Consider the following 141,325-nt stretch of genomic DNA (forward strand, 5'->3'; position numbering starts at 1 on the left):
CTCTGCAGAGCTTGTCATGACATTGCCTGGACCATGCTGCCAGTGAGTAGCCTTTAACTTTGCTTGTCTGCGACTTTCTCTCTCTCTCTCTCTCTCTCTCTCTCTCTCTCTGCTCCACCTCCTCCTCCTCCTCGGAATGGAACGGATGTGCACAGAACCGCCGAAAGACGCGTTGTACGGGCTATGGCGCTTTCGCAACAGACCCGCCTCGGATCGGGGACCTTGTCTTTGCGCTGCACGTACAATGCTTGCTTCTCGCGAATAATTGCAGGAAGGGGTCGGAGAGATCAACCGCGACAGCATTTTGTCTTTTTGAAATTGCGCGATCGCTACCGATTGACTAATCAAGCCGTAAGGATTTATCGCTCGACTGTGACGCCTCGTACCGATTGTTCTCCTCCTTGCGAACAAACTTGCGGCACTATTGCGAAAAGCGCAGATCCGCGCGATTGCGGATGATCGGTGAGGCTGCTGGCGAGAGAGATGCCAAGACACGATGGACGTGCGGAGTTCGCGGGTGCGTCGCGTGCGCGATCCGCCGGCGTAATGGTGCGCACGGGCCGCGCGGGATGAGCGCAATTGCAAGCCCACGACCGCAGGCGAGCGAGGGAGCTTTGCGAGCGGGTCACGTCTCTATCTCCGGCTGGCGGTGCAGCGCGCGGCGCGTGCCGTTAACCGTCAACAGGCTTCAATGCTGCGCCTGCCTTCGCGCACTCGATTGCTCGCCAACGAAAGCCGAGCGCGGCATGGCTCCGGTCCTCGCGAAGCGCCGAGCGAAGCGGCCAACCGCAGGCTACTCGAGCGCAGCCGTACGAAGGAACCGATGCAAAACAGTCCGCGGACTGGACTGGACGGACTGGATGAAATCAGTCGAGAACGTCGAGAGACGCTCGCAACGATCGAGGCACGATTGGCGACGCGTCTACGCGAGGGAGATACATCGGGCAGCGTGCTGTGTGTGGCGTGGCGGTTATACAATGCGCCACTCCGTAGACCAAATTTGAAAATCAAATGAAGTACAGACGCGTGCGCGGTGTCGTCGATGGCGAGCGGCCGATTAGATGGGCATCGAGCTGCCCGCGCCGCATCTAATTGCCTGCGATGGATGTCGCGAGCGCGCTCGGCCAGGGCTCGCGTTACAAGGCACGAGTTCACAGCGTGCTCGGAAAGAGGATTTTTCGAAAGCGTAGTGCTATGCTAATGCCGACTTCCGGTGCTTCGATCTGCCTGCCTGCTCGAGTCTCGGCGCGCTTCTTAGCCGTCGTTACTGCGCGCCGTTCGGCCGTTGGCGCTTCAGCCGTACGGTTGCCTCGGCGACATCCTCCTTCGAAAGGCAGGGCTCGGCGTCGACGAGCGCGTGCATGGAAAGGCGCCGCTGAGCAGACTGCTGCGCGTTGCGCGCGTGGCCCGCGGAATTCATTACGCAGTCCGCGGCCCGGAGAGCGCAGCGAAACACAACTGGCGCGAGCGCGCGCTGGCGGCCACGGCTCGTTCGCACGGCAGCTCCGCGCGTCCGCTCCTCCGGATTCCACAGCCACTCTGGCGTGGCGCTTGTCCGGCCGGGATGACCCGGCGAGCGACGAGCGGCGAACGGGCAAGCGCTCTCTCAGCAGCAGGGGAGCTGCGCGTATACACGCCAACCTCGGCCCGAGCTAATCGCGACGAGTGCAAAGTGCCGCTTATCCGGAGCAGGCGGCGTCGGCCGCTGTTACGACGGACATCAAGATAGTCGCGTGCGGGGCGCAGCTGTTGCACGCTGCTGCACCTCGGTCCCGTTATCGGCTGCAGCGGCGAGCTGGCTCGCTCGCCTTTCCGCAGTCGGCGCGCCGTGCCGCGCACTGGTCCATCGCCGCCTCACGAGAGCGTTAGCGTTGCGCGCGAGCAAGCCAATTACCACTCCGAACCGTCGGCCAAACTACGCGCGCCAGCTTATTGTTGCCCTTGCACGCGCATCGTGACGCGGAGGACAGGCGGCTCTGCCGTTGCTCGCGTGGAGCTGCTCGTAAAAACGTTGAGCACCGCACGAGGGCGCGCCTCGCGCGCGTACAGCTGTCAACCGCTCGCGAGCAGATAAGCCCGCGCGCGGAGGCTGACGCTCTCTCCTCTCGAGAAGAGCGCAGCCTTCGTTCGTCCGCGTTGTTTGCAGACCGCGAGATTGGGTCACAACGGAGTTGTCCGACGTTGAGCAGGCCGTCAAATGCGCGATCGGGCAGGCAGAGAGAGAGAGAGAGAGAGCGAGAGGCGCTTCTGCCACGGAGAGCGATCGACGCGGCGTGCAACTGCAAGAGACACGCGTGGGCGGAGGAATGCGGTAACGCGACAGATTGCCCTGGGAAAACGCTTTCGAGTCTCGTTTCAGTCGTTGCGTAACTCTGCTCTACGCGTCGCTGCGCGCTTTCAGTTTTCCATATCGCCATTGTTCCCGTTGTTGCGCGCGAGCTGCTATCGGCTGCATACGTCAAGTGAGCCTCGTAGCATCGAACGCTGTCTCGGCAACGCAGCGATTTCAGCGAGAACCGTTGTGTGCGTCGACGGACGACACGCTCGTCGGTGACCGTCGCAACCATTGCAATCGGAACGAGAGCGGCAGATCACGCGCGTGTCTCCAAATGCCATTAGAGCTACGCTTGCTCGCGACGAGCAAACGACGATAGCGAGTCGAGAGTGATTCTCCGCACTCGACGATTTTACTCGTGGTTAGCTATTCGCAAATAGATAGCTGGCCGATGCATCTCGTAGATATCTGTGTCAAGTTCGTTGCGTCTCCATATATTCAGGCTAATGTGCGTGTTGCGACAAGAACGTGCTGGCCCGCGGACGCGGAGGCTTCGGTGTGCCGAAGGAAATTGGCTTGCCGTGGGCGGATCGGGAGTAACGATGGTTCGAACGCGGTTATCCGTACGTTATCGAGGGGGGCTGGAGCCGCGCGCATGCCCGAGGTAAAGATTGGCGAGCTTGAGCGCCGCGGCCTTTCGCTTTGCTGCGACCCGATCAGTTCAGGCTTTGGCCCGACTTTGCCCGCGGCTGTGCACTCCCATGGTGCGGTTGCTGGCCCGCGACCGCGCGATTCGTGGCTGCGATCGATGGGCTCGAGGCTCGCGCCGCGAGTGCGAACTGCAACGAGGTGGTGGACGCGGTCGCGACGCCTCGCTGACACCGAGCGTGGCGCGCGAGCGAAATGCCGCGGGCAGACGCGCATGCGCGCGCGCAGACTCTCCGGATAATTACAGGTGCGCGCGCGAACCGCAATAATAAGAGCTGCCTGGCGCTGCCGCCGTCTCGGTGCGGAGGAAGCGTTCAAGTATCGAGCTCGGGCTCGAGCTTCTCGTATATATCGCGGCCGTCCACCGATCTCCATTTTGATGAAACGGCTGTTCACGCGCATTTGCGCGGGTCCCGAGCTGAATTAGCATTGAAAGGACGAGCAGCGGAAACGACTTCGTAACGAGCTGCAAAGAGGCGCGCTCGTGCTGCTTTCCTCCGGATTTTAACGCGCGCGGTCGTTCTGTCCGCGGCCGCGTTGCTGGCTTGGGGCTTGGGAAAGCTGCTTTTCCGCCGATCGTTGTCGGCCTACTCCGACGCCCCGCGTGACTCGCGGTCGCCCGCATGCCACGGTTGCTCGGGCAACGAATATATATGCCGGTTCGGGCCGATTGCGGGACAGGCCCGCTTCGTTGGTTCGAAGATCATTGGCGCGACGGGCAGTAAGTGTCGAGCTGTCGTCCGAACGGGCCCGGCAAAGTCGCGGCTTGCGTTTCGAGGCGCGACATGCTCGCCAGTACCTGCGCCGGTAGCTTCGCGCCCAGGAACAGCCTACTGACGCGTCACCGGCCTCGCACGTCGGATGACAATCTCGCCGCTAGCGCGAGCGGCACCACCTCGTCGACAATGCCAGCAGGCAGATCGACGCTGCTAGTAGAGTATGTTTTCCCGTCTCATCGTCCGATTCGTCCTCACCGTTAATCAAATCGCACCTGTAGACTGCTACATACAGCAACCCTCGCTAATAATGTTCGGTTATGCGCGATGCAAATATTTCCTAAAGCACGTCGCTCGTCAGAGCTACAAGTATAAGATGCACGAATGAGTCGTACCAGCATTTACCAACGGCTAGCGACAGTAGCAAGCGCGTGGTCGCAGAGCGCAGACCGAGCAATGCGTTGGCGAAGGTCGGCTCGCAGATTTTGCCGGAAGTGCGGCGCGCAGCGGTAGCTCGGAAAAGAGCATAAAATGCAAGGCGGGATGTGCGCGGACAAGACGCGGGGCAGCAGCGAGCCGAAAACGAGCACGCGTCCGGCCCCGTTCGGCCGGCCGGTAGAGCGCGGCCACGGGCGCCCCCCCCCCCCTCGACCAGCTCGCGTCGCATCGCTGGCCGCGCGTAGCATCCGCTCTTTGCCTGCCGCCCTCTCTCGCTCTTCCTTTCTTATTTATCAACCTTTTCTCGGTCTCTCGAGCCCTCGAGCCCCAGTTCGTCCCTTTTCATTTTACTTTTTCCTCCTTGTATTATGTGGCCGCGTGTACCGTTGGATCCTTTTTCCAGCCCGCAGGGCATTAGGCTGTCTGGATTGGACGTCTCTTTCTTTGCTCGACTGAATTTTATTGGTCTCGCGGGGTTGTTGACCTTGCCTGCAGTCGCGGTTGTTTCGTTTGTTCGCGCGGGCGCAACTCTCAACTGGCTCAGTCGTGTTTATGCGCGTCCGCCGAAGAAAGGGCGGCGCGCTTCGACTCGCTCGTGGCCAGCGATGCCCGATGGTAATGCACAAGCAGCAGGCAGCCATCGGAAGACTGCCGCTCAATGTCGCTCGATTCTATGTGCTCGCTGGCCGCCAGTGCACGTACATATATCAACAACGGGCCTTTCTCGATCCGTGAGAACGGCGCGCGCGAATCGCATTCCAAGGCGGCGCGCGCCGCAGCGGCGGCTCCGCGACACGTGCGCTCGCTATAGTAGCAGCGCAAAAACAGCGCGAGAGAGAGAGTCATCCCCGCGCCGGCTGACCGGCTCATTTGTATTGGCGCGCGCTGCCTAACGCACTCCTACAGCTTTTTCTGAGCTTGCGCAACGCTTACAAGCTCATCCGACGAGGCAGTCGCGCTTCTGGTTGACTAGCCTGGCTTTTCATTGGCTTGTCGCGCCCACCGACAAACCTGTCGATCCACATTTCAATATTTGCCGTTACTTCGAACAATGTGACAAGCACGAAAATAAGACCGTCGGCCATTCGGAAACAGTTCTCTGTATCATTTGTCATGGTTGCGAACAATAATTTTAGCAAGCATTGCTGTCGCAGAAGATGAAAGAAACCTTTGGTCTGTCGAGTATTCCTTTAATTTGTTTCTATGTCTTTTTGCAAGAAGATTGCACAAATCGCATTGCAGTGTACGAATTAAATATTATATGGATTAAATGAAATCGCTTTGAAATACAATAGTGCGTGGCCGGAAGCTAATCTTCGTCTCGCTTACTTCTGCATTTGCTTATTTCTATCGGTAAATTTCGTTTGAGTCGGGAAGAGGATCGTTCGCGCGTGCCACAGCTAGATCGATCTAGAGCGCTGGGCCACTCTGAAAAGTGTAGAGAGGAGACGACGTTACAATGCAGCAGCCGTTGCCGCGAGGAAGAGAGGGAGGAGAGGGGGCCCAATATCAGAAGGAGAGCGAGCCTGCGCTGGATACGCGCTCGTGTATACGTGTACGATGTATATGGTGTTAATAAACGGAGGAGCGTGCCGAGCAGCTGGGCCCTGACAGCTGGCGCGTTCCTCCCTCTCGAGTGGACAGTACCAGGTGCTGCCTCGTCAACGTGTGCGATATAAGTGTGCGACATTGCCGCGTCGAGGCCGAGCTTTGCCGTGGCTGCTGCCTTCTCCTTTGTTTTCCCGCGCGCGAGATCTGCTCGTCGGATGTCGCTTGCCCAGCATTGCCTCGTCTGCGTTAAGCCGGCCTTTCGCGGGAAAACGAGCTCGCGCTAAACGGAGGTGAAAGTCACTCTACGGTCCGAATGCGTTTACCAGCTGCTGCAATCGATGGATGTCCACGAGCGTCTGTCGTCACTCATTGCGACGACCAACCACTCGGCAGATCCATCGATGCAACTCGTCGATCAATCCGTTTAATTGGCGCGGCCTAGACTCGTCGTATAGCAGTGTTTAACACAATTTCGCTCTCGCGTGCCGCTCTCGCACTGGCGTACCTACATTACCGTTGCGCTGACCTGCGCCATTTTTATCGAATCGTACTTTCTTCATCTATTATCTTATCCAATTAGATGATCCAATATTCACACTTTGCCTCTAATGTGCGAATGCTCCGAATGGCAAGTAGACCATGTTGTCTTTGCACGATAATAATCCTGCTGCCGGCTGCGCTAGCTGCCAAATTGAATCCAACGCCCGACAACGTGAAACCAAGCACAGTAATCAATGAGCATTAGTCGAGAAAAAGTGGAGGAAGCGACGAATGACAACGGCATCTGCTTTATTGAAATCGCTTGAGGCATACGGCGTCCCGGCGTGAAATTGGAAATGGCGCCTCTTTTCACGCGTCCACACATGCGTAACAAAGGTGTGTCGCGTATATCGCCGACAATGCGATTTCTGGCGAGGACCGATTTCCAGCGACGCGTCGCGTGGCGTGGCTCAAACGCCGCGCAGAGAAAACTGCACCTGCGCTCTCTCGTGCGTGGCACGCGCTCGCAGGATGCCATTTCATTCGGGGGCTTGCTCCAGTTCTTTTCGCTTCTTGGCTTTGAAAGCAGCCTCGGCCCTTTCGCTTGGGCGTATCCAGTGTCCATCGGATTACGCGGCGGAGCGCGCACACTCCAAAGCCTCATCTCTGCGCAATAATGATCAGAATCGACTGACCGTAATACCTCGCAAATCTGCTTAAAAGTCTGTTGCAGCTACGTTGTAAGCGTCGATTTCACTCGACTCTCACTTATCATTTTCGCGCCGATTTCTTCCAGCACTGTCTTTGTATACCTGTATATGTACGAGGCGCACGTCAGCATCGATTAATAACCGACTCGTCGTGTGCTGCTCGAAGAAGACCGTAGTGCGAGCGTGCGCACCAAAGTGAATGTTCGTTTTGCTTTCCAGCCATTTGAAATCTTTTCTTGGTTTCTCTCTTTTTCTCTCTCGCTACATAAACCACCTCCTAACTACCTTCGAGAATCGCCAACTTTTTCTTATCGGAAAGATGCATCTTGCCGTCAGGACGTGCCTATCTTCCCATTTCATCGCGAAATTCTTCGTCGCTCTGCGCACGCACGATACATCAAATTAATTCCATTTGTTTTAATTGCTCATTTTCACGACGATTCGTTAATTGCGAGGGCGAGCAAAAAGCGTCAGATGTTTTCATCGCTAAGGTATCTTTAGCGAAAGCTTTAATAGTCGCAGTGTTTGTCGCAGACGTCTCGTCCCTACGAGCGAACGAAAAAAAGTGCTTTCAAACAATTAAAGCTCACTTGCGATTGAATCTGCGCATTCGAAAGGGTCGAGTATCGAGTTTCATTGAGCCAATCCAGATGTGCGGCCGAGTGCTTGCTCTATGATTTGTTGATCTAATACAAATGTATTCCCAGCGTGGAAGCCTGTACACTTTCTTTTTCCATACCGGGCCCTTTTCTTCGAGATGAGATTAATGCTTTAATGCTTTACACGTTTCAAGATATATTTCCATTTGATACGGGTACAGTTTGGAATCGCAGTCGGTATACGTCACCAAGGGTACGTATGGACAGCGAGGGAATTGGAGAACTAATTGTTTGGGTATAGGGAAAGCAGGGAACAGCGAAAAACGTCAATCAGCTACAAAAACCATACGTTATCGTTCTGTAAAAACATACGACAAACTCATTTCATTTTTTTTTATACTTTTGCTATGAATCTTGGTAAGGTACATTAGAAAATATAGAGGGTCGAGTATAAAAGCCTCTTTCGAAGCACCAATAAATTGATGTAAAAATTGAAGATTGACAGCATTTCACTCGCTGTCACCGTTGGTTTTGCTGGGCTTGGAGCTGGAGACAGAGCGCGCGCGTGCGTCGACCACTCGAGTCCGATAAAACGCATAAGAGATCTGCTGTTTGGAAGCTATGTAAACAGCTATTGCATCTGTTTCGAATGGGCCACTCGAGAATACGTAATATACACTCGAATGTCTTTAGTGCCCGACAAATATTCCGTTGTGCGACGCTAAGCAAAGCAAAACAGAGCATTTTCTCGAGAGAGCTGGTGCCCCCCTCTTGTGAAGATCGTCGCTTGCGCGCCATAATTCGACCTCAAGGGTCGTAAGCAATTTATTTGTTCGTCACCCGCCAGAGCTTGCATACCGCTTTAGCCTGTCAGTCTGTTGTAACGCAAGAGAGTGCATATTATAGCTTCTTTGAGTTGTCGTTTCGTTGTAATGTTACGCAGGCTCGATATTTCAAGGGTGCTGCTTGTCTCTATTCGCGACACTCGTGAGCCGTTGTATCGTCGTCGCTCACGGTCAATTCGCCGTGAAATCCTTGAAAATAATTTCTCGTTAATCAATTAGTTAACAATTGAAAATCAACGAATAAGATCGATATTTTTGCATTTTGTTTCTTCGGTTAACGATTATCTCTTCGTTGGTGAGTTTAAGCCGATAAGAAAGCTGTTGTTTGAGCCTATCGGTCGTTTCAATAAACAATGCACGAGCGCATGCATATAATAGAAGATAATGACGAGAACTGACGCTGTGAATAGATGACCGAATGGAAGTTTGTCAGCGGCAGATTATACAGATACACAGGGGCAAACAAGATGAGCGTAAGATTAAGAAGAAAGGTTTCTCGCGGGGCATCGCTCAAAGAGCAGTGTGCATTATTACGAGGGCGCTTAAGCCATACAAGTTTAGTACCAGTCCTGTTTCTCTTCGCTCTACACGCACTGCAGCACGTCCGACCACATCTGTTGTCTCCTCTCTCGCGTAGCAGCTCGCAACGGCTCGGATTACTCATGACACTTAGATTAGACCGAAGCGACCCGGATTCCCTTGTTCGCAAAAGCGCTTATCGTCAAGATAATGGCGCGTATCTCCTGCCCTCGTCGAAAATTCCTTAAACGAAAGAACCTTACCGTCGATCTTTTCGCCACGCCGAAGCGAGCCCAGCTATGTACATATGCCACGTAACGCGCGCATATTTACGCCCCGAGTCACGGCTGATATTTGCCGATGCACGTCGGTTTCGGTTGCTCTATCTGCTTTGCGCGCGTACTCGACGTTCGATCACGGAGATGTGAACGAACTGGAAGCCCAGTTGACGTGAAATCTAGCGGACACGTGCGCCATGCCAAGTTGTGTTTGGAAAGGTTGATGGCCAAGTGAAGGGCACGGTGGGAGGAGGAAGGAAGGTCGAGGAAGGCCGCCTGACCGGACGGCAGCTGATCCCGCCGACGTGATACTCGAGCGCGGCGTGCAACGCGCATCTTCGTGCTCCCTCGCGACACTCTTTATCTTCCGCAGCTGCGCCAGGCAACGCGAGATCCACGCCGCTTTCCTCTCTTGCTCTCTCTCTCTCTCTTTCTCCGGCCGCGGCGAAACATTTGATAGTCGTGCAGCGCCGCTCCTCTTTTCTATAGCGAGCTGCATACCTGCGTCGCTTAGCTTTCCATGTCTTTGTTCGCGCCGAGGCAGCGAGAAACCATCTCGCCGACATTTTTCCCCTCGCGACCAGCGCGACGTCGCTCGTCCGAGTACTCTTCTCTTTCCTTTTTTTCTTTCTGTCCGGTGCACGTGATGCTTTTCTAACTCTATCCCCCCTCCTGTGCCCTGTCAAACCAACCCCAACAATCCATGCGCGCACTCAATGGAGCAATACGTTATTTCTTGGATCAGTGGATTCAATCCTATTATCCAAGCTTCTTTCCACATCACGCGAAACAAATATAAGCAGCGACGCAGAAGATTCACGAACTCGTTAGCTAGCTAGCGATAAAATTGATAATGTACTTGGCAGTCGAGACCCAGTTTTCATGTGCACGACTTAGGCCAAGTACAGCCGACGCCTCGCGTCGCACGCAATCTGCAAGTCTAAGAGACATATCACACTTTTTAGACTGGAAAACCTAGAGATTTGGAAGTATTTATATCGATGGGCTCGACAGAAAATTGGCGCTTCGTAATAACAATTAAATTGCAGTTGCACGCAGTTAGAAAAATAATAATTTTGAAGCGATCTAGGTTTTGTAGCTTATTCGTTGTGGTTTTCGATCATCAGCGTTTGTATATATTGAAATCAGGGGGCGAGGTCCTATTAATACGTGCGTGTGTCTCGCGCGAACGAATGTAACAGCTGTTGATCCTATCACGACCCTCGACTTTGTGTATTTATAGTTTGAGTATATACACAGTAAACGCCCATCCAATTCATACACATAGCAGTTGCACTTATTTGCACCATAGGGTATCGTGCAGTATAATAATCTAATGTTTATAATAATCAATATATCAGCGTATTATATGTATATTATACCTCGGCGTGTGCGAGGAGTTTGGTCTTACGGGAGAGCCCAATCAAAAACTTGTTCAGCGAAAAATGTTGGACCGTAAATAACTTTATTAAAACGGATGGTAATTAAGTCTTTCAATTTGGCCGGTAGAAGCGACGTTACATTGGTGATGCGTTAGCGAGACAATAAATTTATGATATTCGTCAGAGACTGGAATGGCCCCTCTCACCGCATAGAGTACCGCCGTGGAGAACGACGTGCGTCTGCAATATTCATTGATCGGCGTGAGCATATCTTCCCACAGCCTCTCGCGCGCGTATCGCGATTTTCAGCAGCACGTAACCGCGTGCAGTTACAGCCAGGTATCTATGAAAGCTGCATCTCTGCTACGTTCGTTGCGGCCGATTTACTGGCTGTATACTTGTCTATTGATATAGCTAGATCGCGTTGCTTGCCCTCGTGTCTTCTCGGCGGATTACGTGCTTTCAATTAGTCGGCCAACGGCTGCCCGACCATTAGATCACAGAGTCCGAATGCCAGTGGTAAAAAACATTAGGCAAAAAGCGAGAATGGCTGTTAGATACTGCAATCGTCCTGCTCGGGGAGGGACTTGGCCGAGTGCCTTTAATTTATCGGGACAGCCGCTCGGATTGCCGGTCTATTCCGGTGGTCATGCCCCTTGGATTGCCTGTCTCCGTCATTGGGCCGTTCATCATCTGGCGCGTAGTTGGCCAGCCGCACAGCGAAAGATCTCGCGGTCTGTTCCGAGAAAGCAAGCAGTGCATTCCGCGCGGGGCACAAGTCGCCGCGCGAGCTATCGCTGCCAGTTTCCGTCCAGCAGCTCCCTCTCCTTTCTCCTCTTTCCTCGCTCCTCTCTCCGTCTGCTCCTCCGCTGTACTCGCGGAGCTCCGTTGCTGTCGGAGGACAACCTCTTTGCAGACGATTCGTCCTTTGGCGAGCGCTCATCGATTGCCAACTGTGGCTTCATTCGAGCGAGTTCCATCGAATTTGCATTAACCAGAAAACTCATTCAACGCAACTCGATGCCTAGCTCTTACGGTGGCGACGGAAAGCTGTAGAGGCTGCGAAAGTGCCACCTACGCAGTCGTCGCTCGTTGCATCGTCCTTATCGCCAGTCAATTATCTCTTGGAGCTTGTTATTACGGAACTTACGGAGCGCGCGTGCACGACCCACGTCATTCGCCTATGGATTTGCACAAAAATGCCGCGATGATCCGTTAATTGTTGCACGCGCAACACGAGCTAAGCGAGGTATTCGTCCATTAGGCTCAAAATTCATCGTTAATCAAATGCGGGCGCATTGGATACGCGGGCACAGTTCGATCGCGAGTAATTAGGTGCTTCCATCATCCGAGCGCACGACTGTTCTCGTGAGCCCGCCAGGCTTGGCACACGGCGTCGACCAAGCAGAGAGGCATAAAAGAGGACGGACGATCGCTATACAGCCACCTTCAACCCGACTGCGCGCTTCACTTTCAACGTCTTCTCCTCTTCTCCCTCCTCCTTCCCTGTCTCTCTATCTCTCCCCATATCATCCGATCACGGCCTGCTTTTTTATTTCTCCTGTCGTTTTCTTCACTAGTAGCTATCCTCCGGTTGGGCCAACGAACGGCCTTCTCCGTTCACAAATTGTTTTATTGCCCCTCTCTGTTGCTGCCCACCTGCCGTTTACACTCTGTTACTCGACTCACCACGTTATAATTGTATTAAGAGCTACTGAAGCTGCGCGTTGTTCGGAGATGGGGATGGGATGATTCGAAAAGTGTACGTAAACAAAGCGATCTCGAGGAGGAGATAAGCGTGGATAGTGGAAATATAGGTTTTTTGAAATGGAACGGCGTTAACAATGAAGAGCCATCTGGCTCGTTGCATACGCATAAACGCAGCCCAACGCTGCTGCTCTGCAAAGATTCGAGTTGTCCGACTGGTGCGAAAGCATCGCTGCTCGATCGCAGCCGAGTTTCCTCGTAAATTTGAACGGCGGAAAGCGGCAGAGGGGCGATCGAAGAGCCAGCAGGCGCGCGCGAGAAGGGGTTCGCTTCGGACACGCAACGGGCGCATAGCGGGTCGCAGCGCACGGAAGATCGAGGATGGATGCGGCGGCTGCGCGACAGCTTCCGTCCTCTGCGTCGGATGCGGGGATGCGAGCCGGACCAATCGGCGGGGCCCCCGAGCGAGCGCAGCTGGCGCATGCATGCCTTTCCTACCTACCGGCCGCTCGGGCGCTCGGGCGCTCGGCCGCAGCCGCAGCCGCAGCCGCAGTCGCAGCCAGGCGCCTCAGTCGACAGAGCACCGGCGAGCAGCCAGCACGTCTCTCTCCTGCGCCCCGCTCTCTTCGGCTGCCGTTCTCGCGTCCGACGAATCGCGTGTACGCCCGAGCGAGCGTCGGCGCGCGCGCGACGCCAGTGAATTGCCGTTCGGTTGCGTGATTCGAGCGCAGACCCGGGCTCAAGATGGTCCGAGGATTGTCGCAGTGGACGAAGACGCTGAGCTTCCCGGCGAGGATGTCGCCGCAGCGCCAAGCCAAGGAGGCCAAGGCCTTCCACGCGAGCCCGAGCGTCAGTCCCACCTCGGCGCCCAGTCCCGTCAGCAGCGAGAACCTACTCGACAAGGCGCTCATCATCGCCGACCACGAGGTGATTAACCAGCCGTTTCTCTCCGTAGGCCGCGTGTACAGTGTCCTATTAATTGCCGATCGCTGCGCTCGATCGGCTCGCGAATGGCCAAATGTAAAACGGCTGTTCTGCCGTGCTCCTTCCTCTCGAGCCTCGTGTTTACTTCGGAGAATAGGAGGTAAGCGACGGGAACAAGTTCGACACCGGCACCGACAGGCAGCAGCCGCGTTTCAAGCATTCCACGAGTGCAACACGGGCATAGCGTACACGTAGGCTTTTAAGATAGGTCGTGCTCTTCTCGGGAAAAGCCTTAGTCGTAGCTGGCGTTGCGGCCTGTGCACTCGCGGCTGTGAAATCGATGGAAAAGCTCCAGCTACCATAGAGAGATAATCGGTGATCAGTCGTGCATCGATCGGTTGGAGAGGCAGGCACGCAAGCCAATTTGACGAGTAGCGCCCGAGAAGGAAAAGTTGCGATGCCACGCGAATCGGCCCTGCTCTGTCTTTCCGACAATGGGATGAACGATAAACGAAACGCGGTTAGAGAGGCCGATCAGATGCATCGAGCGCGACAATGTTCCTCTCTCTGGTAGCCACTGAGCTTTGGACGCATGGGTGTCAATATAGAGGCGTGACGATGGCTCTTTGGCTCGATTGAGACGCTCCGCGCAGCCCAGCTCCCTTTGTCCCGTTTTTATCCGCGTGGCGAAGCTGACGAAGGATACGCGCGTTTCCTTTGTCGAGCATGACCTGGTTGAGCTCTCGACGTGCAGCGCGGGAGACGATTCGGAAGTTTCTGTTTGGTCGACCCAAAACATCCGTACCGGGCACGCGTAATCGAGTTATTTAATAGCTACCTCCGGCTCGGGCGACTCGAAGAAGCCTTGGCTGGATAGAGAGAGAAAAGATTCGTCTTTGGAGCTGCCACGCTGAGTGCGCCGATGACTGCGGTGTGGTGTCCAGATGTTGCAGTTGCGTGGCTATTTTGGATTGCGCGACGAAGCTCCGCGTCTATTTACCTCGCAGTCGATCCGTGTACGCCGAGGGGGGGGGGGGGGGGGGAGGCAGAGTCAAAGACGAAAAAAGGAGAGCGACGCGAGTAAGATCGGCAAAGCTTGTGCCGCGTGCACGGAAATAGAGAAAGAGCGCAGTTTACATACATCTCCGTTGACAGATGTTTCGTGTTACGGTATCGCGCTGTTGAACGCGCTCTCAGCTCGGAGCGAGCCGTCTGTAAAAATTCGCAGCGGTTTATTATTAGATAGGGATCACTCGGGCTTTCGCGCCTCCGAGACTCCAAACCGAGAAAGCGCCGGCCACCGAGATACCGACGTTACGCAGTGAAAGCGAAGCACTCGCGGGCAAAAGAGCTTCTCAAAGCCTTCTCAGAGCCAATGAGCGCCGATGCGAAATCCACTCGGCTTTCTCAACGGAGCGATCGTGCAGTCGGCAGGTTGCGCGTGGCTGCTGCGGCTTCATCTTTTCCGGGAAAATCGACAAAGCGAACTCGGGCGTACGCTGGCACAGCCTAGGCGTCGGTGTTTTCGCGGCTCGAGACGTGCCCGAATGTGCGAGCGCCTCGAGCGCAGCCGACCGGAGAGGCGAGCTCGCGTGGCGTCGATCGCACTCGCGGACGGGGTTCCCAGCCGAGGGACAGCCCGACGGATTTTCATCGTCGATCGGCCGCGAGCGCATTGAACTCCGCAGCGACAAACGTTGCGCGAGCGCAGGCCCGAGCACTGCGCGGAGAAAGAGAAAGACGCGCAGCAGCCTCGAGGCGTTCGCGAGGAGAGGAGGGCCGAGGCGAGCCGGCTCGGAAGCGTGGGAACGGCCCGAAGCGCGCGCGCGCGCGCGCGCGACCGATCTCCAGTCTGCTCGAGCGCCGACACGCGACCGTCAAATGCCTCGCCGCTAGGATTTCTAGCCGCGCCTCGATCGGCGCTCGCCGTGCAAGTGCTCGCGCGCCGCAACGTTGCGCAACTGCCGAGTGTCTCGCGAGCAAGTTCTTTCGTTCGACGAGGCGCATCGGCATTCGGCGCTGTGCAGCGCGATCAGCGAGAGGAACAATGCCACGGCGGCCAGCCCGACAACCGGTTTCTCCTCCTCGCGCGAGTATCCGCGGACTCGGTTTGCGCGTAGGAGAGGGCTACCGATGCGGCAGGAGGCGCGTGAAATTGAGACACGCCCGGGGGATAATGCCACGCGACGCCCAATCGTCATAATTGACGACGGAAGCCCGCCGAGGAACTTGCGACGAGCGAGGATTGGAGCCGCGCTACGAACGTAAACACGAGTACGGACGAGCAGGATGAAAAGCAGCTAGGTAGGCCACGCTTAATTAGCCATTGTAAGAACGCCAGTCGAGACCAGTCGAAGCGGCGAAAGCGATGCATATACGTCGGCTGGAGCAACGAGCAATCGCGCTCTTTGTTCGGGTTCACGACTGCGAACGGCTTCATCTTCGGCTAGGCCGACGCGCCTTGTATAGGAAAGCAGAGAAACGAATTGTTCGATTATGTAATTTGCTCGCCTTCGCCGGGCTGGCTGCCGAGCTACCTACCGGCCAGTACGGACGTTCCAATTTTCCGGAACTCGTTTCCTTCTCCGAGTGGCTGCGCGCTCACTTCTATCGGGAAGGCGGCCTCCCAAATCGAGCAGAGGTCGATTAGGCGCGTGGGATCGCTCGCTGGCGAGTCGCTCGGACAAAGCGAGCGATAAGCTGGCCCGAGGTATTAGCAGGCCATCGAGCGCAATCACAAGTCCTGCGGACTGCGTTTGGACGGGGCCGTGTGTCCGGGTAGGCTGGCGCGTCGTGCGATAAGCCGATAAGGAGAGGCCCCCCGTCGTTGTCCACGCGTGGTTTATTCGTGCGCGCGCGCGCGCGCGCGATCGGACCGCATTAGCAGCGATTTTCCTCGACCGATGGTGGTCGGCTGATGGCCGATGAATCAGCAGTCGCCACGGGGACAGCGCAAGGCGTAACTCGCACCGCGTGTGCGTACGGCGAGTGCTGCAGTGCTCCCGCCGGGTCAACCGAGCGAGCGCAAGTCCCAGGACGCGAAAGCGGACGGCCGAGGGTCGCAAGAGGCTTCGCGGGTAATTTCTCAAATTCTAAGCTCGCGATAACCAGGCAGACTCGGACTCGGGCTGCCGGGCATTCGTTCAAATTGTAGGCTCTCGCGGGCGGCGCCTCTCTTATCGAGCGCTTCGCTGGCTGGCGCACGCAGGCAACGCGTTCCGTTGCTCGCGACGGAGTGCCAGGCAGCACTTGTCACGCGAGAGGTCCGTTCCCGCGGCTTCCTTTTTCCCCTCGGGCCGTCTAGCCCGCGCTTAATTTCGGCGAGCGCGCACCTCCGACAAACACGCGGTTCGCACTCGGCTCTCGTACTCGGCACGCACTCCACCACCACGGTCTACAGCGTGGATGCTCGGCTCAATTGGGGGGAGTCATTGTTCGGCGTGGAGCCGCTCTTGCCAGACAGGATAGGGCGTGGGCAGGCTCGTCCGGAAGTCGCCGCGACGTCTGTGCGCCGTTGTCTTCTTCGCGGAGAGCGAGCGCGGCCTGTCGGTCGCTCGGTCGGTCGGTCGGCGATCGGATGCGCGCGCACTAGCTACCTGCCAAATTACGCGCCCAGTTGTCGTCCCGCTCCGTGGAATCCGGCGAGTCGAAAAGTGGGCCGCGGGCAACGTCCTTAGCAAGGACGCTCGCGCTTTCGAAAGCGGCAGCAAGCGGGCTGGGACCTATGTTTCGGTGCGCGCAGCCTTTCTCTCTCGGAGAGCGAGCTACAGGCCCCGCATACCGGCGTCCGAACGCACAGGACGAGTTCGATATGCGCGCGTCTTCTGCTCCTTTGTCTCCCGCTCTCCTCCCCGACTCGCCGGCCGCGGGATAGGATATTGGTTGGCGAGCCGCACGATCACCGTTCTCTTGCATCGTCAGACCGGAACAGAGAGCTCGCTGCGATATTGTCGGCTCGTCGATAAAATACAGGCTCTCGATAAACGCAGATTTTATAGGCGCTGACGTCAGGTCGACGGTCTCGGAATTCTGTGGCGCGGGTGTGCTGCGCCTCGCGGCTCCTGGACTCGGCTGCTGCAAAGCGCGATAAAGTTAGTCTCGCGCCTATCTGTTTGCCCACACTAATGCGTCCACGCGTGGACCCGCACTCGAGTTATTTATACGTACGCCGGCTGGCCGAAAGAGGAGCCCGTGCTCTGCGCACTTAATTGTACGCCGATCGGCGCGATCCACTCGGCAGACCGTTCAAAGGTGTCTCGTCAAAGCAATCCAATGACGTAAGAGTGACGAATAGCGTATCGGGGGAACACGCGGAAGGTTCGATTTTGTCCGACGGTTGTAAGCTGTATAGCTGGCGAGACGCGACAGCCGTGTAAATATTACGCAACAGCGCCATCAATTGCCTCGTGGACGTTTTCATCGAGCCTCAAGAGAACAAACGCGCAGTTTGGAGCTGGCCAAACGCTTCTCTCGGCTCGTTTGCCTAATTGAGCCGAGCGTCTGTTGTATATGGAAGAGAGAAATAAAGCTGCTAGTTTGTCGCAACGATCGTATTATAATGAGCGTCTGCGAGTCCGAGGTGCACGCGCAAGGTGAACGGCCCACGCGCGCGGCTATCCTATCCGCAGGCTTCACGCCCGTTTTCCTCGTACGTTCGATCGACTGGCCATCGAGTTTGCGCAGTGATTCCAACTACAGCCGTTGGATTTTTTCATTTTATCCATTGTTTCGCGGCATTTTCGAGAGCTGCACAAACAAAATGGAAACTTTCTACGCGCGCGCGCGCTGTAATCGCGACATTGCAAAAGGAAAGTAAATCGGGTCCGACCGTAAAGTGGTCTGTTGCGCAGCGGAGGTTTCGACCAGGCGGAATAAAGAAAACCAGCTCTCTCTCTCTCTCTCTCTGTCTCATCGACCTTGTGCAGGTTGCAACCAGTCTGCGATCTCGCTCGCGCGTCCGTGCCTGCGCGAGCGCGCACCTTGGACAAAAGAGAAAGACGCTGGTGTTCGATAGACTCGATTTGGTTGTGGCAGCCAGCCGCAAATTTCCGTGACGCACTGGCCCGCTGTTCGCTCGTTGATTATCGATATCCGAACTGCAACGGGTCTTCGGTGGGCTCGTGACCGCGAATGGCAGAGGTGGACCCTCGGGCCCGCGCCGATAGAGATATCCAGAAGACGCTCGTCCGCATTCCGCGGCGCGCGAGCGTCGACGTCTCTGCTCTCCCACGTAGCCGCAGTCGTCTCCCGCTGCGCCATGTTCGCCAGAACGAGCCGGTCCGGGAGAGCTTTCCCGGAAAGTGGAGCTAGCTTGGCGCATCCGCGTGCCGCCGCCTCGACGCATTGTTTCGTCCGGCGGGGCGCGCGACAAAGAGTCAAACAAACGCGCTTCGGCGACGTATTTATTTGTTGGCGTATCGAAGCGCCGAATCGTAAAGGCGCGCGGCAAGGTGCAAACGGCTTTATTTGACCAACTGGTTGATGTTTTCGCGCGTTGCCGGCGCAGGCAGGCGCGGACGCGCCGACGCAGACCTCCCGTGCCGTTTCTTTTCTCTTTGCTCTCCGACCGGCCGACGACTTCCGACGACTGACGCGCGCCTCGGTAGTTTTGATCCTCGCCGTCCTCGGATTTACGAAGCGGCGGCGATAGAGCCTTTGCCGCCGATCTCTCTGTTGCGTCTGCCGCCTGCCAGTAGCCCCTCGGCTAAGCCGTGCGTGCTCTGATTGCAGACTTTCCAAGACCTGGAGGCGGAGAAGGCTATAATGAGCTCGATCGTCTACTGCATCCACCACAAGGACGGCTGCAAATGGTCGGACGAGCTCCGCAAGCTCAAGGCGCACTTGGGCAGCTGCAAGCACGACGGCGTGGCGTGCAGCAACAAGTGCGGCGCGCTGGTGCCGCGGCTGCTGATGGAGGACCACCTCAAGTACAGCTGCGCCCAGCGCCGCGTGCGCTGCGAGTTCTGCGCGCAGGAGTTCGCCGGCTACAACTTCGAGGTGAGTGTGCTCGCCGAGCGTCGCTCGGGCCGGTGGTGGCTGGCTAACCGCGCGGCGCGCTTGCAGAAGCACCTGGGCAACTGCGGTTTCGAGCCGCTCTACTGCGAGAACAAGTGCGGCATGAAGGTGCAGCGTCTGCAGCTCAGCCAGCACAAGGCCGGCGAGTGCGCCAAGCGACTGGTGGCCTGCCGCTACTGCCAGAAGGAGTTCGTGTTCGACACGCTGTCGGCGCACCACGCCAAGTGCGGCCGCTTCCCGGTGGCCTGCCCGCGGCGCTGCGAGACGGCGGTGCTGCCGCGCGAGGACCTGGAGGCCCACCTCAAGGAGCACTGCAGCAGCCAGCTGCTGGCCTGCAGCTTCAAGGAGGCCGGCTGCCGCTTCAAGGGCAACCGCTGCTCCGTCGAGCAGCACGTCGAGCAGGAGGCCAAGAGCCACTTGGGTCTGGTCTGCGGCCTGCTGGCCAAGCAGCAGCACCAGATCGCCAGCCTGAAGCAGGCCCTGGCCAAGCTCTCGCTCAACTACTCGGGCACACTCGTCTGGAAGGTGAGCGACTTCGCGGCCAAGCTCGCCGAGGCCAGGGCCAAGGAGGGCGTCGAGCTCGTCAGCCCGCCCTTCTACACCAGCCAGTACGGCTACAAGCTGCAGGTGAGTCGCGGTGCGTCGCGGTGCGTCGCGGTGCGTCGCCCTCGACCGACTCACAGGCCCGTCACTCGCGCTCTCTCTCTCTCTCTTTCTCTCGACAGGCCTCGCTCTTCCTCAACGGCAACGGCACCGGCGAGGGCAGCCACGTCTCCATCTACATCAAAATCCTGCCCGGCGAGTACGACGCGCTGCTGCGCTGGCCCTTCTCGCACAGCGTCTCGTTCACGCTGCTCGATCAGGCGCCCGTCGCCGACAAGGCCTGCAACATCGTCGAGAGCTTCATCCCCGACCCCACCTGGAAAAACTTCCAGCGGCCCAGCCGCGAGCCCGACTCGCTCGGCTTTGGCTTCCCGCGTTTCGTCTCCCACGAGATGATCAGGAAACGCCACTTCCTCAAGGACGACACCATGTTCATCAGGGTCAAGATCGACCCCAGCAAGATCGTGGCGGTCTGAGCTCGCTGCCACCTGTCCTTTCCCTTCCAGTCGCACGGCTCGGCTCGCGATTCCCCCCCCCCCCCCCCCCCTAGACCCACCAATCTATGCTCTCGTGCGATTTCCTGCAGTCAGTCAATTCTTTTCAATTTTTCAGCCCCGTTAGAAAAGTTGTTCAAGAATGTCGAGTATATCAAAGATTATCGTGTAGTTTATCAGACAGCCTTGCCAGTACTTATCGTTACATGTAGTATTGCAAAAGGTTTTTCCAAGCACTCCGTTCTGCGCGGAGTGCCAATGTAGCGCTAAGGTTTTTCACTATTGTCACTACACCAACTCAATACTCCAATATTCATCTCAAGCGTTTATTGTCCTTGTAATACTGGCATTTTCTACTAGCGGAATGTGCCTGCTCTCTGACCATCCACCTAATATTGCGCGCTTTCATACTCCCGTGTGTTGTTCTTTCAACATTTATATCGTTTCAACGGGTTTTCTTTGATCGACATCACGGCGTCTCCGAGTCTTATACTGTAATATATTCTGTAAATAGTGTTGCAATGACGTAGCTACCGAAAACTATTAGAGGTTTAAGTAGTCTTGTAAGTGTACATATGTATTTGTATTATCGAATTTTAGATGCAGAAAATGTGATTGAAATGCTAGTGAATGCATCTTATATATCGTCATTATTAATGCGAAATCAAAGAGAAATATAATAAATTACATCTTAAACTGCCCACATTGTCGTAGCATTATTTTAATGAAACCTTTATTTCCAGCTACCAAGCGACGATCTTTTTGACATTTGAATGATTATTATTTTATGTTATGTATGCTTCTTTGCGGAAAACTATTCATATCGAGACTTTTATTCTTGTGATATTATTAATTACGAAAGTTCAGCTTTTCTTTTTCGATCATTACGTTAATGTTTATTTTAATTGAGTCGCCGTATATGTGAGTAACATGCACTACAACCTCGAGAATTTATTTAGGAACAATTACTATGATTTTGTAATTTTTATTTATACGACGCTTCATAATAGAGACATTATTCTTCTCGAAAACATATTTCAATTTTGTGCTAATTAAATTTATACTTGAAACTTTACCTTATGTAAAAAATTTTATATTAATTATAAGTCAAATTCATACTTTATAATGTAGCGGGCAATCTTCAGCTGTAACACTTGATTTTGTTCTTTTGTAAAACTTATGCAGAATTATTTTTTTCTTTCCTTTCATTTTTTTTTCTTAAAAGAGAGAATCTTGAAAATTGAAGCTTATAAACGTTTTGATTGGTCTATCGAAGATCGGGATTTTAATATTTGATGGTTGACCTATACGATTTTATGTAATTCGGCACAATTTTGGAAATAACATGTGTGCTTTTAAATTAGATTAGATTGATATAAATTTATTTAATTCATTATTTCCTTTATACGATTCATATAAAAATTATATTAAATTATGAATATTGTAAATAATTAGTTGTACTTATAAAATTCATCATTGATTTGGAATTTCGGCTGTGACTTTCAGCTCACAATAGCGAACACGTTTGCTCATTTACCAATCCTCACTATACGTATTAGAAAATTAACAGTTTATTTCACTTTTATGTTATATACATTCGTATTTTATTTAAATACAATTTTTATTCAAGTAAAATAGTTGGTGATAACGATGGTATATACTACAATGGAAAAAACTGATTTGTTGCCTGAGCAACTAAGAATGTAAATAGAGTTTTTGTTTGATTATTTTATTTAATTAGTGATTGGTCTATTTTCAAATCAAATTGTAAAATTAATTATTTATTAAGTTATAATTTTCAGATAGAAATGAATCTATTGTTGTTATTCATTTGCTATTTTTTGTTATTCATGCTATTTTTTTATCGGATATCAACAACAAACAAAAAAAGCACAACTTAAATAGGATGAAAAATTAGAAAAAAAGAAAAGTATTCAACTAAGATGAAGCTGTAATAGCTCCTAGATACGCTTCAGATTTTTTTTGTATTATTTCTCGAGAAACTGTACAATCTGTCATTAATGTTCGGACAATAAGTAAATATGTTGATACATCGAACCGACACATGGATAGCGGTCGAGTATTTCACTGAATAATCTGACTTTGATTTACATTATAATTCATTCATTAAATTTAGTTTTACTTCTCTTTATTATTGATTTATAAGTTTGTGTTTTTTGAGTCTCGTATTGGTGATAGCTGTATTCAAAAGGTTGCTGATAAGTTTGTTGGGATAGTTTTGAAGCCTTGTATTGTAGTTTGTGTAGAATTTTTTGATTTTTTCTTTTACTGTTGGAATCTGCAAGTCGTTTCTTATTATTTCATTGGGAACGAACCATGGTGCTAGCACTATATTTCGTAATACTTTTGATTGAAATCTTTCCAACGCCCTATAATTGGATGCCATATGTCCATACAGGTTTGATTACTGCTTTGTATAGCAATAATTTATTTTCTATTTTGATAGTTCCGATTTTCCTCCAATGAGCCAGAACATTTTCCTCCATTTTAGTCCTAATTGTTTACGTTTGTAAATAGGTGTTCTTTCCATGTTAATCTCTTGTCGAGGTGGATCCCTGAGTATTTTATTTTATTATTTTGTGGAATATATTTATTGTTCAGTGCAATGGAAGGGCAGGTGTCTTTTCGTAGTGTGAATGTCGTTTGTAATTTTCATTTACTGCGATCCCCCATGAGTTTAGCCAATTTTTGAGGTAACGTTTCAGATATTGCAAATAAATTTTTGCAATATATTTTGGGAAATTATTTACTATTTGGTGAGAAAATTATGATTTTAGGTGATTTTAAATTCTTAGCTTTTAAAACCAGAGGAACAAGAACTGAAGTTTGAAATCCACCCATAAAATAAAGTCAATCGAAACATTTTATAATACTTAATTTAATTATTTATATGAATTTTACCAAATAAAATTGAATTTTCAAATTTTCTATTAAAGATCGGAAATGGTATATTGAATGATAAATATTAAGATTATATCGATATTCTTATTGTATATTAACATCTATAATATAATAACCTTTGTTGATGATATTGTTGACAAACTTATTTATGACAAGAATTTTGATGAAGCAGATAGTTGTGCAAATTATCAGCTAGGAATGAAGATATACACAATATCAATAAACAAATTTTCAGTTTATTAGTTACACTAATGAATGCTTATATACTGCGACTAATAGTGTAATATTTATTACAATAATGGTGAATTAGATGATATTATTGTGCCCGAATATCTCAATTCTCTAAATCTATCGTACTTACCACTTTACAAAGCATATACTATAACTATATACAAATTTCATGGACAAACGAAAAGTAGTCATCGACTTTAGCGTAGCGATGCCTTTAGTCACGAACAATTAAATATTGCACTTCTCGAATTAGGTTTAGAATTCAATTACAATATTTTTTAGAAATCATGAGCATAAACAAAAAATGAAAATTTACATTTACAAAAAACTGTTTTCGTATAATTAATGATACTTTCAAATTTATTATTTTACTTACAAGAATATAAGAGATATAACAAATTATAAAATAAAAATTTATATCGTGGATGTACCGTACGTTTACATCGCATGCAGACTTCTAGTTATTTAAAAAAATATAACACCCTCGTCTCATAAATTCATGTACTCGTAAAACGATTCACATAGTTAGCACAATTTTTACGTCTAAGTTTTTGTCGTGACCCTTTGTCTTATCTATTTAACAATTGATTGGTTCTATTTAAATTACTTTTTAATTAGGACCTATGCTATTAACCTAAATTATGATAGCTGATAGGATGCAAAATAAAAGTCACAAGTTTGATATATAGATAATAAATTCTGTTGGTATATTTTACCAATTTCTACCATGTACAAAAAACATTATTTGTAAAACAAGAATGATTTTATTTTAATTTATTGCAATTATTTGCAGATTAATACTTCAAGCAAGTTAATAATCAAATAGGATCAAAAACAATCCATTTCAAATGAGACTATTCCCAATGAAATCAATTAAAGTATTTTGGAGATAATCGCATACATAAAAAAAACATTAGGCAAATTGTAATACCTTCTTCTTCTTGAAATCGGTAAAAATAGATTACTTTAATTTTATTAATTAAACTATAATATGAAAATGTAGTTCTTATTGACTATGCAGTATCACCTTGTGATTTATCACATCTTTTATCCATGTAAAGTATTATATCTAAAGCATCAGGCAAAAGAGAACGCACACTACAAATTTCTAATTCAGTAAGGTGATCTAATTTTGCATATGTTCTAGTTGGTTCTGTTTGTACAAAATTAATAATAGAGCTACGCAACTTCGACATTCGTAAGTCCCAAATATCCTAAAAAAAAAAGTTTTGAAATATAGTTTAAATCTGAAGATAAATAAATCAGATTTGATAAGTATCAACATTCGAATTTCATACCTTTATGGCTGTTCTAACATTATCAACATCAGGAATATCATCAGGAGCATGGGTAAGTACTAAATGAGATTCATCCATGTAATGGCTACTTGGCATTTTAGTAAAAAGTCTAAAAAATTGATCAGTTTAGAAAGCATTGTTGTTAATTAAATAATATATACAGTAGATATATAAACAAACTTGTTAACTTTTTCTTCCTCCAAAACTGATTGAAGTTTTTCTGTGTTCATCCATTCTTGATGAACAATTTTGCATTTCTGTTGTTGTTTGAGATTCAAAGCTACCCAAATAGGAACTTTTATGGGTAAACCAGCTCGAAATGGCCCTATTGGGCCAGAAATTAAGTGAATTACATTGAATGTAAAGTTTGGAACAATACTAACTAAATGTTTTTCTCCTAAAAATTCTACTTCACTCGGGTTCATTTTCTGTTAGAAAAAAATGCATTACTCTTATAAATATGTTTATAATAAGCGTACTTTTATTAGCGAATTAAACAATTTATTATTTGAAAAAGAACATTAACATTGAAATAGATGAATGATTACAAAATCTTCATGATGGTTAATGTTATGAACGAAGAATGACAAGTTTTATATTAATGAATCTTTTTTTATTTAGAAAAAAGAAGTAAAAGAGGGTAATATTTAAGTTTTTGTATTGTGAATTCAGCTAATAAAATAATTGTTATCTAACATTATGTGATAAAAATCGAAAATACAAGACGAACCTTTTATTTCCTTCTGTTTATTAGAAGCAATCAGCTGAATTGATCTTTTATATCAATAATATTTTATTCCACTTAAAACAATTTTTATAATAAAATGACAAATAAATACAATTACGGTTCAGGTATATTCGTGGGTATGTATAGTGTGTTCCCAGATTTTGAGATATACTATATACTGCTTTGTTTCGCGGGTTTTCTGCAACATTCGCTCATGTTTTGTGACGTAGTAGAAGAGAGTGAAATTTTTAGGTTAGATGGTTAGATCGGATATTCGGGTAATATATATTAGTGATCGAACTCGGATCTGTGGAATAATAGCGTCTTTAATTCGTGTGTTAAATAACAATAGCTACCACTCTTTCGATACAGTAGAAACTTAATTAGGGCATATATTTATAATTAAAAATTATTGTACTATATTTGGTTTTTGAAAGCTTTATTGTGGATCGAAATTCACCTACACAATACTTTGAATAGGTACATCATGCTTTGCATATTTTTACATGCATAACTTAAACTGACTTCATTCTTTATACAGGAAATAAAAATTACGAATTTACATATTTTGTTGTGATAATTGTTTTGAGTTCATTAATAAGAAACATGTGACTTGAATTGCTAGTTTGCGCTAGCAAATATACAACTCGATCAATAATTGAAAATAAGAATATCACAGATTTTGTATTTTACAAGTCTCAATGGCAAAAACCAGAAAAATAAATGTAAGGACACCTGTAAAAAATAGAAAATCAACGGTTATTAAGAAAAGTCCAGTCATATCACGTAAACGTGCTAAAAGTCAAGTTCAAAAAAGTAGAAACAAAAATATCAAAACGTTCCTGTATGAAAGTCCCTTGAAACATCTACGTCATAATGGGTAGGCACACTTTTGAAAAGTTATGAAATATCAATTATATTTCAAAAAACACAAATAATGTTGTTTGTCAAATTACATACAAAACCAGTGAAAGGTCAAATGCAGAGGTTCAATCTGAAGACACAAAAGTAAAAGAAGTTGGAAATGTATCAGAACATGATAAAAATGAAATAAAAATCAATCTGAATAATGAAATAGAGAGTAAAATTGGTGCAAATACTAACGAGCAAGCAGTGGCTACTTCTTCAAGTATTCCTATAAAAACAAAAAGGTTTTATTATTGTATAAATAATAACAATTTTCTTTGCATTACTGTAAATGTGATTTTTTACACTTTTATATTTTAGAAAAGAAGAGAATTTATCTACTTTCATGGGAGCAGATTCATTCCAAGTTAAGAAAAAAAAGCTAAATAAGAGCCCATTATCAAGAATCAGAGATGTAGATCAGCCGGTAACAGCAAAATTATCAAACAAACTAGATGAAAGTATCATCTGTGTAGATGATTTGGATATAGATGCTGCCAATGATAACAGTATTGAGACTCAAGTAAATAGTCAGGATATTGTTGTAATTGATGATAGTTTCTCTCAATCATCTTCAAAAACTTGCCTTCAAACTGTTTGTAAACATGCAAATCTTGCACATAATTTATTAGATTCTGTCATTGTCTTAGACGATGAACCCCAAAGTAAGTCTTCAATTTGAATGTGGTTAATTAATTCTTAAATTCGTTAAATACATATATTTTATACATAGCTTCAATACATAAACCAGTAACCAAGCCTACTGAAGACTGTATGGTTGTGTGGTCATCATTACCAGAGATACCAACGACATTGATATCATCAAAACCAATTAACGAAAATGATGATTTGTTAAAATCTGATAAGATTTTATTAGACACTACTGGTGAACCATCTAATCTAAGGTATCTTAAAAATGACAACAGTAATAAAAAATTGGCCAAAAAATCACCAAAAGTGACTAAGTTTGGAGTAAAAAAGTTAAATACAAAAAAAGTGTCTGAAATTACCAGGGGCTTGGCTAAAACAAAAATTGTTACAAAAACAGTGTCAAAAGTGACTAAATTACCAGTTAAAAAGAAGAGTAAAGGCGAATTGATTTTTTCAGCTCAGAATACAGAATCCAAATGTCAAAAAAAAAGTGATGATTCTAAGCCAAAAAAAGGAACATTACGTGAAATAGTGATTGATGGTAGTAATGTTGCTATGGCGTAAGTAGTAATAAGACAAAAATCTTATTAATCTAAAATAAACACTTTTCATGCTTTTATGAAAATATTTATTATTTGCATATAACTTGTCAGATATACCAACAATAAAACCTTTAGCGAAAAAGGCATAAAAATGCTAATCGACTATTTCACTAAAAAGGGGCATACTGTAAAGGTTTTCGTGCCCCAATATAGGAGGTCGAGAAACCATGTTTTGCTTGAGAAATGGTATGAAGAAGGAATAGTGGTTTTCACACCAAGTAGAAAACTTGGCAACAAATTTATAACATCTTATGATGATAGGTAATTGTAAACAATGAAAACTACTTTGCTCAAAAATTACGATTTAAAAAATCTATTTAAATAAAACTAAAATCAATTATAATCAAACTTGTACTTCAGGTACATTCTTGAGTACGCTAGAGCATGCAACGGTATAGTAGTATCTCAAGATCAATTTCGAGATCTATACGCTGAAAAAGTCGAGTATAGAGATACAATCGAAAAAAGATTGTTGATACCTACCTTCGTTGGTGATTATGTGATGTTTCCAGAGGATCCTTTAGGAAGAAGTGGACCTTCATTGGCAGAATTTTTGAAACATTAACATTTTTGAGTAATGGAAATTTATCAAAATTAAACCATGTTAAAAGGGAAAAAAAAACTCTAAATATAATTTTTCAATTTTCAAGGTTGATACGTTCTTATCGTGAATTACAGCTTTATCTTTTAAGGTCCCCATACATTTCTATAGGTATACGGTGAATGAAGAAAATCGGTCGCAGTTTCTCTCTATTGGTTTACCTAAATTGTAAATATTGGGTACTTTAAAAACTTACCAACGATAAACGCTGTTATCAAGTTCATGACTAATTATTTTAGGGTAATTAGCATAGCCGTTGTGCGTTGTCATAAAAAATCAACAGTCCAACGATTAATTTTAGATATTCATTTGGTGATGACGCATGCTAACGTTTTGTTTTTGTTGTAAATATAAATATCAATGAATGCTAAAAATCATTGTTTGATTTTTAGTTTTACATATTTAAGTGAGAAAACGGCTGCGCAGAAAATAATTAATCGTATTCTATGTGGAAACATTTATTGTCGATAAGCTTTTCAAGAACCTATCTTTATTTATAATTTTTAATGATTGATTATATATAGAAGTGTATGACGGTGCCTTAATTTCATCGACATTGCGGCTACTCGAAAATATGAAATGTAATAGACCTTACTGTACATATAATTTATTTTTAATTTTAATACAAAATTGGCATAATAAAATATAAGGTTTATACCGTTGAAAGTTACAAGTGAATAATAAAATTAATATCTAAGGTAGTAAATAGTTTTACGAATGTTTGTTGAGTCAAGGACTTAAGTGTAAGAAAGATTAAAGTCTAAATTTCGTTTTAGAGTGTAATTCAACCTAATAGCTCGTTTATCTTATAAGCTGTTTATTTACAAGATGAATAAAGTAGCTTTACTTCAGATCACCAAATGCAAAACATTTTATATAAATAACCGTTTATTAGAAACATTTATTTAACAGTTTATAGAAAAGTAATTGAACTTAATACGTTTCCGCACATCTTCACACAGCAATAAATACTGTACATATATACAACAAAAATAAAATATTGTTAATTACTATCATTTTCGAAATCTTCTTCAGACGGTTCATCCCAAGAAGGTTTCCAGCACCATTTCCGTGATTGTCTTATACAACCCATTTTTTCCACTGCAGTTTCCTTTGCAGCTCTTTGCAAAAGAGTTTGTTCTTCTGGATTGAGTACTGCATTGGCTAATACTGATTCATGTTGAAAAGCTGAACTCACGGCTAAAGTAAAAAGTTGAAAATGTATCATAGTATTAATGATTAAAGCCTGCGATGATATCAGCATAATAAGAAATTTTGTTATAAGATCACAATTTTTTAATACATTTTTCAAATATTTTACAGTGACAAAAAATTAATTCATATAAAAAAACAGCGAATTTATATCTTGTATACGATCTGTTTTCAAATGTTTAGATAATTGTCATTCATACTTATAAATACTTTTTTTTATTTTTTATTTAATTTGCATTTTTTCCCAATTTTCATGTGAAATAGAGTGAAAAATTTATATTGTAATGACTACTCACCAGCTTTTGAAAATAACTTTGACAAAACGTATTGATCATCAGAATTGGTTACTGGATCTGGTTCTTTTGATTTGCCAAGACGACGCCCAATTAAACATGAAACACGTTCTCCATCGAACAATGCAGAGATATTGTCATCTGGTTTACTTTTTTTATGTTTTTTATGTTTGTGATGTGATTTATAAGTTTTATTATCTTTAAAATTCTTTCCACTAATTTTGGCAGCATCATTAGCATAATTTGACGAGTCATCAAAAATTTCACCCTCTTCAATTTCCATTTGATTTACTTCTGTATCTTGCTCCTGATTGATGCTTTCTGCATTTCCATCTCTGTCACTCTTTTTTTCACTTATTTCATCCTTTTCAGTTTTTATGATAATTTTATTTTCATGCAAGTACGACTGATCTTGAACATCAATATTACTTTCAGGTAAGTTAGTGATTTTATCGGCGGATTTCATAATTTGATCATTCACCTCCACCATATCTTTGCTTATATCGGCTTTGTTGCTATTTTCTTGACTGATTTCTTTTTCAACAGATTTATTTTTAGCTACTTTTTCCCCAATTTTTTTGCTTAGTTCCGAAGCAAGTTTTTTCATGGCTTCAATTTTACTGACAGTAAAATTTATATTACTGGGAGAGAGTTTCGAATCACGGAACAGTTGGTCAGATTCACTGTTTTCACCGTTCATTGGTTCATTTAAATTAAAAAGCTCGGTTAAATCTGTTGTTCGAAATAAACGTCTCTGTCGTGGATCTTCAAGAACTTTATTAGAAAGGAGTATTTTGAATACTTGACGATGATACATCTACAAAAGTAAATATTTAACGTAATCTCAATATTACAAACAGCATCATTAATTTTAATAAACCACAAAACAGCGATAAAAAAAGAAAATACACGTTTTTATTGTTAAAAAAGTCTGTACCTTTTCTTCAATTGTTCCAGCAGTAATTAATCTATATACAGTGACATTTTTATCTTGACCTATTCTCCAAGCCCGTTCTCTGGCTTGCGCGTCAGTAGCTGGATTCCAATCTGGATCATAAATAATTACTCTATTTGCTCCCGTTAAATTTACGCCTAAGCCTCCGACTCTCGTAGTCAGTAAAAAAACAAAATATGACGGATCCTTGAAAAGCAGATACATTGTTTGACTATAATTTTTTTCCAAATGAATTTTTGAAACTTTTTCGAAAAAAAAACTTACTTTATTGAATTTCGAAATGGTCAACTGCCTTTGAGCCATAGGAGTTGTTCCATCCATTCTTAAGTACGTGTATTTTTCTTTTTGAATTAAGCCTTCTAATATGTGCATCATCTAAACATATACATAATTCGATCGCCACATTATCAATATACTTTGAAAGAATCTTTGTAATTACAGATATACCTACTTGTCTACTTTGCGTAAATAACAAAACTCTGTGTCCCTGCTTTTTCCAGATTTTCAGAAGAGAGCGAACTACTGTCATCTTTCCAGATTTTTTCCAATGACCAAATTTATTAATCTGATCATCATTAATTTCTATTTCTTCTTCTTCATCGGACATCTATTTTGAAAAAGATTTTATTTAACAAGCGCAAACTTTTTTCAAATTAATAAACTTCAGTTAATTTTTAGTGCAAAGTTTACCGTTTGTGTATCAGCATATAAAAATAGATCTGGGTGGTTACAAATTTTACGCAGGGCTGTCAATGCAACTAGAAGTCGAGCTCTGTATCTACCACCCTCACGCTTCTCATGAAGAACAAAAGACACTTCGTCTGATCTTAAATATTGTTTGTAAAGCTGCCTTTGTTCTTCAGTAAGACTACAAAATAATATCTGTGAATAAAGCAGTGTTTTTATTTATATGCTAACGAAAATTAGAAACGAATTTACTCCATGTTCAATATGTAATACTAGAAAGGTGATAATCATTACAAAATAAAATAATTATTAATTTACTTGTTCATTTTTATCAGGCAAACTGACGTGATGCTGTACATCATACTTTGTTCTTCTCAGCATGTATGGTGTTATAGCATTTTTCAACATAGTTGCAACCTGCAATGCAGTGGCTTCCTGCAAACGAGTCGCATTGGAATAACCTCCTCTCGTGATTGGGCCTGCACAGTGCTCCATAAAAGCAGGCAAAGTACCTAATTTACCCGGTAAAATGAAATCAAAAAGAGACCATAATTCTTTCAGGGAATTCTGCATAGGACTACCAGTTAACAACAACCGATGCGGTGTGAGAAAACCTTTCACAATTTTTGTTACCTGTAACATGTTTGATGTTTTTTTATTATTAATTTATACATTAAAAATTAATTGAATATACTTTGGCTTCTGGATTGCGAATTTTGTGACCCTCATCTAATATAACGTAGTGCCATTTGAATTTTAAAATAGGTTCTTTGTGAATCAAAATTCCTGTGTATGAAAGGATTAATATTCCACCGCCTTTGAGACTGTGCAACAACTCATCAATACTACCTATGATGATGATATTTGTTACTTATGACTAAAATATTTTTTAGTTTTCAATGATGTTGAGATTAATACTAAATTAATACCTTGAAAAGTACTGGATTGGTGTAGCATGACCACACGAAGGGTTGGCCACCAATCATGAAAATGCTGTACCCATTGCTCCAGTAATGTAGCTGGGCAGATGATTATTGTTGGTCCCAAACCCCTAAACCTACAATACAAAAAAAAGTAATCTATGAAATACTTACTTTATAGAGATAGCTATGTTGTATTTCAATTACATAATACTTTAATGTTAAAATTAATTGGTCACATTACCTTCCACCATCAGTCAATAATTCACTACAATCAAGGCCAGCTAGAAATGCAATCACTTGTACGGTTTTACCTAGTCCCATTTCATCTCCCAATAAACCTCCTAAGTTTCTTGTATGTAATTCCCAAAGCCATTTTACAGATACTCTTTGATATCTAAAAAAAAGAAAATAATTTAATTATAAATATTAAGATATTTTTCTATAGAAAGATTCTCTTTGTAAACTGTTATGTATATAGAGAATTTACATCCACTTACTTATACAGCTGCCTCCAGATAGGCAATGGAATTTTAAAAAAATTGTCTACTTTGTGTAATTTTGGATTTCTTTTAAATTTGCTGTTTATTACTCTTTCTTTGTAAATATATTCATCACCATCATCTAAAACTGTGAATAAATGAAATCATTTCTGTTCTATTAATGACAAATTTTGTACATAAGATGTGTAATTTACCTCTTTTTGGACGAGAGTTAAGTTGTACACTATTACCCTTTTTTTTGTGTTCAGGCTTTTTTTTCAGTTCCTCCTCTGAGTAATACTCATCTGAAGGAATATATTCACTTCCTGAGTTATCTTCATCAATATTTTCACTCTGTATTTTCTCATGACTGCTATTAGAAGATTCCATTTTATCTACATCAATATACCTTTCTTGATTATTTTCTACATTTATTTTCTGTAAAGTTACTATTCCTGCATATTTTACTTGACTTTTTTTGTCTTTCTTTTCTTTAATGATTCCTAAATCTGAGGTTTTGATTTTTTTTGTTGGAGGTGATTCCTTGTCTCTTTTATTAGCTGTAGCTTTTTTCTTTTTTAATAATCTTTTTTGCTTGGCAAGTTCTGCCTGTTGATATAAATACTTTTCAAAATCCAAAAGATAAGTAGCTTTTTTAGGTGGTCTGAAAAGTAAAATAAAATACAACTTAATGAAGATGTTATTAGATTATTAAAAGTATTGTAATAAATTAATATGTGGACATCATACCCTGTATTATTAATGGTATCTATTTCTTTATTAACTGCTTGAAATGGTGTGATTTCTCCAGTTTTCACTTGATTTTGTAATCTAGTTTTCAAAATATTACTTTCTGGTTGTTGCTTGAGGTCTGATAAGTTGCTTTCAATAAATTTTTGTGTTGCGTTATCAGTTTCTTTCTTTTCAACAAGTTTATTTATTTCTTCTGAAGCCTTTTGCAGGATACTTGCTTCAGATTGTACTGAAAGTACCTTTTGAATTAAAAGATAAATAAATAAATATTCTACAGTATGATACAAATAGAAAATAATAGGTATATACTTCAGATAACTCATTTGCATCTTCCGTACATTGAGTTTCATTTTCCATATTTACAAAATTTAGAGAATTTCAAGTATTTAGATAGATATAAATCAAATAAACTATTTGTATCACAACCACTCTATTGAAATTTTTGATGTAATGCAATGTCATGGAGGTTATTTTAGTCGATATATCAATATATAAATGAATGCGAAGATATTTTCAAAATAAAATCGCTTATTAACTATTAACTATAAAACGTAAGTAGGAAAAGCAAGAGTATACAAATTTGTGTAATATTGACGATCTGTCTTAAGAATTTATCTCACTCTTGCGGTCTCGACTTCGATCGACAGTCAACACATCAGCTGCCTTTTTCAAATTAAAGCGTAGTATTTCTTGAGTCTACGTTACCTACTGATCTTTTCGATGCATATCGAGCTATAATGAGAAAATAATATTTATTTCTTTATAGGGTATGGTTGTAATGGCGATATTTTGATTACATAAAAAAAATTACGTATGATTTTTACTAACGACTCAACACATTCATTTTTATAAAAACTGTATTAACGTTACGCAGATTCAATTTCTATACTGATCTGGGCGTGTTCTACTTTTGGGATTTTTTAATTAACAAAAAATAAATTACCCGAAATTATTATCCAGTTTTGACAATAATTTCCTTGCCAATCACGCGCAGTTTTTCTATAATTTTTTCGGGTAAATTTTTGTCGATTTGTGTCTAATTTGATACTTTATCGTAGTATTATATAAATATAGGTACAATAAAGTCCACTGAAATTTAAAATTTTATTGCGGGATAAACTATATAACGACCATTTGATCTTCCTTAATCTCCATAACAGACACCAAAATCGTAAGCGACAAGCCATTTTTAGTGGATTTTCTGCTGCTGCAAACTTGAAATGACAAATGCTTAACACAACTTCAAAATTATTAGACAAACTTAAATACAAGTATATTTTAATAAAAGAGTGAAAAATATTCAAATTATTAGCCAATAGTTATTGGGTTATTGGAAAATATTACTCAGATTAAATATAATATTATAAAAAAACGTTTGTAAGTTAACGTAATTTCGTTATCATTATTAAGATTATGTTGCATGAAATTGCAAAGTTGAGGTATTTTAAATCGTAAGTCGGCAGCAACTGGTTGCATACAATTTTCGTATCTATTGGAGAATCAGCCACAGCATTGTTCGTTGCGCACGTATTTTCCCACATTGTTTCGATGAATAAGAACTCTACATGCTTTTTGAGAATGCGAGTTAGAATAGAAGTGTAATCTTCCTAGAAAATGATCAAATTATTGCACCAATCAATCTTATTGGTTTGCAATGTAGTGATTCTCTTTCTATAACTCGTCTGAAATCAAATCGACAACAATATTCTCATTACTTTCTGCTGTTTCATTATTTGTTAATAACATTTTACTTTGGATTATGATTTTAATGGATAGAACATTATAACAGTTGATTAAATTATCATATTGAAATTCAACCTTTAGGTTGATTATTGAGTGACTGTTATTCTTTTCATATTTAATCGACCAAAAACTATTTCTGTATCTGTATATATTTCAGCTTCTCGCCATAGTTCTCTTTCGACGCTTTTTGGCTTAGCATTTTCATTTGTTATAAACAAGTGCTTTTAGTTTGTTACTAGGTTACTAGTTTACTAGGTATCAAGTTTGCATTCTAAGCGTAAAGAAATATTGAAACATAATAAATTAAATTTTTATTAACAATATTTATTTTTATTAACAATATAAATTTAATTTTGTAATATTAACAATACATGAAACTTTTATAAGATGTTGGCTGGGACCCTAATGAATTGTACGCGTTTCTTCGCACGGCCTGTCTTCTTTTTCTTTTTCTCTTGTTTCTCCACCTGAAAAAAGAATTTCCAATATGATTGTATCTATTGATAAAAATTATATTAATTTTGTATATTTCAACGACTGAAAATATTAAAATTGAATAAAAAATTTACTTTTGGTGTTTGGGCTCTGACTTTGCCAGCGCGAGCCAGAGAAGCATGAACCTTGCTACCATGAAGATTTAAATACAAGTCCAAGGTAGGTGTCGGTAGCCCGTTGACGCGGATTTGGTCATTTACTGGGATTCCATTCCAATTTAGTTCCATAATGTCACCCTCTAATTCTCTTAGTTTTACCTGTTTAACAAATTCATTGTTATATAAAATATAATGTAGATTGTCACGATTGACAAACGTATTTTTATAAATTTAAATAGCAAATAAAAAAAAACGCTATGTATCTCAAAATTTAGCCGGCAATGACTATTAATAAGTAATAATACTCACTTTGATATCGGCCATAGTTTCGTTTTCCCCGCACTCGATGAAGTACGATTTGTGTCCTCGAATGTGGAGCTTCATCTTGCGTTTTCTGTATAAATTGCACAGGTTGAATAGTCACCACAACAAAAATTACTATAAATTTCAGTAGTCCCGGTCTGAGGAGTCTTGGAAAGAGCACTCGTTTCAGGCAGTTGCGACTGAATGTACTCCACCGCATTGCCTCAGGCCTTTTATACCAATTTACCAATCCAACCCCTCTTCTCTGCAATCTGCAAAAATGAAAACCATTGTAACGTAAAGTCCATTAGTGTAAGGTAAAAGATGCTAGACAATGGTCGAGTGCTCCGCCTACGGCGTGGCGGGGGTCTACTACTAATTAGTACTAAATAGTAGTACTAAAACATTTATAAATGTAGTCTACTATGGTCAGTAATTAGACCCTCGCCACGCCGTAGGGTCTAACCGCTTTGCCTCAGGCCTTATAAAAGGCCTGAGGCAATGCGGTGGAGTACATTCAGTCGCAACTGCCTGAAACGAGTGCTCTTTCCAAGACTCCTCAGACCGGGACTACTGAAATTTATAGTAATTTTTGTTGTGGTGACTGTTCAACCTGTGCAATTTATACAGAAAACGCAAGATGAAGCTCCACATTCGAGGACACAAATCGTACTTCATCGAGTGCGGGGAAAACGAAACTATGGCCGATATCAAAGTGAGTATTATTACTTATTAATAGTCATTGCCGGCTAAATTTTGAGATACATAGCGTTTTTTTTATTTGCTATTTAAATTTATAAAAATACGTTTGTCAATCGTGACAATCTACATTATATTTTATATAACAATGAATTTGTTAAACAGGTAAAACTAAGAGAATTAGAGGGTGACATTATGGAACTAAATTGGAATGGAATCCCAGTAAATGACCAAATCCGCGTCAACGGGCTACCGACACCTACCTTGGACTTGTATTTAAATCTTCATGGTAGCAAGGTTCATGCTTCTCTGGCTCGCGCTGGCAAAGTCAGAGCCCAAACACCAAAAGTAAATTTTTTATTCAATTTTAATATTTTCAGTCGTTGAAATATACAAAATTAATATAATTTTTATCAATAGATACAATCATATTGGAAATTCTTTTTTCAGGTGGAGAAACAAGAGAAAAAGAAAAAGAAGACAGGCCGTGCGAAGAAACGCGTACAATTCATTAGGGTCCCAGCCAACATCTTATAAAAGTTTCATGTATTGTTAATATTACAAAATTAAATTTATATTGTTAATAAAAATAAATATTGTTAATAAAAATTTAATTTATTATGTTTCAATATTTCTTTACGCTTAGAATGCAAACTTGATACCTAGTAAACTAGTAACCTAGTAACAAACTAAAAGCACTTGTTTATAACAAATGAAAATGCTAAGCCAAAAAGCGTCGAAAGAGAACTATGGCGAGAAGTTGAAATATATACAGATACAGAAATAGTTTTTGGTCGATTAAATATGAAAAGAATAACAGTCACTCAATAATCAACCTAAAGGTTGAATTTCAATATGATAATTTAATCAACTGTTATAATGTTCTATCCATTAAAATCATAATCCGAAGTAAAATGTTATTAACAAATAATGAAACAGCAGAAAGTAATGAGAATATTGTTGTCGATTTGATTTCAGATGAGTTATAGAAAGAGATAAAAGAATAGAATATTAAAAAATAATATTTAATATTAGAATATTGCAACGGACAGACGCTCTCCTCTACGTCCCTAGTACAGCGTCTTGCGCGATGCATCCCTCTTCCCCCTCTCCTCTTATTTATAGCGTCCCTTTCTATTATTCTAAACATGCTATAATTATAATTTTCTCGATAATATTAGTTTATATGTCGTATATATATATTAGGCCTGTTCAGAAAAGTGAGATTTTTTATTTTTATAGCTCCAGTTGATTCAATCGATAGCTATTTACATTAGGAATCACTCTACATTTTTTCAGAATTTTTAAATAATTTTAAGACCACCCAATATGCGTTTAAAAATTTTCGAAAAATTGAGGTGAATTTCTAGAAAGTGTTAAGTGACTCTAACCGCAACAAATTACGGAAACAAAAACGCTTATAAAAGTTTATGAAAAAGAAATTAACGTGAAATCCGAAATGGATGGTGAACATGTGTACCGCGGCTGTGCGTGTCTCTCTCACCGGCGACGCTGAGTGCGCAGATAGCCGCGTACACCTTCGGATAAAAATTATTTATTTGTCTTGGATTAAATATCATTAATAACATGTAAAAGTTTTTTGCAATAAAAAAAACAAAAAGAAATAAATAGATGAACAATAAGTGGAGAGGGTTTTGGTTATATTTGTGTTTGTTGCTCTTGTAATTATTCATTTTTAAAATTCAAAATTCGTTAAACGCGCATTTTAATCAGCTATTGAATTATATAAATAAATATTGCAATTTTTACACCATTAGCAATGTTCATTTAACAACTAAAAGGGTAGGTAAGGTCATAAAAAGGATTAGCCATCCGAGGATCCGCGCGGCTACCTGCATAGTCGGCGTCGGTGGCGAGACGCGCAGCTGCGGTACACATGTTTTGAGTTGACTTGTAATCACTAGGCTAATGGAATCATTTTCGTTCAAATTTCGCAGAAATGTTCACTATATTTTCATCAATTTGACAATGATATAATGTATTGACTGAAATGCTATTGACATAATCTATTGTCATAGAATAAAGTTATATTAAAGTGCAAATTGCCTCCTCTTACACTTGAACACATTTTCCTTAAACTAACGCGATACACGAATGCAACATATTTCCTTAAGACACTCGGCATGTGTTTCATATTACGGTCATAATCGCTCTTAATTGCTCGGACCGCTCGTCCTCAGGCTATCCATGCGCACGCTTTGTTTGGGCCAGACTCCCAGATGCTAATCTTAAATTGTATTTCTTTTTAGTTTCCAAAATCCTATTATTCATGATGTTTTAACACTTAAATTTAGATAATATGTATTAAATCAATGCACCACAACAATCATACTTTGTCGGTTTCTCAGAGCCTTTCTAATCATCAGAGTTTATTGCAATTTGCACTTTAATATAACTTTATTCTATGACAATAGATTATGTCAATAGCATTTCAGTCAATACATTATATCATTGTCAAATTGATGAAAATATAGTGAACATTATTGCAATAAACTCTGATGATTAGAAAGGCTCTGAGAAACCGACAAAGTATGATTGTTGTGATGCATTGATTTAATACATATTATCTAAATTTAAGTGTTAAAACATCATGAATAATAGGATTTTGGAAACTAAAAAGAAATACAATTTAAGATTAGCATCTGGGAGTCTGGCCCAAACAAAGCGTGCGCATGGATAGCCTGAGGACGAGCGGTCCGAGCAATTAAGAGCGATTATGACCGTAATATGAAACACATGCCGAGTGTCTTAAGGAAATATGTTGCATTCGTGTATCGCGTTAGTTTAAGGAAAATGTGTTCAAGTGTAAGAGGAGGCAATTTGCACTTTAATATAACTTTATTCTATGACAATAGATTATGTCAATAGCATTTCAGTCAATACATTATATCATTGTCAAATTGATGAAAATATAGTGAACATTTCTGCGAAATTTGAACGAAAATGATTCCATTAGCCTAGTGATTACAAGTCAACTCAAAACATGTGTACCGCAGCTGCGCGTCTCGCCACCGACGCCGACTATGCAGGTAGCCGCGCGGATCCTCGGATGGCTAATCCTTTTTATGACCTTACCTACCCTTTTAGTTGTTAAATGAACATTGCTAATGGTGTAAAAATTGCAATATTTATTTATATAATTCAATAGCTGATTAAAATGCGAGTTTAACGAATTTTGAATTTTAAAAATGAATAATTACAAGAGCAACAAACACAAATATAACCAAAACCCTCTCCACTTATTGTTCATCTATTTATTTTTTTTTGTTTTTTTTATTGCAAAAAACTTTTACATGTTATTAATGATATTTAATCCAAGACAAATAAATAATTTTTATCCGAAGGTGTACGCGGCTATCTGCGCACTCAGCGTCGCCGGTGAGAGAGACACGCACAGCCGCGGTACACATGTTCGCCATGCATTTCGGATTTCACGTTAATTTCTTTTTCATAAACTTTTATAAGCCTTTTTGTTTCCGTAATTTGTTGCGGTTAGAGTCACTTAACACTTTCTAGAAATTCACCTCAATTTTTCGAAAATTTTTAAACGCATATTGGGTGGTCTTAAAATTATTTAAAAATTCTGAAAAAATGTAGAGTGATTCCTAATGTAAATAGCTATCGATTGAATCAACTGGAGCTATAAAAATAAAAAATCTCATTTTTCTGAACCCATGGAAAACTTTGACAAGGACGGTCACACCGGTCCCTTCTTGTAATTTGCGTGCGTCAATTTTTTGTAAACCGGCTTTTTCCCGTTCAATATCGGGTTTTTTATGCTGGTATATTGTTAAGTAACAAATAAACCAATCAAAATTATAAATAATCATTTCTGCTGCTCCTCACCCCTTACAACATTAATGATGACATTAAAAAATATACTAATTAAAATATTTCATTTTTCTGAAGCTTGGCAAATGAATAAGGATCGATATTTATTATAAGGCTCCGATAAAGAAGTAATTTAACAAGGTTTATTTTGCCTATTTACAAGGTAGTAAGTGTGAAATAAGAAACTGTGTAGTATTTTAAAAATATTTTATTTATAAAATTTACCACAGGGTGGCTGACATACGAGCCAGTTATAAAAATCTCGGAATACATTGTAAAATAATTGACAAATGATTTATCACTTTGCTAAATTTTATAATTGATTCTAGAAAAGGTAAAGAACTTTCATATCAATATTCTACAAAAATTTTGACGCATTTATATAAGCGATGATGAAGAAAACTAATATTGTTGTACACATTTTTGAAAATCTTTTGTAAAATTTTAATTTCATAAATGGTTGTAAATTTCTTTTTAGAATAAGTTGATAAAGATATATTTTCAAAAAAACTATCGTGATTCAGCGCAGTAGAATCCCGAAAACAAGAAACCAAAGATATATGTTGTATGGAAGATTGAGAAAGTTGTAGTGATTAACATTCTTCAACGTAGATTTATGTATGAGAAAAGTTTTAGCGACTTTCTTCATAAGAGTCATCGGATATCGGATGTTGAACAAATACTGAGGTAAAAAACAAATTGATCGTTATAGTCATTAACTTACCAAAGGAATGTGCGTGGGTTAAAAAAAAATGTAGAACATTTATTTATATTTTACGAATCAACGTCAAGAGTAATTAATTCATTTTTACACCTTTGTGCTCACGGTGAAAAAAGACAGTTGAATGATATATTATTGTGTCAATAAAGTCAATATCATAGATGTATATTCGTTATAATTGTTGGCACCGTGCGCAATCACGGACACATCCAGATGTTAAGCAAATAATAATCTCGGTACACGTCCGATGCCCGATGTCTCCTTGTATAGAAAGCCTCTTACCCACAATGAATAGATCCAATTATTGCGCTTGTACATCGATTCAGTTGCAAAGTAAAAGAATTGTACTTTTTACAATAGTAAATTATAAATGAGTGTAAAAGCATTTGATAAGGCTCGACACATATACTTTTAACCAACTTTACCTCTTATAAAATAAACGATGCAACTTCCTCAATTCGTAAAAGATTAAGTCGTCTTGTCATTGCTTAACACGTGGAGTAAGCATGATGTTTAGAAAGGAAACTGTGCGCACTGATGAATTCAAATGGTAGAACATATCGATCCAATATAGGACGAGCGACCAACGAGCGGATACTCGCAGAGACGATGTCGTTGATAATTTTGGCATTGCACTTTCGGAATATTCCAGCAGTAAGTACGAGCTGCGAAGATTGGTTCGTTGGAAGATGATAAATTTGGCGGAGCGTGCAACTCGGCGGCCGGTCGAGCCTCGGCTGGAGGCGCCGCAGAGGCGTGGAAGACGGGGCTCGGAGCGCTCAGAGCCAGACCCACCGGGGCGCGAAGCTGTCGAAGGCGAAGACCTCCGGCTGTCCGAGGTGCGAGCTGTTGGGGAAGCTGGCCGCCCAGTCGAAGGCCGGCGCGTGGGGGCGCCGCGGCGGACCGCAGCGGCCCTCGAACGCCAGCACGCCGCTGAGGTCGAAGAGGAAGAGCTTGGAGTCGACGACGCCGTGCGGCCGCGGCACCGCCGCCAGGTCGCCGCGGTAGGCCAGCAGCTGGGCCAGCGCCGCGTCCCCGGGGCCCCGCATGAGCTCGCGCAGCGCCTCCACGCTGCTCACGTTGGCCTGCAGCAGGGCCAGCTGCGCGGCCCGGGCCGCGGCCGCGGCGGCGCGCGCGCCCGGCGGGCCGCGCGCCGCCTCGCTCAGCGGCGCGCCCGCCAGGCCGAGGAAGCCCTGGCGCGCGAACTCGACGCTGCGGTCGGAGTGCTGCGTCGGGCCGGCGGGCAGCTGCTCGACCAGGCGCACGCGCCCGTAGCGCGGCTCCACGGCCAGCCACTGGCGGCCGGCGGCGCCGCCCGCGGCCGCCTGGCGCTCGAGCAGCTGCGCCCAGGCCAGCCCGTCGGTCGCCAGCCGGTTGGCGGCCATCAGCCGCGCGGCCGACAGCAGCCGGTCCTCGGCCTGCAGGCGGCCCCCCCACAGCCGCGGCTCCGCGGCCGCGAGCGGCGTGCCCGCCAGCAGCAGCTCGCCGCGAGGCCCCTCCACCAGGTAGCTCTCGTCCTGCGAGGAGAGCGCGCCCGGGTAGGAGCTCATGGCCACGGCCTGGCCGGGCGCCGCGGACGCGCCGCCCGCCGGCGACAGATGGTAGGCGAACTTGTAGCGCTTGAAGAGGCGCAGCATGCGCGCGTAGGGCGTGGCGGTGTTGTGCGCGAGGCCGACCAGGGGGCCGCGCGGCCCGTGCTCGATGGCCTTGAGCACGAGCATGCCGTCCGCGGCGGCGTGCGGTCGCGAGCCGTTGCCCGCGAGCTCCAGGTCCGGCAGGTCCGGGGCCAGGGCCATCCAGAGGAAGTCGTCCGGCTTGATCTCCGCGTCCTGACCCCGGCGCTGCACCGCGAACCTCCAGCCCTCCGCCAGGCCGTTCAGCTGCTCGTAGTACAGGTGCACCTGCCGAGGAGCAGCGGCGCTGTAGTCCGGCTGGGCGGTACGTGCCGGTCGGGCACGCCGTCACGAGCTCACTCACCATGTGCCAGTAGGGATCCTCGGCTCTCAACAGGGCGGCCTTCTCGCGCGCGCTTGCCGCGTTTTGGCGCAGGTATTGTCGCATCTTGTAGCAGAGCGCGGCCCTCGAGACGCACACCGGCCTCACGGTGTTGTGCCAGTGGTGGTAAATCAGCTGCCAGGTCAGGCTGCCCTCCAGCAGACCAGCCGCGTACGCCTGCACGTCGTCCGGGTATTCCGACGACGTCTCGATCTCGATGGTGGACCACCTGCGAACGTTCGTCGAAAGCTTCACCGTCATTTCTCTATCTGTGTTTCGTTTGCTGTGCTTCGCTGTTCTTCGCCAATACTTGCCCAGTTTCGTAGATTCCAGTCTTGTAGTAGCCACGGGCCACCCCTCTCGGCAGCGACTCCAAGTCGTTGCCCTGGCCCCAAAAGTCAATGCGGTATCCGGATCTGTGCTTCCACCAGACGGTCGCTGAGTACGTGCCGTCATTCTTAGCGCTGCAATTACAATGGACGCTTAATTTGATCGATCGCGCAGTGCCGACGACAGGTCAGCGTCTTCGAGATGTTCATCGATCAGCTAGTCCTTTTCTTAAAAATGTAGAAAGGTAACAGACCGACGCCCCGCTAGCAATTGAACGCAAAAGTATATTTCATACATTCGGCCAGCCGGTGATCAGATGTCAAGATTCGTTATCAAGACAGCGTCTCGTGTCTCGATAACGATCGTGATCGACGAGTACGAGCGTATTCTAACCGACGTCGCTACGTGAATTCTTCAAGAATCGATCGCGTCTTTGACCAGAAGCTTGGAAAGAGCATAGGTGTTCATCGGTCGTCTGTCCTCACGCTTAGCGATGTCGTTGTATTATTCTAATCTTATCGCCGACGAGCTGAAACTAGTTTTCACGAAGCGCAACTGTAAAAATGATCTAACATCCGAGGTCGTGACTTGCAGAAGCGCAAGTAAGATAACGGGGAGTGTCGGAGGCTGAAAGTTACCGAAAGAAGGCCTGTACAGCGATTGTATTACGGCTGGCTTATGAATGTTCCAAACTCGAGAAAACATAGATAGAAGGCGTATCGCACGAAGCTTGAATGCTCAGCGCCGAGTAACAAGTGCAAGCGCACGGCAGACGCGGTCATTAGCTGCACGCGTCTGGAGATAAGAAGTGACGTAGCGGTGTTTGATGATTCCGCGGAATCGCTGCCAAGCGCAGCCAGCAGACTGCTGCTCGGCAGAAACAAGATGCCCGCGTGTCTGGAGCGCGATTGGCGACACTGTAGCGTTCGTCGCGGGTGGTCGCTGCGCGTCACAAGCAGGCGCTTCCGCGATAGGTCGCGATGCGAACTCGCGCAGAGCCCCGACCGAGGGAGGTGCCTCGGCGAGGCGCAGGGCGCCTCAACGAGCGTCGCGAGCTGATAAGAGACGACGAGCTCGCATTCGATAGCGAGAATCGAGAACTTACCGTCCGTACTCGCCGAGGATGATAGCGCCGACGCCGAGGAGAGCGACGGCGACGAGTATGTAGGTGGAGATGCGAGTCTGCAGCCAAGAGGCGCCCACGACCTTCAGCATGGCTCATCGGTGGTTTCTCGGAACAACTCAACTCGGAAAAAACTGAAGCCCGTTTTCTCAACCCATCGAGTACAGAGGCCAACGCCCAGTCAGCGGCTTCCGCCTCTCGGAAGCTGCTCCCACTCGATCACTGCAACATAAGCGACCGGCAACAATTAAGACGCTCATCGAGGATACTCGCGTGCCAGCCGAGGGTGGTGCACGCCGCAGGCCGCGATTTCACGGTGCTCGCGCGTCATCGTCGCACTCGATGCTCGAAGGCTGGCCTCGGCAGCGTCCACGCGATCTCGCTTTCGCTCTTTCCTCCTGGATTCGCGTCCTTGTTGCGCGCAGCGTCGCGCGGCCATGCCAAGCAAACTTGGCCGCGCCAACTAGCCGCGCAACGCAATATCAGGCTTTCCAATAAAATCGAGTGCATACGCGTAAAACGTAAACACAGCCAGTTGTCGCCTACTGTTTGTTCCTTTTCTGGAATAAACAGAGATCAGAGGCTGCGAATCGGCGCTATCGCATGTGCGCGCGTGCAGAGGTGTGTGACTTTTGCCGAAAAGTTGTCGAGCGGTCACGGATCGTTTTGAGGCTGCGACTCCGAGCAAAGACCAAGTCCCGTTGCAGCAGCGCGCAAAGAAAAGCTCGAACAACTTGTCGCGCTATTGAAATCGAATTTTGAACGGGAATTCGGATAAACGTACGAGGCCGACTCGAGCGCCAGAGCAGTAACGTACCCATCCGGAGAAGAGGAGGCGATCAATTTCTCGAAGAACGTAGCCAGCCGAGGATCGCTTGGTCGATTATCGATTGGTTTCGGAGCTCGGTACGGTCGCTTTTCAGACGCAACTCATTCGACAAACGATAAAGACGCTCGTCTCCGAGCGCGTCCGGACGAGCAGCAGCCGAAGGAACACTGATCTAGTCGGCGTCGTACACAAGTCTATCAGCGCACCGGTGCCAGTCGATAAGTAAGCCGAAGTAATATCAATCGTGGAAGATGGTCGCGGACAGGGCCGCTCGCAGGGCTAATAATAGCTTCTCGTCTCGGTGCCTCCTTCGTGCTGTACGGCAGCCGGCTGATAACGCGTGCAACCGATGACTATTCCATGTGCGCGTAGCCTTAAGCGATTGTACTCTCGAATACGGCACTTAAAGAAGCGTTGGCAAGGCTGGATTGGATAGGCAGGCCGAATTCAGCGACGAGTCGTGGAAAAGTTGACTCGATAAAATTAGTTGACGGCCAGTCTGCCGTCGTTTGTTGTTGTTATGGATTCGAGAATTCCGCTCGATGCGCCAACGAGTGTTAAATAGTGAAAGCTATTTTCATCCATTGAGCGCTTTCATTGATCAAACAGTTAAGTTCAAAGACCCACCGACGCTCAAAACAAAGCATTTGACGTTCGCATCGCGCGACATAGCTCGACGTGTCTCGATGATTTTTAATTTTCCACTTGGCATAACGGCAAATTGTGATTGCGTCAAAGAAAATATCAGTCAATTGTTATTATCCTCAAATGGCAAAAAGATTTTCAAAACTGTGCACTTACTCATCATTGAACATTGAAAAGCACCAACAAAAGTCGTTAAAAGCTAACACTCCGGTAAATGAAAATCTGCTAAATGAAAGGCTCCGAGTTTTAATTGCGAAATGCTACGATCACGTAATGTATCGACGAGGTGATTACAAAGGCGACAACTTGAAACTGCTTCGCGTCGACTTATTCATTCTTGTTATACATTTTAGCTGATTTGTCGATAAGCTTGTCTCGGTAATAAATTTGTAAAATCGCACTGATAATTATCAAAATACTTGATTGATGTATTTTATCACGATTATTATGAATTAAATTGTATTTTTGCCCTGTAAATCCCCTAAGAAATAGTCAGAAAGTCAAATAGTTAGGCTTCTCACGATGGACGCTATCGTGACAGCTACAAATCACGATTCTATTAATTTTTTCAATGGGCTGCGAACAAGCCGCAGTCACGACTGAAGCTCATAATTACGTGGATCGGATCGATGAAAAGTTTGATTTGACATAGCAGTCGACCTGTAAAGGAAGAAGGAAAGATAACGACTACGAGCGACTGGTCACGCCTCGCGGCGTCATTGCACATCGCTACATTGCCAATAAAGAATGACGTATCGCTTCGGAGATGCCTCAGCCGAGCATAGATCAGTATTTTCGTTTGCTCGGGCTAAAATTTTCCCCGTAATATTAAGTACAGCTGCCAAATTATGCCGAGTTTTATTATACTCGATGCGTTTTATTTTTTATCCCCAAGAAAAACACTTTCCTTGTATCTACTGCTACTGGTTCACGTGATCAAGTCTCGTAAAAAAGGAGATGCCATTACTTGACTCATTTTCTCCGTTCTTTGTTGCTTCTAGTGCACTGTTCGTGCAGTTGATCTACAATGTTAATCTGGGACGCATTCAATTTCACGGAAAACTTTTTTTATTCGTGAATGAGACTTATCGAGGAAAAATATCTCAACAATCTTGGCAAAATTGGAGTTGTATAATTAATTGTATGCGTTGGAGGATCGACTTGAAGCACACCAGAGTCAAACGGATGAACGAATTAATCCACAATTTTTAAATAATAGAAGATGCCTCTGAATGGAACAGTAGTCGCACTGCTATCAAATCAAATCTGTTCAGTCGGTTATGTAATTTGATGCGTCGGCATGACTTTTAATTAAACGATCGTAGAACAACCAGCCAGTTGAATAAGGAGATATTTAGTATATTAGCCGTACACGGCGAAAAGAAAGTTGATCGTAAAAGGAGGAGCCAAGACTCAATTGTCATATAGAATCATACAGCAGAGAAAAATATGCCATAACAATTATCTTGGGACAATAAGCTAATAAGCTATATTATTCAGATGAATGACACCGCGAGAGTCGCACTTTTATTAGTCATGTCGTTTGATTAAGCCGCGTTCGCTCGGCGATTCTCGGCGCCACACTGTCAGATTGAACGGTCGAACTACCGATTGCGCGTTTATCTGGCGCTGTTGTCTTTTGCTTGTTGTCATTGATTAATAGTAAGCGCACAGCGAGCAACGAGAGCAGCTCTGGGACTTTCGACAAGTACGGCGCAATTAATCCACATGACGAATGCTTTTGCAAATATCGATCAGCCTCTGCGCTCACGCGACGCACGTGCTGTCGGCGGCGACTTTCCACCAAGTTCTAATTATATCGCTCTTGCTAACGATACGCGATATAGCGCGCGCGGGATGATGTGTGTTCGGCCACGTGATCGCGCGTTTCACTTGTGCGCCCGACAGGTCCGATTCAACTGCCGCTGGGCCATTTCCAGCTGACTCGGACTATAGCTAGCAATTGTTCATCGGACGTTCTCAAAATTACCGACGACGCCGCGAGAGCGGCAATTCAAACGTTGGCAGACGTCACTTCGAGAGGACCGATGGTTTCCGTCAGTTTTAGTGCGTCCTCTGTGAAAGTCAACTTACGCGATTGCTTTGGCGTGGCGCAGCCGCCGAGAATGTGACTGTGGCGGCGAATCGTCGAAGCCATCGAAACCTGCGAAACGGCAAGTATAGGGAGTCGGCGCGTATCGTTACAAGCGTCGAGTCGCGAGCGATGGGCAGCGAGAAAGCACCGAAGTTGTTCGGTGGCTGTCGAGTTCGGCTGGAAGGAGACGCGGTCCGGGAATGACTAGCGCCAATGGCGAGCAGCCGAGGCGTTCGCAGGTGTGAAAGCACGAGTAGAGTTCAAGCGTACCTGGATTAGCGAGGCGTGTGCGGCAGCGTTGTTGGCCCGAAAGAAGCTCGGCAAGCTCGCATCGAGATTACATGCCTCAAGCTTGAATGGGGTCGACTGACTGCGTGTCGCCGACCGTACGACTTTGGACCCAGCTGCCCCGACACTCTGAAGTCCAAGCGCAACACCGCTTGCTTTAATGGCACCGCCGACACTGAGACGGCCACTGCTATATGCGAGCGCGCGTCTCCTCTCCTCGCCGCACCTCGCCGCGCCACGCCACGCCACGCTGTCGCTACTTTCAGTCCCCGCTCCGAAGCCCCGGACAAAGACGGACGGACGACCGACTCGTCTGCCTCCACTCTCTCTCTCTCTCTCTCTCTCACGCAGCGCTGTAGCGTACCTCCATTTGATGATCTGCACCCCGTCATGGCTCCCCTCTCCCAACTTCGTGTCCCTCTCGTTTTCTCTTCGTTTCGGGCTCGCTTCGGCTGTCTTTCTATGTCCGTATTCCAAACTTCTTCGTTCGCCCCCGTGAAACTAGCAATGCTAAAAACGTCATCTCTCTACTCGGCTCGACGGTGGCGCGCCAGGGCCCAGAAAAGCGTCACCGTGAACCGGCCAACTTTGACTTTCTCCAAATCGGGGAGCTATTTACTCTGGCCAGTGATAACACCGATTGATAGTCGCGACTTCGGTCAGCTCGACGGTACGGCGTACTGCGCCTATAACTAGCTGTCGGTCAATGTGCATTTCTCGATTTACCTACACTTTAGCCACATCGAGATCTGCCTCGTTCTCAACAGCGTACGTTTTTAACACCGTTTCGTCATTACAATTCAAATATTTGAGCGTTCTCGCAGCTCTTACTGCGCTGATAATCATTTTGATGCTACAGTCCACATGCAAGTTTGAATAGTACATTATGCTGCTCTTGTTACAGATATTCACCTAATCCATGGTACGCTGAACAAATGTCGATCCCATTTAAAATTGCTTTGCTCCTGTGTATTAGAGTTATAATATCGAGCCATAATTGAGGTTCTTCACTGATTGACATTTAACCGCCGATGCATACCGGTATAAGCGCGGTACCGAAGGTTCCTGTAATCGACAAAAGATCTCAGCTAAACTTATGTGACAGCGTGACTTGTAGGCCTGTCGAAAGCACGAAAGGCAGATTGCGCAAGCAAGTTTTTCCGGGATAGGCTTGCGCGCACGCGTGTCCGGCGTGTCGCGCTCACACGACCACCGTCGGCGGACTCACGTTCCAGATAGTGGATAGCGCCGAGCCAAAACCGAAGGCACCGTTGCGCGCGTGTCAAAACTGCTGAGGCCCATCGCAATCCAAACGAAAAGTAAGGGGCCGCCGGAGCGCGCGACTCGCTCGTGGGAAAAAAGTGGCCAACTGCTGAGACAGGCGCCAATAAAAGCTGCCACAAGCTTGCCCATATCCAATTAATGCGATTAGCTGCACTTGGTCGCGCAGTTTTTGCTGACGGCTAATGTTTCGGCAGTTGTGCGCAGCCAGGTTATGCGATTGCTGCACGGAGAAGGCTCTCCTCGAGGCGCCCTCGCCCTTGGTAGCCTCGAGGTCAACGACTTCGTTATCTCTTCGAATTTTTAATCGACATCAATCGAGACTCGTTCGGCTGTCGGGAACAGCTCACTCATTGTGCGTACGCGCTTCGAGTCCACGTTTCTCTCACATCAATATATCGAGGAAGCCATCTCGTCAAGTCAACGTATCTTCTCGATGATTTGCAAGCTAGATTGACGTTGTTTGCGCGCCGAGCGCGTTCCCCTGCCTTTTTCTCCTCTCCTTAATCCAACAGCCCATCTCGCGCTTGCCATCGATTTCAAGCCTGCCGGATACTTTACCAGTGGGCGGAAAAGCTAGTCCGCGTGCGCTAACGAGCCACGCGTTTGCTATTGCGAAGAGAGCGCACGGAAATTAGATAAATGTATAGCTGAATCCGAGTGCCAAGTACGTCTGTGCAGTACGATTGGTATATTGGTACATTGTAGCAGAGGGGGCCAGTTCCTTCGTCCCTCTTCCAACTCGAGCTCCACTGCCGCGAATTATTCGAAGAGGACGGACTTATAATTAAGTGTCTCGCTTGAAACTGGTGCCGGTAATAGGGTGCGCAATCGAGGCAGTCGGCGAAGAATAAGCCTGGTTTCGCACCAAAAGCACGTTTTATTGGACCATAAGGCCGAGCCCAAGGCGAGACGTGCTAAGGCGCCTCCCGATATAAAGTCGTTTGGAATTTCTTGATTGCGCTTCATTGCGGCGGACACGCGTCTCCTCGGGAATGCAATATCTCCCCGTCGCGCATACCAGCGCGAGGGAATGGATTCGTCACTTTTTCATTCGATATTGCCAACGGACGTCTTTATATCTTTTGAAGCGCCGCCAACCAGCAACGCTACGTTCGCTTTTTGGAAGGGCGTGACGCGCGCTTTTGTTCGATCAACGCCGACAATTTGTTGCTATTTTCCAGTGTCCGTTCAGCCCACTGACCTTTTCAGGGAAGGAGTTTCAAGGCAAATCGCTATTTGGAATTGGAGCGAAGATCGGCTAGCGAATCCAGGCAACGCACGGACTGTCTCAAGGATAAAGTAGGGGTGATAAAACCTACAGTGTCATCGATGGCTCTATAATGGGCTGATAATGCCTGTAGCCTGTAGAGCTGTGTACGCGCCGGAAGCGAGAGCAAAAGAAAGAGAGAGAGTGAGAGAGAGAGAGAGAGCGAGAGCGAGCGCGCGCGCGGAGCGTGCGCCTAGGGGTAGCGACGTAGGCGAGCAGCGACGAGACTCGAGGACGGAAGGCTCAGTTGGCGAAGGATGAAGCTGCTGCTCGGGTGTCTTTGTCCGGCGCTCTGGCTGCTGCTGGTCGCTGCCAGGTTGCAACAGGCCCACGATCTCGAGCCCGTGCACTCGCTACCGCTCGGCTCCGAGGCCAGCTTGCACTGGAGGTGAGCTCTGCTTCATTAGCTTCCTCGAGTCTGCACCTATACGCGGCGTAGGCACTTCGTCCCCGTTCACCTGCGCTCTTTCACGCGATCAGGGTCGAGTTCGCGTCCGAGCAGATAGCGGCGGAAGTTCACTACGCTGCCGAAGAGTACGCCTGGTTTGCAGTGGGCTTCTCGAACTACGGCGAGCACAAGCCAGCGGACTATTGCGTGCTGTGGGTCGACTGGCGTCGCCAGACTCATCTCCAAGTAACGAGATCTCTGTTGATACAATTAGCCGTCCAATGATTGTCGGCAAGGCTGAAGGGCAGTCGATTTAATCGATCGCGATGGCGCTAGGATGCCTGGAGCGACGACAAGGGGACGCTCAATCTGGACGAGCAGCAGGATTGCACCCACTTCGAGTGGCGGAGGCGCGGCAACGTAACCAAGTTCGCCTTCGGCAGGAAATTCGACACTTGCGACGAGCACGACTACGTGATGGAGGTCGGTGGCGCGTGCCGGTAACTTGGCGACTGCTAATGACGAACGCGAACGGTAACTGGCAGGGCGGCACCACGCACGTGGTGTGGCTGAAAGGCAGCGGTCCGCTGAGCTCGTTGGCGGGCTTGCGGGTGGCGGACGCCAAGGCCTCCGGCATGTCGCGGACGGAGATGCTGCGGGTCCAGCACGCGAAGCCGCAGTTTCCGGGCGACGCCTGGCGGCACGAGGTCAGGGCCGATCGCGTGGAGGTGCCGAGCGCGGAGACCACCTATTGGTGCAAGGTGCACAAGCTACCGTCGACCCTGAGAAGAAAGTAAGGCTCGACTGGAGCGCGGGGGCGAGCGCGCAACGCGCGACCAACCACTGATCGGCCCGACTGACCCGCTGCGCCTTTGCCCGCGACCGCGACAGGCACCACGTGCTGCAGTTCGGGCCTGCGATCCAGCGAGGCAACGAGCACCTGGTCCACCACATGGAGGTGTTCCATTGCGCCGGGCCGGCGGATCTGCAGCTGCCGCTGTACGACGGGCCCTGCGACTCGCCCACTCGGCCGGAGCGCACGCAGGTTCGGTGGGCGATCGGTTGAAACCGAAGCGGCAGTCGGCCAGTGAAGGCGCTCGCTTGCGTTCGCGCAGATCTGCAAGAAGGTGCTGGCCGCCTGGGCGATGGGCGCGGAGGCCTTCGTGTACCCGCCGGAGGCGGGTCTGCCGATCGGCGGCGAGGGCTTCAACCGGCACGTGATGCTCGAGGTGCACTACAACAACCCCGAGCTGCGCGCGGGCAACGTCGACTCGTCCGGCATCGAGCTAGTGCTCAGCAGCAGCCTGCGCCGCTACGACGCGGGCGTGATCGAGTTGGGCCTGGAGTACAGCGACAAGATGGCCATCCCGCCGGGGCAGGTGAGTGCGCCGCGGGCGAGGTGAGTATGGCGCGGCCGCGATACGAGCGAGGGCCGGCTTGCGCAGGAGTCGTTCGTGCTGTCGGGCCACTGCGTCGCCGAGTGCACGGGCGTGGGGTTGGCGCAGGGCGGCGTCAAGGTCTTCGGCTCGCAGCTGCACACCCACCTCGCGGGCAGGCAGGTGGTCACGCGCCACGTGCGCGACGGCCAGGAGCTGCCGGCGCTCAACCGCGACCCCCACTACTCCACCCACTTCCAGGAGATCCGCCTGCTGGCGCGCCCCGTCAGTCTGCTGCCCGTAAGCGCTGCCGCGGCGCCAGTCGCGGTCGAGCCTCGCGCTCGCCTCGCGCTCGCCTCGGGCCTAACGCCAGTCTGCTGCCGCAGGGCGACTCGCTGATAACGACCTGCACGTACAGCACCGCGGACCGGCCGAACGTCACCCTGGGCGGCTTCGCCATCTCCGACGAGATGTGCGTCAACTACATCCACTACTACCCCAACTCCAGGCTCGAGGTACTGCCGATCGCGCGCCAGCTCGAGCCGACCGACCCTCCTCGCTTGTTGTGCGCGCAGGTGTGCAAGAGTGCCATCAGCGACGACGCGCTGGCCACCTACTTCCGCTACATGCGGGACTGGGAGAGCCAGGCCACGAGCAGTGACAGAGGCGTCTCCGACAACTACAGGAGTATCCAGTGGACGAGGGTGCGCGTGGCCGCTCTTCACGACCTTTACGAGGTCGCCCCCCTAGGTAGCAGCGTTCGCGCCTTCGCGCCGCAACACCTTATCGCCCGATCCACTCACGCCCTTCGAATCGCTTCCCCAGCAATGCAGTGCAACGCCTCCGACGGCTCGCGACTGCCGGGTCTCTGGGACAACATCGCCGCCACCCAGGTTCGACTTCCGCTCGCGCCACCGGCTCGTTCCTGTCCACAGCCGGAGTACCATCTGTAATCTCGTCGTCGCTCCTACACCTCTATCCACTTTCTCCAAGCTTATTCATTTTTCTCTGATTGTTGTTATAAATCTCATAATTATGTCGTATATATTTGAAGGAGAATAAAGGTGCAATTCAATGTGCAAAACATGTGAAAAGTCGTTCCAATCATAAGTTTGCGACTGTTGTGCATATTTCTTTTAAATTATAGCCACGTTGGATGTGTCAATTGAAATACTTTAAATCTCATTACGCGTTCATGTAACAGAGCTTATAAATGAATGTTCCATGCGGATTCACCCTCGTCTCTCTTTTCCTCTTCTGTTGCACGATGCAGCAAATCGATTGAAACTTGGGCTTTGTAGGTCTACCTAATATTGATAAGATATTATGATTTTGGAATAATAATAATTATTATTACGATATATATACATACATACATACATATATACATACATGTATATATATATATGTAAAATATAATCTAATAAGGTAGCAATAATCATCAATTTTACACATGCTAAGATCATACAATTGAAAAAGAAACATATCGGCTTAAATTTCTTTACTATCGTAATGTAAAAGACGTAAATCTTCATCTACCTTGAAAGAGAACTTTTGCTTACTTTAATTATTTTTTTCAATGATCCTCACAACAATTTCCGTGTACAAAGGTATGTGCATCGATTTCTTTTATCAAAACGTTTAATATTCAAGGTAGAAAATACGGTTATACTTAAGAATTATAAAAAATACTTCATATGTACTTTATGATACATAATACAGATGGGCCATTGCGTTCACGTCTAATATAATCAGCATACAAACTCGCATATACACGTGCATTCTAGCGTCAAGCAAAGTATGCATATATTCACTTGAATTAATTAATTCTTTTCACTCTCTTTTTTTTATGCTTCATATCACTGTATTCTTTAAAGTTTCAATGTGTTCAGTTTTCACGCAATATTCACGTATGAATGTCAATCAATGAGTTCGCGAGCTAACAATTAAACAGATTCCAAAGCTTAAAAATTTTTCTCTTCACGTATGATTTCACTTATTTTTGTAAACAGGTTAACAAAACTTTCTCGCTGTACCATTTATAACTTGGGACAGGTCTAGAAAAGGAGTAATTTTTACTGTCAAATGTTTTTGATTTCCTGTGCCATGTCAAAAAACAGACATAAATTTTTTCTTTGGTGCAATGGTTACTTTCAAAGCGAATGTAAACAATCTTATGTTTTTGACAGAACTACTTTTATCTTTAATTCTACTCCATTTCTCACAATTTTTCAATTAATACCAGATGAAAGGAGGCATTTACAAGTGAATGATTCGATTTGAAAAAATTCGTTGAACCATATCAATAGAAGAGTTGTTTGCACAACTATTTTTACGTACATTGTAACACGACCGCATTTTCAATCTATTGCTTTGACAATGGTTTATCAAAATGTTGAAAATTCAAAGTGTTGATAAACGGAATAGAATATTTTACAAAAATCTAAGCAATGAAAACACCAGTTTGTTGAATAAATATACATTGCACAACAGTGGAATGGACGAATTTGAATTTTATAGGAACAATAATCGAAAACTACATTTTCTACTTTCTCGTAATAGTTAGCAGCACATATATTCAGATTTAGCATACTTGTAAATTTATTGGTATAAAAGTTAAATACCTTTGATGTTTTTCAAGTTGGCAGTGACTTATAATATTTTTAAATCTTAGAAATTGTTCTATGACTGAGAAACATTTATAGTAAAGAATGTGTTAAAGCTGGTAAATTGATGGATAATTTTGTATGTTTGTTTGACTATGATACGAAAATCAGTTACCTTGTATTTCTTAGAAGGTACTGATTTTCTTAATATATATTATATGCCATTTTCATCTACGATTAAAAAGTGTTTCTTTTAGGTGTATTTACTATTTCGTTTTCAAGAATACATGGTACATAATGGTAAAGTATAAAATATAAAACTTGGCCTATCAACGCTAATTTTATTCGCGCATAATCATGTTCTTTAAGCAGTATTTCCTGTGGTACGTACATCAATTCGGGTTAAGCTGCTAATATTGCCTGCATAGATTATAATATAAAAAATACACGTTTCAAAATTCACGGACAACTCCTCAGACTTCAAGAGGGAACACACGAGGGCAACCTTCGGCGTTTTAAAAATATATATTTTTGTTACATTTAACATTTCTTTTGTAATGTGGGTTAAAATCAATGTACTCCAAAATTGTTGATACAAGAGTCTTCGATTAAAATATTATATAAACCACCATTTACCACCATCCGTAAAAATAAAAATATGATAGAATATTATAATTATAAAAATATGATGCCTTCTTCACGGATTTTCAAGCAAAGTCTTGTATGAAACTTAATTTACATTCCTCGTGATGTATAGTAAGATATTTCGATATTTCACAAAGAAGCTTTTCCGAATTGTCATTATGATTTTGATTAATTTTTCTTACTTCCAACTTGACTATACCGATTATTGCGATCTGATATTGCTGAATCAAAGTGTGAGACTTATTCATACTTTCTCCCCAGTTTTTATCACCTCATCAATCGAAAATATAATTTTATACGCAAACCGGAAGTAACTCCGCTCGCGAAGTTAATCGTTAATTTTATTTTCCAATTACGTAATTTATTAGCACACCTAATTTTTAATCAATAAAAATTTTTTTTGTAATCATTTTCAAAAACGCAAAATATAAAAAAATTCATATAAAACTTGTAATAGCAAAACAATGATTTTTTGTTTGTATATAAAAACATATTGGAGGTTTCCAATTTATGGTCCTGTCAAATATACCTTTTTCTTTATTAAATATTAGAATTTGGCCCGATAAAATTTTCCAGAAGGTGTTTGTTCTCTCATATGGAAATGAAAGATGTTGAAGCGAATATTTCTAGAACGAAACAACAATAACGCACTCAAACAAACACGTAGTAAAAAATAAAGTTCAAGCAAACATTGGACAATCGTTTTAAAATCAACGAAAGGTTCCCTATTGTTGGTTTCCGATAATCGTTGCTCGAAATACACTTCTATAATATAATATATGAATATTACACATTTTGACTAGAGGGTAGACGTTTGATTGTTCTGGTGCATATTTATCTGCAAAAAACAGTAAAGTATTCCGGCTTGCGCCATCACATCGACTGTGCCGGCTGCCAAAGGATCACGATTCTTGGCGTCGGGACGATTACTAGTTCCAGGTCTTAATAACGTGGGCCCAAAGACGGTGGCCAAATTATGCAAAGACATCTTGTTCTGGGCTTCAAACTTGTTAACGCGAATCAGATGTGCGAGTAGAAAATCGATGACGGCTTTATTAACCTGAGGGAGACTGTCGTAGACGCGGCGTAAGGCACTGCCCCGTGAAAGCTCACCGCTCTGGAAGGCGTCGAGGAAGGCAGGGTAGAGGGCATCAGTGAATAAGGCTTCAGGCATTTCGCGTAAGTAGAGTTTCAGGACACCAGTCACCGAATGAACATCCACCTGAAGAAAAAGACAGTTAGTCAGGATGAAAGTCGTGAAAACACTAACGCACGTTCGAATTTACCTCTTTCAATAGCTGTTCTGCTTCGTACGAGTTACTTTCAAATGACTTCCGTAATTTGGCCACATCTGAAGCAGAACCAGACACTCGGTAGAGACCTACTTCGGCCATCCCTCTTTTCTCCACTTCTCTTACGCACGCTGTTACTATGAATGGTACGTCGCGTTTTTCACGCCTGTAAATGAATGATCGAACATTTAATTCAATAGATATGTCTACTAATTTCCAAAATATCTTTAAAATTAATTGATACTTACTTGCAGACTTGCAGGATTTTAGCTCCAAATAGACCTTGAGGTTTAGCAGAGGGTACGCGTCGTAAGGTGACTTCGCTTGGAATAAATTTGAGTGTAACTTCGAGACTAGCTGAACCTAAGCTTAATGTCTTTGTTACTTGATCCCCAAGTAACCAAGAGCGACTCAAGCGTTGAGCACATTTCCCTCTCAATACAGATCGAGATCCACATTCTTCATACAGTAAGAATCTAACGTTTTGACTTCCTTCCAACTCAACGATAAAAGTTTGTCCTGTAATATAAAATTTTTAATTTTAGTAACTTGAAAAATGATAGTCTCCTTTAGTATGTTGATTGATACCAAAATGAAGCAAACTTATTTGACATACCCCAAATTGGCATTTGCCCTCTGGCAATGTGACTTTTTGCTCTTTTAAAGTAGTGTCCATAACTATCAACTTCTATTACTATATAAAAGTCACCAGTTCTGTCCAAGCCAGGCGACGTGATTCCCAGCAAAGTGAGCTGCAGATCTCCCAATAAAAGACATTCATCTCTACCGGAGCGCAATAAGTAACTACCCATGTCGGTTTGTAAATAAGTTCGACATGCTGCTATCCATGCTTTTAAATCATACATATTAAGCGGTAATGGTCCCGGTGGTTGTCCGCTCTGTAGTTCAAGTATAATTATTAACATTTTTTGTATTGCTTTGAATGATTTTCATATTTTATAAAACATAAAACCTGTTGCAATGCCTCAATAGCTTCTATCCACTGTGATCGTTCAAATTCGCTCGACAAAAAGAATGTATACGAATTTTGGATGCGATTTTGATTTTTTTGACCAACTTTAAGAATCAAGTTTGGTGATGCCAGCACTAATTGCGCCTCCAATTCAGCTAATTTTTTTCGATTTTTTTCTGAACCTCTTCCACCAATTCGTAGTTTTCTGTCATCATTTTTTTCCTCCCACAGAATTTGATCTCTAACTGTACAAGCTTGAGATCTGCCAAACAAAGGAACATTTTCATTAAACAGTTTCAACGTAAATAAATTCAATTAATGCTTTTTTTCGTTACCTAAGTACTACTACATTTGCTGGGCTATTTTCTCTCGGTTCAATACCATCTTCCATAACTACTACTTCAGACATAGGAATAAACCATTTTAATTCAAAAGTATATTTGTCTTTGCCAGAAGCCTTATATTTAGCACATGAAATGACATCGTTGAAAAGAAATAAATGCCTTAGCTTTCTATGACCATCAGATAATTCGACTACAAATGAATTTTTTACAAGCCTTCTTTGAGCACGATCATGGCTCTGTTGAAAAAATATTTTCGATTAGTCCTCGACTTTTGGTTTTTATAGTATTAGCATTTTATTTTTCATTTCATTTATATACCTTGAACATGGACTTTGTTTGAATTATATTGAATTCGTCCAAAAAATTACGAGTCATTGCTAATGCATCTGAAAGTGGGGCATGATCAGCGTGGTTTGATGGAGTGTGTTTCAATAAATCCTAAAAATAAAGTAAATTACGTAAAATAAACGGTATTAAAAAGACAGAAATAAAAAAAACATTACATGTAACACTAATGCATTTTTTTGAACTCGTGCTACTGGCTTATGTAAGAGATCTTCTAAAGATAATCCTGGTCCCTTTGGATAACCCCTTAGTCTAATATCTCTTGTAATTTCTGCAAATTGCGATGATTGCGAGGAACAGCGGCGTACTGTGTCAGTGGCACGAGCATAGTTATGAAGAAATGCACCATAATCTCGGATTTTACTTGCCATCACCTATAAAGTAAAATTAACAAAAGATCTTCTTAAAATATTGTATTACTAATGGTGAAAAATGTGAGACTCACCCTAAATTGTTCACCAATGGTAGTTTTATTATCCCATGTATCAAGTTTTTTTCGTAGATCATCTAAGAACTCTTGATGCAACCTATGTAAATCAGGGATTTTATAAAATATAGTGTTGAAGTCTTCTTGAGATATGACTGGCTGTGATGTGTTAACTGTAGCATTGATAGCTTTCATGTACTGAAAATTCATTGCTTATATTAAATGAAAAATCAATTCAATAGTTCAATGATAAACTACAGTTTTTAACTTGAAAATATCTAGTTTGTTACCTGTATCATAACATCCAAGCACTCAACATATATAGTTTCACTTTCAACAACAGAATTGATGATACATTTGACCATTGATGTTCTGTCATTATCTTGACTTTTACCTTTTTCCTGACGCCGAGGTGTTGTAGGTGTAGGTGATTCTAAACTGCCTTCACTGAGACTTAATGGTTCAGCATCACTGCTACCAGTTTCATTATCAGTACTCAAGGTACGCAGAAGAATAGGAGGGGCGGAATTTTCTTCGTCTTCACTATCCATTGCTGCACGATGTCTAAAAAAGTAATGGAAAGATTAGTTTTAAAATATACAAAACAAGAATGCAGATGTAATTTAACTATATAGTTTAACATCAATTTTTTATTTACTGAATAAAATAGTCAATGTTGACATAATTGCTCTGGTTCCCAGGAGAATCTGGTAGGGAAGGTGGTCTTCGTAATTGCACTTTGTTTTTGCCATTGCTTCCAATAGGAGGTGCATGGGCTTCAATATAAACATATTCTCCAGTTTGATCAAGAGCTACTGAATCATAGTAAGGCTCTTCTTCTGATGCATCCGCATCACCATCATCTGCATCTTCAAGAGGTTTTTCAGAACTTTTTTCATCTTCTTCTTTTACAGAATCTTCATTTTTATCTTTCTTTGAATTGCCTGTGACTTGAATAACAGTGATATAATTGCTTGGTATATCACTTGGATCACTGTTCCTCCTAGATTCAGGCACTTTCTCTGGACTTCTTGGTATTTCACTTTTTGGCCTTTTACTAGAACATAAAGTTGAACTCAACTCATTTACACATTTATTTTGTAATTTACTGAGATCTTCTCGAGCAGGAAGGGGTGGAGCACAATTATTAGCTTCCTCAGATTGAGCTGTTGAATCTAATACATTTGTCTCTGCAGAGTGGAAGCTTTGATGATTTGGTGATGCACCACCAGATCCTTTGGACTCTGAAGATGCAGATGCATTGGCTAATTTCTGTCTTTCAACATCTGCTAAAAGCCTTTCTAAGTATTCTACGTAAAACTCTTCTTTCTCTAATTCTTCCCTTAATTGATTAACCTAAAAATATGAATCGAATTTACAGGAACTGAAATATATGTTAGTTGAGCTACTATGAATAATACATGATATTATTAGTAGAGTTTTATTTTTAACCTCATTATTGATTTATATATGCTTATGACCTAATAAAATTTATTTGATCTCAAACCTATTATTATAACAAGAGTATTAAAATTGCACGCATGAATAAGTTTAAAAGTATGAATATTACTGCAATATTTTCTTAATTATTTCAGTAAAGTTTAAAAATGGGAATTATCTTTAATTAAAAATATTGAAATATTACTTCTTATATTAAGCTTCATTGCATAAAATTATCTAAAATGCATAAACTGCATTATAGTATCCATTCTATCTTATCTTGATTAAATAACTAGATATTCACATAAATGCTTTTTCTGAAAATTTAGAAAACATGAAAAATGAAAAATAAAGACAGAATTAAAGTAAATTAAAGTAAGTTATTAGAAGTTATTAGAAAGAAAATAATCTCATTCAAGATCATTATTTGTACAATTTACAATTATATATTGTGTTGAGTATATTGAATATTTCGGAAATATTCAAAATGATAAGAGAAGCATATCTCGCTTATGCTACTCATAAACAGTGCCACCGCCCAATTAAAGCCTCTATCAAATAGGATGATTCATCAGCACAAGTAACCCATAAAACCAAACATGTTATAAATGCTGTATTCAATTACAATAATGCTTCAATTATAATTTTATAAATTTAGGAGACTATAAAGATAAATGCAAGATAAAGGCAAACAAATTTCTGGTAAAAATGATGATCATGAAACAGTTAACCTTATGATAAGCTGATAAAATTTTTCATGCTAGTGATAATATGAGTAATGGAAGCAAGTTTCTAAAAGAAAATAAAAATAATATACCTTTTGTTTATGTTTGACCAGATTTGCTCTAACATCTTCTTCCCATGCAGCTGGTAAAGCACTATCTGGGAAGCGATCCTGCCAGACCCGCTGGAAGTCTCCGAAAACACTCATCCCTATAAGTAACACACATGCAATGTACTACTGACAATTTTGTAATTTAAGCAGGTAAATTAAGAAATCAATAGAAAATAACGAGAACGTCCTGTTGGTAGATGCATTTTCTAAGTTGCAGTATAAAGCTTCCAAGTGATTTTCATTGAAATAAGAATTTCACAAACGTGAGAGTTACTGAGTGTTTAAAAACTCTTTCTCAATGCATCTTGTAATTTTAAGGCAAATCTTCCGAATAGACCTCCGAAGTTAGTGTATCAAGAAAGATGTGCATGTGCAATGGAGATACATGGTGCTTCTAGCTAGGGACAAAAAAGGTCTGAACTAGTTGTAAAAGGGTATAATTGTAAAATCCCAAACATAGTCGGTATTGACTGAGCAAGAAGAATTGAACCATTCTAAATAAAAGAAAACTAGGGCCAGAATACGACGATGAACAGCTGCACATGCACATTGCACAAACACGCACCCACATACACACATCGCATGCACGCACCAGTTGTTTCCCGAGTGGTGTGTTGATAATAGTTGGCAGTGCGGCGAGAAAACGCCCGTCGTTTTCTCAGATCAGGCGGCTCGGCTCATCGCACTTGTCACCGTCGTCGTCGTTGCACGCGCGCAACACAATCTTGTTGTTGTCTGGCTCAAGCCGCGATGACTACACTGCTTTTGCTTACTCTGCTCTCTGTTATCTCCTGCACGGATGGACATAGACTGTACTTGTTCTCTCTTTCTCTCTCTTTCTCTCTCTCTCTCTCTCTCTCTCTCTCTCTCTACCCGACTCTCTCTCTCTCTCTCCCTCTCTCTTGAATACAGGAGGTGAGGCGCGCTGCTCTCTTTTTCAGCCGCTTAGCCAGAGTAGTGGAAGTGGAGAGTACAGCACTCGTCTCACTTGCGCGTTACGATGATTGTTTTTTATTATTGTCAAGATATAGTCGTAGTTCGGCACGCCCCGTTGATTATTAGCGTAATATTTGGAACGTGGCCGCACGCATGCGTTCGCGATTGAAGGCTTAATTCTACAATATATGTACATTAGTCTAGACTATAGACACCGAAGAGTCAATGCCAGTTAGTGTAGCAAACGTAGTTTCTCTGCGTCATTTTCTCTGATTTTTGCCTATATCCTCTGATAATATCGCTATCGGATATACCATGCGAATAATTTAGAATCGATTCGCAAACAATAAGTCAACGGCTATTATTGTTTGTGAATCAATCAATGATAAAGCACGTTTTAGCAACATTTAATTGAAAAAAAATGATGACTTGATTTGAACTTTAACTTAGGCTATATATATTCTCTCCATTTTTAAAAGTTGCGGCGGTATAAATATGTTTGTATGTTTCGATTTACTAAACCTTTTTGTATAAAAACTAGGTAAAGTTAAAATGAGTTGTGAAAGCAACAGGAATCCTATTATTTAATTTACCCATTACAATTCATAATGGCGAAGAAATGTCTCTACGACTGTAGCCTATCGTTGATATAGGATTGGAAATAACTGTTTTTAATAAAATTGTGTGTGTGTGTGTGTGTGTGTGCGTGGGTGCGCGCGCGCTTGTGTCATTTATGTCACCAAATTGAAACAATAGTACATTGAAGCATATAATTGAAAAATGAAGCAAAAAACTCGAGCCTTTTATTATAAATTGGAAATACAAAGGCCTATTGACGGACAACCATCGAGACGACGTAGATGAATATAACAGTCAAGAATTGACGCACAGAGAAATTTGGGTACATACATTTCGATACTATATAGTGCGAGAAAGTAATTTAATCTATTAACGTCCAGAACCGTCAATTTGTTAACATGCTTTCGACTGTAAAATTCATATGTATAATTAAACAATAAATATTAGCTGGAGTCTAAGTAATTTCCAACGCAGCTATGTAGAATCTATTATTCGAATTTACCTGCTAAGAGTAACCATAACAAGTTTTTATTTTCATTAGTTACACGAAGTTTCCGTTAGTCTTTTGTCAACAACTTTGTATGATACACGTTAAAATAAACTATTTATTTATCCTCTGAAATGGAGAGCCAAAAATTAAATATTAGTTATGTGATGCTTTGGGAATTCAAACAAGGCAATAATGCTACGGCGATAGCCGAAAATATATGCAGGGCGTATGGTAAAGGATTGATAACTGATCGGGTAGTTAGATATTGGTTCGTAAAATTCCGTTCTGGAGATATGACTTTAAAAGACGAACCGAGGGTGAGACGTCCTTCCAACTTCGACGACAATCTGTTAAAGGCAGTATTAGAGCAAAATCCACGTTAATCGACAAGATGTATAGCAGAACGATCGAAAACATCGCAATCAACATTTCTTCGCTACCTAGAGAAATAAGGGAAAGTAGAAACGGAAGTTACTTATGCATCAACCTAATCATCAAAGGTACCATTCTTTACGTTTTAGATTTATTAAATTCAAATCTCGTGATCAAAATTAAAAAATGTTGACTACAAAATTAAATATGGCGGTTTTTGTATATAAAAATAATGAAAAGGGTTTTATTTTTCATTTTTATGATTTTTTTTTATCTAAAATGTGGCAGTATCCTAATCTCCTCAACTATAAGTGCCCAAAATTGTTAAACTTTAACAAAGAATTTTTATATATATCCTTTTTCTTCTAATATGTTTCTGTTCTTTTTATTATCGTTATTTTTTATAAAACTTTAAGGTTTAACCCTTTGCGGCATAGTGGTAAGTATACTTACCACCTTTTTGAAATGAGATTTTCATGTATGAAGGGCTCTAATAAATCGTTGCTCACGGGGATTTTTAATATTTTATCCTTCTAATATGTTAATGAATGTATAACTATATCAAATTATCGATTTTTAGTCGCCATTTTTTAAAAAATGGCTGAAAAGTGCACCAAAATGACGATTATTGTTTCAAAAATGTGTGCCGCAAAGGGTTAAAAAAACATCCAAAGAACAAAAATGTCTTAAAATTAGTTAATACTTTCATATTTTTTTTATATTTTTAGAGAAAATTTTTGATTTTTTTTTGAATCACATAATTAAAATTTCAAAAAACTTTCAAAAATTGTGAAACAATTCAGGAATGTTTTTTGACTAATTCTAAGACATTTTAGTTCTTAGCAAATTTTCAACAAAACCTTTAGATTTAAAAATAGTACATTACGTAACGCGACAAACTTTGCCCGTGCGACAATCACATACTTCACGCACAAGTTACGTACAAAAATTATCGAACTTCATAAGAACTTTTATATATATTTTGGATTGTTATAGATGATTCATGGTTGAAATGTACGATATTTTCGTTATTCAGGAAATTCTAAACAAAGAAATTTAAAAATTGATAAATTAAATATGCAGTTGCGTGCATAAGTTTTTGGCCAGCCTATACTGAAATTATTAAAAATTCAAAGTTTCATAGTTTTCGCTTGGAAATAGTCGTACGTAAACTCGCGAGGGTAAATAATTTTATAGGGTAAAGTAATACCTTTCATATTTTGCTGGTTTTTTAAATAATTGAAAATAGCAGTTTTTACACTAAAAAAACTGGATCATTTTTAATGAATTAAAAAAAGAAATTACGATAAAAAAATGAAATACCTCGTTGTGTATAAGTGAGATAACTCAGTGAGATAACTCACTTATATCTCGTTGGGTATAAGTGAGTGCAAGTGTACTTGAGTGAGGGGTTTCGCCATCGAGGGCGAAACCGTGCATGCGAGTTTTCGAACAGCAAACAAAAAAACTATAGACTTTGCCAGAACTCGATAGTGTGCTGCGTTCTCTCTTGCTGCTGTACGACCGTTAATAAGGTAAGCTGGCCAGCTTAATTTCGCGATCGCGATAGAATTGCTAATAATTAATCTCTCGTATTCGACAAGAAATGCGCATGTAATAGCTCTGCGAACAATGAGCGGCGAGCGATCTGACACTGCATGTTAATGTCGTGCGCGCGTCTTGTAAACATAAACACGCGGGCCTAATACATTGTATAGTTTAGAGAAAATACCGTTCCCTCCTGCTCTCCAGTCTTCGTGTTTGAACATTCAGGTAATCACGCGCGCTTTTCTATGCGATCGCGCGCTTAAAATAAAAAGACGGTATTAACCCCATTATAATTTATTTTTTATTTATTTATGTATTTAAACTCGTATCCCCTAGACGGTATTTGCGACATGTTAATTTGTTATATATAGGTATTGGTTACATAGATTTTACAAGTTTGCAAATCTACATACACTGCCGGTAATCTACTTTAGGCCCCCCGTTACAAAATGAGTCAATCTTTAAAGTTCAATGTCTTTAGTAAAAATTAACATACAGGGTCATCCGTGCGCGCGTTTGTAAGGTCCTTCCAATTTGCAAAATCTGGAAAAAAATCTTACAAAAATTTGAGTAAGAGCATTTTTTAGCTTTTATCGAACTTTACCTAAATCACAGGTCAAAAAATTATTTACGTCAAAACCGATGCGCGCAAGTAAATTCTAAAAATTCAAAATAATGTATAGGACGAAAAATGTTCGTTTTTGCAAGTGGAATACTGTACTATTTTTTTTTCACAGCCAAAAATATGAAAAACTATATCAAATTTTTTTTTTCACTCATATAATATTATTCTATAATAAATATCATGAATTTTGCAAAAAAAAAAAAGAGAAAATTCTTTTTTTTGTTTTATTTCAGGAATTTTTTGTTTCCTGCTATTATTAAAATTGCATTAGGTTTTGTCCATAGAGAATTTAAAGCCAAAGGTATCAAATTCTGTTAAGTTGTTTAGAACGTTTGCATTAATTTCTCGCTCATTTTTACATTCTTTCTTCAGGTAAATAGCGTTACGTCGTCAGTAAATTTTGTTATTAATACAGGGGGTGAAATGTGTTTAGAGATATCATTTATTACTAACAAAAAGAGTGACACACTAATGACTGAGCTATGTGGGACACTATTTGATATACAAATGGGATCGGAGTATGAGTCGTTAATTCTTACTTTGATTTGACGATAGCATAAGAAGTTTTTAATAAAGTGGTAGAGGTTGTCTGATATTTCGAGGTTTTGGATTATTTGTAGTAGTCTTTGTCTCCAGAGTAGGTCGTATGCTTTTTCCATGTCTAGGCATACTGTTAGCATACGTTGATTGTCATTGAAGGATGTATGTGAGATGCGAACGTGACGAAGCAATCTAGTGTACTGCATTTATTTCGAAATCCGTTTTGTACTATGTTGAGAATGTTATTTGATTTTAAGAACCACTTTAGTCTTTTGTTAATTATTTTCTCGGTCTGTAGTTGTTTTTATTTGTTTTTTTTTTGGTTTTAGTATAGGTACGACAACGTCTTCTTTTCATATTTTGGGAAATTGTTTTTAGGACCATATTATATTGAATATTTTAAGTAAGCACTTTCGGCCAGAGCGAGGGAGTTGTTTTATTAATATATTTGGAATGAGATCGGGTACGGGGCTTGTATTTTTACTTATTTCGAGTACTTGGAGTTCTTCTTTTATATTGTCGTTGATAGAGTCGTTATTTAGATTTTCGGGTGAATCAGGTAGCTTTTCTTTCATTTTTTTATATTGATAGAATTCATCAGAGAGATTTGGAGGCTGTAAATGTTTGCTATGGAGGTCTTTTCGGTTATTACGTTTTGACGTTTTGGTCTTCGATTAATGCTGGGATACTGTTGAAATGGTTATTTTTTAGTAATTTGATTTGTTGCTATACTTCTTTTATTGGAGTTTGGTAGGCGAAAGTGTTGAGGTATTGAATCCATGCTTCGGTTTTGCTTTTATTGATGACGAATTTGACTATTGCTTTACATTTTTAAAATTATATTTTATTTGTTTCTATGTTTTTTCTTTTGTGTCAGTTAAGGACTTTTTTGGAGTATTTTATTGCTGTTGCGCGTTCTTCATTCCACCATATAGTTCGGTGTTTTTGTTTTTTTCCTTTGGACTTCGGAATACTTTCGTTAGCTGCTTTGGTAATTAGGTCATTGAATTTACCAATTATTGTGTCGATTGATATTTTGTTGGTGTTTAGTTTTTCATTTATATATTCATTTATGTTATTTATTTTATCTTCTATGATTTGTTTGTATTGAATCTAGTTAGCTTGGTTAAGTAACCATTTTTCGGTAGGTGTGCCTTCATCAGATTTAGTTTAGTTTATTGAAATAATTATTAGGTAGTGGTCACTGCCGTAAAAGTAGTCAAGAGTGTGCCATGAGAGTGTTGCCCCGAGTTCGGAGCTACAGAAACTGAGATCAATTGTACTAGTTTTCCCCGCAGATGCGTTGAAGTATGTGCTGCTTAAGTCTTGTAATAGGATGAAATTGTTGTTAAAAATTAATTTTTCGATTTTATTTCCTCTTTGATCGTTTTTGTAGGATCTCCAGGTGATGTTGTGGCTATTGAAGTCGCCTAGTAGTATGAAGGGAGTTGTGAGTTGATTAATGAGATTGTTTAAGTCATTTATGTTTAGTTTGTATTTGTTGCTGAAATATATATTGCATATTGTTATTATTTTGTTGTTGAATTTCACATAAGCTACTATTGTTTCAATTGTTGTGCTTAGTTGTAGTTCTTGGCTATATATATTGTTTTTGACTAATATACTAATACCTCAGCTAGTAATAAGACAGTCTTTTCTGATTTTATTATAGTTATTGTAGTTTTTTATTTTGATTGATTGGTTTGTTTTTAGCTTGGTTTCTTGTAGACATATTATTTCTGGATTTTCTTAGTTGATTATTAATTGTTGGATTATTATTGGATTGGTACATTATTAGTTATTTTGTTCGTTGTCCGATTGGGATGGTAAGTTTGGAGTTGACAAGATCTTGGTAAAATTGTTTATTAGAATAATTTTCATTAGAATTTTCAGCAATTTAGTACATCTAGATTTTATATGGGGGTTGCTTATGTTTGGATAGATTTCGTCTGATATAAATTTTGTGTATTGGTATATAATGTCGATAGGGTTTTTGATTCCTTTGGTGTTATATGGTGTTATGGTTATAATTTAATATACCGTTTATTCTGTCTAAATAGTCTTTAATACTAATTAATTTACTATCCGTTTCATCAGGTTTAACATTGTTTATTTGGTCATTATTTTGTGATGTATTATTTTTGGGTGGGTTTGGAGTTGAATGTATTTGCGGTCGAGTGTTCATGGTGTCTTTGTCGTAATTTGTTTTTAAGATATTGGGAGACCCATCAAGATTCTCGATCAGTCTTTTTTTGATTTATTTTTTGATAATAGATCGGATAAAGTGTTCTAGAGAGCTATTTCCTTCGGAGTTAACGTCTGAACGGGTTCTTTTATTACCTTTTCCTCGTGATTCAGGTTTCGGTTCGGGCTCGGCGAGACTGGTTTCGTCGGACGTGTTTATATCAGTACTCCGTTGATTTGATGTAAATTGTAAATCAATAATATGTGACTACAGTATTGAGTAATCGAATTATTTTGTACATTTCTTGACTCTTGTAATTGTGTTTAATTTCTACGGTAATTATAGTGGTAACGGTAGTTTTGTAATACGGTGTTGGATGTTTCGAATATTAATTACTTTATGTCCATATTCCTTAATGGTATTTTTTAACTCTTCAATGTCGACTGATGGGCGCATACTTCTTAAAATGACTTCAAAACCTTTGTCTTCTTTACGCTGATGTGTAAAAATTCATGTTTTTTTCTTTGAGGGCACTAATTATCGGCATATACTTTTCCGATATGGTTGGTTGAATTTTCACTTTGTTTTGCGCTAATATTTTTAAAGTGTAATTCTCCTTGGCTATGGAGTTTAACAAGGATTCTCATGGTTGTGAATATTTTCAACGTTGAAAACGAAGATAGGAGGTGATTTGATTGGCATCGTGTTATCTTCTTTTGAATTTTCTGTAGTTGCTTTGTTTCCGTCAGAATTTTTTTTTCTTGTAGAATGTCGAACTTGTTACTGTTTTGATTCAGCCAATATTCGGGTAGATGTGTTTTCCGTTGTTTTTTGTTTTAAGCGTATTTATCTGGGCTATTTCGCTGCCTTTTGCTACTAACTATTTTTCACTTCTTAGTATTGTTTTGCGTGAGAGTAAGTATAATGTCCCCTATTTTAGCTATTTTGGCGGTTACTAATTCTTATTGTTATTATGCAGTTTGATTTTTATTTTAAATGTTACTCCACTTGATAAATTAATACTTTAGCTTTTCGGGTAGAATCCAGTATTGGCACGTCTGTTCACCTTGATGGTCAAACATTGAATGACTGTAAATAACTTCTCAATAACCGACTGGAAAAAATATACACGTTTCATAGAGAAACATATCAAATGTAATGTACCTCTAAAATCAGCTATTTATATTAAAAGCAGTATTCAATCATTCAACTAACTCCTGACTGAAGCCATTAACCAATGCTCTACTGCTGTAATGAAGAGAAAATCTCAACAAGTTATTTCCACTACAATAACATTGAAAATTAAAGAAAAGAGACTACTTAGAAAAATGTATGAGATTACTAGATCGAGCCAAGATAAAATGAAATTAAATAGACCAGCCAAAGAATTAAAATGTAGAAATGCAGAAATGCAGAAGAATTTCAGAGCACTTAGTTTAACCGAAGTAATAGATTACTCATTGTGGAAAGGCTCATTGTCAAACGGCTAAATAGACCATCGTCATTCATACCACTTATTTGAAAAAAAAACTGTGAAATATGAGCCAGATCATACGAGGAAAAAACGGCAACTTTCGCAAATTATCTAAATGAAGTATTCAAATCTCCTCAAAGGACAATCTCTGAACAAGAAGAAACCTTACTGAAAGATCCCAATATCCAGGACAGCACTCCAACTAAACTAGTTAATATAAGGGAAGTATTCACAATAATAATATAAAATATAAAAAGCTCCATGTTATGATAATATTACATGAAAAATGATTAAAAAGCTTCCTGCAAAAGCAACTCGATACATAACAATAATATTTAATGCATACTACTAAAAGTTAACCGCGGAGGCTTTTAATCGTAGATGGCAACGAATACTTAATGATCGACTCGACGCGTTCTTCCATAGGAGCGATGCCGTTAGCATTAACTTTGTACCCGAGAAAAGTTATTTTGCTTTGACCGAACACACATTTTCCGGGATTAACCACCACGCCATACTCAGAAAAACGATCAAACAAAATCTTCAAGTGCTCGAGATGTTGCTTCTCATCATCCGATGCGATCAAAAAATCGTCGATGTACGCGAATACAAAATCTAAACCGCGTACACAATCTCGTCAACAAAACGTTGACACGTCTGCGCAGCGTTTCTTAGACCGAACATCATCATAAGCGGCTCGAATAATCCGAAAGGCGTTGTAAGCGCTGCTTTTTCGGTGTCTTCCGGGGCGATGGGAAATTGATGAAACGCTCGCACAAGGTCGATTTTCGAAAATACCTTTTTGCCGTGTAGATTATACGCAAAATCTTCGATGTGTGGCGGAGTGTAGTTGTCTGCGACGGTGCGTTCGTTGAGGGCGCGATAATCGCCGCATGGACGAGGGCTTCCGTCCTTCTTAGCAGCAACGTGGAGTGGCGTCGACCATGGGCTCTTTGATGGCCGCATGACGCCTTGCCGTCACAGCATGTCAAATTCGGCTTTTACTACCTTCAACCGATCAGGTCTAAGACGACGAGGCTTCGCACGTATAGGCGGACCAGGCGTCGTCTTGATGTGGTGCTGTACTCGATGCTTGATTTCGCCTTTCCGAAAACTTGGCGGGCGTGTGAGGTCCGGGTACTTGGCCAAAAGCTCGTGATACGCAGAGACACCGATCACTGTTTTAACTGACGTCTTCCCTCCTTCGAATGAGATTCCGCGCACTGACAAACCTGTGGTATTATCGATCAAGGTTTTTCTTTTTGGATCGATTAGCAGGCCATAATGCGAGAGGAAATCCATTCCGATAATCGCGGAACTCACGTCGGCGATGACGAACGGCCAGTTAAACTTGCGGCGTAGCGATAGGTTAAGACTTAAGGACACGATTCCGTAGGTGCTAATTGTAGATCCGTTAGCAGCAAAGAGTTCGTAAGCACTTTTCTTCGTTTCCTTGGCCAGCCACTTTCGCGGGTATACGCACAAATGAGCACCAGTATCCACGAGGAAAGATTTATTTGAATTAAAGTCTTTCACATGAATTCGGCGATACGCGAAGTCGTCAGAACTCGCCGCGTTTACTGACGGCGCGCGTCGTTTCCCGACCAGGTACATGGTCCACGGCACTTTTCCGCACGCTCCTGAAACCTCTTATGGTAAAAACAAAGGTACCCATCCGGAGAGTTGTTGTTCGGCGTCGGTGCAGGAGTCATACCGCGACCACGTTTTTCAAATCCTCGGCGAGAACGAGAACGTGAGCGGCTTTGCTGACTAGTAATCGCGTCGATTTTCGCCGTCAGCTTGCGCATCTGTTCGACGAGAGCAGCGAAATCAGAAATTTCACTGATCTGCTGCTTAGGCTGTTGAGGGTTTACGGCGTGAACCGTGTCGGCCAACTTCAAAACTTTATCCAGTTCTGTCTCGCTGGAAGCTACCATGACAGCTTGCACTTGCAAGGGTAGACGAGTCGTCCATACCTGAAGAATGAACTCGTCAGTCGTTGACGACGTCGCGTGCGTCTTCATGCTCCGGTAAAATTCGGAAGGAGTGCGGTCTCCCATCTCCTCGCCTTCGAGCAACTTGCGTACGCGCGCGCTATCTGATTCGGTGAAACGCTCGATCAGCTTCACCTTCAGATCGTCGTATAAGTCTTGGTTCGGTGCGTTGGCGAGGACATCTTCCACTTTCGCGATGGCACATGGCGTCAAAGCTGCGACAGATTGGCAGTATTTGGCCTCGTCGTCTGTGATGCTGGCATTCTTGAATGCAACTTCCATGAGCCGAAACCATAATTTCACGTTGCTTTCCGTGAACGGTGGAGCACGGAAATGTCGTAGCGTTTGTACGTTGACGATCGGAGCAACAGTAGCGGCGGCGGCAACGTCGTCCGTCGTGGTTGTAGATGTTTGAAAGAATTTATGTAGCACTGATTTGAATGACGATTCACTCCACACGTTACACTTATTCACCCAGATCACGCGTCGGGGTCACCAATTTGTCACCGTGGGCGCAGGGTGAAATAAACTTTTAGTTGGAGTGAGGATAACTTTATTTAATTCAAAACAAGACTTACAAATGTAACGCGACTCGGCAGAACGTAAACCGCGAAGCTGGCAGAAGGCCGAGCTGTTAGCTGGTCTCGGGTTCGGGCTAGAGTGCCGGGGCTCGCCCCAACTGCCTGGCGTTTCTCCTCGGAAGAATCCAGTCAAAAGGGCAAGTCCCTCCCACACGAGGTTCGTGGAAAGGGTAGCTGGGACCGCGGGTTGACATTAAAAAAACGAAAGTTGGGCGCGCGTTTTCCCTTAAATAAACTCATTAACGCGGACGCGCGACCGTCGACGTTTAATGTGTTTATTGCAGATGGCCATAAAGTCTCCAGCAATTCGTTCGAGAATTATGAAGTTTTTCTGCATAAAACGGTAAACTTCTGGCCAACACGTGGAGAGAAAGTGCACGCCACATATCTGTAGCGAGGAAATCCATTGAAAATAAACAACACAGGCATATTTTCAGACGTTACTCAGGCGTTTGACAAAGTCTGTCATAATGGGCTTCTACACAAACTGAAGGAATTTTTTCCTAAACGCTACAGCAACCTGTTACAATTATACCTGTAAGATAGAACTTTTCAAGTAAAAATGAATAAACAAAAAGCTTCGGAATGCCAAGTAATAAAAGTAGGAGTACCGCAAGGTAGTATTTTAAGCTTAACACTATACCTGTTATACACATCGGGCCTACCAAAGTTTCCAAATATTTCGACAGCAACATATGTAAACGATACAGCAATATTAACAACACATCAAGAAGCAACAATAGCATCAGAAACACTACATAATTACGTAAATAACCATTTTCAAAATTGGCTAAACTCATGGAGAATAATAATAAACGAGAGTAAATCTATTAACACCACATTTACTCTCTGTAAAGATACTAGTCCGCCTATTAAACTGAACAACAAATACATTATACAAAAAGATCATATCAAATACTTAGGAATGCATTTGGATAGAAGATAGATATCGAACGAACATATTCACAAAACGAAAACAGCTGGAACTAAAATGAAAGAAAATGTACTGATTCATTGGAGGAAAATTGGAGATAACAATCAAAAATAAACTTCTGCTTTACAAAGCTGTACTCAAACCAGTCTGGACCTATGGCATTTAACTTTGGGGAGACGCTTCGAGTTCAAATGAAATTATGGCGCCGCGCACCACCCTGCTGCGCACGCCACTCAGACTTCAGCGCTACCACTAGCGCTGAGGCTGAGAGTCAGCACTGTCAGCAGCGATGGAGCTAGAGCAGATGGCGCAAATGCGTGAACATGACGAAAAGCCGTTTCGGAGCAGCCAACGATTCTCTGTCTCTCTCCTTCCAGACGCCGACGCGGACAGCTCTCTCGCAATGTGTTCTGGTTGACATTATTTTAGCCATTGTCTACACGCGTCACTTCCGCGTATTCTTCCTAGCTCTTCAGCCCACGTGCCATCACCAATATCTTAAAATTCAGTAAATATTTCTTGTGACTTGAACGGCTAACTTTTGATTTTTGAACCTTTGCCGCTTTCAGTCTTCGTTCTCGTGAGTTCGGTGATCCTGTTATCTTGGGATCCCGAAATTGGTAACTCCGAGAGTGAAAGTTGGCTCCGGGTTAACTTGAGAAATGTCTCCCCTGAGTGTGGAATTTCTACAAAAATAAAAAAACGACGAATTTCGGACTTGGGCCCAGGAAGTAGATCCAAGCTTCGCTTCACCTGGCTACAGACGCGTCAAGCTCAGCCTTGGAAGCCGCTCTCTCTCTCGTAGAGTTCTCTCGCAACGCGTGTTCTGATCTGCATTATTTTAGCCAGCATTATTGCTGCTCCTGATTTTTGAACCTTTGCCGCTTCCATTTCTCGTTCTCGAAAGTTAGATGATCCTGCTATTTTGGGATCCCGAAAAAATCCTAGGAAGATTTCAATCGAAAGTCTTACGGAACATAGTACACGCGCTATAGTTCGTTCCCAACGAAGTTATCCGAAATGATTTATAAATTGCATCGGTAAAAGAAAAAATTTTTACGTAAAATACAATATAAGACTACAAAACCAAACAAACAAACTTATCAGCAAATTTTTCTTAGAATCAATTACGAACATTAGACTCAAGAAGCATCAAATAAAAAAATAATCAAACATCAAGATAACAACCTTTATAAGTACCCATAAATTTCAAGTCCAAGATAGAATGCTCACTGGAGTACTCTGCTGAATTCATGTAGATATCTGTATAGCAATAAAATTGACCTATTATCTTTATAAATGTAGACAAAATGTGAATAAATTTTAGAGTAAATAAAAAAAAAAGTTAAAATAATGTTTTACTCTTAGCGTATAATCCACAGAGACAACGGCGTGGATATGATAAATTTATGTCTTCTTTGCTATGCTTATTTATAGTGAGTCCCCTTGCCTCTCACTGTACGAGGTACATACTTGTATCTAGTAGGTCCTCTTGTCTCTCACTGTGTGTGCTTCACTTGAATTCACTTTGAATTGTTTATCATGAGTCCCTTGTCTCTCACATTCATTTAGATGTTCAAGTGATTTTTCATCATATATCACTATAAAAAAAATAAATTATAGTTTTTACAGAATTTATGTTCTTATTGGACAATTAGAACACTTTTATTGTTTATTTTATCGTGTCATTGCATGTTTTTCCTGATTTTTCTGTTTATAGGCTTCGGTAAATATTTTCTAAAAATAAAAACTAAAAACAATTAGTCAAAAAACAATCTTGAATTTTTCCGAATTTTGGAAAAACTTTTTCGTAATTTTGTGGTTTTTAAAAAAATCAAAAGTTTTCTCCAAATAATGCTAAAAAATTTTACTAATTTTTCTTTGACTAATTTTAAGACATTTTTGTTCTATGGAATTTTTTTGTCAATTTTAAAAGTTTTTGTAAAAAATAACGATAATGAGAAAAGTCGGTTTTTGGAAGATTTTTGCAATGTATCTGCCATATTGGAAGAAAAAGCATATATTTATATAAATTCCTTGTTTAACAATTTTAGGCACTTATGGTTGGAAAAAGATTACGATAATGTCACGTTTTAGATTAGAAAAAGTCATAAAAATGAAAAATAAAACCCTTTTCATTATTTTTATGTACAAAAACTGCCATATTTAATTTTCTAGTCGACATTTTAAATTCGGAACACGGGATTCGAATTTAATGCATCTAAATATGTAAGGAATTGCAACTTTTATCTATTTATTGTTTAATCACACATATATATTTTGCGGTCGAAAGCATGATAAAAAAGTCAAGTCTCCGTGTACGGAAATAATTTATGTCCAAAGAGTCATTTGGTAGTACTTTCAATAATAACATATCATATACAAATTCTTTTTTTATGTCGGCTAAGCGTGTATTAGATTTGCTTGCCACATAAGTAATTTGTGAATTCATAACGGGTTTTCTCTAGATTTGTAATTGTTAGACACTTTATTCCATTTGATTATTACTCCATTATTATTAAAACAAACTATATCTTCGATATATAAGCTTTACTTGTTTACTTTTTTCTGCAAACTCAGGTATGTTATCGGCTATGTTATGATGGGGCCCTGGCTAGAATAGCTGGCCCTGTCTAGCTCGCTCTCTCTCTCTCGTAGCAAAACGCCAACTTAGTGACGAGGCCCATCGTCTCCCTTTCAGAGGAGCGAAAGAGCCTCCCTTACCTTCCCTTTTAAATAATTTGTGACACGGCGCTTTGGCACGGACCCTTGCATGGCTCGTGGAAGTTATTAAAAAGGTAATTCCCCAAAACGCGTTAAATTTAATCATTAGTGTCACAATGTATATAGAGAAGATATTTTCTAACTGCAACAAGGACTTTTTATATAATATTTAAATACTCTGGGCTCATATATGCATTACTATACTACAGATATACGAAGGTCGTTTGAAAAGTACGTGCAAAAATGAAAACTACTTATTTTTTTTTAATAAATCATTTTTATTTTTCAACGTAGTCTCTTTTCAGGCGTATACACTTTATTCAACACTGCTTTAGTTTGTTGATCCATTTCAAATAGTAGGATTTGTCCAAGTTTGTAAAATAGGCATTCGTTCCTCGTTTGAATAGTCTTTTCCCCGCCAGCCATTTTTTCATATTAGAAAATAAATCATAGTCCGCCGGAGCCAAGTCTGGGGAATAGGGGGAATGTAAAATGAATGGTCTTTGTCTTTTTTGATACAGATTTCCTCTTGGTAACTTATTGTTTAGACTGTTCTTTGGTCTTAGGAGTGTATTGATGCATCCATATTTCATCCACAGTGATGAAATGACGCTGAAAGTCCTGTGGATTTCGCTGGAATAGCTGTAAATCGCTCTTGCAACACTGCACATGATCTCATTTTTGGTCAATCGTGGGCATCCACCTAGTGGATAGCTTTTTCATATCTAAATGTTGATGCAAAATATTATGTACCCGTCTGCTCGAGATACCTGCAGCACTAGCAATCTTACGCACCTTCACTATCTTCTGTCAGTCATCACCATATCATGGATTTTATTAATGATTTCTGGAGTGGTGATCTCAATATAGGGCGACCAAAACGTTCAGCGTCTTTTGTGCTCATATGGCTATGCTCTAAAAATGTTGAAACCACTTATAAATCATTCTAATCGAAGGTGGACAATCACGATAATGTTTTGTCAAGCTGCTGTATAGTCTCCTTTATTGAAGTAATGTTTAATCAATATATGCGAAATTCTTTTTCGTCCATTTTGTCATAATCACTCGATTTATTTGATTTAAACGAATGTTAAACACAAAATAATAGACCGATCGGCGATCTGTTTCGTTTCGTTTCGTTTTAATGGCCGTGGATGCTTGAGGACTCCGATGCCCACAATTTAAATTAGAGAAATCGGCGATCTTGCTGAAATTTGGCGTGTGCTCTTCCAAGATATGCAGCGCCATCTCTCAGACTTTGTACAGACTTTTCAAATGACCCTCGTAGGTCTGAAGTTATATATCATATTAAATATTGCTTAATGTTATACTCAATCGTACCCAATTTATTCAAGCAATTTTATTATCACATAAACGATATTTCTAAATGTTCCGCTGTATACATAGGATCGGATCAACGTAAATATTTATAAAGCAATTAAGTTTAAAAGCCTTACGATACTGATATAAGTTTTTCTCTGGCAATAAATTGTGCCTTCAGACATACTATTTTTTATAAAAAAAATATAGTCTTTGCAGGTTTATCTTATCTTAAGTGTTATTCGCTTCAGTCAGTTGTGAAGATGCTAAAGAAATTGATAGTAAATCACTAGCTATATTAAGTTTATATACTTTTTCTATATACAATGAAAGCAAATAGAAAATAGAATCTGGTTAAATATCGAACTTCTTGCGTTACCAAATAAATTTGATACAAATAAATAACACTTATCTAGGATGACCAAAAAAATGATATAAAATGTTTTAATCCATTTTCCTTTTGAAATATGTAACATTTTCATACTCTAGTTACAGCTTTAATGGCGATTGATTAAACAAAAAGTTTTACTCGTAATTAAAATATGAACTAATTTTTAATTTATTATTAATTTCTAACGAAAAATGAAGACTGATTCAAAGTTTCCATTGAATTTTAAAGTACGTCGAACGTACGTTACATTGTTTTTGCAAAATAAGTTTGTACGATATGCAAACGCTCGTCAAGTGAGTATCGTTGTTTCCTTCGCGACAGCTTTTACTTAAAAGTTAGTTGGCGATTTGTAGAGTTTACAACACGACTTTAAGTTTCGTTAAAGAAATTTGTAACAATACTATGTCTTATTTATTTAACTGTCGTATTTACTCCAATAAGCGTATATACGTATTTGTTCCATAAAAAATTACTAAATCATGGTTATTTATTTATGTTGATTATTATATTCAAGTATGCATGTTAATTTCTTTTTATTTTGTAAAAGATGTCTTTCCAAACGATTCTCGTTTCATACTTAGTGATCAATGTTTGTGTTTCTACTTTATACTTTTATATTTAAATGCGCACTAGAAAGTTGAGAGCGTTATGTTTGGATTTTTGAAAAAATAAATTATTTTGAAATAATATTCGAAGTTGTAAAAATTACTTTAATTAATATTTCTTACAGTTTTCATATTTGTTCAAGAAAAATGGTGACATTTTTAAGAAAACAATTTTTCCTAGGCACACATATCTGTCACAATGTAATTGAAATTATAACAAATGAAACAGATTGATTGAATAAGAAGCTTTAATAATTTGTTAAAATAGTTAGTTTTTAAATTGGATTTTATGTTGTACGAGATTTCGGTATGCTATAAAATAATATTAAATTAATGCTTATGATTGTATTATACATCAGTTTTTTTTTAACGAGTACCTATAAGTGATTTACCCGAATCATCAAAAGAAACATTATAATTACGGATATTTCTCAGGAGCAACAAAGATATCAATATAAGCAGAAGGTAGAAAATATAGAGTGAACCGGTGGGGAGAGGGTAAATAGAAAGAGATACCATGAGCCGAGATGGCTCTGACTCCTCTTCTGCACCGCTAACGTCAGAGTAATAGTATTGTTGCCACTGTTGGTGGCGTGGCTGCGTAGTGTATGCAGAAGCCATGAATGGCGTCGTTGGCTTGCCAATCGTTCGGACATCGAAACCAAAATTTCAAGTCAGTGCTGACAACTTTTATCCTCATTATATTTATATATTCCAATTGTCAATTATCTTGTGTTCGCGTTTTCATCGAATCCTAGAGACAGTCAACAATTTGCGGCAATTGATTCGACGATATGATTGTAAATAATGAATTTCATCGAGACGCGTGGCTTGTTGCTGATGCCCATCGTTTACCGCGAGTTACACTTTTGCTGTACAGCTGCCGTTGCTCCGAAGTTTTCGTAACTCACCAAAGCGCGAGAGAAAGCGCTTTTATCTTTCTTTCATCCGCGGATCCTCGTCTTTGGGCTTTGCGATGAAGCTAATCGAACTGTGCTTTCAAGAATTTCATTCTCGCCTTACGTAATTTTCATTTAATACTTACTATGGGGAGCTCTAAATTTCAAAACATAACCTTTAAATTTAACTACAATGAGAAATCTAGAGTGAAGACAATGCTTTTCAACTGTATCAAATATTTTATATTTATCATTATTATTATTAGAAAAAAACACTTGTTGCCATATTTTTATTATTTTTTGAAAAAAATGACCAATATTTACATTATTATCTTTATTATAGAATTATCTTTATTTAATTTCAATTTTATCTTTTTGTCTTATTTCATTTTATTAATTGTAATTTCAAATTTCAGAAACTTTAAATATAGTGATGGATTCCGAAAAAGATGTTATGCATTGCTTAGTATGCAATAGCAAAGTAGGATCATCATTAAGAACTAGCATAAACATTTTTGAAGACAAATCTGTAGCCAATCCAAGAAAATCAATTGCTGATATTTTATGTTCTATACTGAGATTGGAACTAAACAAAGATGTTGTTCACTCATCGATGGTTTGCAAAAAATGTTGTAAATTAGTTAATGAGGTACGTTACATTTTATTCTATTTGTAATTGAGAACTTGGATAATTTCATTGCAGACTTGTAATCTATAGCTTTACTTCATAATTTATTAAATTTTACAAGAAAATTTTACTGAAAGATTCAGACTTATAAAAACATGGTTTTTTTACTATAGTTTGAAGTAGTTAAACTTATTTAATTTTATTTTCCATGTAGATAAAATATTGATGACTGTTTTGATTAATATTTTGTTTATTTATTTTAAGGCTGATGAATTGCAAATAAAATTGTCTGGCATAAAATCAGAAATATGTAACTTATACAACAACACATTAACAAAATTTTGCACGAATATTGTACAAGAAGAGGAGTTTAATGATCACGACTATATAGATTGTACAGAAAGTGATAAGGCAGAATTCAGTTCTAAAGTATCAGAAAAAGCTAAAGAAATTATTAAGAAGAAAAAGAAAGTTACCATTTCGGAACCATCTATAACCTTGCAGGTAATTTAACATTTTTTACACTTTATATTAATTCATTTAGTTTAGTAATTAACTTATGAGATAATTTTATTTAAGGTTGATGTGAATTCTGAAGATGATGAAGTTTTATCAGATATTTCCAACTCTGAGCTTTCCAATGTTAAAAAATATGAGGAACAGAGTGATGAAAATATTACCAATGATAGCATTTTTGACAATCACTTTGATGCTACTTCTCCTGGCAATGACTCACAGATAGAAGAAGTCACGGAGAAAAAACCTCCAGCTAAAAAACAAAAAGCAAAAGTAAAAGAGGAAACGTATGAAGAGGTAGAAATTATATTTGCATTAACAAATTTAGAGACTTCAATTAAATAGTATAATTATAGTTTTATATATTCCGTTGTTTACAGGTAGTAACAAAAGACGGTGATCAATACATATGTTCCCTTTGTACAAGTGAAGAAAAATCATCTCGCGATGCCAAAAGCATCATAGCTCATTTAAAAGATGAGCACGAAGTACGGTTGTACATTTGCGACATTTGTGGAGATCAATTTAGAAAAAGAACTGATTTATCTCACCATTTAGATGATCACGTAGCGAAAGAAGAAGGCGATTTTCAGTGTGAAGTTTGTAACAGAATATTTAGTAATTTGCGATTGTTTCGTATTCACAAGCGTATTCATTATCCTCAAAATAAATCTTGGCCATGCGAAACTTGTGGTAAAAAGTATAGCTCAAAAAATCTCTTAGATGAGCATACTAACACACATACTGGGAACCGACCTTACGTTTGTGAAATTTGTAATAAAGATTTTGCATCTAAATATACCTATCGCTCTCATGTTAAAACTCATGAAGTCAGGCCAAGACCTTTTGAATGTACAACATGTAAAAAAACTTTCCTGAGTCAGCAAAACTTAACTCAACATGTGAAAACACACAACGGAATAAAAGAATTTGTGTGTCAAACATGTGGTAAGTTTGATTGTAATATTATTACAATAAAAGTCATAATTATGAATTTCAAAGTTTGATTACTCTAATTGAATTGATAGGTAAAGCATTCGGCTCAGCTCATAACCTTGAAGTACATAATATTGTTCATACTGGATATAAACCATATATTTGCAATATTTGTGGCAAAGCTTTTGCAAGAAAGGCAGAAATTCGAGATCACGAAAGAACTCACACGGGTGAAAAGCCTTATCAATGCGAATTTTGTGGTGCAACATTCAGGTTTGTGTTACATTTTTTATTACTTTTAATAATTATTAAATTATAATTTAACATGAATTATTAATATGCTGTTATCTTATTCCCTTAATTTTGTATTAAAATGTGCAGTCAGAGATCAAATTTGCAGTCACATAAAAGAGCGACACATTACAATGATAAACGGTATAAATGCGATGATTGCGGTAAAGGTTTTAAAAGGAGAAGATTGTTGGACTATCACATCAAAGCTGCTCATACTGGCGAACGTCCTTTCAAGTGTGAAGTATGTTCGGCAACATTTGTTTATCCAGAACATTTCAAAAAACACATGCGTATTCATACTGGTGAAAAACCTTATTTATGCGAGGTATACATCAATTGATACTATTACATTAATGCTTTCTTATTCAATGATTTCTTAATCTTATTCAATAATTTCTTATTCATGACTTTGTATAGGTTTGTGGAAAAGCTTTCAATAGTAGAGACAATCGCAATGCACATAGGTTTATTCATAGCGACAAGAAACCTTATGAATGTCTAGTATGCGGAATGGGTTTTATGCGAAAGCCGTTACTTTATGCACATATGCAAGCTCAAGTAATTGCCGAAATATAAATTATAATTTGATTTATTATAATTTTCAAGCCTTTTACTTAATTTTTATATAATTGTAGGGCCATTTGAATGATACTATTGTAGTTAACCAGCCACGTCTAACTACTGATGAGGATGTAATTATTCCAAGCAATCAAGTTCATTTAGTTATGGAAGGTGACGTTGAGCAAGTGAGTATAAATACGGAAAATTTTATACATATATCTTTAATATACTCTATCGATTAACTGATTAAATCGTTATTGCAGCTGGATAATAGTGCTCAGTTAATTGTCACAGATCTGAAAGACCATGTAATTATTCAAAATGGGGACCAGCAAAACGTGCTTAGTCTCGCAGATAGCAACATGAGCAATGAAGATATAGAGCAATTCGTAGCAGACGAACAGGTAAATAAAATAGATGTTTTTAAAAAGAAAGATTGATTAGGCAGCTTTTCAAATTTTACTCTTAACATACAATTATTGTAATGGCATATGGAAGATCCATGTTTAATTCACTTTGTTTTAGTACCTTTTAATTAACTTTAGTGTGCAATTTTTTTAGATTGTTATTAATGTTATAATTTTTAGATGACATTTGAAGGATCTGAATTGCAGTGTAAAACTGAAACTGATGATGGAGTTGAAGAGGTTTACGGCTACCAAGATCTTGACGGAAATACGATAGTATTACCACCGGGCACTGATATCAACGAATTGCTAAGCGATGGAAACAAGTCAATGAGACTGGTACAAATTCGCATACCAACAGAAGCAGTGGGGGATGAAAAAAATTGGTTAAGTTTGGTACAAAACTAATTTTGAAGACATTATTTTGTATTTTTTACGATTTTAAAGTCGTGAAATTGTTTTAATGCTACTATCGACGAAGTCAGTTCAATGACTAATGTTTCGATCTACGAATAAGCTAGTTGTTGAATCTTTTTATCCAGATAAAAAATTTATTCATAAGGATATTAAGTGAAATTGAAGATTTTCAATGACACCTGTACAATTAACTCAAATTGTGCACGAAAAACCTAAAAAAAAATATACAATAAAATTTTGTAGAAAAGTGCTCTTTTGATTTTGAATGTTCAATGAGCCCTCAAAGTAATCGAGCATTCGTTCCACTTTTGGCATTCAAGCTCATCTAGCTTGAGTTTTGTGAAGTTTTACGTCTTTGAGAAATGATTTTTCATCCCTTTATCCAACACTGCCGCGGGTCGTTTGGAGATTTCGAAGAAAGAAGAAACGCAAGAAAACGACGCCTCTCGCGGTGAAGGCGATTAAAAGGCGATTTCGGCCACTCACAGGCATGAGAATTCTCTTTCCCTCTCCCTCTCTCTCTCTCTGCGAATATTATTCACGCGCAATTAAACTTTTAGAGTCGGTGGAGGCTGTCTCTCGCGTAACAATTAATCGTCAAATAGAGAGAAAGAGAGAGAGAGAGAGAGAGAGAGAGAGAGAGAGAGAGAGAGAGAGAGAGAGAGAGAGAGAAAGAGAGAGAGAGACGCAGTCTCGTACCTTCGATTTTCCGTCATTTATCAGATGCATTGTTCCGGAAACCCTTGACGCTCTCTTTCAGAAATGAGCGGACGCCTCTTGTCAACGCCACCGACGATTCCCTTCTCTAACGCGCTTGATGGCAAGGAAGAATAATTAAGCCCGTAAAAGAGACCCTTGAGATTAAAGAATTTCTCGATCTTGAGAGAACGAGAGATTGGTCTTTTTGATGAATAAATTGCTTAAAACATTTTCCATCGCTACTAGTTTAGTTAATAAGTTGACTGTATTAACAGATTATTCGATAACAACAATGAAGCTCACCGAATAGTCGACTAAGTACAAACCGAAAAATTATTTTCTAATAATATTTGCAATGTAAATTAACATTCAATGAAAGTGATGAAATATTTGAAGGAACCAACAAAGAATTCGTTAGTGTGTTGTAAATATCATTGAAGGATGCGTTTTGCTAACGATCTTATTATTTAAACTTGTAATGAACTGGTTGAAGTGAACGCCAACAATTGTCTGAATATTACGAGTTATGCAAAATTAAGATTAACACAAAGAGAGGGAGAGAGCATACAGGAGTGAAGCAGCGGCTGTAGTGGGAGGTCGTGCATATCAGGGTGAACACGTCGGATTTTGAGAAGATAATTGGTAGCAGCTTTGGAATTACGAATGTCTTGACCGCAAGGCGCAAGGCGCGAGCTCTACAAGCGATTAATTAATTGAGCACCTAATTGAATGGCCCTGTATTTTGAATTTCAAGTGCTGTCGATGTTTCTGGCGACAGTCTTTGCCTTCCTCTCTTCCTCTTATCTCTAGCTGGGTTAAATCACTTCCTTCACATTTCCCGTTGAATCTTTCAATATATTTTTTTATCTTTTAAAGACGCCAAAACGAAACAGATATATTAAAGCTTCTCTTCGTGATAATCGGTCCAACGTTATTGATTTCATATTTACATCTCTATTGACTTATAAAATCAATTATGAAATGAAATATTCTTAGAAACCAATAGAATATATGAAGAATTCAATTGTAAATATTTATCCTCCTTATAATATTCATGGCTTTGCTACATTATTCATTTTCTGAATGTTGCTATTTCCAAGTATTTGCAAATGGATAAAAAATATTGCGAATGTAAAAGAAATGGTTTTGTTCTAAACGTAACAAGCAAATGGAACATTGTTTATCGTTAATATTTCCTATTAATTAATAATCGATATCGTTAACTAATATCAAGAATGAAAGTAGGCAAATGAAATTTTGTAAGAAGGTTGGAGCACAATTCAATAAGTAAAAGTAAATTGAATATGCTAGTAAGCAAGTTTTGTATATCTGAAATTGTTATAGGATTCCCTTAGACGGCGCTGTAAAAAGTTTTGTTAGTATAAGGTTGCAGAACAATCATGCCATATACCTAGGATGACGATCTAAGACTGCTGTGCTTATAAACTATTCATCCAACATAAAGGAGGTATAAAGACAACCGGAGTCGGTCTTTTGAATTTGAATGGGAAACTTTTGAAAGTACCATAGTAAAAAGCACCACAGCGGTTTTTGATAAATTGGACTGGGCCACTAATTAGAGACGCGAGAAACGAAAGTTTTAGCACGAGGTAGCGAAGCGGTTGTGCGTTATCGCGTTGGTGATTGGATGGAAATTTGACATTTTGGCACAATCAATAGGAGAACAATGTGCGTTATGAGGGTGTCCTCACAAAGAGGACTATGTATGAGGCGAAGAGTGGATGAGGCTTGGTCGAGGGCCGTTTTTATGCCAGCAGTTAGTGCGAAAGCTTGTTAGCTCGCTCGAGAGCCTCGCCAAATTAATGATCTGTACTCCTCTCTGTTTCTCTCCTCCTCCTCCTCCTCCCCCCTTCCTGGTCTGCCACGTCTTACTGGTGGTTACACTGTTACGAGGCATTATCGGGACGCAACGACGCATGGATATACTTTTATCAAAAGTGCAGTTTCTAACGAGGCAATTGGAGCAATCGCTCGTGGGTTGGTGCGCTTGAAAGCGCGCAAAAGAATAATTAATACTGCTGGCGTTGGTTATGACAGTACAGTATATATGCTCTCTTGTCTTGAGCACCGCGACGTAGTACCATATACCGTTTGAAGAGCGATCAAGCGCCGCAGACTGCCGTCCGAAAGGGGAGACAGCTCACTCGGGTTTCTTCAGCTCCTGTCAGCGATCGAGTCCATGATCAATTATTCCCTGGCAAGTTCATCATTGACTAATACAATGGGCTCAGTACCGAGCCTACCTCCTTCATTTTTTTAATTGACTTTCGAGCGATCGCCCCCCCCCCCCCCTCCTCTCCACCTCTTTATCTCTGTCTGGACTCCAGAAGAGCCAATTCATCCACTTTATCTCCGGCAATTCAATCGTAGATTTCAATCTGAGGACAAGCTTGTCGTCTGCAGAGCTACTCATTTGTTCTCTCTATAATTTCATGCCCTTTCAAAACGTCCATTTCCTAGCTTTTCTTTTTCTCATATTTACCCTGTAGCTCCATTATCATTGCTATATCTGTATCCTATCACCTATTATCAGCCGATCTTTTCTACCTTTGGCTACCTTCCATCATTACGTCTTCATCATAATTCGTTTTTTTCTATCCAACGCTTGCTAATTGCACTTCAGCTTTTTCATCAGTCTCTGAACTTCTATCAACAGCTTACGACTGCAAAATGGCACAGTTAACGCTATAGCTTGCTTTCAAGTATGAATTCAAAGGAAATAATTATGCTCAAGTTTAGTATACTTGCTCCCAGTACTAATGCCGTTCGAAAATAAATACTTGGAGCTTATCCTTGTATTTTTTGCCTTTTTTGACAGACACAGCTACAAAGCATCAACGGTACTGGATGTTGGGTAAAATGCATAAATTTATCTGGAATTAATGTCGAGATGGTGGAAATATTCGATTATGTTTGAGTCCTGCTACGGATTCTCGGGTAATTTTTTGGTTTGACAGGACGAAAAAAACGACGTCAAGTGAACGGCGGGGAGAAACGCGTTTAGCAAGGGGTGTCCCGAGCTTGTTTTTTTTGTTTCAACAGCCGGACGGGGAAACCTCAGGGGAAATGCAACGTTTGCAGTGCTGACGGAAAATCGAGAAAGGGGAAAACAGCGTGCAAGAGAAACCGTTGTAAGCATAAAAAATTTTTAATAAAGCGATGCTGGCTGGACAAAAGTCTCCCCCTGCATGCCAAAATTAAAGTGCGTCAAATGCTTGCGCTTTGTTATATTCACTCTCGTCAATGCAATATGCTAGATCGATTTTTACAAATCAATTCAAATTTGATGTTACGAATGCCGCATTGTTTTGTTTTTGCTACAAAAATGTTTCAGAGGAAATTCGAAAAATGTGTAAAAAGCAATCGACCTTTGATCCACTTCAGTCATTAACAATAATGCATTACTGACGCAATCGGTATGAATATTACAAAAGTGTAACTCAATAGTATTTTCTTACTTTTATTATTATTAAGATGGAAAACATGGAATAGGGATTAATACGAGTAAAATCGCAATTCACTCATATACCAAATGTTTTTACAAATAATTAATTGATTTCCTACTTCAATCGAAGGTATATTTTTATAATGATCTTTATACCTGTATGACTAGTTTTTAGATAATATTGTATAATTTGGTTTGATTTTTAGACAATTTCAAGTAGGGTGCAAGTTCAAAATTTTCTCGCTTTGTCATTTTATGGGACATCTAAAACTAAAAAAGAATTTTGTCGATCACCGAGGATACCCGTGACACCAATTTTTCGTTCACAGAAGAGCTAAACTCCATAAGGAAAAAGAAAGGTAATTTATCAAAATTTCTACAAGTTAAAATAAATTGAAATCCATATCTTGATTTATTCTTTACTCAAAATGTTAACCCTTTCTAAACTTTGATTATTGTAGAATATTTTTAATTGCGGTATTATTTATCGTATATTAGTGTTTATGAATTTTCAAGAGCTCTCCAAAATTCAACGGTATTTTCTAGACGTCAGTTTGGTTATCACACTTACTAATATTTTTTGTCGCAAACGTAAAATTATCATTAAATTTTCAATTTTTTTTTTGAGAATCGGGCCGCACAGATTTCACCGATAATGATCAGTTGTAATCTAGGGAAAAATTTTTCAAGACTCCATTGTTGATAATTTTGTCAAACCATTGTAAACCACAACCAATTTTGCCCCTCGTACAAGAGTACGGCCTTACTTTGATCGATTAATGGCTGATATCTAATAATCTAATTTTTACAAATAATCCATTATTTTATATATTAGAGGTTTTTAATATATTTTGTAATAAACTGCTTTTTATTTTAGAAGATCGAGAACAAATTGCAGTCATGAATTTTCTCTTTCCACTCTGCTAATGATTGCTGTTCTTCAATTATTGCATTAAACTTTCGGGTATTCGGCTAGCATGAGCATTTTAAAATAATGATTGCTTTTTGAATAGGTGGACAATATAAATCTACTAAATTTAAACGGTCGTAACTTTTGCTCAATAACGTACTTCTGAATTAGCGTATCGGAGCTAATTTTCAAGCTTACGAGTACTGTTTTAAAATGAGTTGTTGTCTATAGCGCGGATAACGAAATTACGAATGAGGAAGCCTTGCCCTTATGTAAAACAGGAAGTTTGGTTATCAAAGATAAACAGTTTGGGATTTATTGCCATGAACGATTAATTAATACAAAAATATCTTCTTATTGTCCTGTATTCTTTACCAGATTCCTGTAATTATATAGCATAAGTTATAATTATAAATAATATACAATATACAAAATAGTCATTAAGGCAATTAACTCATTTAGTTTCGACTAAAAATCTGTTACCTTAGATTCTCTTCTTCGTTGAATCAAATCACTGTAAAGTTCTTGATAATTTTGTACCGCTAATTCAATACGACGTCTGTTGGAACTGAGCGTTACAAGTTGATGAACTTTCTACGCTTGCTCTACAGTTTTTTCAAACGTATTTAAACTTTTAGCAATCATTTTTGACATAAGAATCGTTCACGGGGTTATTTCTTTAAATATCTTAAGTTTCAGTCAAAATCAACTCAAATTCTTTCGGAATAAAATTAATATTTTTAGGTGATACAATTTTTAACGTCTTTGATTCTCGAACATCCGTAAATTCTTTTTCCTTCAGTCATGAGTTAGATTCATTATGTCTTGAATTGCTTCTGCTAAGATCTGAAATCTGAATTTTGATCACGAAAGTAAAAATCTTTTATCTTTTTCTATATTCACGTATCATCTTCTCAAAAATTTCATAAGCTCATTTTGTCATTAAGTTTAAATCAAAACCTCTACAATAATTTTCAAACTAAAAAGAATAATGGCATAACAATGAAATATTTGACCAGCCAATAATTGTATACATAATTGGTATGCACAGTAAAAATTGATTCACGCTGATTTTCAGACCATATTATTGTGTACACGATAGTTTAAGCGTAAAATAATTATGTGCTACGTGCACATTCGTCGGTTCGTCAAATTTTTTACACTCGGTCCAATTTGAAAACCGCGTAGACCGGCGGAAAAAGCCGCGAATAATGAGAAATGGGATATTTTGAAAAATAAAACTCACGAACACAGAAATCGCCGACGAGGGATGCCTGCGTAAGTCCAATGGACCTTATGACGGTGGTCGCGAACTTGCACGTAAAAAAATTCAAATTAATGTAACTGTTATAGTTCATTTTATCTTATTTCTTACTTTTATTTGCAAAAAAATTTAGAAAGAAGACTTTCTACTTGCTTATTGCAAACAGAATAAGAAGCGATTACTTCGTGAAGCGATCGTGAAAGTATTGAAGATGAAAATCTCGGTGATTTAAATAATGATGAAAATTTACAAAACACTAGTAAGAAATTCTTGCTACGTTTGTTTTCAATGTTGCGATAGCAAGCACATTTTCAAAAGTTATTTCTAATGAAACGATTCGAGCGAAAAGTTCTGATGGTCTTAAACGAAACTATCAATGGTGTATTTTCCGTGATATCAGCTTACTCGAGGTGAAATCAGAGAGATCAATTTCTATATTTACAATATATACTTTAGTATGTTTGTACATATGTAGAGGGATCTTAAAGGGCATCAAATTTATTCAAAAAACGATACGTGTTTTCGATATATCTATTTTTTTATTTAGACATTCAGCAAGTATTTTAGTGGTTTCTATCTTCTAACGTTTTTAAAATGAATCTGGTAAATATAAAAGATACATCGAAAATCTCTATAACATCTTTGCAAATAATTTCCAGTATTGTTCAATATAATCGACAAACAAAATAATATTACTAAGATAGTCCAAGTAGTCAACAGTATAGATTGTGATTTATTTTAAACTCCAAAACAATCTAACGATTTTTTAGGAAAGAAAAGGAAACGTAATTTTTAAAACTTGTAATTTTTTTGCACGGAATACGAGGAGGCTATTGGTTTTACGTTAGGATCTATATAATAAGCGTTCTAAGCGAAAAACCACTGAAAAATTACTATAAATCTATAAAAATGCCGAAAAACATAGTTAATTCTATTTAATTTAATTAGGTAAACGAAGTCAATCAAGTAATATTGGCCCTTCAAATGAATATAAATAATTGAAAGGTACGCCAATGAAATCAGTTAGCTATATTAGTTTATGAAACAGCGTTTTGTAAAGATGAAGATAGCGATAATGTTGGAAAGTATCAAAGGGAAAGAGGTGAAAATGTGAGATGAATGGCATTGGAAGTAAGGGAAATGGAAAGACGAATCAAAGTAGCCGGAGGGCAAAATCGAAAGGTCTGCGCTTGGATTAGCATATTATTTACACCTCGTTCCCGACTGGACGGACGGAATTTGTCAGGAAGGAAGAAAGAAGAAGTAAAAGAAGTAAAAGAAGAAGAAGAAGAAGAAGAAGAAGAAGAAGAAGAAGAAGAAGGAGAAGAAGAAGTAGCAGATGAGCTGGCGCTGGGGCTGCAGGCCGAAAAACAGCCTCGCCCGAACTTTAAATCTGGTTTCGAATAATACCCACCTCTGGCTTGTCTCATCTCATTAAAGCGCCGTGTTCTCCGTTGAAAAAGTCCCTAGACTGTTTTGCACCGACTACCGCTTTTCTCTCTCTTGCCCGTTTTTTGCCTCGCCTGTACTCTTGCACGTATTCTTTTCTCGAATGTCCGGGGAGGAGACGCGCCCCGAGGGCTAAGCGTATGAAAATCTGTATCCAAGTTTGCGGCGTTAGAATGAAAAAAAAAATAGAGAATAACAAAGAGGCGCGAATAATGTACGCCAGGTTCTACGACGCTGTGTACGTAGTTTTGTTTTCCAGGCTCCAAGGAATGCGTTGCGGACAGTTCTCGCGGTATAAATTCTTCGTTGCCTTTCTTTTTACCTTCATTTTCTTTCGTGTTTTCGGACTTTTTCTGGCGAAGAATACTTAGTTATTCTCTGTACCGCGGCGCGAGCCTCTGCCCAAGAAAGAAAGCCGCGGGACAACTTTGTACAATCTTGACGCTCTTTGTCATCCAATACATCTTTTCTACGTATTATTTTTCAAACAGCAACGAAATATGCTTGACAATTGACAAAAGTTCCAAAATAACGCGTAGTCACCGCACTGCCATCGCAACTGGATATCTGCTGTTCGCCGCGTCGCCGCTGTTTTTGTTTCCACAGTATGTGCCGCTCTTTCCTACTAGTACACGCTTGTGCACACAACAGTCTTGTATGTCGGCTTTTCGTGCTAAATTAAAATCGAATGTGACATAATAAACTCACTTTGTTCTCTCTTGAGTTATTCGTAAACGATGAAAATACTCGTGAATTTCAGACTTACCCTAATCGAGAGCTGCAGTTGCTCATCTAATATTGACTTATTATTGATCTAGTAAGACTTTGGAGGTAGCGTATTTTATCAACTTCTAGAAATGTACTTTACATTTTCGACTAGTAGTCCTCTTTGTAATGGCGCATTGCCTAAATAATTCTGTTGCAGATAACAATGAATTTTTCATAAAGCTGAAAAAAAATTACAAATATGACCTACATATGGGTCACGTCAACGTGTTCAATTAATTTATCTGAAAATGATTACGTGGACTTTGAGCGCCTCGCTGATGAATATGTAAAAATATGCTTTGTTCCCGTTTACACATTTGTAATTTCAATTCGGTTTCAGAATTGTAAAAAATGTATACAATGTTGATTATGTCTTTTTGTTGAAAAGTTTGAGCACACCTGGCCAATTTGAACGATTCGTGTAAAAAACATTTAAATTTTCGGAAGGCTGTTTATGAAGATGAAGCTATTTATTACGTTCAGTACTTATCAAATTTTTTTTAAATTACGAATAAATATCGATACGTTCAATAAAGTACGAATTCCCATCGACTAAAATAAAATATAAAACTAATAAAGGAAAAAAAGGAAAAAAAATAAAAACAAAAGGAAAAAAAGGAAAAAAAGGAAAAAAGGAAAAAAGGAAAAAAAAAGGAAAAAAGGGAAAAAAGGAAAAAAAGGAAAAAAAGGAAAAAAGGAAAAAAAAATAAAAAAAGGAAAAAAAGGAAAAAAGAAAAAAAGCCGACAATCGAAAGATTGATAAATCGGCGTTTTTCAATACAAGCGATTAACGGAAGAGGATGATCATAAAACTGACTATGCGCACATCAAATGGTTTTTTCCGGCTTGCATTCGAGTCGATACATAGAAAACTGCTGTTTTTCTAAAAATTCTGTAATACTTTTTCAAATGAAAATATCTATACTTTTTTCCCGATGTACTCTCCATCCCTAGAGGTTTTATGTACACTTACTTTCCCTCGGACGCTGATCGAATGGTTTATTTTGTTGTTGCTACATGAAACTGTCGGCTACAAGCCTGAGCCATGATTTATTTTGCTATCGAGGATGTTGTAGCATGATTGTTGAAATTGAAAGGAAAGGAATATTGAGTGGCGAAAAAATGCAAGTTGCTAAATGATTACGTTCAATAGGTTCGTTGATGGGTTAAAAATTTGACGTAATAACATTGAATTGAGTTGACGGGAATGAGAAGTGAGAGCGGGAGGAGAATCTAACAGGAAGAGGGGGGAGTGGCGAGGTAGAATCCGAAAGGGAGGAAGGTGAAAAAGAAAAATGCTTGTTATTTGGTTGGAAAACTCGGCAGTAGCAGCAGTGGCATTATTTGCGATCTGAGGAAAAGTGCCAATCTCCATTTGCGCCGGTTATTTAGCCGCGAATGGGTGTCGCGTGCGAGGGAGAGAAGAAAGTCCCTGGGGTAGCTCGTATATTCGGCGTTGTCGCAAGCTCGCCGTATGGAGAAAGAGATAGCGTAAAGTTTTGGCAGTCGCGCGAGGAAAACGCGAGGGGGATGCGAGGAGGATGTGGGCTCAGCCCATCGGTGGAGCTACTTGTGCGCATATATCGCGGAGAGATCGGAGATGCTTGCGCCTTTTTCGCAGCCAGTATATTCTGGTTTAGGCCTCGAACGAAGAGTGCGGGCGATATCCGTCAGCCGGCGAATCCGTCTCTCAGGCTACTCCACCGGCTGCCTCTTACAAGTAGCCCTTAAATCTCGCCGCGAGGCCATCCGACCGAATTAATCCCGCGCTGGCATTCTCCTCTCCTTCCCTCCTTGCCACTTGGTCAGTTGCACTTATAATGATAATTGATGCTCCCCGAGGACAAATAATGGCCATTACACTTATCGTAATGAATGCGGCTGCTTGTCCAAACTGATAAGCAAGCCAAGTTGAGGATCTAAGAAAGCTTTTAAGGTGTCTATTATGCAATAAATCGGGCATTTATCACTTTGCGCGCGTCGGGGCAACGAGTAGAGGACAAGCGGAGGAGAGAATTCAAGAGGTCCCACGGGAGCTCGGCCGCATTCATATCGATACACGCTCTCGCCAAGGTGGACGCGAACGAAACAACGGCAGTCGACCGTCCGCGAATCGGCGAGTCGCTTGTCGCTTTCGCCCGTTCGACCGCGAGTAATCGTTGTTCCCCCCACTTGCGTATGCGACGGACCAACCAATGTGGACTGGTTTCGAAATATAATAATAAATGAAAAGTAAGCGAAAGGCCAGAGAGTCTTTCAAGTAGGAATATAAGGAGAGAGAGAGAGAGAGAGAGAGAGAGAGAGAGAGAGAGATATGGAAATGGAAACGTCGCGTGCGGGCTATTATTTGCGGAGAATGATATAAAAATAGAAAGCGTTCACGGCTCCCTTCACTCGTTTCTTCGTGTGTGCTCTCTCTCTCTCTCTCGCTCGCTCTGCACCTGAACAATATTATCGGTCGAGACTCGTGCTATTACCCAGTGGAATTGCAGGCGTGAAATGCAAAGGACTCTCTGCCTCTCGCTGAGTTCGCGGCGGCAAACGGCGCCTGGCGTCTCTGCGCAGCGTCTTTGCCCCCTATTAGAAAGGAGTCGGGAATTACAACGAACGTCTCGCCCGACAATCGCACAAAAGCAAAAGCAGCCTCGCACAACCAACTTTTATTAGGCGTGCCTGCAAACTGCGAAATGCCCTCTTATAATTGCATCCACCTTATTTTGCGCCTTGATTCATCGCGCGGCGTCTCTTATTGCGACACTTATGTCGCAGCTTCCTCGGCCGTTGCATGCCAATTGACGCACTCGTGTTCTCGACCATTGAGTCGCTGCCAACAAAGCCATTGTTGGCTGTCGTTGACAATCGAAGTTTGATATGCTGGCAGCAGCTACCTTGTTCCGAGATCGATAACAGTTTGCACAGGCAAAGTGCGCACACAGCACCATTTGCAGATCATTCCACACTCAATTACTTATCTCGTGGCTCTACCCACCAATCCAGTTCTCTATCGTCCTCTCTATAGGCTTTATCGAATCGATAACGTTTTCACCAGGTCCACGTAATAAGCTGATTGATCTCCTCGAAACGTTACTGCCACATCTTTCTACACGGTGAATCAATTTTTTTAACGTGCGACGGCTCATTCGAAAGCTTGGTATTTTCCTTTTAGAAACTGAGTACATCTCATAACGCCACTTTCAGACCAAACTATTTTGGCTGATGTGGCAATGATATCAGTCTTGGTATACGATAAATGATAAATCTCTTACTTATTAATAAAAATTTATTTAAATTAACGCTAATCTCGTGATAATTGCGCGAAAACCATTTTTTCGCCGAATTTCCAAGTATTTTACATTGTGTTTCCCTGTTGGAAGCAAACAATCCAAGAGGCTGTTCGATAAAATGCGACAGAATAGGTTTTTTTCATGGCCAACATTTCGTTTAACATTTCGTTTTATGGCCCAAGGTGGTCAAAGGGAAATTTGGAGGGTTGGAAAAGTTGCGCATCCGGGCCATACGAGTAGAAGAGCTGCCGTAAAAAAATGTTGCGCATGATTGAAATCGTTACGATTGCCATTAGTTAATAGTACCAACACAATATCACGGCGGTGTGTTGCGCTGTACGTTAGGCTGTATTATAAACGAGTTGGCACATTTCCGAATGAATATAAGGGCGGCGCTAGATGCGCCTTAATCGTCTGCGCAGCAGCCCCGCCGAAAAGTGCGAGCGGGCTAAGCAATCGAGGCGATTAGAGGCTGACGAGGCTGGCAAGGAGGAGTGAGCGATACTCTTTGTGGATGGCAATTACGGACAGTCGGGTATGGAGCAGGCGCGCGGCTAATTATTGTAAAAGCTCGGAGCCTATCAATCACGCGTCGAAGAACGGCGATGACGACGACGACGACGACGACGACGACGACACCGCCCATGGAGCAGGAGAGAAGACCGATAAGCGTCCGATAATCTTATCTCTGCCTCGAGCCCTCGACTCGAGCTTGCGAGTGCACACTGTTTCAACGGACAGAGAGAGAGAGAGAGAGAGAGAGAGAGAGAGAGAGAGAGAGAGAGAGAGAGAGTGAACGAGCCGCACCTTCCATTCGGCCCTCTCAACACGTAGCTATAGCAAAGCGCGCGCGTTCACTTCCTCTTTGCCGGAATTATGTAGGCCGCTTGCGCCTTATCGCTCAGTCGTCGTTTTTCTTATCATCGCAAACTTTCACTCAGCCGAAGATGAACGGCAAACTTGCTTCCGTTTTATTACAATATCTCTTCTCTTGTCTATGTATGATAAAGCTCCCGTAGACTTGATTTCTTTACTCTAAAGACCAACATTACCAAAGATCTATTTCGTCAATTTATTCTATCTATTAGAATTTAATGGCATTTTAGCTTTATCCTGTATTGAACTTTGCGCAAGCATGTCGTTTAAGTAAATTTAATATAATAAATATAAATGAAGCTTGAAAAGAGCAACGACATAGCTAATCAAGCGAGAATATCTTAGTTTACATCTTGGAAAAACTATTTTCTACCAACTGATGTGATAGTCGACTAATTAAAGTAAAGAAATCTCATCGAATAAGTTCCTTAAGATCTTGCGATTCTAGTTAGCTCTTTGTGTCGCAGATTCTATTCTTAGAATAGAAACATTTTTTTATTGTATAATAATAAATAATTGATGCATAGCCGATCGGCGCATAAAGAGAATGGAGAGTACAAGTATGGATGCGCGCGCGCGAGATAAATGAACAGTGCTTTGGCAGAGTATTATGCCCGGACATTAATTTGCGAACCGCAAAGTTCAAAACCAGAATTACTTTCGACGATTGAGCAACAAAGACCCCGAACGAGGTTCAGTAAAGGGCTTATTTTGGCAAGCTGTGACCTACAACTTGCTCGAACAAAACCATTTGATGTCATCGATGCTTAATCTTCGAAAATCATTTGGATTTTGAACTTCGCGGGTCATGATGTAATGTCTGGACAGTGTAAGATTAACAGTCGCTAAACTGGCGAAGAGAAGAGGGAGCAGCCGATAGTTGTCGTCTCGAGGTTCGCTCAGATAAGCAGCCGTGCAAATCCACTGCACGGCTATCTCTGTGGCTCGCTGGACTCCCCGCTCCAGGCTGCTGATGCTTCCAGTCCACCCTTGTTTACTCGCTTGCTGCTGGCAGTGCCAACAGGTTCATGGCTTGTGCTCCTACCCCTCTTTTCAGTCCACTTGATTGAATTACCTCATTGAATCCCACGTCATTACTAGAGAGACATTTGCGCGTTGGATGCGCGCGAATACGTTGGCATAGCTATGATCAATCGAACGAACGAAATTGACAGATACCAGGCTGCAGTCTTCGAATAGGTAGCGAGAGCAAGATCCGGAGCGAGATCAAGTTTGCACGAATGAGCGAAAAAGTGGCGGAGCACAGTTTGCTGCACCTGTTGCACCTGGCTAGTTAGGGGAGGACGGCGGCAGGGGAGAGGGTGCTTTCTTATGCTAAACGCACGACGGCAGGGCCGCGCCACTTACATACCACCTATATAGCACTTGTCTTGTGCGCATGTGTGCGGAACGGCTGAAGCTCTCACTCTGTTTCTCGACAACTTACCCGGGATATCTAAGCAGCTAGCCTGCAGCTCGCTCGCCTCTCATACTCGTACCCTCGCTTGGCTTGTGCCGCGTATCTCGACTCGTCTGGCCGGCAACGCTCCTTTCGTTGCTCCCGCTAACTCTCTAAGAAGCGGCTATCCCTCGTGCCTCGATTGCCTCGCGACTGACTGATTTTCATTTGTATTTCGTCACTACGAAGTGCCTCTCGTCGAATAAAGTTTCCACTTTGCTTTTCACTCCTTCGAGATGCATTCGACGATCATTAGCCATTTGAATAATGCCGACGGCAGAGCTGCCAGTCTCAGCGCATGACTCGCAGTACGAGCCGCGCCATGGAAAATAAACCAAGTGGAAGAGACAAAGTGAAAAATATCGTTGATCGTCGAAAAAGTTTGGACAAACATCGGCGGAGTGGATGAACGGAGGAGCGAAAGTAAAATGAAATGAAAAAAATACAATGCGTGCGGCAGTACAGTGGGTAGTTTTCTCGCTCACGGTTTTGGCGGGCAAACAGAGTAGACTGGAAATGTATAGCCCGCCGTTAGAGTCGGATGAAACTGTCGAGGGCTGTGCACGCGCGCCACTCTTGCGATTAGGATGGCAAATGTTATCTATTTAATTTCCTTCGCAGGCTTCTTGCGGCTTTTTCTCAGCTGGTGCGCGGGCTCCAATGGAAAAAGTGCATTTCATTAGGGCGATTTATTTGATGATAAAACAAGCGCTAAGTCGCGCTTGACAATGACTTTTCATTAGAGCGCTCACTTATAAAATCTCCTTGCAAAAGGCTTTACTACACAGGATTTTAATTTACGTTCAGTTGTCAACATAGATTTACGAGGTATTAATGATGTTTATATTTAATACTGGCTAAAGAGGAGAAGAAGGAAACGTGTAAATATCAGGTCAACGAGTCAGCAATTAAACGTTAATTTAATTAATAATTGATACCCGGGACTCCGACCCATAACCTGTTCGACATCATTAAGAATCTACATAATTACTGAAGCGGTCTTTCCAGCGTCCATTTCAAGCATGCTGATCCACTGATTAACGAGTCAAGTTAATGAGTGTTTTGTAAAAACACCAAAGAAATCCAAAAAATGTATAACAATTATCAAAAAGTAAGCGCACTCAGAGAGGGAGAGCGCTGGCATTGGCCTACGGATGATATTTTCTTGTGGGCGAGATATTATTTAAATTGGAATTACTTTTCTCATTATAGTCCAGCCAACGGGAAAATCTCCTTTTTCTCGGGCGCTCGCGGGCCAGTGTCTCGCACCTCGCGCTACTTTCTCTTCCACTTTCTTTTTCTCTTGCGCTATTTTCCTCCCGTACCCAAGAAGAGTAGCGCCCGCCGAAGAAGTTAATCTTTGACAGCTGACATTTACCGGCGATACCAGTCAGATGAGCTCTTAAGAAGCCCGAGTCACTCGGCCTCCTTAACACTTCATTCCTTCTTCTTTTCTTTCAGCATTTATTTTTTCCTCAGCCTCGGGTCAACTTTACGTTGGAACTTTTTTAATCATTCAAGCGATAGCTCCAGTTGTCTATTTCAAACGAGTTACGTCCGCAGAGTCTACGTCAATGTTATTATAAACCCAAGTTTAACCTTGTCAAGTATTTTTTGACCGTATTTTTGTGTCGCCGCCGTCGTACGCTTTCAAACTCTTCTTCGATGTGCATGCACATCAAAAGTTGACTCTGAAGAAATGCCACTAAGAAATTCTAAAGACCATCAACGTCAAAAGACTTTGAATATTATTAGCGTAAGAACGACCGAAAAATGAATGTCAAATAATTGACGAGTCGAAGCGTTACAACCAACAAAAGTTTCATTTTCGGTTGCTTCATCTCCCTCACCTAGATTTATAATTGAAAGCTCACTGTTGAAAAGCGTATAAAGTAACGTGTACGCGATTCGTTGTTGAGAGCTTTCTTGAAAGCTATGGTTCGCCGGTACTAACGTAGCTATATATGTTTACGCACGAAGTACTAAGGCGTATATTTAATTGGAGATTTGGTAGCGTTGCGAGCTCGGGCAATTCTCGGAAGCATGGTGATTTTTTCATTGATTGCGCGCAACGCAGACTCGTCGGCAGACTGCGAGTGCGAGTTATCATTTGGCTCGTCAGTGTGCCGCTGCCGCTCCGTTTCATTGTAAAAATTTGTCGCAGCAAGCGCGTATTTAATTGACTGGCACGCGATACGCGCCAATTAAAATGCCCGAGGACGCGCGTGCAAGCCGGTTAACGAGCTGCGGGGAAAAATGGCGAAAGCGAGCATGAACGACAGTTTCATTTTCATTAAAGCTCGCGACCACTCGACGTCTCCGCTCGCAGCTACTCCTTTCTCGCTCGTGTTTTCTTGTGACGCGCGCTCTTTCCGTTAAACAGAGCTCTCTGTTTCAACGCCTCTCCTTTTTCTCCCCTTTGAGCCGAGCGAGTAAGCGAGAGCCCTCGGCAGCAGCAGTACGAGGAAAGCTCATTATTGCGCGCGGCAAATCCCCCAAAGAGCGGCCGACGGAAATCGCTGGCAGCCCAGTCGATCGATCTCTTTTGTTTTCGCTCGGTGCCGTTGGACCGAGGCTTCGCGCATGAAAAACGCGTCGGCAATGAATTGAAATGATAGCGCAAAGCGGTACGTATTATCATGGGACGCGCAAGCGAGTAAAAAAGCTCGGGCTCGCTGTGAATACGTCCGGTTGATTAACCTGTTGATTATGAATCGCACGAGCCAGCGCGTGGCTTTGACCGAACGCGCCATTGCGCAAGAGCGAGTAGCTGGAGAGGAACGTTTGGCAAGCGACAATCTGAAAAATCAAAAAGAAAATTGGACGGATGAGTCGCGCGAGCGAGCGATCGTCGAGGAGAGATCGGACCGGAAGCGAGCTGATTTGGAGAGCGTAGGGCCGTGCGAGAGATAGGAAATAAGGAGAGCCGAAGAAGCCGGCGGGGACGAGGAAAGCTGGCAGGCGATAAGAGGTGCGGGATAGCGTTGGCTCCTAATTTTTCCAAGTCGTATATATCGCGTGCGGCTAGCTGCTGGTGCACTGCCGCGGCCGCTCGAGCGGCAATTTCAAAGATAAAGCGCGATAAAGGGGATGACATACGCGACGTGTCTTTTTCATTGTGCGCGCTTTCATTCGTGCAGTTTCCGCGTATGGCGCGAGAAAGGGAAAGGGGCACGCCGAGAGTTGGCGCGAGTCAATGTAGCAGAGGAAATCGCTGACTTATGACGTCGTACCTTTCCTCTGCCCACCCCCTCTCTCGGCCGGCCATTCTCTTTTTTTCATAAAACCGGAGCGTGCGCGCGCGAGGCGGGCACGCCGCGATTAATTTCGTGCTCGCGGCGCGCACTCGGCATTGTCATCGACAAACAAATCCGAATGCCGGCACTAAAGCTCGACTATCCGCTCTAATGGAAAAGGCGAGCGCCAGTGCAGCGGCGCGCGGGCCGAGGCTCGGCGAGGCCTTATTAGGCCCTGATTGCTCCACATGTCGCTTTCTTCTTTCGTCGAGCTTTCGTTCTCGCTGACGATCGATCGTTTCGTCGTCGCTGCTCTCGCCGGCCCGCCAAAGACACGCCAACCAAATCAGATGGCGTTGGCCGCGAGCGACGAAACGAGGAGAGAGCGTAGGCAGTAGCAGTTGCGAACGGGCGAACGAGAGCGAGAGAAAATGTGTCGGTCGGGGGCAGTTGGCTGCGGCGTTATCGCCGGCTGCGCGTCGGAGGCAGCCCGCCGAGAGTGCGTAGATACCCGAGGCTTGTTTCTTCCGAGCTCGTGGCAGTAAGTGCGACGCGACTTTCTCTCTGCCGAGGCGTAAACGCTCCAATATCCGCGCGCGAATAAGCCCGTAAAATGCAAAGGTGCCCCCAGAGATTGAAATCGTAATGTCGCGGGCATTACCTGCGGCTGCGTTTTCAGGCGCCGTCTCTTTCGCTTTTTCGCCCCGTCCAGACGATCCCTTAAGAGACAATGTCTATCCGGCAGCGCCGCCTCGTAATAAAATCTCACTTCAGCGCAGCTCGCTGCTCCGAGCTCTCGTGCTCCGATAAGCTCGATACGAGCGCAGCGCCGTCTCTCCCCCACCTCGCCCGGCCGCCGCTCTCGCGCTTCATATCTATAAACTGCACTTTATTAACCTCTTATAAATTAATCCTTCTCCGCCGGCGCTGCCTCGCTCCTCTGACGCTCGCTCTACAGCCTTTTTCACGTTCCGAGCGCCTGCGCGTCGATCGACAAACCAGCGGTTATTCAGTTTTCGAATTTCACTCCGAGGCTCACGGCTCGGCCGAAAGTTGGCTTGGACTGACAAACGAATGGAAAGAAAATAGCTGCTGCCGAAGCGCCAACAAAGTTCCGGACTCATCTGTCAATATAATAATTCGCGGCAAATTAATGGAGCCGCGGGGCTTCGCTCTCTCTCTCTCTCTCTCTCTCTCTCTCTCTCTCTCTCTCGGACCTTGTGTTCCGACCGCGAGGAAAAATAGCGAGCCGTCATCGTCGAAGGGGAAAAAATGAAGGAAGTTACGGAGTGGCGACGCCGGCGACCGAGTCAAAACAAGTTGAAGCGCGAGCGACGCCAGTGAGAGAAAGAAGCCGAGTGCTTTTTCATAAACTCGGCCTTCGGTCTGTTGGGGCGGGCGAGAAAACTTAAAATTCACAGAGAATAAAATTTCCGGATGGGGGAGACAGCAGGTGCGCGCGAGCGAGCAACTTTTTCGCTCCCGCTCTCCTCTAAAGTTGCACGTGGCGCTCGGATGAGGGAAAGAATAATGGACATTGATAAGTCTTGACGTCTGGGCGTCTCGATCGGAGAGCGAGGCAGCCCGTGCGCGTGAACGCAGTGGCTGGCAAGTCGTCGACCGCGGATCAAACTGCTACGCGTCAAGTTTGGGCGTGCAGCCAAATGAGTAGCGGGACGCGAGTTCGGTCAGACGGGCCAACGCGGCGACGGAGAGAGAGAGCGAGAGAGAGAGAGAGAGCAGAACGGAGCCGGCTTGGAAGCGAATCGAGCGGCAGTGGCGCGGCTAATAAAACAGGCGCGCAGTAATCGGCTGCGCGCGAAGCCGCACGAAGCGCGGCAGACGGGCGGCTCGTAAGTGTAGCGCTGAAATCCGTGGATCGGGGCCGATGGCGCGTAAAATAAGAGCCGGAGCCTCGCCCGGCACTGGCAGCTACGGGCTTGCCGGCGCCGCGATTGTTGCGCGAGCGCCAATCTAGTGGCGGAACAGCTGCTACGGCGAGCTGCCGAGCTGGCTGGGCGTCAGCCCGCCCGTCACTAACTCCAGCCGCTGTATACACATGCACATCGAGAGAGGCGCCATGTGCGCCACATACAAACTTCATTGATGTTGCGCCGCTTGTTCGAGCTTGCCGGCAACTAGTCCGCCGGCGCAGCCTCGCTCCGTCGTATATCCAGCGAGCTTTCTGCCTGCCTCCCCCTGCCGCCTCCTGCCGCCTCCTGCCGCCCTGCCGCACTCGCTCGCTGCCTACTTTTTACATAACGTCTTCCCTCGTATCCGCCGCGCGCGGGCACGCCGTGCGATTGTCGAGGCCGTCGTCGTCAACTCGATTAGTAGCCAAGCAACCGATATCGACTTGCTCTCCTCCTCGTCAGTGCCGCGTCTGAAAATCTGAAAACAACGCGCCGCTGAGCTTCGTTACGCTGGCAGCCGAACTGTCTGCCACTGCAACTGGTCATCCTCCTGTGTCGCGCCTTACTGCGTTGCTTGCGGACTTGGGCGCGGCGCCGCGCTGGGCAGCTCGAAAAATTGATCGACGATCGGGCGATCGACCGAGCGCGGCTAACTGCCTAATCAATCGGCGTAGGAATGTCCAATTGATTCCGGGGATTTGGGGCGTTTGATTGGCCGTTAAAGCTGATTTTATTTGCCATTTCTCCAATGAAAATGCGAGTCCGCTGTAAGCACTAAATAATATCGGGGCTCGGGGCGATAAATCACGTCGTATAAGTATTTTATTATTCATGGCACTGCGAGTGACGCTTGCGCCCGCGCCGCCTCGCGCTCGCCGGCTTCCCTTCTGTATCAAGCCATAACGTGAGATTTGATCAATTCACATTATTTTCTCTCCACTTGTAGTTTCCTGTCGCGCCACTCGAGGCATTTCCCGCGCAGTAACAGCTACTTGGCGAACGACGAACAACGATGCAGGAAAATTGAAGGAACGCTTTAATGGATCGAACCACGGGACGAGGCGCATCGACGCGCGGCCCTTTATCAGGCTGAAAGTTTAACGATGCTACGGTTGACTCGAGAACATAAAGAGAGCAGCGGAAAATGAGTAACGCTCTTACGAGTCGGCTGAGAGCGGCTAAAATGCAGGAGCGATACAACGAAGCGTGATGCGGGCCTGCGCCGGACAGCCACTGCAAATGGCCCAGGCCACGTTCGCGCGTCCATCCGAGGCGAGTGAGCTACGTCCGCCGACTTCCGTTAGCGGTGCGATCGCGCCTCGTGCAAGCCGCGCGCACCGAGCGGACAGGGCGCCCTCGACATTTGCCATTGTCAGCCTCTACGCGCCGGCGATTTCTGCATCGCCAGCCCCCAAAGACGCCGTCCCTGCTAATTAACGACTGTAATTCGCCGCCGGCCGAACAAGCGCACTGCGCTCCCGCGCCTACCGAGCGCGCTGCTTCATTGCCACGCCGGGAGCCTCTTCGCTGCGAGCTTTAGCCAGGACTTCCAAGAATTTCAGCGGCCTTCTGCAGTTCTCGACGCAAGTAGCGCGCAACCAGTTGCCGAGCCGAAGCTGTTCGGCAGCACAAGACTTTTCGGGCAAAGACCCCCGATCGCGACGGGCAACAGCTCCGACGAGCCGCTTCGTTTTCTTCGGACGAAACCGAGGATCGCGCAGCCCGGCGCAGCGCGGCGCAGCGCAGCTCGGCTCGCCTCCCCCGTCCGCGGCCCGGCGAGCTGCGAGGGGGCGCTCGCGGGGAGAAAAGCGCGCGCAGGCCCGCGAGAGAGTTGGCGAGAGGCTGCTGGCTCGAGCCGCCGCCAGTCGGCCAGTCTGCCGGCTCGTCCCGAGGCACGCGCCCGCTCGAACTGTTGGCAGGCCCGCAGCAGACCTCGCACTCGCCACGGTGGAGCACGTGCGCGGCTCCAGCCATGACCCTCGACCACACCGCCGCACTGCTTGCCGCCAGCTAATCTCTTCTTCTACCGAGGACTCAAGCCCGTGCGTTGTATACTTAGTTACTTGACCGCTTTCTCTCTCTCTCTCTCTCTCTCCCCGTTTGTTCTCCTCTTTCCTTCCTTATTAGCCCCTTGATTGTCGCTGGGCCCTGGACTGTTGATCCGCTCTCGGCCGGATGACACGCGTCCTCCCGCTGACACGCTCGCGTGCTCGTGTACCTCTGCCTGCGCTCTCTGCTGTGCGCTTTTCCCTTGTGCTTTCCCGGCTTTTTTAGTTTAGACGGACTGTAGCTCGCTTTTCGATGCTCGCTCTCCCTCGCTTGTTGTGCTTTTATTTGGCTACTTTCCATTCCAGCTTCAAATATAACCTAAATTCTGATTGCTGTGCGCAAATTTACAATCGTGTACATGCCGCGTCATCGTTTTTTGTTTTATTTCTATTTCTGGTGGAAAATCCATCGACTAAATCCGCGATATTCTACGCGCCGAATAATGTCAGACTTCAATTTCAATGGCAGTATCTGTTTTGTAGGCATAATGTCCGTACTGTGCGCAACATTAATGAAGGCTGTCGATGAATATTGCATGAGGTGCAGTGCGCGTTGATCGAAGTGTCCTTAAAAATTCAAGCCAATGTTCGCACGCTCTCATCGATGACGTTTCGTAACAAATCTTCGTCATCGCCGTACTTGACACATCAACTTGGAGTAGGTTACGTTTCCTGTTATTCTCGAGCAAACGGTACTTTTCAGCTCGCTCAATGTCAGCTATCTGTCGATCGTTTTGCCAAGTGTCCGACGATTATTTTTGGTGAATGTTTACGTGAAATTTAGAGAACTTATAGTGCCCCGCAAAGTCTAACAATTAATTATCCAAATGAACATTAGACTTTGGATTACTTTTAGCGAGCTTTACGGCACGGCGTTAATTAGTTATTACTTGAAAATATTCGCAAAGGCCAAGTGATTTTCATAATGAAATGAAAGTCGAAGAGATTTCGAAAATTTTAGCATAAAATTGATAACGAGCAGAAGTTCGGAGAAAGGAAGCATTGTCAAAGTCTACAAAGCCGCTGGTAGTTACGCAAACTAACGAATCCTTTTTACTGCAAACGACTTATTTTGAGTTAATGATTGCGCGTTCGTACAGGTTTTAACTGGATCATTACAAGGTTTTCGCAAGGATATTGTTATTAATAAATAATAAGACGTCAATAAAACTTTCCGGCCTGGTTACGGTACCTAGATTTCGTCATTCCAACGCGTCGCGGAATTTTCACGTAAAATTAGAACCGTCGACAATTTTCGCAGAACTCTACACCAACCTCATTAAAATGTTACCCGTGCGTATCAGTCTGGCGCGTAAATGGCGGAAACCAAGAAGATCGCAACATCGTTGGTTTGTAAAAATGAAGAAAGGTTGCAAAGGTTGAAGCGCATGGAAATGGTTTTCGAAGGTGCGGCTCGTTGGAATATCCGATTAGACGTAGTTAGCGAGCTCGGCGAAGGCGTAGTATTGTTCTGGCAGGGGACACGGCGAGTCAACGAGCCGATCGTTCGCTTAGTCAAGTTGCGCGGAGAGCCGAAAATAAGAAGCGGCTCGACGAATGCAGGTGAAGTTGTTGTCGGTCGCTGGCACGCGCCCGCGACGCGTCTCGCCAACGGTACGAGGCGAGGCGAGCGAACGACCGAGAGAGAATTACGCGAGCTCTGCCCGAGACGAACTGCTCGTGAACATCAAGGGTCATTAGAATGCCCATAAATTGCGAATAGCTTCTGCGGCGAGATATTTACACCATCAATTCAGAGGCGCGTCGCCCACGCGCCACTAGATATTCGCGCTACGCGGCATCTCTCACTTTTTGCCCGCGCGCACAATTTACCATTGAACCTGGGACGAAAACGTTAGCTGGTTTTATCTGCGAGCCTCGAAATTTTGCGTTTCGCTGATCGCGGAGCTCTGATTGGTCCGAAATCGCGATCGCGCCATCCGGAGACACGGACAGTTGCGAGCAAGCTGCTTTCTCCGGCATTTCGTTGGCAGTGCTGAGCGCGATGTCGAGCGATCCATCGACGGAGCTTCGACATCGATTTACTTCCGTTGCCTCTGGCAGGGGCGCGCACGAATCGCTATGACACGCGAGCGAATGGAATTTTTCGGCGCTAAGGCTGGAAAGCTGGCGGGGCTGTCGCTCGTCGCTGATCCGGCAGCTTGTTACGCGCGCAGATCCGGGCAGATTAATAACGCTGCGCGAGCTCGTTGTCGGGCACTGCAGCGCCAAGGGTCACGACTAAATTTGCGGCGTCGGGCGGCATTTGTTATGCGGCCAGGCTCGGCGATTAGCGTTGGAACTGGCGGTCGCTAAGCGTTCGAGAACGCGCTCTACTCTTCTTTTTGATACTTGGTTATTTCGAGTGCATCTCGCGCGCTTTATTCATTCGACTCGCTCCTCTCTCTCTCTCTCGCTGCACCATCACGCCAGCTTACATTTCACTCCATTGAACCTTCTCGCTCGCGCTCTCAAAAGTGCCTTTCAGCCGCTACACCAGCTTTTTCGCCAATCGCATCGCAATCTCATCGCAGTCCCTCGTTTTGTTCGCTAAACCTGCCGATCGAGCAAACTATCGATCGAGTGTGCCCGTTGAGGAAATTTCGAAAAAATCTAGCCGCGGACCAAAAGCGGCTCGACAGCAGCTGCGATTTAATAAGGAAGGCCGCGAATACCAGTTGGACGCGGCTGCCGGTATTTTTTTACGTGGCGGTCGGAAGGGGGTGAGTGACGGGTGAGTGACAAAAGAGGAGCAGTCAACGGCGCGACAGCAGAGCGGCGATTAGCGGAATAATTATTTAGGGAGTTTGGGAGGCGATAGCAGCAACAGATCGGGGGGTCGCATCTATATAGATGACGGCCGGGGCTTGGAATGCGGGCTGACGCGCGCGACGGCCAACGACCGCAACAGGCGAATATCCCAATTCCTTATAATGCACGGCTAGAGGCTCGGCGCGGAAGAGCGTGCTCGCCGGGGACTGGCCCGCAGCGAGGTATAAGCTGGCCTGTAAGGCGCTTAAGTTATCGCCCAATTAGCCCAACGAGCTCGCGCCGAATTTATATCGGCCGCGAGATTTTCCCTAACTTCTCCTCGGTGCCATCTCGCTGCGCGACCCCCGCCAGCTTTTCAGCCTTTTCTAATAAACACGGGGCCGGTGCACGTTCCGCGCACATTGCCGTCGCACTGTCGCTCTGAGTTCTCCTTATTCTCCCGGACGCGTCGCGGACAATGGGCACGGCCAGTAACTAGCAAGCCCGCCTCCAATTTTCAAAACCGTTTTCCGAGTATCCGAGCCCATGCCGCACTTCAACTGCACGGATCCCGCTGAAAAATTCGCAGAATCATGCAAATCCGCGTGTTTTTTTTCTTCCTTTTTTTTTTCTTGCCTGCAGTACGGCCGCATGCACTCTCGACAAAACGATTGGCGGAGCGGGCGCGCGAGCGCCAAGGAGAGTGGGCAATCTCACGAAAAAATGAGCAACGGAAAAGTAATTTTCTTAGGCATCGCGCGCTCACTCATACCGGCCTGCGCCAACCAGCAAAAATCATTAGTTGAGACGTCAAAGACAGAAAAGCGAGCTTCCACTTTTTTCTCGCTCACCTTCTCTCTCCCTTCACCAGTAGCCGTCTATCCCCCGGCCTTCCACGCATAATTCGCCTGCTCATATCTTTCTTCCGCGTAACCTAGCTTTTTCAGTCCCTCAACTTTTCCCAAACATATAAGTACCCAACTTTCACTCTTTACGTACAATCAACATTTATTCTTCACCAACTGTGCTTATCCATCTTTAGCCCAACAAAAATACGAATGAGTAAGCTATTGTATTCTTGTGAGAGATAAAACTACCGCGTCGTCGTATTTCAATACCTTTTAAAATATATTTTATTTTACCATTTCAAGCTATGCAATGTCATAAAGAAAAACGGTTAAAAAGAATTATCGAATACAAAACTGCCTGAATGGATGAAATAAATAGATAAGAGACTCATGTAACTCTAAAATATTGCAATATTTCAATAACTCAACTCATCGAGCACTTTTTTTTTCTTTGTTATTTTTAGATGAACCCACGAACCTAATTCGTTCATATTCATTTAGAAATTCATAAATCAAGCCAACTAGATATTAAAGTGATCAAAAACTGTAAAGGTCCATTCTAGAATTCCAAAAAAAGAGGCTTTACAATTGGTTATCATTCAGAGAGAACAGATAACTTATTTGCGTCCTTATAGGTAGACTGTTCTATAAACGTCTTATGCGATTTATGATAGAATGAAATCATACATTATGTACACGCGTATTCTTTCTTAAAACATCACATGAGTTCAAATTATTCACTATCTTAAAAGTTGTTATGAAATCTTAGACTGTATCATGAAATTTAATCGTAGGAAAGCCTCTATTGGTTGCAAACACTCTGTAATCCTCATAGTCAAATTCGAACGGATCTTTTAATTTATGAGCTAAGTATCTAAATAATTTATGATGATTTTACGCGAACTATCTTTAGACAGGAGCGCAATGATTAAATATGAGGTATAACTACTGTTTTTTAAGATAAATAATGGAGCTCGTATTACTACAATCAGACGTTAAGTGCTATATGAACACTGAAATTTGCGTTCAACAAGATACGGTTGTTTATGGTCATTTTACGAGCGTAATTGAATAAAAAACCATATTATGAATTGCCGAGATCCAGTATTGCGATTGCTTAATGAGTGAAAAGACCGTGAATATTTGAATTTTATTATGCTTTGAAACATTCGTTTTATGTACGTCGATACAGTAGATTTTTATTGTAGTAGTAAATACAATTTATAAAAAATTGATGAGTGTCCTGATCTTTAATACTAATTAACATTATTTTGAAATGATGGTAGTCAGTCTATTACTATAAATCGACAATTAGAGTACTATCCGTAGAATGTAGATGAATATTATTATATTGCATTGGTGGATAGAAAAAAGAGAAAGTAGAATAAAATGTAGGAAAAAACAATTTTTTATCATTGTACATTTTATTGGATAAATGTGCGAATAGTAGAAACTTATCAAAGTATTAACATTAAAGCATTTACACAAGTATTGTGAATTAAAAAACACAGATTTTAAGTATATATTGTTAATAATATTCAAACAAGAACCACAGCAAACTATTTAGTAGGATTTAATGCATTAGATTATCAATCGTGAATCGAATCTTTTGGTTGAGGGGACCTTTTTTTACCAGCGATAAATGAAGAAAATTCGAAAATGTTTTTATTGTCGTCTGATAAGCATTCTAATCAAGATACCGTCATGAAACTATTTCAATTTTAAAGAATTCGGTTTAAGCCTCCGTTTTCCCTGTCGTATGTCTAAAAATATTAATCAGGGTATCTGAAAAGCTGTTATACCCATAACATCTTATTTATTGAAAAAATTTAACATACCACATTTTTTTGCGGATTAGAGTGAACGAAAATTATATTTTATTAGTTTATTTTCTTCGTTATGATTCGTACTCTCTTTGAAGCAGTATTTTTTGTAAAAAAATCGAATTTTCTAATTTTTTGAGCCTTTTTTAAAATTGTATTTCTAACAGAAAATTGTTTTAATTATCATAAAAAACTTGAAAAATCGATTATTTCATAATAATGCTTAATGTAAGACGAGGAACAAATCATAACAAAGAAAATAAGCTCATCAAAAATGATTTCCATTTACTCTAACACTCAGATAAGCATAGAAAACATATTTTTTTTTTATTTTATTAATAAATAAGATGTTATGATTACTTTCTGGGATTATTAATTGAGATTTTTGAACTTACAAAATACAAAATGAAGATTTAAATCAAACAATATAAAATGAAAAAAGTTTCATAACCATATATTTATTAGAATGGTTTTAGACGATAATTAAGACGACCTTGAATTTTTCCTCTTGAGCATTGACTGGTCCCATTAATTTTTTGATATATCTTGGAATAATTAAAAGTTCATAGATTTTAGTTAAAAGATATAGTTAAACGATGAATGCCAATACAATTTTCATTTACTAATAAATATTACTAATAAATGACGGCTGTAATGTTTCCACATTGCATCATTGATTTGAAGCATCTATAGTATTAGAATCTCAAAGTTGGCATACAAGAGGTTCAATGACTGCAGTAATTCTCAGAAACACAAAAAATAAGAGAACAAAAGGCAGATTTATGAAGAAAATAATGATGTACTTGTTCGCGTTTGGAGTGAATCGATTCGTCTTAGATTACGCAACAATCGATTGCGATCGCATCTCGAATACCTATAAACATTTTAATGTGGTCCGCGTAGAGCAATAACTCATTACCGTTTATAAGGTGAGGGCTACCATTGACATAAATTCAGAATGAAATGAGGCCGAAATATGGCTGTTTAGGAATTCCAGATTATAGAGGTCACCTCGAGGCTCGTTGATATACAACGATATTTTAACGAAATATCTGTTCGCAAATATCCAAATTCCAAAGCTTATGAATCAAACAATCGTAACAAACTATAATTTCTTATTAAAATCTTATTAATCACGTCAATCTGCTTTGATTGTTTGAGTATTCAAATATGATAATCTTTCAATAAGAAGATCTTAGAAAGATTTATCTGTCCCGTAAATAAGCAATCCTGAACTTGGATTAGTATGCACGTTATTATGCACACGTTATTATGCACGTTAACAAACAATATTGGCTGTAACTTTTCTAAGACCGGCTAACAACATTTGACGGAATAGAGAAGAGCAGGTCCGGTATTTTAACGACCGTGCAAAGACTCCGTTGACAATGAGCTCAACGCTAATGTACATTCCTCTGGAAGATAGGGTACCAACGAGCGAAAGCTCCGATAGTCCATTAGTATTATATGCTCGCTGTTCTGTCGAGGCCTTCCAGCAATGATGTTTTCATTGAACAAATGCCTTGATTTTGATTGATACTTGTTGGTCAATTTTAAGAATAATGCGTCAAACAGATTGAACTTTGAATTAAATTCAACAGCAATGGGTGCAGTTAATATCATGCCATTTTTAGTAGTTGATTGCTAGAAGTAAACATAAATGGCGAACAAATAGTTAATTAAATGGAACCAGAGTATCACGTAATTAATTGCCAATCTCAACAGTTGTAGTATGAATGTCCAACGTGGCTGAAATCGAAAATTATAGAAACGGTGGGATGGAAGCGGTTTGATTGCGAAATATAAAGATGAATGTTCACGTCTAAAAACAAAAAAAATGAATGACTTGAGAGTGGAGAATATTTAATTGACTATTATTAAGCATATTGGCTATAGAAAGTGGCAGTTAAAAATGAAATTAGAGCAACGGGTAAGCTAGCGAAAGCGAGCCTTCATGTAGAGTGAGTGGCTCCAGCACTCCTCCAATTTGACCGAGCTGTTATCTCTCTCTTTAACTTTTGTCATGGTAAAATCGAAGGTTTTCTAATATGCAGCGAATCTTTTGAATATTTGAAATTCAGCGGGAAATCGGAAAAAGGAGCTGGAGAAGGCGAGCTGTCGGATGTGGCGGTTGGCGGAGGGGTGTGGGGGGTGGTGGAGCGGGGGTGGAGCGGGGGTGGAGCGGGGGGCAAAGGGGGACAAGGAAAACTGAAAAGTCGTTAGAACTTTGGAGAACTCGATTTTGCGGGCGTGGACGTGAAGAAGAATAAGCTCTGCTTGCACGCTTTATTTTTCCTATGAAAATATGATCCTCGCGGCTGCGGGAGCGCGCCCCTTCATTGTTTCGCCGAGGCTTTGATGTCAGCGAGGCCCGAGATATGCCTGCTTTTTATTGCCTCGTAAAGCCAATTCAACAAGTTTTCGATTCGCGTCTCCACGCTCGGCTGTCGGCCGGCATTAGCAAGACTCCAAGCCCGTGCTTTGCGCACGCATGGCCAACTTGTTTCTTATTGCCGCGCAGCCGCTTCGCCTTTTTTAACGCGCGCAACTTTAGCTCCTTTACGATATTATACCAGCGCTCTGACGACATGTCCTCTGGAACTGTCCCAATTGAGCGGCAATTTACCGAGCAGCGTTAATTGTCATCCCTCTACTGTTGACAGCAGACGGGCCGAAGGCAGATATTTCGCGGATTCGCTTTAACGTAATGTACTTCCATATTGAATTATCGGTCGGACTCTGTGCAGCTCGACAAGTACATTACTATGCAAATGGAATCTGCTTCTGCAAAAAAGGGGCAAAAAGAGGGAAAAAGCCTACAAAATGAAGCTCCACGGTTAAGAAGGTGTTATGAAATGATTATTCTGTCGAAACAGCGTATTCATCGAAGAGAGCGGAAGCCGCAGTGGCGAGACAGTGCTTTGAATAAATGTCGCTGCGCGAGCGACTGATGCGATTAGCCTAAGAGAATAAAAATTATTGATTCACGCAGGCAGCTTGCCGAAAGTATTCGCCGAGGGAGGGCGGCCAGCAATTCAATTCTGACTCTTGGAAATGAGTCCGGGCGGCGGCGGTTTTAACGAATTTGCCAAACGGAGAGCAAAAAGGCAAATAGCTCTTATTAGCGCAAGCGATTTCCGGGACAAGCCATTGCATTTGAGCTAACGAACTTTCCATACAGCTAATTGAGCAACTAATTAAACGCTCGGCTTCATAAATCAAGCTTGTGAAAAATTGCCATTCGCTGCCCTCTTAAATTACTCATTATCTGGCATTCATCAAAATATTCATGAACAGATAGCATTCCGCGCGAAGACGTGGCACTGCTGTTACAAGGCCAGAGAATCAAAGTGCAATCAGGTCGCGGAATCGCAAGCACACTGGCCACTGCCCCTGTGGCGGCAACTCGCGGCCGAAGAAAAAACGAAAGAGGAAGAAAAAGCAGGCGCCGAGGGCAAACAAATGAGAGCAAGCCCGCCGAGAGCCGCGGCTCCGAGCTCCGAGGCTTCGGGAGCGAGCTCGTGGAGGCGAAGCGCCAGAAGGAAGCCGGCACGGCACGGGGGGGGGGGGGCGGGGAGCGACTCTATCCCTACTTCGTATTCGACATGAATGCAATTTCAAATGCAGATTAGCCGCGAGCGCGTTCCGACTCGGCCCACACCTGCTCGGCTCTTTCGCTGTTTCGCGTGCGCGCGGCTTCGACCCGGCAAAAAATTATGCTCCACCGGAGGAATTGCGCGCGCGCCCGCCTACTTTTCTTAATCGTCTTTGGCCGCACCTGAAATGAAGATGAGAGCGCCGCCAGCCCGAGCAAAGCGCCAACAGTCCGGCTGAGGAACAGCGAGGCCCGCCATTTATTCAGCTCTCTAATTAAAATTTAATTGCGCTAGTTTAATGCTCAATGTGAACGCAATCCTTCATGCCGAATTTCCGCGGCGCCTGCATCCAACTTTCACGCGTACACGCTCAACCAGAGTTCACGCTTATTCCTTTGTCTTTTAATACGTCGCTCGTATACTGTTATCCAATCAATTCTACCGGATCAAAGTGTTGCAACGCAGCTGCTATCCAACTTTTTCAGAAAAACTCAACGCTATTAACATCGCCGTATTCCACTGTACAGAAAACCTACTCACCTTAGATCTCGTTTACAAGTAGTGAAGACTAATAGTCGAACGTTGTTACTGCAACGTAGAACCAATTCCTCGTAGATCACTATAATTTCGACAGTTTTTACGCTTTCCTTTCAGCTTTCTTTTGCTCCATTTGAAAGCTTCCAGTAGTCGTCTTATGGTAGAGAGCACGTCAGTAGCTTCTAGCACCTTATTCTTACCAACAATTCTTACTTATTTCCTAATCACTATTTTCCTTTTAAAATCACTTATATTGTTTCCTTTGAAATATTTATTCGTATTACTTTACTTTTCAGCTCAACATTTTTAACCCGGAATGATCGATCGGGAGAAGGCGTTTTTTATAGTGCTATTCACTTTGATGATTTATCCAGGTGATAATTTAGGTGAGATCCTTTATATACTTAATCTTTCCAATCACACTTTGCAATTATCATCATCATTTCCGTTGCATGAAAATTGTAGATATATGATCACATAGAGTACAGACATAATTTTATATGGTGCCCTGCTATAATATCCAGACTATCACTTCGCTTAATTCACTGGTAATTAATACTAAAATATAATAATGTTCAATTATAGACTGCGTTCGTTTTATACCATTACCGATTCTACACCATTTTATTCGACGTGAATTTATAGATTTGTTTTCTGAGAAAAATGAAATATTATATGGTTCTATATCTTTGTATAATAAGAAAAATTAAGAAACGATGTTAATCGATACAAAATTTTCTGCAGAACATGAAATATTTATATATGGAGATTACTTTGAATCAATTATTTTTCGTTGGAACTTTTTACAGAAATTTCTATAATATCTTCTTTTCTAACAAATAGTATTTGATGTTTTCAAAATTTTTAAATTCGCGTAGAATCGGTATCTGTACGAAACGGACATACGCTTCAGTCAAGTCAATAATGAATCGGAAGCATCTCGCTGTTAAAATCGCTCGAACTGTTCCAGACATACACGGAGACATACGTATAAAGTAAATAAATAAAACACAGAGTTTCAATCGCTCAGATTGCATGTCAGTATTAGGTTCTAATTTTGAATGAAGGGTAATTGTGATTGGCAAATTTAAATAATAGACGACATAACTTTCGTATTAGGATTCAACTCAATTGATTTTTTGAGAATTTGTAAAAAGAAAATAAAATAAAACATCGTACATCATCAGATATACAAGTACAACACTGAAAGTCATACATTTAACGGTTCACATAAAAAGTAAAAATGATCACTTGGAAAACACACAGTTTTGGATGAACGCATAAAAATGATGAAAGCTCATTGAGCTTGTACTCTTATTTACTCTTATCGCTTATTTGCTGATGAAACAGCGTTGTAAAAAGTAAAAAGCAAACGGTTTCGAGTTAATCCTGGTTTTAAATGATATAATACAAGGAGGTCGTAATAATCTTAACGAATTAGCAAACACGAAATCAGTGGACTGCGATGGAAGATCAGAGGCGAAAAGCTCAGGTGCGATTCCGATAAAGCTTAATTAGCGTCGAAAATATTAATTTAAATTTGAATGCCCGAAAAATAGCATAAGACGAAAGTAAGCTTACAGCTAGAAGGGGAGCACAGAGATAACAGATAAAGTCTGAAGGATACAACGGGGCGGGAACGTATAGTACATCTCCTCTTGTTTCTCCTTCTGTCTTTCTCCCCCTTCTCATTCACTCTTTTACGAAAGGATGAAGTTTGGCCAAATTGAGAAATTCGACGGCGAGTCTAACGAAGCCTCGTTTTCTCTCTCTCTCTCTCTCTCTCTCTCTCCCTCTCTCTCTATCTCTCTTTCGCGTCTTAGCTGCTTGTAGCTGGCTGTGAAACGAATGGCTATTCACGCTTTGCGACGACAACGCGAATAAATTAAGTTGAAATCAGTTCGCTCTGCCTCTCAAGCCTCTCTCATTTTACGATTGGCCGGGAAACTCCTTCGCGCCTGTTCACTTCTTTTTTTCTATCTTTTTTATTCTTTATCAAAGTGCTGCTTATTTATTTCTGTATTTATCTTATAATTGTAAACATATTTCATCGCACCTGTATTCTTTGCCGAAAAGACGTTCTCTTGTATGTGTGAGTGCTTACCCAACTTTACGCATGGTAAAAGCGTTGCACACTTTTTCTACGTACAAGTTGTAGTTATATGTACAAAAGATACTGCAAGTAGTATCGTCACTTCACATATTTAAGCATTTATTCTTGTAAGTGAGACTTCTTACCTAATATTACGCGTGGAAAAATTACGATTAGAATAATTATTGATGAACTGAAGCAAAAAATGTTGAGGATATTTCCCATAGTATCTAATTTTTTCTAGTCTTTTACAAAAATCGATATCTACTTTCGTTCATTGAGAAAAAATTATCACCTCAAGAGTTCAGAAATGCGTAACTTCGATGGGCAAAACTCTGTTACGAAATGTCAAAAGTGGAAATTTTTTCAGTACTAAATTTGTTCTAAAGATCCTAAGAATATATGTATCAATTTTGAGTTGTTAATAATCATGAAAAGAAAATTATAGAAGCAATTTAATGGAAGGACAACAAACGCGCCATGGCTTTTTGATAGCATAGTGTGTAACTTGTACAAACTTCCCTTTACCTATTGTTTTAACATGCTTTTCCATTCGGGATGTACTAATCTTGATTTTCTCAAAGTTTCACGATTTTCTAAAGACGTTTTTTGCGGACTCTTCAATTAAAACACAAGAAAATATTTCTATACAGTCTCTAATAAATAGGAAATTCACACAGAATGACTTAGAAGATTTAGATAAAATTAAGATTAATACTTCCTAAACGGATAGTATCTTGAAAAACATAGATGAAGGTGAATTCTTAAATGTTATAAGCTGTTGTTAACAAGCCATGGCGCGTTTGTTGTAATGTTCTTCCATGAAATTGCTTAATTATATAATTTTTTCTCATAATTATTAACATCTCCAAATTGATACATATATTTTTGAGATCTTTAGAAAAAATTTAGTACTAAAAAAATTTTCATTTACGGCAATTCATAAGAGAGTTTTGTCCATCCGTAACAAATTTCTCAACTACTGAAGTTATAAATTTTTCTAAATAAACAAAAGTACATATTGATTTTTCGAAAAAAAGACTATACGAAACTAGATACTATATGAAATGTCCTTAAAATTTTTCGCTTCAATTCATCAATAATTATTCTTTTACGAGCGAGTAGAAAGCGTATAGCGTTTTTTCCACGCGTAATTTTGGGTGAAAAGCCTCACATACAAGAGAACGTCCTTAAATATGTGAAGTGATGATACTACTTACACTATCATTTGAGATTATCATGGATTTACAAATAATAGAAAAATTTCACATTATTACGTCTTTAAGCTGCAAAAATTTAATTCATATGAAAATATTTTTGAAGTAAAATTTATATTTTTTTATTGCATACCTTATGCTTTTTAGAGCATATAATAATTTTTTAACCTACCCGTGAATAATAGTGAAAATCTTTGTTCAAATATCTATGATCTAAAAATATCCATTTATTATAATCGGTAATAAAACACATTAGAAATAATCATATGAGATAGTAAATTAATTCAGATCTCAAAAAAGTTTCAATGAGTAACAAGTTTATATAGGAACACAGAAAAAATATTAATTTTATAGAATTTCAGATACACGATTCCAAGTTTTCTGTATCTTTTCGCTCGTCTCAAAACATATGAGATATTTCGTTCGATCATCTACTTTCTTCTTCTTGTTTGTCCTCTTCTCTCTCCTCTTTTCCTACGTATAGAAAAAAGATGGGCTCCTACAAAGTCCCAGGTGGCTTATTTCCTTATTTGGCATAGAGCATTCCTCTTCATTTTCTGTATTTGTTTCTCTACTTTTCGTTTCTGATCGAAATCCTGATGTATTTGAACAATAGAGCTCACTTTAAATAGTCTTGACGAAAGATTTTGATTTAAAATCACAAAGTTTTTTATTGCAGTAAAGCCAAGAAAAAACGAAAACTAAGATTGAATATAGAATTGACTTTTTATATAGTCGGTATAAATAAATAATGTAATATTATAAAGATTTTTTCTGTTATTCTAGTATTTGTTCTATGATCTTTAATCAGCTTTGGTTGCGCCTCAGTGTTTTTATACGCAAATATTACAGCGTTTTTTCCATGTAGCAGCAAAAAATTCATAATATCCATGCGAAAATATAGAGAAAAGATTCGTCGGAGGATAGCTGAGCGTATGGAACAAACGCAGTATGAGTCGAAACGATAGGTAGGTATAGCAAAAAATAATCGAGTACGAGAGAGAGAGAGAGAGAGAGAGAGAGAGAGAGAGAGACGGAGAAGTGGCAAACGAGCTGTAGAGAGCAGCCATTAATTGTGGAACAGACTGAACGAGCTATCGTCGAGCGAATTAAAGAGGTTGAGTAGAGGGACATGTGCTTTACGTAGTTTAATAATATTCCTCGGTTACTTTTTCTCCGACGCTTGTTCGATCGCAACTTTGGTTTATCGGATTTCGTTCGTCTACACCAAGTAGATTATCAGTAGACTATCCAGTTATATGGGTCAATTATTTTTCACTCTATTATGTGATTAGAGATTAGATTTTCTGGTATTGCTACGGACCACTATCTTAAGAAAAGTAACCAAAACTGAAATAAGTTGTGAGTTAAACGATGTGTGGAAAAGCCAAGACGCTCTTGGGCTAACAAGCTACGCGGACAAAGCTGCGAAAGCCGTGCGAAACTTCGATTTATTTCGAATAACATTTAAATCAGTGTATTTGTTGTAACGTCGGTGTCCATGGCAGTGTCTGCTCGTGATAGCCATACTGACGAGTTCGACAAACAGACATGGGACCAATCGTTCCACCCTCTCGTTCAAGTTGCTTAATAAGTCCACGACCTTTCCGACTATATTTAAATATAATTCCTGTTCCACGATCTGATGCGAAAAGGCACTATACTTTTTCTTGTAGTGTGCATTGTCTATATTTTTTCTTTGCCACTAGACACTAGATAAGCAACATAAAAAGGATATATAAACAATTCAGGGGCTATTGGAATTTTGAATACATAAAACATCGTATTTATTCGAATTATTAATTGACCTGAATTTATCAATTTATCTTCCATATAAATAAATATACGTTCACTTTTTCCAACAGGAAATAAAGCGAATTCTAAATAATGAAATAATGGTTAGAAACTGTGAGATCGAAGTTGCATATTATTTATGAATAGTGGGTATTTTTATCTAATATTCTGTAACTTTCTGGATTTTAGTGGTGCAATATTGAAGTGTGTGATTACTGTGTTCATTGAGAATTTGCAGCAATGATGGACTTATGTAGAAATATGTTTAATAATGTAAGCTTATGATATAGACCTGTAGCACCAACCTGAGCTTAGTCAATATGTTTTTTCAAAGCCACTCGTAATTACGGCAGTTCTAAGCGTTGAAAATAGGAACACTGTTAGCTGTTTATGAGTTCTCTTTTTTTAGCGATTTTGTTAACGGTTTTTCCTTTAAAATTTTATTATATAAGTAATTACATTTGTACGCGTGGTTTTATTGTGATTTTCAGGTAGAGCCACTCAACCAGAGTTTAACGAGCCTCTCACTAACTTGACTATCGCACTTGGTCGAGACGCAGTCTTCACTTGCCACGTTAAACATTTGGGTGGCTATAAAGTGAGTTTCGTTTAAGCATAATTTACTTTTATTCCGACTGGGCTGCAATGGCCAACCTATCACTCTATTAATTTGTAACCCACACAATTAGGACTCAAGCTTCAACTGTTTAATAGCTTATTTTTCTTTATTTATTTATTTGAATATATTTGTGTATAAGTATGTTTTACATGATATTGTATTGTTCCATTGTTATATTAAAAAATTTATTTGATCAACGTTGATAAAATCAAGAAAAGCCGAACTCAACAATGAATAATCATACATACGTAGGAATTTACTTTTGAAAATACAAAAATATCGTATATTCATAATTTTTCCAAAAAAAGTGATTTCAATATATTAATTTCCAAGTATCAGCGGAAAAATTTAGTATGTAATGCCGGAATCTCTTCGAGATCATAGATTCATAGCTTATAATTCATTACCTTGATAGGGTAATCGCTTAGTATATGCTTTTTGCATTGTGAAAAGTGTTCGATTAATTTACATTACTTACATTTATTTTTATTGTACTTGAAGAATATTATATTCTATTTTTTTATTAATACATATAATTATTTAAAATTATTTATATATATATATATTACTTCGTACTGTAATAAATTTGTGATCACAAATTATTCAAGTCAAAAACAGAAGTACTCCGATTTCGTCATTCTAATTTAGTTTCAAAGTTGAAATCCTATGATAACAAAGAGAAAAAATATAATACATTATTTATCAAAATATGAAAAGTAAAATTTTTGTATTGATTTATTTATTTAGCCAATGTCTTTGTAACTGTACTCGTGATTAACGATGAAATGATTAATGTAATACAATAGAGTTAAAAATTAAAAAGAAAACAACTCACACTGTTTTTATTTTTAGTTCAGTTAAGTGACTGCAGTCGAGTATGGAGAAATATATGCTATTCGAGGTTATAATAAATTATATATAATCTATTATTTCTTATCTTATGGTCTTTGTTGCCCTTACTCTGCTAATTATTATGAGCATCTTTATTCACTTTATATATATTACGTAATATTTCATTTTACTATATCTAACAATGTATAAATTTATGATAAATTAGTTATATTTATCTTATATATGTTAATTCAGGATACTCTCATTCAACATTACTTTTGTTGGTGTCACAAATTAGTGTGATTTATACGATTTATTTATACGAGTGAAAAAAGAATAAATCGTTGCACCTGAATAAATATTATCTTTATACGGTCACAGCAAAAATAATTTATATTATTTAAGAAAATTCTAAAATTTTAAAAGTTCCCACATTGTTCAGACAGTGCATCTGCGTTCTGTATTGAACAAATGGCAGGAACAATTTCAGTATACTGAAAAGAAAAATCAAAAGCATGCGTTACGGTTACGTCTATGCAATTATCACTATCGTGTCTTCTTTTTGATAAAATTGGTTGTGTTACTAAACCTAATAGAGATTTTCTTCCAATTACAGGTGGGATGGGTCAAAGTCGATACAAAAGCTATTCAAGCAATTCATGACCATGTAATAACTCATAATCCACGTGTCTCTGTATCTCACCACGATCATACATCTTGGAATTTACGCATTTCTGGTGCGCAACTAGAAGATGAAGGCCAATACATGTGCCAAATTAACACAAACCCAATGAAAAGCCAGGTATTTAGAATATATACATTTAATGTAGACTGTCTTTCAATTTTTATGTTCTAATCTGAAAATCGTTGAAAAATTAAGTGTTAAACTCCAATTTCTCATAGTAAAGAATTTACAATTATGTACTATTTTGTTCCTATAATTTCACGGTAAATAAGGATTTTGTTTCAATTTTTTGTAGGTAGTTTGGCTTCTTTGTAAAGGAAGTTTTACTGTTGTAAAAATTTTCATGTTCATTTATTTTTGATGTATCTTTATATATTAGGTATCAGGTGTAGATTTCAAATATAAAATCTTTTCGTGATATGTCTGCATGCGGATGGATGTGACGAGCTTATTAATGTGATGGTCTTCTGTGAAAAATTTTTACGAATTCTATTCTAACTTTTACAAATATGGTCGAGTGTGGGGGGGGGGGGGTGTACATTTGTGAAAATCTATTTAGTAAAATGTGTACTAATCGTTGCAGTGGCATTAATCATGTACATGACTCTAAATTGTTATTCTATGAAATAAAAATATTATAAAAAAGAAAAACTATAGTTCATTTTGTTTTTCAAGAAAATACTTTGCCAATACAATTGGTATCATTTTTTCAAAGTCTTTTTATATACTTTGTTACATTAAAATAGTTTTATTCATTAAAATTAATTTACAGAATCATCTTTATTTACCTTGAGCTTGTATTTGATTATGGTTATAAATATAATAAAAATGATAGCTAGAAGTTATGCTTCAAGTAGAATCATATTATTACAAGGTATCTCTATTCAATAATTTGACATAAGATTGCACTGCTTGGAAAAAATATTTGCTCAAAGTAGCCATTAATGTTTCATATTAACTAAAATTGAAAATTTTTGGAAAAAAAGGGATATTTACTTGTAGCAAATCACTATATATATTCATTTCGTAAGATTACATTATTTTGTTATTACGAGATCACATTATTGGATAAAAAATTCTTTTTCAGAAATTATCTTTCGGATTTTAATAGATCAACGTATAAAATTATTATTTTAACAAAATATATGATTATTATTATAATCTTCATTGATTTCAAATATGAATAAGTTATCGTTATAGTATTTATGTATCGAAATGAGAATATATAATGGTTTAAATTTTTTAATATTCTTCGGAGCTTTTTATTTAATCATAGGCTACTTATTGAAAAACTTTTTGCATAATCTTTCACAGATTCTGATAACTAATCTATATGTACGTGTACAATATTTCTACAAAATTTTTATATTTTTTGGTAACAGAATCTATTTTATAAATAAATCGATAAAAAATAAAGCAAAAATATAAAACTAAAGTAGTGATCTCTAATACCTAAACGCTAATAATTTTTTCATTCACGCTTATTTACAAAAATCAAGCTGCTATTTTACAGCACATGTGGAATATTTGCGAGCGTATAACTTTGCTCTCAAGTGAACATGTAGAGTCTTTTACTAAAAATTGTAACGAGTAAGCGCTATTGAAAAGAAAAATATTGAAAATATGAGTATGATAATAGTCAAGGAATTACATAGCTTATGATCGATTTCAGTTAATTATTACTATTATACAGATATGTTATGATAGTATTCGCAGTTCCAATCAAATAGGTTTATTATAATATTGATTTTTACTGATAATAGCAAAATAATAATAATGCAGTAACTTTTTGGAAATATTGTTAGCTTACTAAAATTAACCATATACCTTCTAATTAATTGTTATTGCAGTAGCTCATCTATTGCAATGGATGAAAATGCCGATAAAATAATATTTAACATTTTCACGCTATCATATGGTTCAGCGAAACTTGTTACTATTGAAAATTCATCCGTATTGTGCAACGGAATTATTGCAACAATTTATACAGTTACATGCAAAAGTGTTCGGATAAACATTATTTTTTAATTTATTAACATATAAAGAATGCCAAATGAACAAGCATGTACACCAACCTAAAGTACTTTCACTTGACAATAAAACTGTAGAATTCAAAAATTTATTTTAACAATTAGCAACATTTCATAACGAAAATAACAAATTTTACTTTTTCATTAATATCCGGCTAACTATGAATTTGGCATTTGTAGAAAATAATATAGAAACATAACAAAAAACAATGAAAATGGTGATAAATGTAACAAAAATACTAGTATTTAGTAGCCATATCCTTTAATACCATCACGGCAGCACATCGGTGAGGCATCGACTCAACAAGTTTAATTATTTTTTTTACATTCTTGAAGTTCCTCCCACAAAATAGCTCATTTTAACTTTTGCCACAAATGTTTTATTGGATTTAAGGATTTTTTTATTGGAAAAATCCATCCTTTTGGCATATTATACCAATGTCTTTTCAAGAAAACGCACTATAGCATAATGCTACTACAATTGAAGATCTAAAGACGTCCATTGTGTTTCACTGTTGGTATATGATATCTAGAATTGTATCTAGTATTTGTTAGTCACCGTGCATACCTTTTACCATCATTTCCAAACAAATTAATTTGGATATTGTTCGAAAATTGCTTTTTTTCCAGTCTTCAACAGTCCAATTTTGATAAAGTTTGAAAAATTCCAATCTGCCCTTCGTATTTTTGTTACTGATGAGCGGATTTTTTACATTAGCACCTTTCAAAATCCTCACTTCGATTAGTTAGCGTGCAACAGTACTTTGACTTGCGTCTATCAAATTTTCTTCGCGTAGCCTGCGTGCAATAGCGGCAGCATTCTTTTTGACATCTACAACAGCCTTTCGTTTTGTTAATTTGTCGACACGACTGGTAGGTCTTTTCGGTCTCCTAGGAAACTTTTTGTCTTCCACACTGTCAGCACTCTTAAAATTATTAATACTGTCGTTTACCACTGATTTTCCAATGGCCAAAATGTTGCTTATATCACGTGAAATTGTTCCTTCACTGTGTATTATAACAACGACTTGTCGAATATCTAAAGACGTAAGTTTCTGCGTGTTTACCGGTTGTTACTGATTGATTTTAATTATAAAGTACAACAGAAACGCAATCCTAACGCTTACATAACTTTGTGACCAATAACATAAACATACCGAAGATAATTATATCTATTTAATATTTGGCCTATGAATAAGCAAAATTTGTACTTTTCGTTATAGAATGTTATTATTTGTTAAAATAAATTTTTGAATTACGCAGGTTTATTGCAAATTAAATGTACTTTAAGATAGTGTATTTGGTTTTTCGTTTTGCATTCTTTCAATGTTAATAAATCGAAAAATAATGTTCGGCCGGATATTTTTGCATGCAACTGTATATTTATATTTTTGAATAATATTCAATTAGTTGATTTGTATAAATTTATTTATCATGTTTAAAAATAGCTTGAGTATAAATATGTTACAGCTTCAACTTACAATGCATGCATTGTATTTTTGAATTTCTCATTATTTCGTCTGAATTACTATGGATTAAATCTATCAGCCTTTTCAAATCTATCCGATCACCTTCATTTCATATACTCATCTAATTTTCACCTTGTTTCGATACTTCGCTCAATAGTCGGTTGTAGTCTAGGGGCCAAGGGGGGTTTTGTGATCGATGGGCATAACAGGCTCCGCCCATGTGCTCTTTATGTATTTTCAGCTCCTGCATCCGAATTTTGCTGGCGATAATTAGTTATTGACAATTTAATTATTTAAATCACCAATATTAGTTTATTAATCAACTCATTAACATTTTATAAATTGCCATGCATTTCTGATTTCACAAAGAATCCATAGAACTTTATAGATCTAAAACATGTTGAGTAGAACTTAAGACATTGAATTTTTAGTTGAGCGGGTATGCTTCAGACCACTTGTAGCGCTCGCGCGGCCAAGCACAGCCGTATGACTTTTTGTTTTTCAAATCACAATATCTTGAGTCCTGTTGAATATTTTGTTAATCGGATAGAAGCTTCCTCGGATGTTCCAATTCAAAATTGGATTCGTCATTCGATGAAAAGTGTATGGTACCTTAAATAATGTTTATATTATAATTATTTAACTTTTTATGACTATTTAAACGTGTAATTTCTTAATAATAAATTACCCGTGCATTTTTAGAAAAGTCATCGGGGATGTTTGCGTTCAGTTCATTAAAATGTAAAAGCCATACGCCTGGCTTGTTATATAAATACAATATTTGAAAAACAAAAACTAAATCTATTATTGACTTCTAATTATATTAATATTATCTGTATTTAGAAAAGTCAACGGAGCTATTTCATAATTAATGATGTATGGAATCTTTTTTTTAAAATAACGTTTAATAAAATCGTTCTGATAATTCAAACTGTAAAAATCAACAATAATAACTTTCTTTAATTTTTCTGAAGACTATGCACTATGAACAAAAGTGTCAGAATATATACGCAAAACTTGTGCAAGAAGGGACATCGCGAAGTGGTTGCCTTAGCGGCCTGCTCGGCGCATAAAAAATTGCATATATCTCAAGATTTACTTAAGATTCTTCACATTTTTAAGATTCAGTGAATTTCTCATAAAATAAAATATACGCCGCTGCTTTTAGAATGTCGCTTATTTGTTTGGTAATTTACTAATCTCATATATAAACAATGGTTAAGGAAAATCCCTCAATGAGGGATTTTCCTTAACTATTGTTTATATATGAGATTAGTAATATTTCGAAGGAAAATAAAATAGATTATAATGTTTGGTAATTTGTTTATAGCGACTTAAACAATTTGAATCTTAATAAATAATAAGTTAGTTTATCGAAGTATAACCAGCCACACGTACAATTTTAATGTATTTTAACAAACTATGAATAGCCGAGACCTTCTATCAAATTCTTTTCTAATATTTGAATGAGCACCTAATACGGTGATTACTTGTTTAGAGATAAGAAAAATGCAGTCAGTAAAAATTGTATCTATCGTCATATTATTTATTAACTTTTTGAAATAAGCCTCGTTCACGCTGTACGTACGTAGACAAAAAAGAGTTGGAACAGTTCGATGCGCGATCGGCCTATACTTTTTGTCACAACCTTGTGGAAAGTAAAGTGCGACACCACGTTTCCGCTCATTAAAAGCATTGAGTAAGCGTGTCGATGGCTCGTATTCAATTAAAAGGCTTTGTAGCTGGCTGAAACACCATGCACTACACGAGCTCTTATCCAACGGCAAACTATCTTCAATACGGCACATGCGTCCTTTTCATCTTAATTGGGCAATACTTTTTTTATTGCAACGTGTGAAACATAGAAATATACTGGTAGTCTATTCGATTTGTACAACATTTGCCACAGTTTGGAAAAAAAGGTTTCAAGCATTAAAAATTGATCTGAAATTGATATAAGCAACAATTAGTTAATGGTTCTCTATCGTTGGTTTCTTAGATCTTAATTTAGATAAATAGATTTCTAAGATCTTAATGAGTTAGCATCCAGCAGTTGTTTTCGGTTTACATTCATTTTACGGAGCATAAACTTTGTCTTGATCGTCATTAATTTTCTGAGTGAAAACATTTCCGTGAAATTATTATTTTCAAGTGGTCTATCAGAGTGCCTCTTTTTGAAAAGCATCTAGAAGGTTCTTGCTATTTCTTAATTGAAACACATTTTATTCCACCGATTTATTATGTATATTTAACTGCTGTTGACATATTACATAGAAAGATCTCAAAAGAAACTTTGGAATAATAGATTTATTTCAGTATTAAAACGTCGTAAACGATTTTTTGGAAGTAATCATTTGTAAAAACTTTATTACATCAAATATACTGTTTTGTATTTGCAGGTTTGATGTACATAATTGTATTGATTTTTAATGAATTAATGTTATTAATATTCAGATCGTGTACATTTTTATATTTAGTCCGTCGTAATTAAAACCTTGCATGTACCATTAGTCGAGTGTGTATTCATTTAATAGATATATACATTCAATTCAAAATATACAACATTGGTGTTACGTCAAAAAGCTCAGAAAGTACAATGTTAGAAAAATTCTACGTGAGTGAAGTTATTTTGCCTAGTCAAGATGCAGCTGCAAAGTCCGTAAGTTTTTGTATTCGTCACGAGTGATATACTTGACTTTCCATGGCGCCTATGGACTAGTACAAGCTTGCACTTATGTGATCAACGACGCTGCACTGCGAGTGCACCGATGTTTCAAGCATTAGTTTTAACGCACCTCGCAACGTGTAAGTGCTTTATATCACTCAAGAGTACAATATTCTACGCAATCTAGGAAACAATGTAATACAGTAATGTAATAGTGCAATATAACAAACAATCTCTAATATTTCCAACGTAGTCGTTCTACGATATGCGATATCATTCCATGAATTCAAGAAGTAAAAGAAATTAAGATGCCATTCCTTCCACCAGTGACATTTAAATACATCTACGCGTTGTAATATTCTTCCACCAATGATGAACTCGTAGTAATAGATGATGAAGTAGTAGTAGAACATGTGATATTTTACTGCACTTCATAAACTCAATACAACCGAAGGCCTCGTGCTATATTAATTAAAAATCTGTATACGAATTTTCCTACTTGCTTGAAGGAAATGACGTATAACAGATTTTCAATAACTAATGGTTTCGAAATTTAAGCATTCTTACAAACTATTTTTGCTGTTGTTCAAGCATAAGATTTGATTGAGGTCATTAAAAAAATGAAGATTATTTTTTTATTCTTATATTGGAGTATCAAACGTAAAATTCTAAAATTTTATTTTGTTAAAAGAGGAAGACAATGTTATGTATTGAGAAGTTGGATTTGCGTAATTTCATTTATTTTTATGTAACTGGATTTACGTTATTGCTAATCTTCAAATGATCCCATTGATCACATACATTTTTGCTATTCGATCCATTATAAATGAAGTCTTTCATAAATAATAAGTTCAATGTCCATTCATTCAAGTTTCGATGGCTATTGTATTGTCCTTCCTATCATTTAGATCAACTTAATAAACAATTGATAAAAAATTGAATTGATTTGGAGTAACAATAATAATACTTGATAACAAATCAATAATAAACTATTATTAAAGTTGTGTAACGTTGAATTTGGAAAGAATGATAGCTTTGCAACTTTCAATCAATATTTATTTATTTATTTTTTTTTGCATGAAGAAATAGTTTGAATCGACGTCAGAGCAGATTGTTGCTGATCGTACTTCGTCATGTAATTTCATACAACCTGTACATGAACATGTTTCCTGTTACATTTAACTATCAATTTCCGCAAATTGTAATTTTTGAAATCAACTATTTATTTACGCATCAAACACTATTATTTTATTTAAAACACCACATTGATGGGATAACTAAAAATTAAGCAAACTACTCTAACAAAAAGACATTTTGTATGATTCTAGAAAAATAGCAATAGAAGTAATAACAATAAACAATAACTGAAAATTACATCATTCTCTTGGGGCTAAATTTTTTGAAAGAAATCATTCACAGCTTTCTTTATGGTTCACAGCTTCAATTTCTACAGTTGGATTATTGGATAAAATAACTTTTAATGGTATATTGAAGTAAATAAAAAAAACAAAAGAAAATTAATCATATGGAAATTTATAAGTACCCACTGAGAGCCAATCTATATTTCTAAAGAGAGCATGACACATTACTAACTATTTTTACACATTCAATTTTCATCCCCAGATTCAAAAAACTATAATTTTAATGACGACGATATGCAGCAGATCTTACGCGTGTGCGATTTTGATATGTTGCAGACGGCATCGCTTCTTATTCAAGTTCCTCCAGATTTTATAAAGGATCAAACTTCTAGTGACGTGAATGTTGCCGAAGGAAATGATGTAAGTACATACTGGGCAACAAAGGTAGTTCTAAATTCAAATATATACCTATGTGCAGGTTTACATTATATTACGAAATGATATATTTGATAAAATACGTAATTCACTTAGGAAACTAGTAAAAGCATTTATTGTATGATTATTGTTGATTTTATTTTTAAGAGGATTATGCGAATTTAGCAATTTTTAGTATAAAAAATCAATTATTAGGAAAAACAGAGTGAAGTTGCTTGAAAATTGCAATACATATATTATATATTTGAATTTTCTATTATATCTTAAAATTAAATTTTTCCAATAATCATAGTTAATGATTAATAATAACTTTTTTACAATCACCTACAGTTAAAGCTACAGTGTCGAGCTATTGGTATACCCATTCCACAAATCACTTGGCGCCGGGAAGATCATAAAAGTATAATTATTCGAGAACCTCTTTATGAAAAATCAACTAGCCCTAATGGCAAAGTTAAAGGTATGGAATGAGTTCTTTTTCTATTTATAGGTCATTGGAATATATATTCGAAGTTCAATGAAAATATGTAAAATTAGTAAATTACTTTGGAAGGGTTATTTGTTGAGATTTTACGAATTAGTAATATTTACTTAATATCAATTTCTTAGAGTAATTTATATAAGATAACATTTTTAATTATCATAAATAGAACATTTATTTATTTTTATTATTTGCACCAATCATTAGACTTGAAAGATTTGTTTGGAGTTTATTCACTTGACGATTAAATATCAAGAATAAATTAGATTACTTAAAAACCTTCGTAAAGCTACTATTTCAAAAAGGATACAAAATAGTAATTTACCGCGATATTTATATCATCAATATGCTTTGATCAATTGTCGAATAAGTTATTTGTTATAACAGCGACACAGGATTTTCGATTAAAACCACTTATGTATTACTTGTCGTCTATTAAGAATTACGTATATATGAACACTCTTATAAACATAAGTAGTACAACCTCGTGACGCTGCAGTTTTTACTTTCAACTTACGTTATATCCGCTGTACTATTTCACCTATCACATTTACAGATCACACTATTTTTACTCTCGATACACAACGAATTATTTTTACAAATTATAAGATTCGTAAAGTGAAATAACTTTGATCAATAAAAGATTCACGTTTTATTCAAAATAAATGATCAAAGGAACTCGAACTTGAATTCAAAATATAGGATCAAAGGGAGTCTGACGAAGAACTGAAAGTCTTTTATATTGGGCTGTCAAATAGAACTCAACATTTGTCAATGAAAACTGCATTCGACAGAGATTGGAAAAATACTAATGGCTATTACGCGATAAGAATAAATCGTTATGTAGCAGCTTCATTTTAGATAATAATAATTTTCTCTGATGTCGTATCAACTCATGTTGACCTTAATCATTTGGACAAGATTAAAAAGTATTCATTGAAAAAAATGCATTGAAAGTTATACTAGTTACTTGAGAACATTTATTTTTTCGTTCTTTCAATACTCAAGACTCCTTGAATTATTATTTATACCTCCCAGGAAACATTTTTAAATGGAACACTTACAGTTTTCTTCGTTAATTGGTTATGAAGCCAGTTAATTTCATTACGAGGCAGAGGTAAATATTTAAAGAAAATCAATTTCTATGTTAAATCACCCGCCATTTTACAAAATATATATATTGTACTTGTGAATATTTCAATACATTTATGAAACTTATCGATTATATCTTTTATTAGTATGTGAAAAGAAAATCGAGATATTTTTATTTTATCTTGGTACCGTATAATGTGTCTATTCATTGAATAATGATAAATTATAAACAATCGACTGATAAGGAATTATGCTAGTATACTTGGAATCTTTTGACTGCAGTCTGAACTTGAAATGGCAGCTTTCCGAGATTTTATTCATACATTCAGACTGTATAAAAAAACTAGAGTTTAGTAATGTAAAGAGTGAGTATATTTGCAATAAGCTGAAAGAGAGTTTGTACTAGTATCATAAAAATGAATGAAGTACTATGTAACTCATATTTCGAGACATAAGTTTTCGTGAAATTTAAATATATTAGGAGCCGTTATTTCGCGTCAAAAAATAGTTGTGAATGCGATCAAGCATGATCGATGATCGACAATATCTAAGAAATGCTTTAATGATGCAATAGTGTCTAAAATAGCGGAATGGACCGGCGAGGAGCTTTATCTAAAAAAGATCACTCGAGACCAAATGGGCGTGTACTTGTGCATCGCGTCTAATGGTGTGCCTCCTGGTATCAGCAAACGAATCATCGTCGACGTATTTTGTAAGTGTCCTAATTCCAGAATAACGCGTGCACGTGAAAACAAGAAATAAAGAGTATGGGCATTTTTAACAGTTGCGCCAGCGATACAAGTACTAAACCAATTAGTCGGCGCTCCTCTTGGCACCGACGTAAGGCTGGAATGTTTCGTCGAAGCTTCGCCAGTTTTGATTAATTATTGGATCAATAATAATGGTAAGCAGATCCATGAAATTTTACAATTGGTCGCTGATATGAAAGGCACGACAAATAAAGGAACGGGCAAATGGGTTATTGCCAGTAATGGTAACGAGATAAAAGACAATTAGCGCGAGGGCGCTCGCGCGTAGATTGTCTACGCGGAGTGTGCCGCATTAGGGCGCGGCTATAGTTTCATTAAGCGCAGATGTTAGCGCGCGCCGCGCAAAGAAAGCTAGTCGTGTATCTATGCGGCAAGGCAGCCGAGGGCGAAGTAACCGCGAGTGCAAAGATCGGTGGCGCGGGCCGCACGCGACCGCAACGCTGAGGCCGTAGCCTTGCGAGCCGAAGTTTATCAAGTTGTGCGGCTGGCGGCGCGCGAGGTCCGATCCATCGCCGGGGCTACCTCGTCCGCGTCTTCTGCGACGCTCGCGCTTGGGTGTCGCCCCTCTTTTCGTCGCGTGCACGAGTTGCGCTCGAGTTATCGCTTGGACGCCACTCATTCGAGGGAATTGCGCGCAAGGAAGAAATTGAGCGTCGAATGGATAACGAGCATCGGGCAGATCGAACTTGGTCCGCGAGGCTTCGGATCGACGAGCGAGCAGGCGGATCAGTGGGGGGAGGGCCTGGAACTTTGGCTCGGCGGTGAGGCCAAGCAAACGTCTGGAAATTGAGGCGCGCGGGCGAATAGTCGAACATGCCAGTGTATAGCGCGATAGCCGGGCAGCTATGAGCGCTTATCGTTGGGAGCGCAGCGGAGGCCAAGTTCCGCCGGGTTTGCAGCCAAGCCGGGGCGCCCACTCAGCGCGGATAAGCGATAGATGTTTATTGAGATTTAGCCCCTGTCCGTCCGGTCGGTTGGCCGGTCGGTTGGTCGGTGGGTCGGCCGCCACAGAAAGACCATCGCCAGATTCTCCGAGCCCCGTCGACTTTTCGTGCTGCCCGCCTCGATCAAACTTGCGCGTTGTTTCGCCATTGCACGCGCGAGCTGTCACTTCTATTTCGGCCGATCGACGCGCAATTTTCACTGCTATTTTCTCGTGGAAAGCTCATTTCCGTTATCTCTTCTGTTTCGACCCGAAAACATCTCTGAACGCTTTCCTTCGTATTTGCTGCATTCAAGGTACTATGATAATGAGCAATGACAGGAGGTACGACGTTGTGACAACGGACATTGTGACGGCGAACAGTGGGCCTAGGCATAAGAATGCGACCAAAGGCCATCACAGTTCCCACCCAAACTTCAATTACAAAGTGAAAATGACTCTGACCATTCGCAACTTCACCGGACAAGACATCGGCACGTACAGGTGTGCTGCCAAAAATTCTCACGGAGAAGTCGAGAGCAGCATTCGATTGTACGGTAAGAAACGCTTCTGTTCAACTGGCCGCCGACGCGCGCGCGCGCGTCGATCTTATAAGAACGTAGCTTGGATGTTTTCTGAAAAAAATACGCTTTGCTTGAACGCGCGGGGAAAAGCCGAATACGAATTGGCACCGGCATTTCTGGCGAGAAATCAGATTTGGAACATATTACACGGGACGAGGCGTGCGCGCGTGTAGGAAAGCCTATGAGAAGTCTCGGAAGCGATCGTCACACGAGGATAATGCGCATGAGGAGATTTATCTTACAGCTGTGCGCTGCGCTAGCTGAAGAAAGAGGACGAGGTGTTTGTACATGCATCCTCACTTTGCGACCGAAGCCTTCCGGGATTTTTCTCCTTCGAATCTAAAAGAGAGAACGAGATAAGACGAGAGAGGCGAGAGCGGAATTATGTTTGAATTCCTCCGAGTGACGCGTCACGCCCAACTTATTTCAATTTTATTTGCCGTCTCTCCACGCACCTGCACGGCTTTAATTCGAACGAATGATCGCCTTCGCCTTCTTGCCGACAACTGCGCGACAAATATCCGACCAAGCTTTCTTAAAATTCATCCTCTCTTCTGTTGAATCCTTTTATTTAACAACGAGCTCGCGTTTACGCGAATAATGAACGTCGCGTTCTCTTGAGCGATACATTTGAGATGGTGACACTCAGTTTGCTTCGGAGCTACTTTTATCTACTCCAATTTTGCTTTATTTCTTTTCTGCCTTGTGCATAGCTGGTGCCGCCGTAAGCTCGAATAATTCAATAAACCAATTTCGATGTTTCTGCCATCGTTTTATTTGATTAATGTTTCAGTGGCTGTCGATTTGCTTTCTTTGCTACTGCCAGCATCGTCGCTTCTCCTCGGCATCGTGTCTCACCTTTCTTTAGCACTCTCGATATTCCTTTTATTTTCGTCTTACAGATAAATGATTCCGCGGAGCTGCGATATTACAATTACAAATTTTCCGTTGTATTTTTACAAGCAGTTGAAAAACACTTTCACCTATATTATATAAGTTATATATCTTAAAAATTGTACACTCTTCTGCTCAAGTCAGTGATACTTTCAATGATTTTTCCCACGTTAATTATCGCTGGACAGCAATTACAGAACATCAATTTTCCAATCGTGTCATTTATATAATTGCATCTATTTTCTTGATATATTTATGGCATGTCGAATCACGTAACGCGGCTAATTTATAGCAGACTTCAGTGCGAATACTTACAATCTACTTAATTGTTCGCCGTGAATTTGTGATCTAGATCCAATCGTATTTCTGTCCATGTTCCTTTAGCTCGTGTATATTATCTAAACTGATGCATTTGGCACGTTATTTGAACCGAAAAAATCGATAAAAAGTGAACTGTGATCAGGTAGATGATTGACAGGAAATCGCTTGTTTGAAATAGCAGTGAGCGATAGCAGGCGATTGAGAAGGCGGCGTGTGACTTGTTGCATGTGCAGTGATCGAGAACGCGCTGAAGCACAAGGCGCCGAGCGAGCCAGCTTACGTGGAGTCGGACAACGAGTTGGACCACAACCAGCTGCAGCAGCAGTCGATGGAGCGGCCAGAGTCGCTCGACCACTCGGTCTACTATGGCGACACGAGACACCAGCAACACCAGCACCAGCAACACTCGGAGCACCGCAATCGGTCTCGCAGCCATAGCCACTCTAACTCGGCTGGTGGCCAGGCGAAGTCGCGGGGCAGACGGCCTCCTCACCACCAGCTCGCCGGAGCCAGGGCGACCCATCAATCCTCGCTTTTATCCAGCGCAAGCTTGCTCGTGCCGATGCTGCTGCTCTGTTGCAGCTGAAACGCGTAAGCCATTTCTCGTTATGCAAAGCGCTGTGGGGTCTTGACCCCCGTCACCTCGATAATAATGCTTCGTTGATCTTTCTCATTTATTTTCATTTACACCAATTCGAATAAGGATCATCGGTATATTTTTCTCGCTGTTCGCGTACATTCGTAAAAATTAAAAACTTTCTAATGCTTTTGATGTTTAATCATTGTGGCGTTTTCAAAATAGTAGATAATCAGGAATACAGGCGTGAATATTCAAATATCAATTAAAAATTAAAAATACCATATAGAAAATTTTATACTTGATTTTCATTGGTTATTTCTAGCAGCATTTCATTGCATTCGAGCGTCATTTGCTAACTGGTTATTCATTTTGATGGGGATAATCAATCGACTGATTAAGTGCAAAGTACGTTTTAATCTTGACTTATACTATTATCTTATCGCGAGAAACTCCCCTTTCCTCGGAAAATATTAATAATAGTAGAGATGCTCAACATAATTTGTATATAAAGAAGATAAGATAAATAAGTTACGCAATGAAAACGTGATGACATTTTTTTTCATATGTTTACGTAAATTCCTTAAAAATTCCGACGACATATTCAAACTTACGATGAGCAAAGTTCATGATTTAATACATATGTTGCAGGATTCAAATTGAACGTTAAACAATATAACATGGGTCTGATTAAGGTAACTGATTATGGTAGACTGATAATCAGGTCCATAATCATAGGCCATAATCATCCTTGGTTAATTGTTGATCGAATTTACGGTATACACTCACTGTCAATTTTCATTTGAATAACTTTGCAACTAAACAATATCATTTAAAATTATGTTGGTTACACGACATCCATTGCATAAATGTAGGACTATTGTTATAGTGTGTATTTAAATATTTGCATAATACATTGATGAAATGCGTTCGTTCGAAAGTTTTTGTACATATAACACTTGACATCGAACATGCAAAAATGTTTCATATCAGCGTGACTGATAAAAAAAAGTGATCACAGAAAGACTTTGTTACAATCTTTGTCTAAGAAGCGCAGTGATTTGGAATTTTATTTCATTAAATGATGTTCGAATATACTCTTTTACAGGAGCAATGCGTATAATCCGATCGAAAAATGTCGAGTTTCTTCTCATTGGATTTCGAGTTGTTAGTTTAAATAGCTTGAAGGTTCCATTCAATGCTTCCTATTCTCGTTGAATAAACGTTTATATACATTGGGTAATTGAAAAATACGAAGACTTGTAATAAATAATAATAATCTTAACAAAGCACAACAAGCACGCAATTTTTATAAATGTAACAGGTATATATGATTGAACGCGTGCTTCCCTTATTCAGAAATAAAGAGAGCAATGGAAAATCATTCTCTTCGCCTCTGATCATAACTAATGTAGAGTCTAAGCGAATAGATATTTTAGAGCTAGGTAAATTGTTCCCTATTTTTATTTGAGAAATGATGTATTTATTGTTATGCGCTTCGTATGTATTGGAAAATATAACCTCAAGCGACCAAGAAAGAGAGAGAGAGAGAGAGAGAGAGAGAGAGAGAGAGAGAGAGAGAGAGATGTGCGATTGCGAGCAGCGCGAAAAAAGAGCGATGAGGGGAAAAGAAACGCATTTGTAACGAAAAAACGTGGCTTATCGAGACGCGAGCAGGTACTAATGATGTTCCGCGAATTTCGGCTCGGCTACCACTTTACTGCTTCATGCCGTAATGATTGCCCCTGCGATATGAGCAAGTGTTCTTTATGGTGTTATATATAACCGCGTTAGCAACGAAATACGAATAGATATGATGATGAATTTCAGCCTTTCAAGCCACCAGGATAATAACCACTATAGTTGTGCACCGACTGTCGAGTAACTCTTATTTTAGCCAAGAATTCTGGGAAATGGCAATTAGGTCAGACGACTAAAAGAATTTTGATTTTCCGATTAGAAAGCTAGAACGAATAACCAACTTGCCGTGCTAAGATCTAATCAAATTACCGAATACTAATGACGTTAATACGGCAAATGGTATATCCTCTTACTTTTAATATGATTTCACATGACTTCTGCTATAAACTGTAAATCGGCATTATTTCTTCAATTCAGTTTCATTTACATGAATGGATCTGATTAACCCAACCGGCTATTTTTAAATTACATCAAAACTTTTCAAATAATAATTATATTGACTATCCTACACTCGCAAGTTATAATATATCTACGGTACTTTCCGAATAATTACAATAAAATATGGAGATGATGTATGAAACGGTGCAAGATGAATAATTTTAGAAACAAAAATAAAGAGTATTTTCAACGTAGTTTTTATCTTTTAGCGGGGAATTATTTTTAAACGAACGATGGCAAATATGGATCCAGAGTACATGACTTCATTCGGTTATTTTCAACTGAATATTTCATAAAGTGCAAACGATACGGTTGAATTGGAAAATAAACTTGGAGTAAAAGCTTCATCTAGTAATAAAAATATGTAATACGAAACTGTGAATGATTAAATGGAATGTTATTAGAAATTTGAATTAATACAAATGTGCTGCGACAAGAAAAACGTATATGATAATTTTTCATGTATAAATGATGTAAAACTATGTTATTTGTTACATCAGAAAAGCTATATAGGGTAACATTATTATAAACACGAGTTATATACAATGAATGAATAAAGGTCGTGATTTGCTTCGGTATGGAAGCGCAATATCATTGATGTAATTAAAGGGAAAAATGTTATTGACCTGAAATACCAAAACGCTGACTGTATAAAACAATATTATTTGTTGCCAAATAAAATTACAATCTGTAAGTACCATGTATGCATTTCAATAATTGATAGCTTGTTAGACTTTTTAAGCCATTCCGCGTAAGACTCGTGTACAACACAGCATTATCTGTAATATTCAAAAATATTTGAGATTATGAATAAAATCAGCGAGTCACGTATAATTCATGGCTATCTCGATAGGTTCTGCTATGATAACGTTCGTGGTTGATTGCGGCGACAAGCAGCTACTGCTCAGCTTTGGGCTTTGGGACGAGAAGAAGAGCGAGAACAAGGAGTAAACGTTGGAGCAGTCGTGGTGGTATAGTGCAGCTCGATCGGAGAAACAAGTTTATTCGACAGAACAGATATGGCAGAGGATGGAACGACGGACGAGTGGAATGCCTTTGTCGTCGTTTAAATGGTGTACTCGAAATAAAACGCACTTGTAAGGCACTCGCTTGATCGGGCGCGTTGCAACGAGGAAGAAGCGCGAAAAAAGAGCACCGAGGAAGTCAGTCGATAACGGGGGAACGAAGATGCTCGGCCATTATCATAAACGAATAGCCGGCGGATTTTGCGGTGGCGATGGCGGCGTCGGCGTGGAGAGACTAACGAGGCTTGCTATTCGCATGGCGCAGAAGGAATCGGCGGACGGGAGAGGCGGTCCGGAGGCAGAACGAGGTAAGCCTGCCAGAATTAGGCCGAGCAGTGGCTGCCGGGTCTCGGGCTGGCATTTGGGATGGGGACGACCGGCCGGCCGGCCAGCCGACCGGCAGGCCGAGTCGCGCGTCGGGCTCGTTTGCCTCTTAGCGCCGTCTCTGTCGCTCTCCACTTAGCAACGGCCCCGGAGAAGAGCTCTCGTAATTTCTACACGTGCGCGCTGCACCTGTCGCGCCGCCATGCCTGCCGCCCGGCCGAGAGCTACTTAAGCCAAACTTATGCGATTCCCCATCCCCTTATTATTTGAGACTTGAGCCGCCTAGCTTTTCCCTTATTCTTCTCTAGCGCCTCCTCGAAACTTTCTTATTTTCATTAAACATGCAACCGCTTGTCTGTCATCTCGCTCGTTTGTCGCGCGCTCATGCTAGAAATAGCTCGGATTAAAAACAGCCAATTGGCCTGCCTCCGCAATTATGGAAGTGAAAAAATAAAAATACGTAGCAAGCCGAAGGAAAAGGTAAACGTGTGCATGCGTCAAGCCTAATGAAGTTAAGTCCAATTTAATTTGCCAGGCTTCCGGCTTTCCACTCTAGCCGACAATTACATACGAGTGCATTGCTCGTGCGAGGCCCGTGTCGTGTCCTTCCGTAAATATACTTAGCTGAGCTGACGCTTGCGCGGCTGCACCTAACAAACGTTACGCCTCGATGCTCGCACGGCGTCATCGAGCAGGCAATAGCAGATTTTTATTTCGGAATTCTGTTGCTTGCAGGCAACGCTCGACTGCCCGGCGCTCGGCTGCACCATTAACGGCCCGCCAAATATTTCAAATCAGCGCCTAATTTTCTCTGACTTTCTTCGTTTTTCTTCTTTCCAAAGATATGCCCGCCTTTCTACACTTCATTCGCCTTCCAAATTTACGGCTTCTCGCTATAAAACTTCATTTCTATAGCAGCACTATTCCCCGCGGAATTTACCGCTCCTACTACAATTTTCTTTCAGCATCACGCTACCAGCAAGAGCGAATAATCAATTGGATAATAACAATACTATGAGGACATGTAACTTAATGTTCAGTGTAGATGGCACTTTTAAAGCAGTACGTTTCAAATAGATGAGTGTGTCTACGTTGAAATAACCATCAAGAAAAGTTAACGGACCACGGTAGTTTGTGTTTTTGGCATATCAATGTAAATAATAATTTTTCATTCGCTGTTATCAAAACAATCAATCATTCGGTTGTTTTCGCAGTAAGTGTTATTGTTGACTCGTACGACTTGTCGCGAGAGTTCCGTCCGCCATAGAATATTAATGTACGATCGCTATGAAATTGATATGCGCTGGACGAGAAGTTGACTGAGGAAGAAAGTAAAGTCGAAAGCGCAGAGAAATAGTTAGGATGATAATGAGATCATCGGGAGATGTTGGTGGCAATTAGGAAACGTGCAGGCAGCCTGGCGAGATAAGAAAAGGCCTTTGGTGCCTAACAGGCCAATTTTGCAGAAGTAAAGCTTTGGAGCGGAATTCGGCCTTCTCGCTGTTTGTCTTTGTTAAGCTCGAGCAAAGGTTTGCAGGCAGACAGGCAGGCGCTGTGTCTGCTCCTTGGAGCGGACGCGTGCACGCAGAGGCGGCAGCATTGCTGGAACAGTGCGGGCCGCCAAATGGCGCGGCCGGGCGTACCTTAATGAAAGTAGCGACGGCGGCGCGAGCTCGCGCCCTTAAATTAATTCGCGATGAATTACGTCCGCGCCAGCTGCTCCAGCAGTTGTGTTTATTTATGAAGGAACTGGCCTGATCTTCCGCCCGCTTTATAGCTGCCCCCAGCGGCTCTCTCTCTCTCTCTCTCTTTACCCTCCTCTCGCTCTTTCTTTCTTTGCCTCTGCTGTGTGGCACGGAGCCTCCCTTTTTGAATTCTCTCGCCGTACCGGACTTTTCTACTTCTCCGTCATCTTTTTTTTTTGACCCTTTTCCTCGGGATACGGCCTGCTACAACTTTTCTTTATGTGTCCGGCGCGTTTAAGCTTTACTGGGGCTTCATTGCGCCTTGCATTTGCTTGCTATTCATTTCGGGCAATGACCTTGCTTAATTTTACTACCAATCTTCCAATATTCTCATTGCATTACGAATGTCGATTACGTTAAATATCTTGAAACTTATTCCGTGAATTTTTTGAACCGTGTTTAAATTGAAATCAAATTAAAAATTTCAGATATTACGTTAAAATCTGAT

At 41.0% G+C, this 141,325-nt stretch overlaps 12 protein-coding genes across 17 annotated transcripts in view; 6 read left to right on the plus strand and 6 right to left on the minus strand.

Annotated features, from left to right (window-relative positions):
* The first annotated feature begins 12,780 nt into the window (after nt 1–12,780).
* Nucleotides 12,781–20,939, plus strand: LOC131667464 (TNF receptor-associated factor 4). The gene is made up of 4 exons (XM_058940892.1): nt 12,781–13,135; nt 18,863–19,129; nt 19,196–19,774; nt 19,873–20,939. Exons 1-4 carry the CDS (start codon nt 12,953–12,955, stop codon nt 20,224–20,226), a joined length of 1,383 nt encoding a protein of 460 aa, XP_058796875.1. The 5' UTR covers nt 12,781–12,952; the 3' UTR covers nt 20,227–20,939.
* A 2,817-nt stretch (nt 20,940–23,756) lies between these two features.
* On the minus strand, nt 23,757–25,582 carry LOC131667495 (probable DNA replication complex GINS protein PSF2). The gene is made up of 4 exons (XM_058940940.1): nt 25,426–25,582; nt 24,876–25,123; nt 24,696–24,804; nt 23,757–24,611 (listed from the first exon to the last, which is right to left on the minus strand). Exons 2-4 carry the CDS (start codon nt 25,118–25,120, stop codon nt 24,411–24,413), a joined length of 555 nt encoding a protein of 184 aa, XP_058796923.1. The 5' UTR covers nt 25,121–25,123; nt 25,426–25,582; the 3' UTR covers nt 23,757–24,410.
* A 113-nt stretch (nt 25,583–25,695) lies between these two features.
* LOC131667494 (NEDD4-binding protein 1-like) lies at nt 25,696–29,146 on the plus strand. Of its 2 annotated transcripts, none has more exons than XM_058940939.1 (7): nt 25,696–25,902; nt 25,964–26,302; nt 26,391–26,573; nt 26,650–26,993; nt 27,080–27,539; nt 27,633–27,842; nt 27,942–29,146. In XM_058940939.1, the coding sequence occupies exons 2-7, from the start codon at nt 26,124–26,126 to the stop codon at nt 28,144–28,146; spliced, it is 1,581 nt and encodes a 526-aa protein (XP_058796922.1). In that variant the 5' UTR covers nt 25,696–25,902; nt 25,964–26,123; the 3' UTR covers nt 28,147–29,146. The 2 variants fall into 2 exon arrangements, with proteins under 2 accessions (XP_058796922.1, XP_058796921.1); XM_058940938.1 differs by having other exon boundaries at nt 27,062–27,539; nt 27,942–29,143.
* A 39-nt stretch (nt 29,147–29,185) lies between these two features.
* LOC131667493 (DNA excision repair protein ERCC-6-like) lies at nt 29,186–34,117 on the minus strand. The gene is made up of 14 exons (XM_058940937.1): nt 33,794–34,117; nt 33,482–33,723; nt 32,947–33,395; nt 32,750–32,879; nt 32,494–32,646; nt 32,259–32,386; nt 32,024–32,178; nt 31,648–31,962; nt 31,333–31,524; nt 31,094–31,249; nt 30,907–31,017; nt 30,625–30,828; nt 29,691–30,504; nt 29,186–29,382 (listed from the first exon to the last, which is right to left on the minus strand). The coding sequence occupies exons 1-14, from the start codon at nt 33,839–33,841 to the stop codon at nt 29,186–29,188; spliced, it is 3,294 nt and encodes a 1,097-aa protein (XP_058796920.1). The 5' UTR covers nt 33,842–34,117.
* Nucleotides 34,118–35,607: 1,490 nt separating this feature from the next.
* Nucleotides 35,608–36,304, minus strand: LOC131667466 (ubiquitin-like FUBI-ribosomal protein eS30 fusion protein). Its single transcript, XM_058940895.1, has 3 exons — nt 36,130–36,304; nt 35,797–35,979; nt 35,608–35,694 (listed from the first exon to the last, which is right to left on the minus strand). The coding sequence occupies exons 1-3, from the start codon at nt 36,202–36,204 to the stop codon at nt 35,608–35,610; spliced, it is 345 nt and encodes a 114-aa protein (XP_058796878.1). The 5' UTR covers nt 36,205–36,304.
* A 356-nt stretch (nt 36,305–36,660) lies between these two features.
* LOC131667467 (ubiquitin-like FUBI-ribosomal protein eS30 fusion protein) lies at nt 36,661–37,359 on the plus strand. The gene is made up of 3 exons (XM_058940896.1): nt 36,661–36,838; nt 36,988–37,170; nt 37,273–37,359. Exons 1-3 carry the CDS (start codon nt 36,764–36,766, stop codon nt 37,357–37,359), a joined length of 345 nt encoding a protein of 114 aa, XP_058796879.1. The 5' UTR covers nt 36,661–36,763.
* A 3,808-nt stretch (nt 37,360–41,167) lies between these two features.
* On the minus strand, nt 41,168–48,884 carry LOC131667506 (putative phospholipase B-like lamina ancestor). 2 transcript variants are annotated; one of them, XM_058940955.1, is made up of 5 exons: nt 48,683–48,884; nt 44,826–45,065; nt 43,705–43,854; nt 43,373–43,619; nt 41,168–43,296 (listed from the first exon to the last, which is right to left on the minus strand). In XM_058940955.1, exons 2-5 carry the CDS (start codon nt 44,933–44,935, stop codon nt 42,175–42,177), a joined length of 1,629 nt encoding a protein of 542 aa, XP_058796938.1. In that variant the 5' UTR covers nt 44,936–45,065; nt 48,683–48,884; the 3' UTR covers nt 41,168–42,174. The 2 variants fall into 2 exon arrangements, with proteins under 2 accessions (XP_058796938.1, XP_058796939.1); XM_058940956.1 differs by lacking the exon at nt 48,683–48,884 and adding an exon at nt 45,661–46,102.
* Nucleotides 48,885–51,451: 2,567 nt separating this feature from the next.
* LOC131667505 (tyramine beta-hydroxylase) lies at nt 51,452–54,114 on the plus strand. Its single transcript, XM_058940954.1, has 10 exons — nt 51,452–51,639; nt 51,732–51,885; nt 51,976–52,122; nt 52,185–52,432; nt 52,531–52,684; nt 52,755–53,018; nt 53,085–53,315; nt 53,402–53,530; nt 53,591–53,765; nt 53,841–54,114. Exons 1-10 carry the CDS (start codon nt 51,509–51,511, stop codon nt 53,966–53,968), a joined length of 1,761 nt encoding a protein of 586 aa, XP_058796937.1. The 5' UTR covers nt 51,452–51,508; the 3' UTR covers nt 53,969–54,114.
* Nucleotides 54,115–54,383: 269 nt separating this feature from the next.
* Nucleotides 54,384–62,713, minus strand: LOC131667504 (active breakpoint cluster region-related protein). Its single transcript, XM_058940953.1, has 13 exons — nt 62,515–62,713; nt 61,905–62,020; nt 60,306–61,003; nt 59,938–60,211; nt 59,666–59,845; nt 59,379–59,594; nt 59,194–59,313; nt 58,867–59,111; nt 58,532–58,793; nt 58,175–58,457; nt 57,807–58,077; nt 57,553–57,724; nt 54,384–57,488 (listed from the first exon to the last, which is right to left on the minus strand). Exons 2-13 carry the CDS (start codon nt 62,016–62,018, stop codon nt 57,066–57,068), a joined length of 3,258 nt encoding a protein of 1,085 aa, XP_058796936.1. The 5' UTR covers nt 62,019–62,020; nt 62,515–62,713; the 3' UTR covers nt 54,384–57,065.
* A 9,535-nt stretch (nt 62,714–72,248) lies between these two features.
* On the minus strand, nt 72,249–72,947 carry LOC131667468 (uncharacterized). The gene has a single exon (XM_058940897.1). It carries the CDS (start codon nt 72,945–72,947, stop codon nt 72,249–72,251), a length of 699 nt encoding a protein of 232 aa, XP_058796880.1.
* A 6,874-nt stretch (nt 72,948–79,821) lies between these two features.
* LOC131667461 (zinc finger protein 568-like) lies at nt 79,822–84,120 on the plus strand. The gene is made up of 11 exons (XM_058940888.1): nt 79,822–79,893; nt 80,536–80,768; nt 81,012–81,251; nt 81,327–81,560; nt 81,644–82,211; nt 82,292–82,472; nt 82,581–82,818; nt 82,911–83,051; nt 83,129–83,239; nt 83,318–83,458; nt 83,642–84,120. Exons 2-11 carry the CDS (start codon nt 80,553–80,555, stop codon nt 83,867–83,869), a joined length of 2,298 nt encoding a protein of 765 aa, XP_058796871.1. The 5' UTR covers nt 79,822–79,893; nt 80,536–80,552; the 3' UTR covers nt 83,870–84,120.
* Nucleotides 84,121–105,106: 20,986 nt separating this feature from the next.
* Nucleotides 105,107–141,325, plus strand: part of LOC131667442 (lachesin-like) — a 36,457-nt gene continuing 238 nt past the window's right edge. Inside the window, exons 1-10 of one of the 4 annotated variants that reach the window (XM_058940854.1) lie at nt 105,107–105,244; nt 115,102–115,191; nt 120,400–120,506; nt 121,975–122,160; nt 129,905–129,988; nt 130,334–130,463; nt 132,151–132,288; nt 132,361–132,480; nt 133,586–133,825; nt 135,301–135,658. In XM_058940854.1, coding sequence (XP_058796837.1) covers nt 115,122–115,191; nt 120,400–120,506; nt 121,975–122,160; nt 129,905–129,988; nt 130,334–130,463; nt 132,151–132,288; nt 132,361–132,480; nt 133,586–133,825; nt 135,301–135,653 — 1,428 coding nt within the window. In that variant the 5' untranslated portion in view covers nt 105,107–105,244; nt 115,102–115,121 and the 3' untranslated portion in view covers nt 135,654–135,658. Of the gene's footprint in view, nt 105,245–115,101; nt 115,192–120,399; nt 120,507–121,974; nt 122,161–129,904; nt 129,989–130,333; nt 130,464–132,150; nt 132,289–132,360; nt 132,481–133,585; nt 133,826–135,245; nt 138,482–141,325 lie in introns of those variants that run through there. The other 3 variants (XM_058940853.1, XM_058940855.1, XM_058940856.1) reach the window with 3 other exon arrangements.

This window comes from Phymastichus coffea, unplaced genomic scaffold (assembly GCF_024137745.1).
Source record: "Phymastichus coffea isolate CEN01 unplaced genomic scaffold, Cenicafe_Pcof_1.1 PCOF00066, whole genome shotgun sequence".
In the NCBI taxonomy this organism is placed as follows: Eukaryota; Metazoa; Arthropoda; class Insecta; order Hymenoptera; family Eulophidae; genus Phymastichus; species Phymastichus coffea.

Coding starts and splice junctions, on each gene's coding strand:
- LOC131667464 (XM_058940892.1), top strand. CDS start 12,953: ATGGTCCGAGGATTGTCGCAGTGGACGAAGACGCTGAGCTTCCCGGCG. Junction 13,136..18,862: donor TCATCATCGCCGACCACGAG/GTGATTAACCAG, acceptor CTCTGATTGCAG/ACTTTCCAAGACCTGGAGGC. Junction 19,775..19,872: donor AGTACGGCTACAAGCTGCAG/GTGAGTCGCGGT, acceptor TTCTCTCGACAG/GCCTCGCTCTTCCTCAACGG.
- LOC131667495 (XM_058940940.1), bottom strand. CDS start 25,120: ATGAACCCGAGTGAAGTAGAATTTTTAGGAGAAAAACATTTAGTTAGT. Junction 24,805..24,875: donor GAGGAAGAAAAAGTTAACAA/GTTTGTTTATAT, acceptor TCAATTTTTTAG/ACTTTTTACTAAAATGCCAA. Junction 24,612..24,695: donor ATGTTAGAACAGCCATAAAG/GTATGAAATTCG, acceptor TTTTTTTTTTAG/GATATTTGGGACTTACGAAT.
- LOC131667494 (XM_058940938.1), top strand. CDS start 26,124: ATGGCAAAAACCAGAAAAATAAATGTAAGGACACCTGTAAAAAATAGA. Junction 26,303..26,390: donor AAACATCTACGTCATAATGG/GTAGGCACACTT, acceptor ATACAAAACCAG/TGAAAGGTCAAATGCAGAGG. Junction 27,843..27,941: donor ATAACATCTTATGATGATAG/GTAATTGTAAAC, acceptor CTTGTACTTCAG/GTACATTCTTGAGTACGCTA.
- LOC131667493 (XM_058940937.1), bottom strand. CDS start 33,841: ATGGAAAATGAAACTCAATGTACGGAAGATGCAAATGAGTTATCTGAA. Junction 31,525..31,647: donor TGCCTGATAAAAATGAACAA/GTAAATTAATAA, acceptor CTTTATTCACAG/ATATTATTTTGTAGTCTTAC. Junction 29,383..29,690: donor AAAGTTATTTTCAAAAGCTG/GTGAGTAGTCAT, acceptor TTTTTACTTTAG/CCGTGAGTTCAGCTTTTCAA.
- LOC131667466 (XM_058940895.1), bottom strand. CDS start 36,204: ATGAAGCTCCACATTCGAGGACACAAATCGTACTTCATCGAGTGCGGG. Junction 35,980..36,129: donor AAACTATGGCCGATATCAAA/GTGAGTATTATT, acceptor TTTGTTAAACAG/GTAAAACTAAGAGAATTAGA. Junction 35,695..35,796: donor TCAGAGCCCAAACACCAAAA/GTAAATTTTTTA, acceptor TTCTTTTTTCAG/GTGGAGAAACAAGAGAAAAA.
- LOC131667467 (XM_058940896.1), top strand. CDS start 36,764: ATGAAGCTCCACATTCGAGGACACAAATCGTACTTCATCGAGTGCGGG. Junction 36,839..36,987: donor AAACTATGGCCGATATCAAA/GTGAGTATTATT, acceptor TTTGTTAAACAG/GTAAAACTAAGAGAATTAGA. Junction 37,171..37,272: donor TCAGAGCCCAAACACCAAAA/GTAAATTTTTTA, acceptor TTCTTTTTTCAG/GTGGAGAAACAAGAGAAAAA.
- LOC131667506 (XM_058940955.1), bottom strand. CDS start 44,935: ATGCTGAAGGTCGTGGGCGCCTCTTGGCTGCAGACTCGCATCTCCACC. Junction 43,855..44,825: donor ATCCTCGGCGAGTACGGACG/GTAAGTTCTCGA, acceptor TTGTAATTGCAG/CGCTAAGAATGACGGCACGT. Junction 43,297..43,372: donor AGGATCCCTACTGGCACATG/GTGAGTGAGCTC, acceptor GCTCCTCGGCAG/GTGCACCTGTACTACGAGCA.
- LOC131667505 (XM_058940954.1), top strand. CDS start 51,509: ATGAAGCTGCTGCTCGGGTGTCTTTGTCCGGCGCTCTGGCTGCTGCTG. Junction 52,123..52,184: donor AGCACGACTACGTGATGGAG/GTCGGTGGCGCG, acceptor GGTAACTGGCAG/GGCGGCACCACGCACGTGGT. Junction 53,766..53,840: donor TTACGAGGTCGCCCCCCTAG/GTAGCAGCGTTC, acceptor TCGCTTCCCCAG/CAATGCAGTGCAACGCCTCC.
- LOC131667504 (XM_058940953.1), bottom strand. CDS start 62,018: ATGAGTGTTTTCGGAGACTTCCAGCGGGTCTGGCAGGATCGCTTCCCA. Junction 59,112..59,193: donor AAACAAAGTCCATGTTCAAG/GTATATAAATGA, acceptor TTTTTTCAACAG/AGCCATGATCGTGCTCAAAG. Junction 58,794..58,866: donor GCAAATGTAGTAGTACTTAG/GTAACGAAAAAA, acceptor TTTGTTTGGCAG/ATCTCAAGCTTGTACAGTTA.
- LOC131667468 (XM_058940897.1), bottom strand. CDS start 72,947: ATGGAAGTTGCATTCAAGAATGCCAGCATCACAGACGACGAGGCCAAA.
- LOC131667461 (XM_058940888.1), top strand. CDS start 80,553: ATGGATTCCGAAAAAGATGTTATGCATTGCTTAGTATGCAATAGCAAA. Junction 82,212..82,291: donor ATTTGTGTGTCAAACATGTG/GTAAGTTTGATT, acceptor TTGAATTGATAG/GTAAAGCATTCGGCTCAGCT. Junction 82,473..82,580: donor TTTTGTGGTGCAACATTCAG/GTTTGTGTTACA, acceptor TAAAATGTGCAG/TCAGAGATCAAATTTGCAGT.